The sequence below is a fragment of the Sus scrofa genome, chromosome 14 (genome assembly GCF_000003025.6).
Source record: "Sus scrofa isolate TJ Tabasco breed Duroc chromosome 14, Sscrofa11.1, whole genome shotgun sequence".
Taxonomy (NCBI): Eukaryota; Metazoa; Chordata; class Mammalia; order Artiodactyla; family Suidae; genus Sus; species Sus scrofa.
In genome coordinates, this window is record NC_010456.5 from 34,556,343 (window position 1) to 34,670,410 (window position 114,068).

The 114,068-nt window shown below is 44.4% G+C and overlaps 3 protein-coding genes across 9 annotated transcripts; 2 read left to right on the forward strand and 1 right to left on the reverse strand.

Moving 5' to 3' along the window:
* Nucleotides 1,818-50,550, forward strand: VSIG10 (V-set and immunoglobulin domain containing 10). 4 transcript variants are annotated; one of them, XM_001924427.5, is made up of 10 exons: nt 1,818-2,561; nt 2,766-2,989; nt 11,309-11,590; nt 32,009-32,311; nt 36,034-36,294; nt 42,687-42,980; nt 44,748-44,858; nt 45,148-45,163; nt 46,410-46,621; nt 47,542-50,550. In XM_001924427.5, the coding sequence occupies exons 2-10, from the start codon at nt 2,911-2,913 to the stop codon at nt 47,592-47,594; spliced, it is 1,611 nt and encodes a 536-aa protein (XP_001924462.2). In that variant the 5' UTR covers nt 1,818-2,561; nt 2,766-2,910; the 3' UTR covers nt 47,595-50,550. The 4 variants fall into 4 exon arrangements, with proteins under 4 accessions (XP_001924462.2, XP_020929500.1, XP_020929501.1 ...); XM_021073842.1 differs by lacking the exon at nt 1,818-2,561 and having other exon boundaries at nt 2,568-2,989; nt 47,542-48,513; nt 49,609-50,550; XM_021073841.1 differs by having other exon boundaries at nt 2,549-2,989.
* Nucleotides 52,623-74,638, forward strand: WSB2 (WD repeat and SOCS box containing 2). Of its 4 annotated transcripts, none has more exons than XM_001925977.5 (9): nt 52,623-52,752; nt 59,915-60,083; nt 65,850-66,094; nt 66,247-66,378; nt 69,197-69,297; nt 70,440-70,612; nt 71,340-71,450; nt 71,560-71,667; nt 72,286-74,638. In XM_001925977.5, the coding sequence occupies exons 1-9, from the start codon at nt 52,731-52,733 to the stop codon at nt 72,446-72,448; spliced, it is 1,224 nt and encodes a 407-aa protein (XP_001926012.1). In that variant the 5' UTR covers nt 52,623-52,730; the 3' UTR covers nt 72,449-74,638. The 4 variants fall into 4 exon arrangements, with proteins under 4 accessions (XP_001926012.1, XP_005670730.1, XP_020929503.1 ...); XM_005670673.3 differs by lacking the exon at nt 52,623-52,752 and adding an exon at nt 52,840-53,107; XM_021073844.1 differs by lacking the exon at nt 52,623-52,752 and adding an exon at nt 53,188-53,391.
* RFC5 (replication factor C subunit 5) lies at nt 74,032-86,256 on the reverse strand. Its single transcript, XM_005670675.3, has 11 exons — nt 86,056-86,256; nt 84,263-84,327; nt 83,565-83,701; nt 81,799-81,878; nt 81,058-81,131; nt 79,792-79,951; nt 78,895-78,976; nt 78,431-78,560; nt 77,783-77,860; nt 76,560-76,614; nt 74,032-75,170 (listed from the first exon to the last, which is right to left on the reverse strand). Exons 1-11 carry the CDS (start codon nt 86,118-86,120, stop codon nt 75,074-75,076), a joined length of 1,023 nt encoding a protein of 340 aa, XP_005670732.1. The 5' UTR covers nt 86,121-86,256; the 3' UTR covers nt 74,032-75,073.

A 114,068-nucleotide genomic window follows, 5' to 3' on the forward strand; every position in this document is an offset into this window, starting at 1 on the left:
GGCTCTATAAGGGTGCATCTCAAATGACAGACCCCCAGAGACATGCCTTAAAGACTTCTGAGTCCCTTACTTTATCTTCAGGACAATCCCATGGGTGAATATTGACTGTTAGGTGCAGACAGTGAAAACCTGGGCTTTGAAAGGCTCCTACTTTGCCAGAGACCCTACAGTGAACCCCTAACTCACCCCTAATGTCACTATTCTAGGCAGGGTATTTTCTACCATCCAGAGTGGCCTGAAACACAACCGGATGTTAGGGCAGGGTGTTTCCTAACAGATCCTATCTCAGAGCCAGCCACAGCCTTACCCAAACTGGAGAGAGTGAATGTTTCCTGGGCTAGCTCTGTCCCACACTGACTGTTGTCTGGAGGCTTCCTTTGAGGCCTGGTGACAGCCAAATCATCCAGGCTATAACAGCAAAAAAAAAAAAGACTGTAAAGAAAAAAAAAATATTGCCTGCCATTTCATTTCTACAGGGATCAAGCCATGAGACACTGCGGTGGCCTTCTGGGGAATTCAGGAATTAGAAAACCAGGAAACATTCTGTGCTTTGGATATACAGGCCCCTAAATAGTAAAGATGAGTACCTAAGGAAAAATTTCAAAGGACCCCAGATTCTTGCATCTTCCCATACAAAGAAAAACACTAACATCATTAACTTGAGATGTCTGTTCTTCCAGCCAAAAAGTTCTAACACATCCTGGCTCCCTCCCTTTTCTCTTGGAGCTGTTCCTCAGACCTGTCTGAAACTGTCTCTGTGGCTGTGGTGCTCAGTAAGTTTTCAGAATAAAACTTAACTCACAAGTTTTATACTGTGCATTTTTCTTTCAAGTTGACAAGACCAAGGCAGCCTTAGCATAAGTGACAAGATTGGCATATTGGCGGGAATTGGAGTCACACAGACATGGGTTCCAGTCCTGGTTTTACCACCAACTGGCTTGGTGACCTGGAGTTTAACCCCCAGCTGGAGGTTTCTCACTTGTAAAATGGGATTGAATGATTCTTCAGGTCCAAGGGTTGGAAGGACGGCCCAGTGAGATTAAGACTCTAAAGTTGCTTTAGAAAAAGTTCCCAGCTATGCAAAAGTGAGGTGCTGTAATCACTGCTGTAAAACATTGTGTAGGAGGTTGATCCTTCTGACAGTGGAGAGCTGGGCCTAAGCACCGAGCATTTGATTCAGCAAATATACCAGGAGGGCCTACTCTGAGCAAGTTCCCCTTGAGGTACTGTCAGGGTCACAGAAAATTCCAGACCCTCAACAGAACACTCACCACTTACTGATTTTATTCATATCTTGTTAACTTAAGGTGAGGATGTGAGGTATTCGTCAGAAAAGCTTGAGGAGCTGCAAGGAAATTTCATTTGCTTATTTAACATATATTGGGTGGTAACCAAGCTGCCAGGCTCTGGGAATAAAGGATGGTGAGGTGAATCATGGAGAGGCTTGACTTTCCATCACAAAGTAAAAAGATGAAAAACAAAAGCAAAAGTGGGAGAGGAAAGAGGAAAACTGTCAGGAGCTGGCTGAAGAGGTAAAATCACTGAGCAAAAGTGGGAAAAAAAGGAACTTTATGCAACTTTATGGCTCAGTTCATGGGCGAAAAATGCTTCTTCACTGGTTTCAAGAGGATTTCCTCATGGGAGAAGTATTTCAGTAAGGCACTTTTGGGCAACAGAGTGAATGATTTTCTTATAGCATTTTGTCCCCCCCCCAACATTTTATGATGAGGTGACGAGAAAATTTTCAAACACAGAAAAGTCCAAAGAATGGGAACATTCCTAGACTTCCTGCAGTCTACAGTTAATATGTCACTGTATTAGTTGCAGTTTTTTGTTTTTTTGGCTTTTTTTTTTTTTAAGACGAAGTTTCTGGTACAGCTGTTTCAGGGAGCACGTCTTCCTAAAGAGATTGTAACCCTGTTTTCCCCAGGACAGAAGAATGGGATGGGGGTATGGTGGGAAGAGGGGTATTTTAGCCCGGGAATGTAGCTCTCTGGGAACCAGACTGGATGGGGGCGGGGGAATTAAAAGGGAAAAACAAAAAAGCTCTCGAGAACCCAGTTCCGCTGAACCTGGGCCCTCACTCTTACTGTGAGGTCTCATCCAGTTAACCGGAGGACCTGAGTCTCGTGGCTGCTCTTGGCTGGAAGGTCTAAGGGATCATCTTTCTTCTGATCTAGACTTGCTTCCTTCTGCAAAGGGTTGAGAAGGGCAGCGATGGCGGCCCCGGCGCCCGCCCGGAGCACAGGGAAACAAATGAAAATCTCTAGAGCAGCTCAGCCGAAAGAACCCTGAATTCTGCAGCTTGGCAGCCGGCCCCTTCGCGACGCCCCTCCGGGTGCAGCAGCTAGAGCGCCCGGGAGGCAGCAGCCAACGGGCCGGGGCGGGGGTGTCCTCCTGCGGCAGCTGCAGGGATCTACCCGGCCCAGCTGGCCGCGCGACTCTCGGCCGCCGTCCCGGGCGGAGTGGGCTCTGGGAGGGACCAGCCTCAGCGCTCCTCCCCCGCCGGTCCGGACCCGACTCGGCGCGCCCTCTGCAGAAAGCCCTCCTCTCCGGGCGAGGTAGGGGAAGTTGAACTCCCGCCTGGATGGGAGGCGGGAGGGAGCCCGACTCCTGTTGTTTTCCGCGAGCCGGAGTGGGTGGCGGGCGCAGGGGGCGGGGTGCACCCTCCCACCCTGGCCGGGCGCTCCCGAGAGAGAGTCGCGCTCGGAACCCAGCGCAGCTGCTAGCCTCACACATCGAGTTCACCCAAGCATCCTTCGTAGGGGCTGCGGAAAGTGGAGCTACTCAGTCGTTCCGAGGACCTGGGAGGAGCACTCAGTACCCCAGGGGCTGGGCCCTGAGGGGCGCACACCCAGCCTAGCCGGAGCCTGCGTTTCCCGAGGGGCCCCTGCCCACAACTGGGGCGAGATGGCCGCAGGCGTCCGGGTGCCGGAACCTCAGGTCCTCGTCTGCCTCTGGGCGCTCCTGACCCGCTGGGTCGTCGCAGGTAAGGGACCGCGATCTGGAGGGAAAAGTTGAGCTTTGCCAGGCAGCGGTGGGGAGCCTAGAGCCGGGGACCGAATTCCCTCCTACTCTGCGGGATCCGGTTGTGGCCTCGGCCCGGGAGTCGCCCCGGTAGGGTCTTGAGTTTCCTGCTCGCAGCTCGGTTTTTTGCAGGGAGGAATTTTCCCGGACGCTTGATGGAGGGGAGGACATCCTCACCTTCTTGGAGTGGGCAGCGGGCGAGGCTGCAAAGGGCCTGCAGAGAGGTGATGGGAAAACCATGGCACTTGAAGATGGGAAAATTGAAGAGGGAGGTGTTTATTTTTATTTTTTTTAAGCGTCAGATGTAAGTTCGAGTTCTGGTTTTACGTGCTGAGCTGGTTCTCAAACCCGAGGTTCCTTTATTTCCTCTCCTTACTCTACCCAAGGTTGAACTCGCCTTGCACCTGTAACCTGTGGATTTCCCTACACACACCACTGCAAGCGGACCTGTGTGGACTAGCGCAAAGTTGGGCTTTTCTCCCTCACTTGAAAAGCAAAACAAAACTTTTATTTTGAAATAATTTCAGACTTAAAGAAAACCTCCCCTGCACTTGACATCATCTCTTAAACTTGACATGATTGGCAAAAGGTCTTAAATGCTTCATCTATGCTCTCTGTCTTGTAACAATAAAGAATAGAAGGTTGCTTACAAAAACATAAAGAATTTTAAAAAGAATGAAAAAAAATTTTTGTATTTAGTTCACCAGCCAATGCATGTCTTTTGTGTGCAGGGTGGTGTGACATGCAATGAGAGGAATGGAGTGGAGGGAAAGGAGATGTTAGTTTGCCAGAATACTTGCAGCGTCCTATTTTCAGGGTTACCCAGTCTGGCACACAGCACACCCAGCTGATCTGTAGGTTCCTAGAGGAATTGCCCCACTGAGCTTCCTAGTGGCAAGTGCCGAAAGTTCCTAATCATGAAGCTGTCCTAAGTTTTTGTTTTGCTTCTAGCAATTATTAAAAACAGTTGTTTCTCATAAGTTAGATTTCTAGTTTATCTGGAAAAATCTGAAGATCTGGCAGCACAGGGACTGTTTTCCAACATGGTACTGAGCAGTGGTCACCTGTTTTCATCCAGGGCAAGTGACTTCAAATTTATTCTCCCTCTTGCTGCTATAGTACTGACCCCTGGCCCACTGCAGACATGGACATTACCTGCTGGCCCCTCCAGGCATTTGACTTGGTGGTCACCATGCAGGGGGGAGGAGAAGTGGACACACAGTTTCCAACTGGCCATCCCTGGAAGTTAAAGGTGATTGTGTATTCCCTTCTCCCCAGCTGTCTGCAGTGTTTACTGCATTGTAACTGTCAAGGGCCTGGGGACATCAGAAGCCTGGGTTGAAATCATCATACTGGAATGAACTGGCTGCAGCTCACCACACAGGGAAGCTTCCTCCATTGCCATGCCCAGTTATTTTGATGCCCAGGCCAAGTTCACCTATGTGTCCAGTGCCAGGGGGGCCTCCCTGGCCTGATATATTTTTGTTCTTTGTTTTTCAAGCCAGCAGTTGACTTGGGAGGAAAAATTTTCTTTTTCCTGTTCATTTAACTCCAGTCGGTGTTCATGCCCCCACTGTCATCTCAGATTGTAAACCTGGGGTCATTCTTGGGGGAAGGTGTAGGAAAAAGAAATGTTTGGGTACAAACTCAACTCTGTAAATGATAATATGAGGGCAGCATTGGGAAATGGTTATTTATATTGCTCCTTCCTTTGGTCCATTTCTGAATTTAAGGTTGGGAGACCTTTGAGGACCCTCTGGACAACTTGCGGATGACTTCTAGTAGCACAAATTGTTACCATGTCTTACTGTCTCACCCTTCTGGTTGGGAGACCAGAGTAAATTCCTGTGACCTGGAGCATTGAAGAACTGAATGGCAGTCCCAGCTTTCCCAGTGGCTTGTGTGAGGCCTTAAGTAAATCACTCAAGTTTTCTGAACCTCAGTTTTCTCAATTGTACAATGAAAGGGTTTACGGAAGTTCCCTTGTGGCACAGTGGGTTAAGGATGCGGTGATGTCACTACTGTGGCTTGGGTCACTGCTGTGGTGCAGATTTCATCCCTGACCTGGGAACTTCCACATGCCTCAAGCATGACCAAAAAATCAATCAAATAAAATGAGGGGGTTAGGATGGTCAAGTGTGGAATTAGTGCATCCTGAAGGACTCCCCATTCTTGTCTATGTCAGACATTACTAATGTATTCTCCGCTGAGCCCTGATGCAGCCTACCCTGATCTTTAACCCAGCCCTCAGGACTGCCAGCGTCTCAGGACAGAATGACCTCTCAGGTCACCTTCAGCTTCAGTGGTTAAAAAGAATGGAGTGAGCAAAGCCAGGAGAAGTGAAATGCCTTAAAATGGTGGATTTTGTAGTTATGTCATTCTACTCCTTGGAGGAAAAGACAATATTAGCTCAAGTTCCAAGACTAGTGTTTCACCAGGGCTTGTCCAAGTTTTTTTTTTTTTTTTTAATTCCTTTGCCAAGGAGCCTGGGAAGGAGCAAGTCTGCAGATCTCGTGAGCACACATTGTTGTGTCTGTAACTCTCTAGTTCTCTTCTCAGTGGGAATTACCCCTGAGAACTTGGGCTCCCACACCTAATTGTTTAAAAATAACTCTCACTTGTTTTTTCACATGATTTTTCTTGTTCTTTTGGAATCTCTAGCATTAGGTGACATTCTCTGCCTTGCAGCAAGTGGTTTAGAATTTTCTCTTTTTTTCACCTTGCTCTGGTTTATTGGAAATGATGTGGCCAAAACTGGGAGAGAGTCAGAACATTCTGTGGCTCCAGGCTGGCTTCTGATCTTTCACAGGGGACCCCTTTAACCAGACAAAAGGCCAAATACAGATAACTGTTACTTTCTTTTATAAAAAGGAAGGAGTTCCAGAGGCAGGTAGCCATTTTTTAAAAATTTTTCATAACCACCTACTACAGATATAATTTACATACCATAAAATTCACTCTTTTAAAATGCACAATTCACTGGTGTTTAGTATATTCACAAGATTGTGCAACTATCGCCACTAAATAATTCCAGAACATTTTCATCACTACAAACAGAAGCACTCAACGTAAATATTAACAATTATTCCCCACTACCTGCCCCCATTCCTAGATAAGCCACTTACCCAGCCCTAGACAACAGCTAATCTACTTTCTATCTCCACAGATTTGGCTATTTGGATATTTCATATAAGTGGAATCACACAATACATTGTCTTTTATGACTGCCTTCTTTCACTTAGCATAATGTTTTCAAGATTCATCCATGCCATAGTATGTACTTCATTACTTTTTATGGCCAAATAATATTCCCATTGTATGGATATACCACATTTTATTTATCCTTTCATCAACTGATGGTCATTTGGACTGTTTCCCCCTTTTGGCTGTCACGAATGATTCATGTGAACATACATGTACAATTTTTTTGTGCAGATGTGTGTTTCATTTTTCTTTATACCTAGGAGTGAAATTGCTGAGTCATATGGTAAATTTAACCTGGTGAGGAAAGGCCAAACTATTTTCCAGTGTAGCTGCAACCATTTGAAAATCCTACCAACAATGTATATGTTTCCAATTTCTCCATATCTTTACCAACCCTTGTTATTGTCTTTGATTTTAGCCTTTCTAGTGGGTGTGAAGTGTGAGGTATCTTACTGTGGCTTTGATTTGCACTTCCCTAGTGACTAATGATGAGCATCTTTTCATATGCTTCTTGGTCTTTTTCTGTCTTTTGGAGAAATATCCTTTGCCCTTTTAAAAATTGTATTATTTGTCTTATTGTTGTGTTGTGAAAGTTCTTTATATATTCTGGATACAAATCCCTTATCAGATGTGATTTGCAAATATTTTCTCCCAACCTGTGGGTTGTCTTTTCACTTTTCACGTTCTTTCTTTCATTTCTTTTTTTTTTTTTTTGTCTTTTTAGGGCCACACCCATGGCAAATGGAAGTTCCCAGGCTAGGGGTTGAAATGGAGCTGCAGCTGCCAGACGACACCACAACCACAGCAACACAGCAACACCAGATCTGAGCCATGCCTTCGACCTACACCACAGCTCACTGCAATGCTGGGACCTCAACCCACTAAGTGAGGCCAGGGATGGAACCTGCAATCTCATAGATACTACTAGTAGGGTTTGCTATTTCTGAACGACAACAGGAACTCCTCTTTTCACTTTCTTTCGTTTTGGTCTTTTTAGAGCCACACCATGGCATATGGAGGTTCCCAGGCTAGGGGTTGAATTGGAGCTGCAGCTGCCAGCTGATGCCACAACCACAGCAATGCCAGATCTGAGCCACATCTGCAACCTATACCATAGCTCACAGCAACACCGGATCCTTAATCCACTGAGCGTGGCCATGGGTCAAACCTATGTCCTCATGGATGCTAGTTAGATTTGTTTACACTGAGCCATGATGGGAGCTCCTCTTCACTTTCTTGATGGTGTCCTTCGCAGCACAAAAATTTTAATTTTTTTTTTTTATATACCCATGGCATGTGGAAGTTCCTGAGCCAGGGATCAAACCGGCACCACAGTAGCAACCCAAGATGCTGCAGTGAAAATACTGTATCCTTAATCTGTTGCGCCACAAGAGAACTCCACAAAAGTTTAAATTTTAATGAAGTCCAACTGATCTATTTTTCTTTTGTCACTGTGCTTTGGGTGTCATCTAAGAAAATACTGCTTAACTCAAAGTCATGAAGATTTATTCTTTTTTTTTTCCCAAGCATTTTATAGTTTCATCTCCATACAGGTCTATGGTCTATTTTGAGTTAATTTTTTTTAACTTCGCCTGTAGCATGTGGAAGTTCCCAGGCCAGAGACTGAATCCATGCCACAGCAGCAAACTGAGCTGCTGCAGTGACAACTGTAGATGCTTAACCCACTGCGCCCCAAGAGAACAAAGAGCATTAATTTTTATATATGATGTGAGATAAAGGGGTTCAAATTCCTTCTTTTGTATGTGAATATCCAATTGTCCCAACACCACTGTGGAAGGCAGTTTATTTTGTAATGAAATATGATCTTTCACAAAACCACAGCATAGTCATATACTTTGAATACTTTTGATGTGGTGGAGAAAGAATTAAATGGAGGATTGTAAGAAATCTAGACTCAGGTCCCACACCACTACCTTCTCATTGTAGGACTGTGGGCCAGCCAACTTTGCTTCTTTGCATCACACTGTTTTCTTTTCTTTTCTTTTCTTTTTTTTAAAGTAAAATGCTTTTATTTATTTATTTATTTATTTATTTATTTATTGTCTTTTCTAGGGCCACACCCGCAACATATGGAGGGTCCCAGGCTAGGGGTCTAATCGGAGCTGTAGCCACTGGCCTACGCCAGAGCCACAGCAATGTGGGATCGGAGCCACGTCTGTGACCTACACCACAGCTCACAGCAACGCTGGATCCTTAACCCACTGAGCAAGGCCAGGGGTCAAACCCGAAGCCTTGTGGTTCCTAGTCGGATTCGTTAACCACTGAGCCATGACCGGAAATCCCACACTGTTTTCATCTACTGAATGTGATAGCATGAGTAAAAGACTCCTAACAGTTCCTGCCCATTATTCCTGTGCCTGTGGCCTCTTTGTATTTGGGTGCTGATTGTGGAGGAGGCTGGAAAATTACAACACTTCTCAGCAAAATGGGCTGCATTCTTGTTACCTGGTGACAGTCTTGTGCCAAATAAATTTTCTTAGCATTTGTCAGTCTTGAGTGAGCACCAGGATCACCTGGAGGGCTTGTTAAGATGCAGAGTGCCAAGAGTTTCAATTGTGGCTCAGCAGGTTACAAGCCTGATGTAATATCCATGAGGATGTGGGTTCAGAGAGTCCTGGCCTCACTCAGTGGGTTAAGGATCTGGCATTGCTGCAGTTGTGGTGTAGGTTGCAGATGTGGGTCAGATCTGGCACTTCTGTGGCTGTGGCATAGGCTGACAGCTGCAGCTCCGATTGGACCCCTAGCCTAAGAATTTCCACATGTCACAGGTGCAGACATAAAAATTTTTTAAAAAAATTAAAAAAAAAAAAATTCAGGAGGAGTTCCCGTCGTGGCGCAGTGGTTAACGAATCCGACTAGGAACTAGGTTGCGGGTTCGGTCCCTGCCCTTGCTCAGTGGGGTAACCATCTGGCATTGCCGTGAGCTGTGGTGTAGGTTGCAGACGCGGCTCGGATCCCGCGTTGCTGTGGCTCTGGCGTAGGCCGGTGGCTACAGCTCCGATTCAACCCCTAGCCTGGGAAACTCCGTATGCCACAGGAGGGGCCCAAGAAATAGCAACAACAACAACAAAAAAGACAAAAGACAAAAGACAAAAAAAAAAAAAAAATTCAGGAATGGGGAATTTCCATTGTGGCTCAGCAGGTTACAAACCCGACTAGTATACATGAGGATTTGGGTTCAATCCCTGGCCTAGCTCAGTGGGTTGAGGATCTAGCATTGCTGTGAGTTGTGGTGTAGTTTGCAGATGTGACTCAGATCTGGCATTGCTGTGGCTCTGGCGTGGGCCAGCAGCTGCAGCTCCAATTTGATTCCTAGGCTGGGAATCGCCATATGCTGCACCTATGGCCCTAAAAAAGACAAAAAAAAAAAAAAAAAAATCAGGAATGGAAGTGTTTGAACTATGTGCAAAAATACACAGGATGAAACAAACAAACAAACAAGATCAGAGTGCTATTTCCCACCCCACCCCTTGTTTCTGATTTACATGTTCTGGGTTGGACCTGATAATCTGCATTTCTACAAGGCTGCTGCTGATCTGGGCTTTTCCTTCTGCCTGGGAACCCCAGCTTGACCTCTGCTTGGCTAATTCCTTCCTGACCATCAGATCTTCCCTGTCAAAAATCACAGCTGGACTTCGGTGCGCCTTCTTGAGCCCCTGTCATATTATTGCCAGCTTATTGTCTGTTTTCTCCACTAGACTGTGAGATCCTGGAGGTCTCTGTCTCTTTTTCCCACCATTGGTTCCCCAGTGCCTAGTATAGAGTATGCACCAAAGTCCACCCTATGAGCCTGTTCTTGCATAGAGCTGCCTAGTGGTCTTACATTGGATCAGAGATGTAGAGAGACAGAGATAGTAGCAGGAAAGAGGAAACAAAGCCAGAACTCTCTTCCTCCCACCCTTCTGGATTTCTAGGGAAGTAAAACTATTTGAGTTCTTTATCAGTTATTTATTGCCACAATAATGTACATAAAAAACCATCCCACAATGAGATCCTGCTGTGTAGCACTGGGAACTATGTCTAGTCATTTATGATGGAACATGATAATGTGAGAAAAAAGAATGTATACATGTAAGTGTAACTGGGTCGCCATGCTGTATAGTAGAAAATTGACAGAATACTGTAATTCACCTATAATGGAAAAAAAATAAAAGTCAATATATTAAAAAAAAAAGAAAGAAACCGTCCAAAATTGGAAATAAGTGCTTATTGTGCAAGGGCCTGGGGTGGTGGGTCAGTTGGCTCTGCTGTTCTTGCCTGGACTCCCTCCCATATCTGGGCATCAACTGAGTGGCCAGAGGCTGATCTAGAATGGCCACAGCTGGGAGGATTGAGGCTACTGCAGTCTGTACTGTGTAGTTTTCATCTTCCCCTGACACCTAATCTAGGCATATCCTCAAGGTGGTGACAGGTGAGCGTGAGCAAGCTTAGTTACACTGGTGCTTTGTAAGCCTCTGTTTGCACTGCATTTGCTTACCCCCATTGACCAGAGCAAGTCACCTGGCCCTGCCAGAGTCAGAGTGGGAGGGTGTTGTGGAGTGACATCATGATGGGCATGGATAGTGGGGGGAGGGGGTTATTAGAGCTGTTTGCAGTTGTGATCCACCACAAGTTCATGACTGTCAGGTATTGGCCGATAATCTTGTCAGGTTGAGGCTTTGTATGTTACTGCATCTCAAAAACACATGCCTGGTTTTTAAAAAAATTTTAGTGCAGAGAGGCTATGCAAAAAGAGAGATTGTTCAGAGATCAAGAAAGGGAGTAACAGGAGTTCCCGTCATGGCTTAGTGGTTAACGAATCTGACTAGCATCCATGAGGGCACAGGTTCTATCCTTGGCCTTGCTCAGTGGGTTAAGGATCTGGCGTTGCTGTGAGCTGTGGTGTAGGTTGCAGATGCAGCTCAGATCCTGTGTTGCTGTGGCTGTGGTGTAGGCCAGCAACTACAGCTCCAATTCAACCCCTAGCCTGGGAAACTTCATGTGCCACAGGTGCAGTGCTAAAAAGAAAAGAAAATTAAAAAAAGGGGGGTTAACGGTCCGACTTTTCCTTATACAGGACTGGAGGCTGCTGTCATCGGAGAAGTTCAAGAGAATGTCACGCTGCTCTGTGGCAACATCTCAGGACCGAGGGGCCTCGTGACCTGGTATCGGAATGACTCGGAGCCTGTCTTCCTCGTGTCCTCCAATTCCAGTCTGCCGTCAGCCCAGCCACGCTTCTGTCTGGTGAATGCCAGCTCCCTGCACATTGAGGCACTGAGCCTGCAGGATGAGGGGAACTACACCTGCTGGGAGGTCCTGAACGAGACTCGGTGGTTCCAAGTGTGGCTGCAGGTGGCCAGTAAGTGGTGGGAGGGGTCTAGGACTGGCTGGCATGACATTCAGAGCCTTGAACCTGAGGAGAGCTTTGGAGTTGGCAGCCTGGATTTCATGCTGGGCTCTGCTGCCTGTAGGCTGAGTGACTTCTTACACCTGTTATTTTGTCATCTGTAAAATGGGGATGAAAGGAATTCTTGCCTTGTAAGAATTGCTGTGAGGAATAGATGCCAGTTTATCTATATAAAGTGCTGTAGAGTGGCCACTGGCAATATTAGTTGGCTATTACTTTTAGCTTGTTAATGTTATCCTTGCTGTTAACCTCAGTTTATCATGCAACAAAATCAGAGTATAACATAATCAAGTCCGACTGGCTGAGTTCCAATCCTAAGGCTTGGTCACCTTCAGTATAAAGCTTAATATCTCTCAGCTTCACTTCTCCTTATTTGTTAACTGGGGACAATGCACTGTATACCTTATCAGGTATGTGCTCTTATGCCGTAATGCTAAGTACAGTGCTTGGTATAAGCTACTATTACTGCTGTCTTTCCTAAATCAGTCTATCTGTCGATATATATATAGATTAAGAGCAAGAGTTGGCAAATTATAGCTGTGGGCCATTTCTAGCTTGTTGCCTATTTTTGTACAGCCTACATGATATGAATTTTTTTTCACATTTTTAATGATTGAAAAAAATCGAGAAGAATAGTGTTTGTGGCATGTGAAAATTATGTGAAATTCACATTTCAACGTCCATAAGTAAGGTCTTATTTGAATACGGCCATGCTCATCCATTCGCATTTTATCTCTGACGGCCTTTGGTACTACAGCACCAGAGCTGAGTGGCTGTGACACAGATTGCATGTCCTGTGGAGCCTAAAATATTTAATTTCTGACCCTTATAGAAAAAGTCTTTTGGTCACTGGTTTAGAGAGACATCAACATTCTATATCCAGGATGTGCCCATGTGATCACTTTACTGCTCCCTGATTTCCTCACCTGTAAATTAAAGAATTTACTCATTCCTTTAGTCAGCATGTGTTTATTGAGAGCCTGATGCCAGGCACTATTCTAGGCACTGGGCCCCATGAATAAACAGGACAGGAACAGTCCCTATGTGCGTGGAGCTGACATCCCAGTGGGGGAAGACAAACAGTAAGCAGGTAAGCAAATGCATCAGGAAGTGTCAGAGTGGCAGGTGCTGTGCAGAGAATTGAGTTGGGGTCACATGATTTTCTGAAACGCTTTACATGGGGGGTCTGAGAGGAGCTTTCGGATAGAGTGACATTGAAGCTAAATAATACTTAGGAGCCAGTTATGCAAAGGTGAGAGAGAAAGGGATCCAGACAGAAACTGAGCTAGAGCAGGATGAGTTGAACATGGTGCACAAGTGGGTGAGGAGAAGGCTGGTGTGGTGGGAACCCGGTGTGGGAGAGGGCAGGATATGTGAGATGTGGGAGGCGGGCCCAGACCATGTGGGGCTGGCAGGACTGGTGTTAGGGGTTGAATTATGTTCCCCAGACAGATACGTTGAAATCCCAACCCCTGGTACCTGTCAGTGTGACCTTATTTGGAGATAGGGTCTTTGCAGATGTGATCAACTTAAGATGAGGTCATTAGGGTGAGCCCTAATTAAAAGTGACTAGTATAAGAAGAGGCGAAGACATGCATAGACAGAGACCCAGGGAGGGCGTCATACAGTGACAGAGGCAAAGACTGGAGTAGTGCAGCTGCAAGCAAAGGAATGCCTGAGACTGACAGCCACAACCAGAAGCCAGGGAAGAGATGGGGAAGGGGTCTCTCCTGGAGCCTTCAGAGGAAGTATGGCCCTCCTGGCCTCTTGATTCCTACTGCTGGCCTCCAGAACAGTTGTAGAATAAAAATTTCTGTCGTTTTAACTCATCTAGCTTGAGGTACTTTGTTAAGGCAGCCCCAGGACAGTAATACACCTGGTAAAAATTTGGGGTTTTATTCTGGGTGCAGGAGGAACTGGAGCTGTGAGCAAGCAGGGGTGTGGTATCCTTTGAATTACGCATGGCGGGAATTCCTGTTGTGGCTCAGCGGTTAAAAACACGACATAATGTCTGTGAGGATGCGGGTTTGATCCCTGGCCTTGCTCAGTGGGTTAGGGATCCGGCAATCTGTGGCATAGGTTGCAGATGTGGCTCCGATCTGGCGTTGCTGTGGCTGTGGTGTACGCCAGCGGCTACGGCTCCAATTCCACCCCTAGTCAGGGACCTCCATATGCCACAGGTGCAACCTTAATTAAAAAAAGAAGTTCCCATCGTGGCTCAGCAGAAATGAATCTGACTACCATCCATGAGGACGGAGGTTTGATCCCTGTCCTTGCTCAATGGGTTAAGGATCCGGCGTTCCTGTGAGCTGTGGTGTAGGTCACAGATGAGTCTCGGATCTGGTGTTGCTGTGGCTGTGGTGTAGACCAGCGGCTGCAGCTCCAATTAGACCCCTAGCCTGGGAACATCTATATGCCGTGGGTGCGGCCCTAAAAAGAAAAAACAAAAAAAGAAAACAAAAAGGGGGGGAAGAAAAAGAATCATGCATAGAGAATGGATGTGTGTGGTCTATAGAAAAACTGGTAAAATAAAAATCAAGGAAGTCAATTGGATGTACATAATATTGGTGGCCAGAGTCAGAGCTTGGTGAAAAGGTACAGGTTCAGAAAATATTCTGGAGGTAGACCAGTAAGATTTGCTGGTGGATTGGAAGTGGAGGATGAAGGAAAGAGAGGCTTCAAGGACAGATTTTTGGACGGTTTCTGAAGTTTCCACCAACTCTCAAGCCTTATGGAATTTGCGAACACAGTGTTTTGGCGTCTGGAGATGCCATGGGTGAATTGCTGAATGGCCAGGAATGAATGTGGGTGTATCAAAAAATGTCATCCAGTGCCCAGTTTGGTTCCCACTGTGAGTCCATGGGTGAGAGCTGACAGGCCTTCTCACTGCAGCTGCCAAACGGTAATTAATAATTTCTTTATGTCAGTCTTGTCAATAAATGTCTTTGCTTTTGGCCACAGAGGAGTAAGGTGGCATTTCAACTTTAGGATTTTTTTTTCCTTAGGATTACTCTTTCTGGTTTGTTTGTTTGTTTATTGCCACACCTGCGACATATGAAAGTTCCTGAGCTTGGGATGGAATCCTAGCCACAGCTGCCGAAATGCCGGATCCTTAACCCACTGTGTCACAGCAGGAACTCCCCTCTCTAGTTTATGATGATTTTTATCTGACACTGACTTATTAATCATTGGCTACGTTTATTGGAGGATGGCTTAGTTTCATCATTGCCTTGTAGGGGGATAAATGCAAGGCCTTCTTACAATGAAAGTGAACTTACAGTTTAAAAAATATCACTAAACTCAAATAGTGCTTTGGGCTCCCTGAGTTATTATGGTGTGATTTATGTTACGGAAATGTCTTCACTTGGAAGCATGGGAGTCCCTGACTGGTTTAGGACTTGTTTGTGGAAATAGAACACAGGCTGTCTTAGTCAGTTGGTTATAAAATAGCATAGACTGTGTAGTTTAAATAGCAAATGTTTTCTCGCTGTTCTGGAGTCCAAGAAGTCTAAGATCAAGGTGCCAGCAGATCCTGTGTCTAGTGAGGGTCTGCTTTCTGGTTGGCAGGTGTGTGTCTTCTTTCCTTGGTGGAGAACCGAGAAGGAGGAAGCAAGCTCTGCGGGGTCTCTCCTTATAAGGGCACTCATCTCCTTCTCTCCTGACCTAATCCCCTCCCAGAAGCTCTCCCTCCAAATACCACCGCTCTGGGATATGCTTCAGCATATGACTGGGGGTCGGGGACAGGATACAAACCTTCAGTCCACAGCACAGATGTCCTCTGGTTTCACATACACTAGAGCCCTCTGGAATGTCAGACCATGTTCCCATTCCAGGAGAGACCCTAGGCCAACAACAGGCCCTTTCAGGCACCAAGTGGCCCTTTCCTACTCCTCAGCCAGGGACCTGAAGGGGAGGCCTTGGCATCTCAGATTGGAACTCACCCTCCTTTCTGCGTGGGAGATTTCAGAAAATGGATTAGGCCTGACACCCTCCCCCGCCCCCACTACTAGGAGGATGGTGGTATTGCTGAGTGGACCAGAGCACACACTCTGAGGCTCGGCTGCCTGGGTTCAAGTGCAGGTCCTGCTGGGTTGTCTTGGTGACCTTGAGGAAATCACTGGAACTCCTCCAACCTTAGTTTTTTTGTTTGTTTGTTTGTTTTTGTTTTTTTAGGGTCGCACCCCAGGCATATGGAGGTTCCCAGGCTCAAATCGGAGCTGCAGCTGCCAGCCTAGTCTACAACCACAGCAACGTCAGATCTGAGACTCATCAATGACCTACACCACAGCTAATGGCAATGCTAGATCCTTAACCCACTGAATGAGGTCAGGGGTTGAACCCAAATCCTCATGGATCCTAGTCAGGTTTGTTTCCATTGAGCCATGACAGAAACTGCTTCAATCTTAGTTTTATCATCTGTGAATTCAGGGGCACAAATTCCCGGCACATATTCATGAGACAAACCCATACAGCCTTCTGCATAGGGTTTGACACACAATATATGTACACCTGGTCCACGTGACCTCCATCAGTGGGTTAAGCAGATGATGGGGTTCCTGTGGGGAAAAAATGCATCTCAAGTTCCCATCAATTAGTACATCTGGGCTTTTTGAACAAGACTTCTGTGGGTCAGGGACTTTGTGTGCCCAGATCTTGCTTTTCCTGTCTTTCAACTTACATGGTTGATAATTTAGTTTCTTAAGAAAAAGTTTGGAAACATTCTAACATGGCCTTGGAAGCTAGGGTAAAAAAATCTGAAATGTGACAAGCTGTTATTGTAAGTCATTTTGGTTTTTTTTGTTATTTAAAATTTTGTTTTCTTCCAGCTTTGAGATATAATTGAGGGAGTTCCCGTTGAGGCTCAGCAGTAACGAACCTGACTAGTGTCCATGAGGATGAGGTGTTTTTTTTCTTGATTTATTTTTTATTTTTTTATTACTCAAATGAATTTATCACATCTGTAGTTGTATAATGATTGTAACAATCTGATTTCACAGGATTTCCATCCCACAGCCCAAGCACATCCCCCCACCCCCCAAACTGTCTCCTCCAGAGACCGTAAGTTTTTCAATGTCTGTGCGTCAGCATCTGTTCTGCAAAGAAGTTCAGTCTGTCCTTTTTTCAGATTCCACATGTCAGTGAAAGCATTTGATGTTGGTGTTTCATTGTATGGCTGACTGCACTTAGCATGATAGTTTCTAGGTCCATCCATGTTGCTAAAAATGCTGGTATTTCATTCTTTTTAATGGCTGAGTAATATTCCATTGTGTATATATACCACATCTTCTGGATCCATTCCTCTGTTGATGGACATTTAGGTTGTTTCCATGTTTTGGCTATTGTGAATAGTGCTGCAATGAACACTGGAGTACATGTGTCTTCATGAGTCGTGGTTTTCTCTAGATAGATACCCAGGAGTGGGATTGGTGGATCAAATGGTAGTTCTATTTTTAGTTTTCTGAGGCGTCTCCATACTGTTTTCCACAGTGGTTGCACCAATTTACAATCCCACCGACAGTGTACTAGGGTTCCTTTTTCTCCACACCCTCTCCAGCACTTATTGTTTGCAGACTTTTGGATGATGGCCATGCTGGCTGGTGTAAGGTGGCACCTTAGAGTGGTTTTGATTTGCATTTCTCTAATAATGAGTGATGTTGAACATCTTTTCATGTGTTTTTTGGCCATCTGTATGTCTTCTTTGGAGAACTGTCTGTTTAGATCTTCTGCCCATTTATTGATGGGGTTTTTTGTTTTTTTGGTATGGAGCTGCAGAAGTTCTTTATAAATTTTGGAGATGAATCCCTTGTCTGTTGATTCACTTGCAAAGATTTTCTCCCATTCTGTGGGTTGTCTTTTCATGTTGTTTAGAGTTTCCTTTGCTGTGCAGAAACTTTTCAGTTTGATTAGGTCCCATTTGTTTATTTTTGTTTTTATTGTCTATACTCTAAGAGGTGGAGCTGAGAAGATGTTGCTGTCGTTTATGTCAGAGAGTGTTTGGCCTATGTTTTCCTCTAAGAGTTTTATAGTGTCTGGTCTTATATCTAGGTCTTTAATCCACTTGGAGTTGATTTTTGTGTATGGTGTTAGGGAGTGTTCTAATTTCATTCTTTTCCATGTGGCTGTCCAGTTTTCCAGCACCACTTATTGAACAAGCTGTCCTTTCTCCTTTGTATATTCTTGCCTCCTTTGTCCTGTTGGCTGTAGGTGTGTGGGTTTAATTCTCGGCTTTCTATCCTGTTCCATTGATCTCTATTTCTGTCTTTGTGCCAGTACCATAAGGTTTTGATAACTGTTGCTTTGTAGCATAGTCTGAAGTCCGGGAGCCTGATTCTTCAAGCTCCATTTTTCTTTTTCAGGATGTCTTTGGCTATTCTGGGTCTTTTGTGCTTCCAGACAAACTTTAAAATATTTTGTTCAAGTTCTGTGAAAAATGTCCTTGGTCATTTGATAGGGATTGCATTGAATCTGTAGATTGCCTTAGGTAGTATAGTCATTTTGATAATATTAACTCTTCCAATCCATGAGCATGGTATATCTATTTGTGTCATCTTTGATTTCTTTCATCAGTGTCTTATAGTTTTCAGAGTATAGGTCTTTTGCCTCTTTAGGTAGGTTTACTCCTAGGTATTTTATTCTTTTGGATGCAATAGTAAATGGGATTGCTTCTCTAATTTCTTTTTCTGCTCTTTCATTGTTAGGTTATAGAAATGTCGTCGATTTCTGTGTATTAATTTTGTATCCTGCAACTTTGCCAAATTCGTGGATGAGCTCTAACAGCTTTCTGGTAGAGTCTTTAGGATTCTTTAGGTATAGTATCATGTCATCTGCAAATAGTGATAGTTTTACTTCTTCCTTTCCAATTTGGATTCCTTTTATTTCTTTTACTTTTCTGATTGCTGTGGCTAGGACTTCCAGAACTATGTTGAAGAGTAGTGGTGAGAGCAGACATCCTTGTCTTGTTCCTGATCTCAGCGGGAATTCTTTCAGCTTTTCACCATTGAGAATGATGTTCACTGTGGATTTGTCATATATGGCCTTTATCATGTTGAGGTAGGTTCCCGTTATGCCCACTTTCTGAAGGGTTTTTATCAGAAATGGGTGTTGGATTCTGTCAAAGGCTTTTTCCACGTCTATTGAGAGGATCATATGGTTTTTACACTTTGTTAATGTGGTGTATCACACTGATGGATTTGCAGATATAGAAGAACACTTGCATCCCTGGGATAAATCCCAGTTGATCATGATGTACAATCCTTTTAATGTATTGTTGGATGTGGTTTGCTACTATTTTGCTGAGGATTTTTGCATCGATGTTCATCAGTGAAATTGGCCTGTAGTTTTCCTTTTTTGTGGTATCTTTGTCTGGTTTTGGTATCAGGGTGATGGTGGCCTCATAGTATGAGTTTGGGAGTATCCCTTCCTCTGCAATTTTTTGAAATAGTTTCAGAAGGATAGGTGTTAGCTCTTCTCTAAATGTTTGATAGAATTAGCCTGTGAAGCCATCTGGTCCTGGACTTTTGTTTGTTGGAAGTTTTTTAATCACAGTTTCAATTTCAGTTCTTGTGATTGGTCCATTCATCTTTTCTATTTCATCTTGGTTTAGTCTTGGAAGGTTGTACTTTTCTAAGAATTTGTGCATTTCTTCTAGGTTTTCCATTTTATTGGCACATAGTTGCATATAGTAGTCTCTTATGATCCTTTGTATTTCTGTGATGTCCGTTGTTACTTCTCCTTTTTCATTTCTAATTTAATTGATTTGAGTCCTCTCTCTTTTTTGCTTGATAAGTCTGGCTAGGGGTTTATCCATTTTATTGATCTTTTCAAGAAACCAGCTTTTCGTTTCATTGATCTTTTCTATGGTTTTCTTTGTTTCTATTTCATTGATTTCTGCTCTGATCTTTATGATTTCCTTCCTTATTCTAACTTTAGGTCTTGTCTGTTCTCTCTTGAGCTGCTTTAGATGTAAAGTTAGCTTGTTGATTTGAGCTTTTTCTTGTTTCCTGAGGTGGGCTTGTATTGCTATAAACTTTCCTCTTAGAATGGCTTTTGCTGCATCCCATAGGTTTTGGAGTGTCATATCTTCATTGTCATTTGCTGCTAGGTATTTTTAAATTTCCTCTTTGATTTCTTCAGTGATCCATTGGTTGTTTAGTAGCATGTTGTTGAGTCTCCAAGTGTTTGTGTTTTTTGCAGTTTTTTTCTTGTTGTTGATTTCCAGTCGTATAGCATTGTGGTCGGAAAAGATGCTTGATATGATTTCAATTTTCTTAACGTTATCGAGGTTGGATATGTAGCCCAGGATATGATCAATCTTAGAGAATGTTCCATGTGGACTTGATAAGAATGCATATTCTATTGCTTTTGGATGAAATGTCCTATTTATATCTATTTAGTCCATCTGGTTTAATGCTTCATTCAGGGCCTGTGTTTCCTTATTGATTTTCTATCTGGTTGATCTGTCCATTGCTGTAAGTGGGGTATTAAAGTCCCCCACTATGATTGTGTTATTGTCGATTTCTCCTTTTAAAGTTGTTAGCAGTTGCCTTATATATTGTGGTGAACCTGTGTTGGGTGCGTAGATATTTAAAATTGTTATATCATCTTCTTGGATTGATCCTTTGATCATTATGTAATGTCCTTTTTTTGTCCCTTAAAATATTCTTCATTTTAAAGTCTATTTTGTCTGATATGAGTATTGCTACTCCAGCTTTCTTTTGATCCCCATTTGCATGAAATATTTTCTTCCATCCTCTCACTTCCAATTTGTATGTGTCCCTAGAAGTGAAGTGGGTCTCTTGAAGACAGCATATATATGGGTCTTGTTTTTGTATCCATTCAGCCAGTCTGTGTCTTTTGGTTGGGGTATTTAGTCTATTAACGTTTAAGGTAATTATTGGTATATATGTTCTTATTGCCATTTTATTAATTGCTTTGGATTTGTTTTTGCTGCTCTTTTTCCTTTCCTTCTTCTCTTGTTCATTTCTGCCTATAGAAGTTCCTTTAGTATTTGTTGTAAGGCTGCTTTAGTGTTGCTGAATTCTCTCAGCTTTTGCTTATCTGTGAAGGTTTTGATTTCTCCTTCAAATCTGAATAAGAGCCTTGCTGGGTAGAGTAACCTTGGTTGGAGGTTTTTTCCTTTCATCATGTGAAGTATATCATGCCACTCCCTTCTGGCCTGCAGAGTTTCTGTTGAAAAATCTGCCGATAGCCTTATCGGGGTTCCCTTGTATGTTACTTGTTTCTTTTCCCTAGCTGCTTTCAAGATTTTCTCTTTGTCTTTAATTTTGGTGAGTTTGATTAATATGTGTCTTGGGGTGTTCCTCCTTGGGTTTATTTTATATGGTACTCGTGCTTCCTGGATTTGAGTGAGTGGTTCCTTTCCCATGTTAGGGAAGTTTTCGGCTATTATCTCTTGGAATATTTTTTCTGTCTCCTTCTCTCTATCTTCTCCTTCTGGCACCCCTATAATATGGATGTTGGTGTGTTTAATGTTGTCCCAGAGTTCTCTGAGACTCTCTTCATTTGTTTTCAATCTTTTTCTCTTTTCTGTTCCGCATCTGTAATTTCCACTACTCTGTCCTCCACCTCGCTTATTTGTTCTTCTGCCTCCTGTATTCTGCTGTTAGCTGCTTCTAGTTAATTTTTTATTTCAGTTACTGTATTTTGCATCTCTTCTTGTTTAAGTTTTACATCTTGTATCTCTTTGCTCAGTGTTTCCTGTAAGTTATCCATCTTTGCCTCCAGTTTATTTCTAATGTCTTACATCATCTTCAGCATCAACAATCTAAAGTCTCTTTCCTGGAGGCTAAAAATCTCCTCCTCGCTTAGCTGATTTTCTGGGGTTTTTCCTTTCTCCCTCATCTGAGTTATAGTTCTCTGTCTTTTCATTTTTATAGGATTTTGGTGTGGTGATCTTTTAATAGATACTAGAGTTGTAGCTTCTCTTACTTCTGATGGCTTCCCCCCTGTGGCTTAAGTTGGTATGGGGGGCTTGCTGTAGGCTTCCTGATGGGAGGGGCTGATGCCTGCCCGCTGGTAGGTGAAGCCGATTCTAATCCCTCTGGTGAGTCGGGCTTAGTCTCTGGATGGGATTAGAGGCAGCTGTGTGCCTGAGGGGTCTTTAGGTAGCCTGTTTACTGAGGGCTGGGGCTGTGATCCCACCTGGGTTGTTGTTTGTCCTGGAGCTTCTCAGCAGCTGACTGATGAGTGGGGCCAGATTTTCCCAAAATGGCCACCTCCAGAGAAAGGCATGCTGCTGAATATTCCCAAGAGCTTTGCTTTCAATGTCCTTCCCTCACAACAAGCCACATTCACCCCTGTTTTCCCAGGATGTCCTCCAAGAACTGTGGTCAGATTTGACCCAGATTCCCACGGAGACTTTGCTTTGCCCTGGGACCCAGTGCACATGAAAGTCTGTGTGCGCCCTTTAAGAATGGGGTCTCCGTTTTCCCCAGTCCTGTGGAGCTCCTGCGCACAAGCCCCACTGGCCTTCAGTGCCAGATGCTCTGGGGCTCTTTCTCCCCGTGCCAGATCCCCACATGTGAGAGTTTGATGTGGGGCTCAGAACTCTCACTCCTGTAGGTGAGTCTCCGTGAACCAGTTAGTTTTCAGTCTGTGGAGCTTCCCACCCAGGAGGTATGTGGTTGTTTATATTGCAAAATCGCCCCTCCTACCTCTTGATGTGTCCTCCTCTTTTTCTTCTGGAAAAGATGTCTTTTTTAAGGTTTCCAGTCCATTTGGGCAAAGAGTGCTTAGTCTTTAGTTGTGAATTTTGTTGTTTTTAGGAGAGAAGTTGAGCTCCAGTCCTTCTCTTCCGCCATCTTAATCCCATCCGAGGATGAGGTTTGATCCCTGGCCTTGCTCAGTGAGTTAAGGATCCAGTGTTGCCGTGAGCTGTGGGATAGGTTGCGGATGTGGCTCAGATCCCAAGCTGCTGTGGCTGTGGTGTAGGCTGGCAGCTACAGCTCTGATTCGACTCCTAGCCTGGGAACTTCCATGTGCTGTAGGCGTGGCCCTAAAAAGACCAAAAAAAGAAAAAAAAAGATATAATTGACATTACAGCACTGTTTAAGTTTGTGTACAGTGTAATGATTTGACTTTTTAATTTTTTTTTTTAAAACATGGCCGCACCTGTGGCATTTGGAAGTTCCCTGGCAAGGGGTCGAATCAGAGCTACAGCTGCTGGCCTACACCACAGCTATGGCAACACTGGATCCAAGCCGTGTCTGTGACCTATGAGGGCAACACCAGCTACTTAACCTGCTGTGTGAAGTCAGGGACCAAACCTGCATCCTCATGGACACTATAGTGTGTTCTTAACCTGCTGAGCCACAACAGGAACTCTTTTTATGGTGAGTGTCTTTTGAGGACTGCACCTGTGGCACCTGGAGGCACCCATGCTGAGCCATGGGAACATAATAGGAACTCTTGATTTGACTTATATACATCATGAAATGATAACTTCAATAAGTTTATTGAACATCCATCCTCTCAGATAGATACAAAATTAAATAGAAAAATAAAATTTTCTCTGTGATGAGAAGTCAAGATTTACTTGCTTAAGGGAGTTCCCTTGTGACACAATAGATTAAGGATCCAATGTTGTCATTGCAGTGGCTTGGGTCGCTGCTATGGTGCTGGTTCGATTTCTGGCCCAGGAACTTCCACATGCTGCAGGCGTGGCCAAAAAATTTTTTTACTCTCTTTTTACATACAACATTGTAATTATATTTATTCTGTTGTATATTATATCCCTAGTACTTATTTATCTCATAACTGGAAATTTGCACCATTATCCAGTTTCTCCTCCTCTAACCCCCTACCTCTGGTCACTACAAATCTGATCTCTTTTTCTATGAGTTTGTTTGTTTGTTTGTTTTTGAACTATAATTATCTACAACACTACGTTACTTCCTGTTACACAACACAGTGATTCAATATTTCCATCCTTTTCAAAATGATTATCATAATAAGTCTACTTAAAATCTGGTACCATACAGAGATACTATATAATTATTGGCTATATTTCCCACACTGTACATTTCATACCCGTGACTCATTTATTTTGTGACTGAAAGTTTGTACTTCTTAATCTTCTTCACCCATTTCTCTCTTCCTCTTACCTCCTTCCCCCCTGGCAACCACCTATTTGTTCTCTGTATCTAAGAGTCTATTCCTGGTCTGTTCTCTTTGTTTATTTGTCGTATTTTTAAATATTTATTTATTTATTTATTTATTTACTGACTGGCTTATTTCACTTAGTGTGATGTCCATGTTGTAGCATATGTCAGGATCTCCTTTTTTGCTTTTTTTTTTTTTTTTTTTTTTTTTAAGGGCCGTACCTTTGGCATATGGAGGTTCCCAGGCTAGGGGTTGAATTGCAGCTGAAGCTGCCAACCTATGCCACAGCCACAGCAATGCCAGATCCAAGCTGTATCTGTGACCTACACCACAGCTCACAGCAACACTTGATCCTTAACCTACTAAGTGAGGCCAGGTATCGAACCCCAAACTTCCTGGTTCCTAGTTGGATTCGTTTCCACTGAGCCACGACAGGAACTCCTGTTGTATTTTTTTAGATTCCACACATAAGCGAAGTCAAACAGCATTTGTCTTTCTCTGTGTCTGACTTTTTTCACTTAGCATGGTACCCTATTGTGTACCCTATTGTCACATAAATGGCAAGACATTATTTTTTTAATGACTGAGTAGTATTCCACTGTGTGTGTGTGTGTGTGTGTGTGTGAGAGAGAGAGAGAGAGAGAGAGAGAGTATAGATGCCATATATATATAATGTGCATCTTCTTTAGCCATTTATCTTTTTATTTTTTGATTTTTTTAGGGCCGCACTCGAAGCATATGGAAGTTCCCAGGGTAGGAGTCGAATTGGAGCTACAGCTGCCAGCTTACAGCATAGCCACAGCAATGCAGGATCCAGGTCACATCTGCAACCTTCACAGCTCACAGCAATGGCAGATCCCTGGCCCATTGAGCAAGGCCAGGGATGGAACCTGCATCCCCATGGATACCAGTTGGATTCATTTCTGCTGCGCCACAATGGGAACTCCTATCCATTCATCTATTTGTGGCTACTTACATTGTTTCCATATCGTGGCTATTGTAAATAGTGCTGCAATGAACATAGGGGTACACATTATCTTTTCTAATGAGTTGGATAACAGTGGTGAGCGTGGGCATCCTTGTCTTGTTCCAGATTTTAGTGGGAAGGCTTTCTGCTTTTCTCCATTGAGTATTGTATTTGCTGTGGGTTTGTCATAAATAGCTTTTATTATGTTAAGGTATGTTCCCTCTATACCCACTTTGTTAAGTTTTTATCATGAATGGATGTTGGACTTTGTCAAATGCTTTTTCTGCATCTATTGACATAATCATGTGGTTTTTGACTTTTGTTAATGTGGTATATGATGTTGATTGATTTGAGTATGTTGAACCATCCTGTGACCCTGGGATGAATCCCACCTGGTATCTTTTCTAATTAGCGTTTTTGTTTTCTTTGGAAAAATACCTAGGAGTGGAATTGCTGGGTTATGTAATAGTTCTATTTTTAATTTTTTGAGGAATCTTCATACTATTTTCCATTTTCCTGCACCAATTTACATTCATAGTAAGTGTGCCAGAGTTTCCTTTTCTCCATAACCTCTCCAATACTTGTTATTTGTTGTCTTTTTAGTAATAACTATTTTGCCAGATGTGAAGTGATATCTCATTGTGATTTGCATTTCCCTAACAATGAGTGATAATGAGCATCTTTTCATATGCCTGTTGGCTCTCTATATGTCCTCTCTGGAAAAATGTCTATTCAGTTCCTTTGCCCATATTTTAATAGGGTTTTTTTTTTTTTTTTTTTTTTTTTGGTCTTTTTACCATTTCTTGGGCCGCTCCCGTGGCATATGGAGGTTCCCAAGCTTGGAGTCGAAGCAGAGCTGTAGCCACCAGCCTGCGCCAGAGCCATAGCAACACGGGATCCGAGCCACGTCTGCAACCTTCACCACAGCTCACGGCAACACAGGGTCCTTAACCCACTGAGCAAGGCCAGGGATCGAACCCGAAACCTCATGGTTCCTAGTCAGATTCGTTAACCACTGTGCCACAATGGGAACTCCTGTTTTTTTTGTTTTTGGTATTGAGTTATATGAGTTGTATGGATTAAAGATTTAAAATTAACAGTAAGATCTGAAATCATAAAACTTCTAGAAGATAATGTGGTATACTCGTTGACATCAGCCTTAGTAAAATTTTTTTTGGTAACATTTTTTGGATGTCTCCCCAGCAAGGCAAACAAAGCAAAAAAACTTGGAGTTCCCATTGTGGCTCAGGAGGCTAAGAACCAGACATAGTGTCCATTAGGGCGTGATTCAATCCCTGGCATCTCTCATTGGTTTAATAATCTGATTTGGCCACAGGCTGAGGCATAGGTCGCAGATATGGCTCAGATCTGACTCCTGGCCTGGGAGCTTCCATAGGCCACAGGTAAGAAAACCAAAACAAACAAATGACAAACAAAAAAACCCAAAACCCAAAAACCAAAAAACAAAACAAAAAAACCCAAAAAGCAAAAAACCCCAAATGAGACTACATCAAACTAAAAAGCTTTTACACAGTGAAAGAAACTGTCAACAAAATGAAAAGGTCAACAACTGAATGGGAGAAGAGAGTTGCAAACGATATATCTGATAAAGTGTTAATATCCAAAATATAGGCATTCCCATTGTCGCTCAGTGGGTTAAGAACCCGACTAGTATCCATGAGGATGCAGGTTCAATCCCTGGCCTCACTCAGTGGATTAAGGATCTGGCATTGTCGCCAGCTGCAGTGTAGGTTGCAGATGCAGCCCGAATCTGGCATTGCTATGGCTGTGGTGTAGGCTGGCAGCTGCAGCTCTAATTTGACCCCTGGCTAGCGAACTTCCATATGCCACAGGTGTGGCCATAAAAAGAGAAGAAAAAAAAATGAGCATCTCTTAGGCCGTGGGGAGCTGAGTGATGTTGCTGAAGATAAGCCCATGAAAGACCCCCATCAGACTTCATGGTGCACAGTGCCAGACTCTCCCTGTGTCTGTTTTCCTAAGGCCAAGCAAGTGCTGAGGGAGCACTGGAGCTGGTAGGCACACGAGCAATGAGGAGGCTGGTTTGTATCCACCTCGAAGAGCCCCTTTGGATTCATTTGGGGGAAGAGATTGGAGCCAGGGAGGTGGCTGCCACTCCAGACTTCCAGGAAAGAGAGTCTCAGGAAAGCCCCACATTCCCTGTCTAATTGGGTCCATCTGATCTGTACTTGTTCTATGATGGTATTAGGCCCTATCACAACATAAGGCCCTAGGGAAGGGGGATGTAGGGCAACCTGGAGAAAGATTGCTGACGCCCATCAGGAGATGGGATGACCTTTGCCCAAAGACTAATTAATCTGGGTCTTGCCAAGCTCATCTGAAGCAGAGATGTATGCTTATAGGAGGCTGAAGACCTCTGGGTTTGGGCCTTTGGGACAGGATTAACAGTCACTAGGGAGATGGGGAGACAATGGGGTTGTTATATTTGCCTCTCTATTCCACCTCTAAAAGTGATAGCAAAACAGTCTGGGACTTCCTGTTGTGGCTCAGCAGTAACGAACCCCACTAGTATCCATTGGGAGGCAGGTTCAGTCCTCGGGCTTCCTCAGTGGGTTAAGGATTCCTTGTTGCTGTGAGCTGAGGTGTAGGTCGCAGATGTGACTTGGATCCTGTGTTGCTATGGCTGAGGCTGTGGCATAGGTCGTCAGCTGCAGCTCCAATTGTACCCCTGGCCTGGGAACTTCCAGGCTATGCTGCAAGTGGGGCCCTAAAAAGACAAAAAAAAAAAAAAAAAAAAAGTCTGTAAGTTTCCTCAAGGATCTTGTTCCACTATGGAACAACAGTTATGCCCACTGGTTAGCAGAGACTAGCTGGTACATTCTTAGGTTGTTTTAGAATAAAAGTGCTAGTATGAAGAATAAATATAGGGGAGTTCCTACTGTGGCATAGTGGGTTAATGAGCCAACCTAACTCTGTGGTGGCATCAGTTCAATCCCCTGCCCAGCACAATGGGTTAAGGATCTGGCGGCATTGCTGCCACTGTGGTGTAGGTTGCAGCTCTGGCTCAGATTTGATCCCTGGCCCAGGAACTTCCATATGCCTCAGGGGCAACTAAAAAAGAAAAAAAAAAAAAAAAAAAAAAAAAGAATAAATGTAGGAAAATAACTTTTCCCCTCGTCAAAGAACCCAAGACACAGAGATGGGAATCTCCTATATCGTGGGTCCCGGAGGTGTAAATTAACTCTTTGAGACCTTGACTGGCCAACCTATAGTTATGGTGGGGAAGGAAAGAAGTGAGTTCTGATGTCAAGAATGACCACAGAGAACAGGAAGGCAGCAGCAGTAGTGGATTGTTCTAAAACTGAAATCAAACCTTTTCTGTTCAGGCCAGATGGTAAATATTTTAGACTTTCTGAGTTGACAGGTAAAAACAAGTATATCATATAAGTACTTATATAACAAAAGAGAGAACAAATTTCCACAAATTTTTTGTTGATAAAATTCAAAGTGTAATAATAATTGGGTACTTTTTTTGGTAGTACAGTCCATTTACTAATGAGAAGAATGGAATTCTTTTTGGAGGGGATAACATTTCACTTAATTGGGGTTCAAAGTTAAAATTCTCTCTCACCAAATGGATTTCAGGAGTTCTCATTGTGGCGAAGTGGAAATGAATCCAACTAGAAATCATGTGATTTTGGGTTTGATCCCTGGCCTCTGTTAGTGGGTTAAGGATCTGGCGTTGCTGTGAGCTGTGGTGTAGGCTGGCAGCTGTAGCTCTGATTCGACCCCTAGCCTGGGAACCTCCATATGCCACAAGTGTGGCCCTAAAAAGCAAAAAATAAAAAATAAAAAATGAAAAATTGATTGCAAATATTCATCCATAAATACTGTCTTAGCTTGTGGACCGTGCAAATGCAGATAGTGGGCCATTGTTTCATCTGTTTGTTTTTGACATCAGGGCCATATGTTGCCTCTTTTTTTTTTTTTTTTTTCATTTTTTAAAGTTTCATTGAAGGGTAGTTGATTTTCAATGTTGTGATAATTTCTGCTATACAACAAAGTGATTCAGTTATATATACATACACATCCATTCTTTTTCAGATTATTTGCCCATATAAATTATCACAGAATATTGGATAGGGTTCTTTGTGCTATACAGCAGTTCCCCATTGGCCAATCATTCCATATACCACAGTGTGCATATGCCAACCCTAAAACCCCCAAAGTGGGTCATCATTTGCCAATGCTTGTTCTAGAATCAATCCACAAGTTGACTACTGATGATAATGTCAGATAACATCTATAGAACATTGAGCACATCTCAAAACCAGGCTAAATATTTTGTTTAAATTATCTCATTGGATACTTTAGTAAGCCGGTGGTAAAAGTTACTCCTGTTCTTTTCATTTTGTAGGAAGGACAGGAGGGTGAGAATAAGAGGGATGGACACTTGTGCCAGGTTGTCTGTTTAGAGGTGGCAGTAGGTTTTACACTCAAGTCTGTCAGAGTTCAGAGGCCAAGCTCGTAAGCACTGGCCTATCCATCCAAGAGTCAGCACTGAAACTTAAATGACCAAAGCCTCTATGAGATACAGGACCTCTGTAACCACTCTATTTTTATTTATTTGCTCTTTTATTTTTGTTTCCTTCCCCTATCTGTCTGACTCTCCAAGTGACTGCTGTTATCATCCTGCAAGCAAAAAGTGCTCATGGTTGCTTTTTAGGACTATCAGCAGGGTGGAGAGAGAGGTGGGAGGGATGGAAATGGGTACCTTCTTTGTAGTCAGGGTAGGGGAAGAACCCCAGAGATTTAAGAAAATGGCATCAGCTTTAATTAAGGAAGCAGACTCAACCTGAGGGTTTATAGATGAGCTCTAACTTTTGAACACTTATTTCGAAGGTTCTTCAGTTTCCCTCAATTGATTTTTTAAAACCTTTCCACCTGCTGCATTCTCATCCATTCTCTATCCAGCCCCATTTTTTTTTTTCTTTTTAGGGCTGCACCTTCAGCATATGGAAGTTCCCTGGCGAGGGGTTGAATAGGAGCAGCAGCTGCTGGCCTTCGCCACAGCCACAGCAATGCTGGATCCTTAACCCACCAAGCAAGCCCAGGGATCAAACCTGAATCCTCATGGATACTAGTTGGGTTTGTAACCTGCTGAGCCACAATGACAACTCTCTAGCCCCATTTTTTGCTGAGAATTGTGCTGGTCAAAAGCCCATCCAAGCCAGTTTCTGGGGGCCTACACTGTCCATGAGAGGCCATTGCGGCCCACCAGACCACAGTTTGGAAGACCCATGTTGTCCCATCTAACATAGTCCCATCTAACATGCTGGTCCAGGCATTAGCTACCAGTACCACAGAGGTACCTTGTGCTTACCTGGATGCTCGCCCACTGTGGGCACTCCCTGGGACCTGCTGGTCCGCTTACCTGCCCAACTAGCTAGCAGCAGTCGGTGGGATATTTGAGCACCTCCCAAACCAGAGTATAGTATTTCCCTCAGACCCTCCGTGGAATGTGCTGTATTGCACCTATAAGGAGCCAGCCCCAACATGGTGAGCTTATTGCCAAGAATATTTTCTCCAAAAACCCACAAATTCGCCACAAGGTGAATTAAATTCCATATTTTGAGGCACTCTGGGAAAGCCTTTTTCTTCCTCTAATGATTTATCCCATTGGGCATATTTTTTTCTTTTTAGGGGTACACCTGTGGCATGTGGAAGTTCCCAGGCTAGGGGTTGAATGGTAGTTGCAATTGCTGGCCTACACCACAGCCACAGCAACATGGGATCCAAGCAGCATCTGTGACCTGCCTGGTAGCTTGCAGCAATGCTGTATCCTTTACCTGCTGAGCGAGACCAGGGATCGGACCTGCATCCTTATGGAAACAATGTTGGATTCTTAGCTCACTGAACCGCAGTGGGAACTCCCCACTGCCATATTTTTGTTTAAAATTCTATGTCATAGATATATTATTTTGGCTAAGCATTGCCCTTCCTGAATTCTTAAGAGGAAGTCTCTTGGGGAGGTAACACACTACATGACTTTAGCATAAGTAGATGATATCTTCTTTCTATCAAAGAGGATATAGCATCTTAGGTGTACTGGGTACCAGTGGTGGGAAGGCATTTCTGGGGACAAGAAAGAAGTTTGGAGATGTGAAGAGAACCAAGATAAGACCTAGCACTTATCAAGTGCCAGGCACTGTTCTGAGTGCTTTACTGTACTGATTCATTTAATTGTCATGACAACCCCATAAGGTGGGCTTTAGCATCACTCCCATTTTACAGATGAGGAAATGGAGGCTTACAAGAGGTTAAATACTTTGCCTGAAGTCACACAGCTAGTCAGTGGAGTTCAAAATTGGACTTGGAGCCAGTGTTTTTTGTCTTTGAGTGTGAAATTGTGCTGGAGGTCTCCAAGAACACCACCAGGTTCACTGATACCCTGGAACTTACAGGAGAACCAGGAGAAAACTTCCAAGAGTAATTTCCCAGTGCAGTCACATGGGACATGCTTAATTCCTCCAGCAACATGTTGTGGCAACACATGTGAAATGTTGTCTACCAGGGATGCTTGTTAGAGACTCAGCACCCTGTGTTTTTATTGGGGCTGATTGTCACATAGGCATCCCCTGCCTAGCACATACCAAAATTCCAGACCTGGGAGGAAAGCAGGTGTTCTGTATAAACCGCACTGTTTGGGCCCAGTGAACCCCACTCTTACGTCACTCAACACGACAGTGTGCTGCTTCACTCTGTTGCTGATGTCGCACAACCTGCAAAGGAACTGCACCTGTTTGGCCACAGTTCTAGGAATATTGGGAGCCCTCTTGAAATTCAAGTTCCTAGTCACCAACAAAGTGAATCTTGCAAGCAGGCTTTTTTTGGGGAGGGGTGTTGTGCCCACAGGGTGTGGAAATTCCTGGGCCAGGGATCAAACCTGAGCCATAGCTGTGACAATGCTGGATCCTTAACCCACTGCGCCACCAGGGAATTCCCAGGCAGGCCTTTCTAAGGAAAGCAGACCCAGGTCTGCTATGTTCTCTCTTTAATGTATAGATATCCTTTCCACTCATCAGTGTTTTTGAAAAGGAGCAATTTGCATTCTTCCTTTTCTGTAAAAGTTGATCCTCTTGGTAAATCTCACAGAATTGCTCTGGAGTAAATGAGAGAATACCCGGGGCACTTGGCACAGCCTTTGTCACAGAGTATCTGATATTTTGTCCTCCTTGCTGCTTCCTGATCATCAGAGCTCCAGTTAACTCTTCCTACTACCCCACCCCTTCTGTCATTCCCAGGAGGCCCCTATGAGGTTGAGGTCAACATCTCCAGCACCGGCAGGCTCCCCAACGGCACTCTCTATGCAGCCAAGGGCTCCCAGGTGGATTTCAGCTGCAGTAGCAGCTCCTGGCCTCCACCCAGGGTTGAGTGGTGGTTCCAGGCCCCAGATTCTAGCCCTGAGCCCTTTGGAAACAACATGACGGCCAGCTGCTTCACTCTGTTGCTGATGTCGCAAAACCTGCAAGGGAACTACACCTGTTTGGCCACAAACATGCTCAGCGGGAAGCATCGAAAGGTGACCACCGAGCTCCTGGTCTACTGTGCGTAAGAAGCACTCCCCTCCCCTACTCTTTCCCCTTGACCTTCCTGAACTCTGTTGCGCCTCCCCTTTGTCTTCAGATGCGTGCCTGATGTACAGTCCTAATGTGCTTCTGTGCTCCCTCAACACAAGTACTTATATGTGGCTGCATATCAGAGCGGGAGTCACTTCTGGAAGCTTGCTGCTAACTAGGGGTACAGCAGAGTCCTTGGTAGCCACAGAGGGGAGATTATGTTGGGCCTAATGTTTTGGGGGGGTTTTGGCTGCACCCATGGCATGTAGAAGTTCCCTGGCCAGGGATCAGACCTGTGCCATAGTAGTGACAACACCATATCCTTAACCCACTGAGGCAGGGAACTCCCTGTTGTACAACAAAGTGACCCAATCATACACATTTCCCTATGCTATACAGTAGGATCCCATTGCCCATCCATTCCAGATATAACAGTTTACATCCTCAAAAACCCCCAAAATGCCTCCCACTCCTTCCCTCCCCCCATCCAGCCCCAAGTCTGCTCTTCTTGGCTATGCTCTGTTTCTGTTTTTTTGTATGTTTGTTTGTTATTTTTAGATAGGATCATCTGTTCCATATTTTAGATTCCACAAATAAGTGATATCATATGGTATTTGTCTTTTTCTTTCTGGCTTACTTACTTAGTATGGGAGTCTTTAGCTCCATCCATGTTGCTGCACATGGCGTTGTTTTGCCTTTTTTTTTTCCTTTTTAGGGCTGCACCCACAGCATATGGAGGTTCCCAGGGGTCAAATCAGAGCTGTAGCTGCTGGCCTATGCCACAGCCATGGCAACATGGGATCTGAGCCACATCTGCAACCTACACCACAGCTCACGGCAACGCCAGGTCATTAACCCACTGAGCAAGGCCTCATGGACGCTAGTCAGATTTGTTAACTGCTGAGCCATAATGGGAACTTCTATATTGTCTTTTTTCATGGCTGAGTAATATTCCATTGTGTATATGTACCACATCTTCTTAATCCATTCATCTGTTGATGGGCATTCAGTTTGTTTCCATTGTCTTGGCTATTGTGAATAGTGCTGCTATGAACATAGGGGTACATATAACTTTTTCACTGAAAGTTTTGTTCAGATAGAGGCCCAGCAGTGGAATTGCTGGATCATGTGTTAGTTCTTTTTTTAGTTTCCTGAGGTACCTCCATACTGTTTTCCACAGTGGTTGTACCAATTTATATACCCACCAACAGTAGAGGAGGGTACCTTTTTCTCTACACCCTTTCCAGCATTTATTATTTGTTGTCTTGTTAATGATGGCCATTCTAACTAGTGTGAGGTGGTAACTCACTGTAGTTTTGATTTGCATTTCTCTAGTAGTGAAATTGAGCATTTTTTCATATGCTTGTTGGCCATCCATATATCTTCTTTGAAGAAATCATCATCATGTTTATGTAGTTCCAAAACATTTTCATCACCCCATGTTGGAAACCCTATTTCCATTATGCTGTCATTCCCATGTCCCATTTCTCCAGCCCCTGGCAACTACCAATCTCTTATCTCTCTGATTTGCCTTTTCTAGACTTTCATGTAAAGGGAATCATGCAATGTGTGACTTTAGGGAACTGGCTTATTTTGCTCTTTTCAAGGTGCATCGGTGTTGTAGCATGTGTCAGGACTTGCTTTCATTTCATGGCCAAAGAGTATCTAACATATGGATCTGCCAGAATTTGTTTATACATTCATCTGCCCTCATTCATGCTCTCTATGAACTCAGGCCCTCTAGCACTGTTAAGAACCAATAGTTCAGGGTTGCCATTGTGGCTCAGTGGTAACCAACCTGACTAGTATCCATGAGGATGCAGGTTCAGTCCCTGGCCTCTCTTAGTGGATTAAGGATCTGGTGTTGCCATGAGCTGTGGTGCAGTTCGAAGACTCAGGTCAGATCCCATGTTGCTGTGGCTGTGTTGCAGACCAGCAGCTGCAGCTCCAATTCAAGCTACAGTGGAACCAACAGTTCATGAAGCTTCATTTTGGGGGTTAGGAAACAACAACGAAATGCACCTATGCAATATTTACAGGAGGAAAACCACTGTAGAAGTGCAGGGTGCACTCCTAATCCACACTAATGCAAGGGAGCCTGAAAACAACGAATTAGCGGGCAGGGTAATGACGCATTACTTCATATGTTATTCAGAGCCTTTGTAAATCTCAGTGCTCTTTATCATAATGACATTTTTTTGGCCACACCCCCAGCATATGGAAGTTTCTGGGCTAGGGATCGAACCTGCTCTACAGCATTGACTCATGATCTTTAACCAACTAGGCTACCAGGGAACTCCATAAGTGACATTTATTGTATATAAAGCCATATGTGCTTGCTGTAGGAAACATAGATGAGTAGAAAAAAATAATCACTTGTACTCTAATCTCATTTTGTTATATTTCTAATAATTTTTCTTTCCTTTTTTTTTTTTTTTTAGTGCCTTACCCAGGCTAGGGGTCCAATCGGAGCTACAGCTGCCAGCCTACGCCACAGCCATAGTGACATCAGATCCGAGCCGTGTCTGTGACCTATACCACAGCTCATGGCAACATCAGATCCTTAACCCATTGAGCAAGGCCAGGGATCAAACATGCAACCTCATGGTTCCTAGTCGGATTAGTTTCCACTGTTCCACGATGGGAACTCCTCCAGTAATTTTTCTTGAAGATGCCACTTATCTACCTACATAAGATCCCACATATCTACCCACATAAGATCCACATTTCTATGTATGCATATTATATAAAATAAAGATATGTGGCACACACACATAATATATATATATTATAAAATACAGATTTAATTATTTTTTATGTACTTAGGAATACATGGGTTACATTAAATTTACAGTTTTGTTATTTGTTAAATTTTCATGTGCATTTTTAGTACTACATGCACATAGCAAAAATAAAGTATATGTGTGGAGTTCCCATTGTGGCTCAATGGGTTAAGAACCCGAGTAGTGTCCCTGATGTGGGTTCAATTCCTGGCCTTCCTTTGTGGGTTAAGGATCCAGTATTGCTACAAGCTGTGGCATAGGTCATGGATGCAGCTCAGATCTGGCGTTGCTGTGGTTGTGGTGTAGGCCAGCAGCTACAGCTCCAATTCAACGCTTAGCCTGGGAAATTCCATATGCCACAAGTGTGGCCCTAAAAAGAAGAAGACAAAAAAAATATATGTGGGAGGTTTGGGGATGAACAGTCTTCCCTCTCCCTGTAACTCCCTCTAGGGACCAGCACTGTCCCGTAGAACTTCCTGTAATGATGACAATGTTCTGTTCTCTGTCATCTAGTACAAGGGCCACCTACCATGCATAATTACCAGGAAACGTGGGTAGTGTGATGTGTAATGAAATTAATTTAAATAGCCACCCATGGCTGGTGAGAAATGCAGATCTCTTCAGAGATTTAACACCCCACAGAGGAAACCTGACTTGTGTCAGGTGCTAATTTGTGCTAAGGGCTATTTTAAGATAACTGGGGAGTTCCCTGGTGGCTCAGCAGATTGAGGATCCAGCATTGTTATTGCTGTGGCCTGGGTTCGATCCCTGGCCCTAGAACTTCCTCATGCCACAGGCACCATCAAAAAAAAAAGGTACGCTAATTGGGTCGATGTTTCTCTGATACTCTAATTCTGTAATACTTAGAATCAGCCCAGTGGCTGGCCTTAATCTGTGGTTTAGGCCGCATCCTCTGGTGTTTTGCAGCACCCCCTCCATTAGCTCCTGAGTGCTCAGCAGAGATGTCACCAGGATTGCTCACGCTGAAGCTCACCTGCCGCTGGGCTGGGGGATACCCAGACCCAGAATTCCTGTGGACAGAAGAGCCAGCAGGTGTGGTTGTGAGGACGTCAAAGCTGGGAGTGGAGATGCTGAACCAGTCCCAGCTCTCAGATGGCAAGAAGTTCAAGTGTGTCGGGAGACACATAGTGGGGCCGGAGTTGGGAGCCAGCTGTGTGGTACAAATCCGTGAGTCTGCCTTGCTTTGTCCTAGGGTTAGGAGTCCACCCACCTTCCTCTCTTCTGGGACAACCCTTGAAAGAAGGTCTGGGAAAGAAATCCCAGGGTGTTAGAATGAACTGAATTCCTTCAATTTCTCCCTTCCTTTTGCTTCATGTTTCCTTCCTTTCAAACTTTAAAGATGCTTAATGTAGCTTTTTGGTTCTAGTCCAAGTTGGTTTTCCCTTGACAAATACTAATTAAGCACATGCTATGTGCCAGGCATTTTCTAAGTATTGAAGGTGGAGCAGGGAACAAGGCAGACAGGGTTTATTTATTAGTTATCTCCTGTTATGGAACAAATTACTGCCAGAATTAATGGCTTGAAACAACAATCACTATCTCATGATGTCTGTGGGTCAGGGATTTATATGGGTCACTCTGGGGATGGTTTGTCTCTGCTCCACTATGCCAGGGGTTTCAGCTGAAGACTTGGTTGAAATCCCGGGAAGGATCCATTTCCAAGGTGCTCACTAACACACCTGACAAGTTGCTTCCTTTCCATGTGGGACCCTCCACAGGGCTGCTTGAGTGTCCTCAAGCACTCCACTCTTTGGAATTAGGGTCTTTGCAAATATAATTAAGTTAAGATTAGAGTGGGCTGTGGTCTGATGACTGGTATTTGTAAGAGGAGGGAAATTTTAGAACCAGATAGATAGGGGGCCTGCCGCGTGATGATGGAGGCAGAGATTGAAGTGGTTCCTCTGCAAGTGAAGGAACGCCAAGGATTGTTGGTAACCATGGGAAGCTGAGGGGGAGGCATGGGATGTGTTCTCCCTCAGAGTCTCCAGAGGCATCAACCCTGCTGATACCTTGATTTAGGACTTTTTTTTTTTTTTCTTTTCTTTTTAGGGCCATGCCTACAGCATGTAGAAGTTCCCAGGCTAGGAGTTGAATCAGAGCTGCAGTTGCCAGCCTACACCACAGCCTCAGCCACTTGGGATCCAAGCCGAGTCTGTGACCTACACCACAGCTCACGGCAACACCAGATCCTTAACCCACTGATCGGGGCCAGGGATCGAACCTGCATCCTCACAGACACTGTGTTAGGTTCTTAATCCACTGAGGCACAACAGGAACTCTACCTTGATTTAGGACTTCTGATTTCTGAACTGGGCGGATAAATTTCTGTTGTTTTCAGCCACCCAGTTTGTGGTAGTCTGTTCCAGCAGCTCCAGGAAGCCAGTGCAATGAGTAAGCCAGGAGCAGAGTGTGCTGGGTTGTGCTGGCCCGTGCTGGCCCTGGTGAGGTTTTCCTCACAGTTTCTGAGGCTCGCCCTTAGAGGAGATGACATGCTGAGAAGTAAGCCCTGCTGTGCCAGCCAGGGCTGGTTTGCTCAGGCAGGTGACATGGAAGGGTTGACACTTCCCACTGACTCCCTCACTTAGCACACTTGCCCTGAATGTCCCCTCTGTGTCAGTTACTGTACCCAGCCTTGGACAACATAAGGGATCAGGACATGCTTTCTGCCCTAGGACAGAAGCTGACAAGCTGAGCCCCTGGGGCCAACTCTGACCCAATTGTTCTTTGGGCAATATTTTAAAAAATGAGCTATAACTCACATAATATTAACTTCACTTTACTATTTTATTTTTTTGCTTTTCAGGGCCACACCCTTGGCATATGGAGGTTCCCAAGCTAGGGGTCGAATCAGAGCAGTAGTCCCTGCACTGCACCACAGCCACAGCAACGCCAGATCTGAGTCAAGTCTGCAACCTACATCACAGCTCACGGCAACACCAGATCCTTAACCACTGAGCGAGGCCAGGGATCGGACCCGCGTCCTCGTGGATGCTAGTCAGGTTTTTTAACTGCTGTGCAACAACGGGAACTCCCATTCACTTCACTATTTCAAAGTTCAGTGTTTTTTCTTTTGTTTTGTTTCGTTTTTTAGTATATTCACAATGTCGGACTACCATCACCATTCTACTCCAGAACATTTCCATCACTTCAAAAAGAAACTCTGTATCCACTGGCAGTCACTCTCTAAAAGTTACTTTCTAAAGATTGTGTGGGTACTCATTTCCCAGTATATCCACCGACATCAAGTGTTATTCAGTTTTTAGACTTTTCCTGCTTGCTGGTTGGAACATGGCATATTGCTTTCATTTGGGTTTCTTTGATCATGGGTGGGGTTGATAATTTTCATGTGCCTTTTGGCTTCCTATATATCATCTGTGAATTATCTGTTCATATCTTGTCTGTTTTTCTATTGAGTTGTTCATCTTTTCTTATTAATTTGTCTTCTTAATAATCTTTTCTTGTTAATTTCGTGGAACTGCCATGCACAGTATAGACAGTTTTCTGGCTTATTTTGTTCTAAAACTGCATTTGTGGCATTTCTGTTAGTGATGAGCACTTATTCTTTTCTTTTTCTTTTTTGGCCACAACCATGGCATGTGCAAGTCCCTGGGCCAGGGATTGAACCTGCACCACAGCAATGACAATGCCAGATCCTTAACCTGCTCAGCCACTGGGGAGATCCTCAATTCCTTTGTTTCTGAGGCAGAGAGAGATAGCAGTACTTGGATTTTAGACTGTGGGCAGGTTGCCCCCACCCCCATTGGTTCAAAGGTCAACTGTAATAGTGGCAGTAACAATTTATTGAGGGTAGACCATGTGCAGGTGCCAGGTGTTTTGCACACACTATCTTGTTCAGTTCTGACAATCATCCAGTGAGCCGAGTGCTCCCAGGATTAGTTTCCTGGAGCTGCTGTAACAAAGTACCATAACTTGGTGACTTCAGACAACAGCCGTTTATTCTCTCTTAGCTCTGGAGGCTGCAAGTTTGAAATCAAGGTGTTGGCAGGGCTCCCATCAAAGGCTTCATGGGAGAATCTTTGTCTCCTCTTCCAGCTTCTGGTGACTCTTTGTGTCCCTTGGCTTATGACTGCATCCTTCCAACCTCTGCGTCTCTCTTCTCATGGCCTCTCCTGTGTGTGGTCCTCCCTGTGCCCTCTCCTCCCCTTATACTAGTCCTTGGATTTAGGTCCCACACCCTTAATCTAGGGTGATTTCATCTTGAGATCCTTAACCAGTTATATCTGCAAAGACTCCATTTCCAAATAAGATCACATTCCAGGGTTCTAGGTGGACATGCATTTTGGGAGGATGCTCCATTTTACTGATGGTGAAACAGAGGCAGCCGACTTACCCAGATTTGTGCAACTAGAAAGCAGTACACACTCAGAGTGGTTGGTACACGATGAGGATGCCCAAAGTGTGTTAAGGACAGTAAGTCGAGGTGGTGAAAAAATGATGGACCAGTGCTGAGAGAGGGTGAAACTGGCAGAGACAGCTGGCCGGTTTTGTGTTATTTTGCCCTCACCCTTCCATTTCATTTGCAGATTTGCCCAAGTCATCATTCCTGTGGTTCCTGAGACTTGACCAATAATTTGAATCTAAATATGCTCTCAGGATTAAGAAATGTGTCTGGGAGTTCTAGCTGTGGCACAGTGGATTAAGGATCTGATGTTGCTGTGGCTGTGGTGTAGGTTGCAGATGTGGCTCGGATTTGATCTCTGGCCTGGAAACTTCTACATGCTGTGGGTGCGGCCAAAAACAGAAAAAAAAAAAAAAAAGCAAAAGAAAAGAAAAAAAGAAATGTGTCTGGAGAAGGGAGCTGACCAGAAGTTTTCCCAGTTCTAGGAACACAGGGAGCAAGCACAGAGCCTGAACCCTTCTCACCTCTGACACTGTCCAGTTCCCCCTGCCTCCCTCCCTGCACTGGAGTCTCTACGTCCATGCAGGTCACCCAGGGGTCTGGTTAAAATGCAGGTTTTAACTTTCTTGGTCTGGGTGGATCCAAGACTGCATTTCCAACTGGCTCCCTAGAAGTGCCGATGCTGCTGATCTGAGGACCACACCTTGAGTAGCAAGGCCTTGGGGGCAAGGGGGTCTCTGGGTCATCCACTCAAAAGGACTAGTATATCATTGATGGGTAATGCTAACGTCCACCTAAGGGATGCAGAGCAGTGCAGCCCCCAAACTGATGAAAACTGATGCTTTCGAGGGGGGCTGCTGCCCAGATCTCTCTCTCTTTTTTTCTTTTTAGGGCCGCACCCATGGCATATGGAAATTCCCAGGCCAGGGGTTGAATTGGAGCTGTAGGCTGCCGGCCTGCACCACAGTCACAGCAACTGGGGATCTGAGCCACGTCTGCGATGTACACCATAGCTCACGGCAACACTGGATCCTTGACCCACTAAGCAAGGCCAGGGATTGAACCCGTGTCCTCACGGATGCTAGTCAGATTCGTTTCTACTGAGCCATGACAGGAACTCCTCCAAGATCTCTACATGGCATGTAGACCCCTAAACTGAAGGAACCAACTCAACTTATGACAAGCTGCAGAGATACTGATCCCCAGGGTGTTGTCCACCTCCTGCAGATGTGTGAGGGCCTCACAGCACCCGCCCCACCCTTGCCCCGCCCTTGCACACAGCATCCTCTTAAGCGAAACTTAGGTTATAGGCGCCACACTAGTGGATGGTGACACAGCTTTCTGAAGGGTAACTGCTATGTTTGGTAAAGTTCCTGATCTTTGTTTGGGGTGCAGGGGAGGTGCAGTGGTGGGATTGTTTTGTTTTTAATAAAGGATGAGGGGGCCATTTCTCAAACTTTGGTTTGGGGCCCCCAAGTGTAAACATACTGATGAGGCTTGTCACTGCTGTTGGCCTTGTGACCCCAAAGGAAATTCTGGTTAACCACAAAGAGGGGAAGGAGCGATTTAGCAACATGAGGGGACTCTGACAGTTGATCCAAGAAGGGGTGCTCACAGGTGAGTTTCCTGAGCAAGGTTTGGGGGTATTCTCTCTCTTTCTCTCCCTCTCTCTTTTTTTTTTTTTTTCAGTTTTTTTATTTTTTTGGCCATATCCACAGCATGTGGAAATTTCCAGGCCAGGGATCAAACCTGAGCCACAGCAGTGACAACGCCAGGTCCTTAACTGCTAGACCACCAGGGAACTCCAGGGGAATTCTCTTTTGTTGACATGACCTAGGGAGAGAGGCTTTGTGGTTGTTTCACCCCCACCCTTTGCCCCTCCCCTTGCCCCCCTCCCCCCACCCCAGCAGTGAAACCCTAGATTCTCTCTTGGAACATTTGCCAAGGGGAAGGGTGTAGTTTCACTCTCCTGGGCAAGAACCCAACATGCCACTCTGTATCCCTCAGCTGCTGAAAATAGGGATTTAGTCAGTCCTTCCAAAAGGGTGTGCATTTTGGGAAAAGGCTTCTTGGGCAAAGAATCCAAATAGTTTGCCATAGTAGACCTTACAGCTCCCTGTGTCCCACTTAAATCAGGTGCCAAGGTCACAAAAATGCCACATGTTGAATATTCTAGGACAGACCTGTGGTAGACAGAATAAGGCCCCCCCAAAGGTGCCCATGTCCTAATCCCCAGAACTTGTACCCTTACATTGTCAAGGGGCTTGGCATATGTGTTTAAGGATTTTGAGATGGGGAGTCCTCGATTATCTGGGTGATCTCAAGGGTCCTTTTAAGAGGGAGGCTGGGGGTTCAGATGCAGTAGTAAGATGTGCTAACAGATGCAAAAGGTAGGAATAATGCCAGGAAGGGGCCAGGAGCCAGGGAATGCAGGTGGCTCTTTTCTAGAGGTCAAGAAAACAACAAAATGGATTCTCTCCTAGAGCCTCCAGAAGGAACCAGCTCTGCCAACACCTTGACTTTCATTCTGTGAGATTCCTTCGGACTTCTGACCTCTAGAACTATAAAAGGATAAATTTCTAAGCCACTGAATTGGTACAATTTGTTTCGGTTGCAAAGGAAACTAATACAGTTGCCCTCTTGTCCCGTGTTAGACCCTTGTCAGGCTGGGTGCCCATATTTTATATGACTAGTGTGGTTATTATGCATAGAACCCTATAGCACAGGAGTAAGGAGATGTGGGCCACAAAGGCCGGACTCCGTAGGTTCCAACCTTACCTGGAAGTAACCAACTCACCCTGGTTTGCCTGGGACTAGCTTTAGCACTGAAAGCCCCAATTCCTGGGAGCGCCTCAGCCTTGGATAAACCAGGACAGCTGGCTACCCTTAGTACTAGCTGCTCACTTACTTAGTTGTGTGACTTTGAGCAAGTTCCTTAACTTTCTCTGTGCCTCCGTCTCCCCATCTGCAAAAGGGGGATGACGACAAGGGTGTTGTGAAAACTGATTAGGTTAGGAAATAGAACAGTGCCTTGCCCGTAGTAAACAGTCAGACAGTGTTAGCTTTTATTATTACATGAAACCAGGTGTGATACAGAAACTCCTGGAGTTGCTTTGTTTGGAGAGAAATAACTTGAAATTCTCTGACCACTGCTTGAATCTCCTGAAATGTCTTTCTCTCTTTACCTTCTGATTGCCAGGGAGCCCCTCTGTTCTCTCTGAGCCCATGAAGACTTGCTTTGTGGGGAGCAATGTGACACTCACCTGCCAGGTGTCTGGAGCCTCCCCGCCTGCCCAGATCCTGTGGCTGAGGAACCTCACCCAGCCCAAGACGGTCATCCAGCCCAGCAGCCACTATCTCATCACCCGGAGTGGCCAGAGCTCCACCCTCACCATCCGCAACTGCTCCCAGGACCTGGACGAGGGCTACTATGTCTGTCGGGCTGAGAATCCCATTGGGGTGAGAGAGGTGGACATCTGGCTGAGTGTGAAGGGTGAGTGATGGAAGTGGCCCCAGAAGAGAAGGGTTCCAAGCATCGGAGCACCTGGCACCAGTGTTGGGACAGTGTGGTGCTTCCTTTTACACATGGGTCATGCCGTCTGGGAGAAGGCATACCTGCTTGCCTGTGGCTTGACAAGATGGATGGGAAAATTACTTTCCAGTCCTAGATCTCTAACATTTCTACAGGGATAAATAGGTTATTTACTATCTGTTAAATCCTGAAGAAAAAAAATATGTATATATTAGAAAAAAATATAAAAGTATAAAAATAGGAGTTCCCGTCGTGGCGCAGTGGTTAACGAATCCGACTAGGAACCATGAGGTTGCGGGTTCGGTCCCTGCCCTTGCTCAGTGGGTTAAGGATCCGGCGTTGCCATGAGCTGTGGTGTAGGTTACAGACATGGCTCAGATCCTGCGTTGCTGTGGCTCTGGCGTAGGCTAGTGGCTACAGCTCCGATTGGACCCCTAGCCGGGAACCTCCATATGCCACAGGAGCGGCCCAAGAAATAGCAAAAAGACAAAAAAAAAAAAAAAAGTATAAAAATAAAACACACAGAGTTCCCTAGTGACCTAGCAATTAAGGATCTAACATTGTCTCTACTGTGGTTTAGGTTCAGTTCCTGGCCTGGGAACTTCACAGGCCTTGTAACATGAAAAACTAACAAGGAATTAATATGTGGAATTTCTGAAGAGCTCCTACATATCAATAAGAAAGGGGATAACATCAAAAGACACAAATATGTATGTCATAGAAGAAACATAAATAGCAAATAAATATATGAAATGATGCTTAGCCTTCTTACTAATTAGAGAAATTCATATTAGAACCATGTGAGATTCCATTTTACACCTACTTGATGGGTAAAAATCACAAAGCCTGTGGCTGAAAATGTGGAACAACTCTACTTTGTAAATGGGAATCGGTGTAACCACTTTGGAAAATAATTTGGTGTTATCTCAAAGATAAAAATGCAGATATCCTATACCTCTTCGAACCCGTGCCACAGCAGTTGACAATGCTAGATCCTTGACCCACTGAGCCACCAGGGAATTCCCTTTGTTTTTCTTGCTTTCTTTATGGTATCCTTTGGTTTGCACATGTTCTTACTTGAGTGCTGTTGATTTTATACAACTTTCCTTTTATCATTTGTGTCTTAAAAAATCCTTAGCTATCCTATGGTCATGAACATATGCTCTTATATTTTCTTTTTAAAGCTTTAATCTTTGCCTTTCACGGTGAAATCTGGAGTCTGTCTAGAATTGACTTTTGTGAATGGTATGAGGTGAAGATCACATTTCCACCCCCCCCCCCCCATCTGGATAACCATTTGGTCTAGCACCACATCCGGAAGAGTTCTTTTACTCACTAATCTTTCCGATATCACATTTCTTTTTATGTGCGGCCCTTTACTTGGATTCTCTATTCTGTTCCATTAATCACATCATTGAGGCACCTACAGCTCACACTCTTAATTACTGTGGCCTTGTGAACAGTCCTGATGTGTGGTAGACACAGAGCTTTTAACTTTCCAGTGTTTTTTTGCCTCACATGCTTTGTTTGAGTCCCACAAACTGTCTGCAGTAGGAAAATGAGATATTTATCTTGCTCTACAGAGAGGTCACATGCCTGGCCCAAGGTCATGAAACCAAGATGAGAGTAGGATCCAGGCAGAGAAGGGGAGGTGTTACCCTCTTTAGCCGCAGGTGTGCTGTAGGTGTGTCGGGTGTGATTTGTCCATGATGTGATTTGTCTCTGCAGAACCTTTAAACATCGGGGGGATTGTGGGCACCGTCGTGAGCCTCCTCCTGCTGGGCCTGGCCATTCTCTCCGGGCTCATGCTGTATTACAGCCCCATGTTCTGCTGGAAAGGTAAGGGCTTCCTGGGTCCCTCTGCCTCTCATTCAGGCTTCTCAAGAGGGTGTGGGTGGGGGAAGGTGGTCCCTGGTATGCTCCCACCTAAGGTCCATAGGCTCCCAAATTGGGTCCAGATGTGCAATAATGAAGCACCTAAGTACCATTTCTGAATGCCCTGTCCTCTCGCGTACTGGGTCCGTTTTCTCATTGTCCCTTCTTTTGTAAACGTTAGATGGATTAGAAACCTTTGTGAGACTGAAGTGGATATTATTGGATATTAATTTTTTTTCCTTTCTCCTTTCAGTGGGAAACACTTTCAGGTAAGTGCTCCCTAGATTCAAATCAAAAACCCATTTCCACAATTTGCCTTCACTGATAATTTGTTTCCAAAGTCTGTGCTCTTTTCACAACACCAGGCCACAGGCAAAGGCACACTGCTGGCTTGTTATTGAGGCATAAAGACAGCGTGTACATATGGAGCCCAGTCAGGCATGCATTTATTTTATCTAGTTTTCTGCAAAGAGCTAAAAGGAAGAACAAGTCATAGTCTTATAGCATGTTTGGAAGACTAGTCTGAGCATGCCCAGAAGCTCCTCCCAAAAGGAACCCTCATTAAGGGCAACACACTAAATGGAACTTGTGTATTTTGCTTCTTCAGAGATTCTGGGTGGGAACAAAGAAGTCTTTGCCCCCCCTATCCATTTATAACTATGAGATGTTACTGTTTTGAGACCATTGTCTGTGATGAGGAATTGTATTATTCTGGGACGTTCTTTCATGGGGAAGTGTTACCTTTACTGCTCTGTTTTTGAGGGCCTTTCTAGAATGAATCTGTCATTCCCCAAGCTTCTATCTCATGGGAGGTAGCAACTTGGTTTAATGGGAAAAGGCTTTGGAATGAGTGGACAAGGGTTTCTGGAAAATCCCTGACCCTCTCTGAGCCTTTATCTCCTCATCTGCTTCTCAGAGGGAGGCTGTGAGGAGTAAATGAGGATGAAATGCTCCTGGGACTGTGACTGGCCCGTGAAATATACAGTCTGGCTGAGCGGGCAAAACTAGCTGTAAACTAGAGAACAATTTGATGCTAAGCTGCTGGCCGTGAACTCCAAACTCAGTCATAGTTCAAGCCTTCAGCAGGAGGGAGAAGACTTCACTTGGACCTTGAATAATGAGGGGGAGGAGATATTTTAGTAAGTGGAGCAGAAATAAGGACATGTCAGGAAAGGAACAGAGCTTCTGTGCATGTGCTTTGAGGAGAACTGAGATGGCAGGTGTTTGGGACAATGAGGTCACCTGCCCGAGGACTGAGGAGCAGCGGGGGCGAGGTGGAAGCTGGAGGGGGGGATAAAACTCACCCAATACAAGATAGGATTATCTAGACAGTTTGGTAGCACCTCTTTGAAAGGTTACACTTGCACTACCATCTACGACTCAACCAGATTGAATGCAGGAAAAATTGTCCATGTTGCCAAGGGGGTGGCAAAGTGTTTCCTACTCTGAGAGGGCTGAGGCTGGAGAAAACAGGACATCTTCTTGATTATCTCCCCCCTCCCTGTTGGAAATTAGGAGGCAAGACATGGGTGATGTCATGGTTTTGGTGGATTCGGAAGAGGAAGAGGTGGAGGAGGAGGAAGATGCTGCAGAAGAGGAAGAGGAGGAAGCAAGCGACAGGGAGGAGTTTCCCAGAGAAATAACCAAGTATGGCCACATCCACAGAGTGACTGCGCTGGTGAATGGGAACGTGGACCAGATGGGCAATGGCCTCCAGGCTCTGCAGGGTAAGCTCTTTTTCCTTAAAAGGACTCTGCTGGGTGGTGGTGAGTTTCCCAGGGAGAAATCACCAAGGGCCTGGTTTTTTAAGGGCGGGGAAAGAAGGTTAATCTAGACTCTGAGAATCTAAGGTTCGCTACCAAGACAACAATTAAATTGACACATATTTATCAAGGGCCAGTTCTGGGAAAAGCACAGATTGGTTCTGGGAGGCACTAGAAAAGAGAGGCCGAGGGTGAGGGGCTTTAAGAAACCAGACTTAACACTTAGTCTTGGGGTAAACAGACTAAAACATGAGGGGAAAATTAAAATTAAAACAGAAGGAAGATTCAACCAACCCTTTGAGAGGGCAGTAGAAAAGCTGTGGGATGAAGGAATCTGATGGGAGTTCCCTGGGGGTGCAGCAGGTTAAGGATCCAGCATTGTCACTGCAGTGGCTCAGGTGGATGCTGTGGCGCAGGTTCCATCCCTGGCCTGGGGAACTTCTGCATGCTGGGGGTATAGCCAAAAAAAAAAAAAAAAAAAGAAGGAATCTCATGAATTGCCTAATAAATGATACGATTACAGAGTATAGGTCCCTTGAGCTAAGGATGAGAGTTTTGAGGGGTGCCTTGGTCAAGAGATGTTTTATGGAAGAAATGGAAGAGGCTTTCAGGATGCTTGATTTGAATAAGCAGAAAGGAGAGGGTGGTCTGGGTGAGGGCAGTGGCAAGAGTCAGGAGGGTAGGCAGCATCAAGCACGTCCAGAGAATTCTGAGTGGAAAGAACAGGTGAAGAGTCGGGGCAGAACAATGCCCCGCCTGCTCCTCCATGAAGCTCACCAGTAAAGGACCAGAAATTGGTCAAGGTGATTGAAGACTGATGGGGGAAAGCAAGTCACCTCTATTGACACCACTCAGGGCCTGGTCTACTTTTCCCTCCTGTTCAGATGACAGCAGTGAGCAGCAGAGTGACATCACTCAAGAAGACAGGCCAGTTTGAAGAAGAGAACTGTCCTTTGTTAGCCCGTCTCGAAAGCCTGGAAAGCCACACTGAAGATGAGTTTTGTATTCTGCTTTACTTGACTTGCACCCCTGCCTGAGGGCTGAAAACAGTTTGGGGCTCTCAGCGGAAAAAGGAAAACAACACACATCTTTCCTTCTCTTTTTTTTTCTCCCCCTAAATTGGTTCGATTTACTGTAAGTTTTCTCAACAATGTTGAAAAGCCTCGGGAGTGGGCAGCGCGGGGTGGGGGAAGCTGCTTTGAGAGGCGCCCCTGTGGCTGTGACCCCTGGCTTTCTCTGGGGTGACTGATGCTGAGTTGGGGGGAGTGGGGGTGGGGCATGCAGCCTTAGTGCACTTTGTCGCTGTGAAAGGTCTGTAACCAGCCTGCCCCTGGTACACAGGGAATAGTGTGGGGGTGGTGAGGACGCTTCCTTCTTCGCTGCCCAGGTGCGCTGAGGAACCAGGCAAACATCAGCTCTCGGGAGAAGGCGAGGAAGGGTCAACTGCTGATGCTAATCAGAAGAAGGAATTTGGTTCAGGTTTTGAGTTGGAAACACCCGGGCTTGAATCTAGACCTTGATGGTTACTTGTTTCATGAGCTGGGGCAGGTAGCTTTACCTCTCCCCTGAGCCTCAGTTTCCTCATCTGTGAAACAGGTGAAACGACATCCACCTTACAGGGCTGTGGGGGGGGGGGGGTACTTCAGGATGTGAAAATGCCGAGGAGGTGCTCCATAGATGTTAGTTATCTTCTTTGCCTTCTTGAGCAGAAGGAAAAAAAAGTGTCAGCTCTTCAGTTATAAACTGCTGCCTGTGCCTTTCATTGTCTGAAGAATGGTTTCAGACCAGGGCATCATCAGAGCTCGGCTCTCCTGAGGATTTTTGCTTCCCTGGAGATAGAATTCTTCTCAAAAGAGGTAGGGGCTGATAAGGGAAAGTGCCTTTCATTAGACCCTCACATTTTCCAGAGCATTATATTTATAGAAAAGCCTTTTAGGTAGTGTCCTATTAGCTTGCAGACTTTCCCATCCTTCCTTTCTCCTGTGGCTTTGAAAGAGGCAGGAGGAAGGTTTTGTAACGGAGTACCTGATGATATGGACTCCTTGGGCAGACCAGTTCATCTGGCCTCAGTTTCTTGATCTTGGAAATGGGAAAACTTCTTTCTTTCCTACTTCTTGTTTTTGTTTTGTTTTTGGCTGTTCCCGCAGTACATGGGAGTTTCTGAGCCAGGGATCGTATATTTGAGCCTCAGCTGTGACCTACACCACAGCTATGGCCAGGCCAGCTCCTTAACCCACTGCACTGGGTCTGGGATTGAACCCAAGCCTCTGCAGAGACAGGGCGGAGCCTTAACCCGCTTCTCCACAACAGGAACTCCTCTTTTCTACTTAAGGATGTTGTGAGGATACACTGCTCAATAATGCTAAGTTTTGAATGAAAATAACACGTGATGAGTTTAAGCTGCTGATGTTTCCACTAGATCCCTCTACAGTTTAAAGATTTTTTTTTTCTTCTGATTTCACCCTAATCTTTTCAATGTCAGGGATCTTATAAAGGTGTAAAATATGTATGCTAAACTTGAAAATCTGACTTGAATTTGCACTCTTCAATGTTGCATATCCTGCTCTAATGGGCAAGACCCAAGGCTTAAAGGAGAACGTCCCTTCTCTAATAATAGGACCTGGGACTCCTAGGATGAGAAGCTGGTTATCTGCAGGGTTACCCTGCAGTTGTGGTTGGGAGAGGTTTATTTTCTTGGAACTAAACTGAGGAAGTCACTAGAAGTGAGCCCTGTCCCCAGCTTAACACTGGGGAGGTTAGGGGCTGGCTGCGGTGTCCAGCCTTCAGGAATAGCTGTGCCCTGCACTTCTCTTGTTGGGCTGGGTCTTTTGCTGCCTAGTACCTCACATATTTAACCACTTTAACCAGTCTAAGTTAGTGTCATTTCAGAATGGGATACTCAGACAGGTTGTGTTTAAAGTCACTGAACACTGAGCTAGTCTCTCTTTTAGAGTCTTCGATGAATCCATTCCTGGATCTGACAGTCCAGTCTGCAGAGGCAACCATCTTTGAAAAAGGAAAAAGCAAAGAAACTGTAGGGAAAAAAATCCCTAGCTGGGAACACAGAGAATGATTTGCAAGATCACTGAGATGCTTCCTGCGACTTCCTCTTGTCTTGCATGCACACCTGATGATAGGAAATCTTGGAGGGGGGATTTTTCCACTAGCGAATGGGAGCTTCAAGGTATTGGTCCCAAACATTATAAACCCTTGTCTGGTGACCTGTGATTGCTGTCACTTATATCTGAGTGCTGTGTGCACAGATAATATTGCTGGGTCAGTGAAGAGCTGAGGTCCTGGGAGGTCTTCAAGCTTTAAAGGTTTTTAAAGAATTAGGGCTTTTTCCCTTTTCTTTTCTTTAAAATGATCCAACCCCAAATCCACCAGCACCTTGACAGACTTTCTGTGGCAAAGTTCAGCTCGTTAAGATTTTTTAAAAAATCTTATCTGAATGTATTATGAACTGGAGACCAAGAGATCTACTTATCAGAACCCGGAAGATAAATACTTCAGGGCCATCACAACTGACATTCCCTTTCCTCAAAACCTGGACGACACTGGGGAAGGGGTCCCATAATCCTGTGGCTTTGATATTAGCTCCCATTCTCACAAGCACATAGAGACCCTACTATTGTAGCGGGAAAAGCCATGATGGGAAATTTCCCAAACTCAGGCACTGAAACCTGAAAATCATCCTTGCTGGGTAAAATTTATCATGATGCAATAAGTGCCAACCAGTATTTCTCACGATGGTCCGGGCCAGGAACTGCTGCAAAAAGAAATAAACAGATCCCTCTGCATTATTTACATTTTAATATTTGGTGTGGAGAAATTCATTCTGAGATTATAATATGGATTTTTTAAGATAATGGAATAAAGTTATTTTTAAATAACTGCTTTAGTGATCTTCATTTAGACCTGATTAGTAAGCTGAAAGATTTGGGGAAGTGGGTTTGCTGCCCACAATTTTTTTTTTTAAAGTAGTTTTCCCAACATTGGTAACAATATTGTCCTCATTGCGGTTTTATTCATTTATTTATTTTGGCCACACCTATGGCATATGGAAATCCTGGAGCCAGGGACCAAACCCTTGCCCTATCAGTTGACTTGAGCTACAGCAGTGACAATGCTGGATCCTTAACCCACTGTGCCACTTGGGAACTCTGCTATTTTATTCTTTTCTGCAACTTGTAGATACTGCCCACCCTCTCGTTTCTCCTAAACTCCCCAAGAAATTTGTTCTCCATTTTCTCAGTATATATCCTCAAACATGGGCCTCTTTTGGGTCAGACTGCATGCTTTCTAATATTAAAGGGCTAGGGTAGGAGTTATCATGGAGCAATAAAAGACAATTTAGGAGCTATCTTGTGGCTGGGAGGGTTAAGGACCTGAGGCTGTCACTGCAGTGGTGCAGGTTTGATCCCTGACTCTGGTGCAGCCAAAAAGAAAAAAAAAAAGACAGTTTACATCAACTATCAAGTAGTGGTTGGTAGTTTTGAAGTTTTTCCCTGGGCTTAGTTAATTGTGGTCCCCCAAATGTCTCACCTCACCTCCCACTTGAGGGGGCCCAATTCCATCCCCTATTCCTGTTCAGGGCCTTTCTCTTTGGTCAGTCTTCTCTTACTCCTTTACTTCACTCCAAGCTCTAATCAAAGCCGTCCCATTTCCAACTTGCTTCCTTTTCAAAGCAAACCCATGCTTCCTACCTTAACCTCCCATGTTCTGTTTGACCCAGTTCCTCCATTTTCATGCTGTGTGTTTAATACAAGCCTCTTTCCCTTGCCCCTCTTTTTACCTCTGCCTGTTTTCACTTTTGTTCCCTGTAATTCCTCAGGCCTCCTGGGTCACACACAAGTTCACCCAGTTTGTCCATTTTTGGACCCCCTACTCCTGTTGACTCCTCTTTTTTTCTGGCCGGCTGCCCGTTTCTCATACCCCTTTTAACCGGGTCATATTCATTCGCACCCTCCATTTCCCGATAGTCTTTCCTTTTCTGGTTTCCATTTTTTAAAAAACGGAGGCTCCTTCCTCTGATCCTCCATTTTTAGCCCCCTTTACTCCTCTACTTCGGCTCCCGCTTAACCTCTGGGCTCCCCCTCCCTCCGGTGTTCCTGGACCCCTCACCCCCCAGTCCTGTCTTCCCTTTTTGTTTTCTCGATTCTTCCGATCCCCGGTGTCTTCAGGTCCTCCTTCCTGCCTGCTCGCCCCTCCGTTTTACCTGATTCCCATCCCTTTCCACGCTGCCCCATCACCCTCAGTTTCCTCCTCAGCTCTCCAGTGCCTTTCCGTAGTCCCTCCCTCGTTTTCCCCTCAGCCCCGCCGTACATCCCCTTTTTTGTTACCCACACCTCCCTCGATCTTCAGTCTTTACCAGACGCGTGTCACTCCCCTCCCACTCTGTTCCTCCCAACTCTCCCCCAACCGGGTTCTACCCCATCCCTGCGATCTCCCTGAGCCTGGCTCCTCCCAGGTTTACCGGTGTACCCTCCGCCCCCTGTTTCTCCCCCCACCATTTTCTCCTCCAGCTCGTTTCCCCTCAGCCCCGCTCCCCGACCCTCCCCTCGATTTTTTTCCTGCCCCAGTTCACCTGCCCGCCCCAACCCCGTTTTTTCCTCCAGCAACCCCCGCCTCTTCCCGGGTTAGATCCACTCCACACCCCCCAACCCCGTTTTCCTCGTTCCTTCCCTATCTTCCTATCAGACCCACTCCCCCTCCCCGCGCCGATCCCGTCGGCCTCCATCTGCCCCCCCTTTCCCGTCAGCCCGGCTCCCCCGCCCAGGGCCGAACCCTCCTGCTTCCACCTGCCCGCCCCCGCTCTTCCCGCAGCTGGCTCCAGGGTTTTCTCCCGCCCGCCCCCAGCCCCGCCCCCGCGCGTCCCCGCCCGCGCCCGCCGCCATGTGACGGGAAGCAGCTGATGGCCTCTCCGGGCGGCGGCGGGCGCGGCGGCGGCTGCAGGGCCGGGGCCGGGGCCGGGGCCGGGGCCGGGGCCGGGGCGGGGGCGGGTGGCGCGGCGGCGGCATGAGGGCCGGTGGCCCTGGGGGCTGAGGCGCCCGCCGCCTGCCGCGGGCCGCGCATGTCCTTCATGGAGGCCGGAGGTGAGTGGGGGCCGTGGCGCGCGTTCCCCGCCGACGGAGCCGGGCCCGTTCCCGGGGGTGGGGCGCGGGCGCGGATTCGGTCGGGGCGGGGGCGGCGGAGGCGCGGGGCCTGGGCTGTCCGCGTCTCCTGGGCGGGGTGCGCGCCCGGCGCCCAGCTTTGTTTCGCTTTCGCTGTCAGAGGCCGCCACCCCGTCTCCTGCCGCCGACTGGACCGGAGGAGGACGGGCCTCTGCGTGGCGCGGCTTCCCACCCCCCTGGCACAGTGGGGGGCGCCGGGATCCCGACGCCTCGGTCCGAGTGGGACGTGGGGAGTGATACCCGAGGATGTGGGTGCCCAGGTGCCAGGTGACGCGCTGTAGGTCTGGATGAGAGTCCGCTCTGCCCCTTCCAAGCGGTGTGCCTGTGGACAAGCCACTTAATCCAAGTCCGTTTTGTATCTACAAAATGGGCTAATAATAGTATCTGCCTTAGGGGGTGGTTGGGGGCTTCCCAAACTTGCATAAAAATGGGGTCTGGGGTCCGTATTGAAAAAATATATTGTGAGCCTCTCCCAGTAGAGACTGATTCGTCGAGGTGGGGGTGGAACTGGGATGCTGATCCCTGGTGACACGGATGATGGGACAAGTTTAGGAAACACCGGTGAGTGAGGTGCTTACCTCTATTCTTGTTAACAGCTGTCATCAGAAAGCGGTATCAAAGTTAGAGAATATTGGATACCCTCGCAGGGTCAGCCCAAATGAAAGAACAGTCTCAGTGGGGATGGTGTACTTGTTATGCAAAGGCACGCCCTTCAGGCTTTTTCCTTCCAACCACATTACCCCTAAACCCCACTAATATAGAAATTTGGGGTGGGCTTGTGATTTATTCTGGGAGTTCCAGCTCTTGAATACTCCCGTGCTTAAAGGCAAAGTTTCTTTAGGGGAAATCCTCAGAAGGGGTCAGGCCTGGGCTCAGGATTTGTTCCAGAAACCCTTTTAATTCTTCCAGTGAAGTTCAAGCTTCATCTTGATCTGGAGGATTCTGATTGTGGATGTCTGTGTTTTTCCCTGGCTTGTTTGATGGAGGGGGGATGGTAGGTTGAAATCGGGGTATTCCCTGGGGTGGTGTTAACTTTTTAATTTGGGAAATGACATTTCTTTGTTTGCTGGAGTCAGGCATTCAGTGCTAGGTGCAGAGGTAGTTCTCTCAGCCTTCCTATCTAGATAAGGGCTTTCTTTTCAGTGAGCGTGTTACCCATAGAACTTTTTAAATGGCCCCTACTGTTTGCCTGAAATCTTTGAATCTTTTTATAGCTTCCGCTGTCATTCCATTGACTCCTTTTAGTTATATCTGAAAGTGATATGGAGCTAGCCTCCCTTTTTAGCAGGAATCTGTTTCCAGTTCTGGGTTTTTCCTCATGATTGATGACTGTGTTTTGGGATGTGGGCAGAATTGTTGAGAGCTGCCAAGCTACGGTTTAAAAAAAAAAAGGGCCAAGTTCTTTTGAAACTGAATAAAGCCCATTGTAATGGGATCACAATGGACAACAGTTAGATATCTTCAGAGCAGTGGTTAGAATGTATTTATTCATTCAGATATTTATTGAGTATCTACTATGTGCCAGGCACTCCCTAGGCCAACACTGGCCAATAGCAATATATTGTGAGCCACTATAGGCAATTTGAAATGTTGTGGTAGCTGCATTTAAAAAAAATTGAAACCGGGAGTTTCCGTTGTGGCTCAATGGAAATGATCCAGACTAGTAACCATGAGGACATGGGTTCGATCCTTGCCTCGCTCGGAGCCATGAGCTGTGGTGTAGGTCACAGACGTGGCTCAGATCTGGTGTTGCTGTGGCTGTGGTAGGCTGGCAGCTGTAGCTCCCATTCGACCCCTAGCCTGGGAACTTCCATATGCCACAGGTGCAGTGCTAAAAAAAAATTTTTAAAAATTGAAACAGTTGAAAGTAATTTTAAAATTATCTTTGTCAATTCAGCATATATGAAATATCATTTCAACATGTAGTGATTAATTATTGAAAATTTTTAGATTTTTGTTTTTGTACTAAGTTTGAAATACAGTGTGTCTTATGTACCAAATGGCCCATCTTAATTTGGACTTGCCACATTTCAAAAGGTCAGTCACCATGTGTGGCTAGTGGTTACTGTACTGGATAGCGCAGCCCAATAGCAGTGAACAGTTTGGAGTGAGGGAGGGGAAGAGAGAAACAGCAATTGCATAAAAACAAGTAAGCAATCAAGCAAAAGATGGGGGAGTTCCTGTCGTGGCTCAGTGGTTAATGAATCTGACTAGGAACCAGTTCATTTGTGGGTTCCATCCCTGGTCTTGCTCCGTGGGTTAAGGATCCGGCGTTGCCATGAGCTGTGGTGTAGGTTGCAGACATGGCTTGGATCCCGCGTTGCTGTGGCTCTGGCGTAGGCTGGTGGCTACAGCTCCGATTCGACCCCTAACCTGGGAACCTCCATATGCCGTGGGAAGTGGCCCTAGAAAAAGGCAGAAAGACAAAAAAAAAAAAAAAAAAAAAAAAAAAGATGGGTGAGTGATGGTTATAAAGAAAATTCAACAGAGCAAAGGGAAAGTGACTAGGCCACTTTGGGTAGTGAGGCCAGGAAGGTCTTTGAGAAGATGACGTCAGCACCAAGGCCTAAATGGTAAGACATAGCAACCCAGCAAAGACCTAGGGCAGCCAGGTAAAGTTTTTAGGCCGATGGATTCTGGGGCAGGACAGTCCCAAGCTTACCGCCAGCTGCAGTCATCATAGCTTCCATCCTATGTTAAGATGATTCTCCTTTCACAGAAGAAGCCCATAGCAAGTATCTTTCCACTTGGCCTGATTATCCAAACATATCCCAATGTTCAGTTAGTCCGCTTTGATCCACAGACCTTTTCACTGAGAAAGACCAGGGGCAGACACAATTCCAGATGAAGCTGGATCCTCTTGCCTCTGGTTTATTGTTTGTTTGTTTTTAAAGTTCTGCACTAATTATGGCTTCTCTTTTCCAGCAGCCAAGTTTAGCTTGGGCCCAGATTCCCCTTCAGAATTTCCTTAGTTCCTTAGCATTTTTCTTCTTTTAGTTCTTGGATTCCAGAGCCTGAAATAGCAGGAGATTATATCCCCAAGTCACAGAAATAGAGTGTGAAATCTGGGTATGGCTTATGTTTAAGAAGCATTTCATGTGAAATGTTTGGCAGAGGCATCGTGATAGTCTAAGGGGCTTCCTTTCATTTCTGTTATAGAGAGATATCATGTACATTCATTCCACAAATATTTACTGATTGCCTGCTCTCTGCCAGGAATTCTGCTAGGCACTGAGATAAACACACAAGGTCCCTGTTCTGTGGAATTGAGGCCCTCAGTTGGGGGGAGACAGATAATAGTCATAATGGTGATTGTTGCTGTAAAGAAAATGAAGTGAGGCGTTATGAAGGATGTTGACTTGGGAGCAGGGAAGGGCTGTGTAAGGAGTTGAGCTGAGACCTGTGTGGAGAGAAGATGCCAGGCACACAGGCATTCCAGTTGGAGAGAATAGCTGGTGCAAATGCCCTGAGGTTGGGACCAGTGGAGCACAGTCAGGGTATGAGAGGTGTGTAGGACTTCAAGGGCAGGGTGAAGATTTTATTCTAAGAGTGATTGGTCACTCTGAGAGGTGAGGAGAATGGGTGGTGGGGCCGGAGAGGGAACTGAGAGAGCAGTGGGAAGGCTGCTTGGTGAGATGAAATGGTCTTGATGAGATGATGTTGTATAGGTTAGAATAGCCATGAGATAGAGGGAAGTTAGGTTTACCAAGATGTTGGGAAGCAGACCCAATAAAACTTGTTGGTAAATTTGGTTTGGGAGGTAAAGAAAGAAGTCAAAGATGACCACTTTTCAAATTGTGTGGAGTCTCCATGGTGTCAAAAGGATGGATAATGTACATTTTGTAGAGGAAGCAAACCAAGGGTAATTAGTACCAAAACTTCTCCAATAGAGAAATCTTCACCCAGGTCAAGGGATGTACCTCTAGATCAGTCAGTGTTGTTTAGTATTTGAATGCATATGGTTTCTCAACCTGAGCACCATTGACATTTTGAGCAAAGTAAATAGTTGTTGTGGGGGGCCGTCCCATGCACTGTAGGATGTTTTAGCAGCATCCATGGCCTCCATCTGTTAGATACTAGTAGCACCACCCCTAGTTATGACAATCAAAATGTCTTCAGACATTGTCACATGTCCAAGGTGCAAAGTTGCCCCCAGTTGGGAAGCACTGCATGAAGGAGAAATTAACAGAGTAGGGCTTTATCTCCTTCTTCAGAAAATACCTGGAAAAAATGAGAATAAAGAAAACATCATGGGAGTTCCCACTGTGGTGCCAACAGGATCAGCTGTGGTCTTGGGAGCAGTGGGACCCAGGTCAGATCCCTGGCCAGGTACAGTGGGTTAAAGATCCAGCATTGATACACCTGTGGTTTAGGTTGAAACTTCAGCTCGGATCTAAACCCTGGCCCAGGAGCTCCATATGCCATTGGGGTGCCCCCGCCCCCCTCGCCGCCAAAAAAAAGAGAAAACATCACAGGATTGCTGTATAACATTGAGAGTTTTTTTGTTTTTGTTTTTGTTTTTTTTTTGCTGTTGGGACCACACTCTTGGCATATGGAAGTTCCCAGGCTAGAGGTCGAGTCTGAGCTACAGCTGCTGGCCTATGCCATAGCCACAGCAATGCCAGATCTGAGCCGTGTCTGTGACCTACACTACAGCTCACGGCAATGCTGGATCTTCTGATTCACTGAGTGAGGCCAGGGATCAAACCTGCATCCTCATGGATACTAGTTGGGTTTGTTTCTGCTGAACCCCAATGGGAACCCTGAGAGTTTTTTTTTCTTTTCTGTCTTTTTTTGCTTTTTAGGGCCACACTCCCAGCATATGGAAATTTCCAGGCTAGGGGTTGAATTGGAGCTGTAGCCAATGGCCTATGCCACAGCCACAGCAATGTGGGATCCAAGCCCCATCTGCGACCTACACCACAGCTCACAGCAACGCCGGATCCTCAACCCACTGATCAAGGTCAGGGATGGAACCTGCGTCCTCATGGTTACTACTCAGATTCTTTTCCACTGAGCCATGACAGGAATTCCCCTGAGACTTGTTTTTGATTTAAAAGGTAAAGTAGCTTCTTACCATGCAGATACTCACATCCAAGGAGTATGCTCAGATAGATAAGTAATTGTGTAAGTTAAAGATCACACTTGCAAACACGGATATTTCTGGGAGGAATTACCTGGGCCTATACAAATGCCCATTTAGACAGATCTAATATATTAAAGCCTAGATTTACACATATAGCCTCAAGGAAGGAATATTTTCTTTACAAAGGAAACTTCCTTAAATTTTTAAAAAGCAAAGCCACAAAGGCTTGATATGATTTATCAAAATTCTTTTTAAAGACAGAATTTTCAGCAGTACATTTTATTTATCATGAGGCAAGATACTCCCATGTATTTTCCCATAATGCATACACCAGAAAGTATTATATATACATACATGTAAATATTATATACATATATGCATCTTTACCATCTGTTTCATTGAATCCAAGATACCGTGGATAGTATTGCCATTATATGTCACTGAAAAAATACTGCCTATTTAACTATGAAAAGTCATTGCTTGACACATCCTCATTTCACCAGGGTCACACTGCGAGAAGACTTAATAAAGATGTGTCCAAATGTATGAAATAGAGGCTGTTTAAATTAGTATCTGTCTGGGGACAGCTATCAAAGGGTCAGAGTCTCCAAACTGCTCGAGTGGAACACACACACCAGACAGTGACCTCATTCAGAGTGGAAGCCAGTTCTTATGGTCATATGTGTTGCAGTCAGAGCAGTCAAAAATCAGTTCTCAAGCTTTGACAGCCATTTGGGGACCTTCCTCTGGAGGAAAGACTTGAACTAGGGACGGACAAGCATCGGTCCCATCCCCACCCTCACCGGAGATTGTGCCAGACCCCGAGAGAAGCAAGGATTGTATCACCCTGGTGTTTGAAGGAGGGTGTGCAGATTTTCAGGGGAGGGCCTGGGGCAAAGGGAAATTAGTTACTACAGGAGAGAAGGAAATTAGCAGGGTGGGACTCCTTTCCGCTTTGATAGTGTGAGATCTGGGTACGCTTCTCAGTTGCTACTAAATGGGGTTCTCATAAGCAGAACATGAGTCTGGGTGTGAATGCAGGTGAGTTCCTTGGCGCATGATATGTGTGGCCAGCATGTGGCAGGAGGCTGGGTCCAAGGGGCGGGGTGGGGTGGGAGGCCTGCGCTCAGCTGTCTGTATTGTATAGGCAGGTGGGCACCTTGGAATGAATTTGAAAGAAATGTCTTGATGTGATGTTTGTTTCAGCTGGGTCTCGAGAGGTGGGAAAAAACAAATCAGGAGAGGCTTGTAAAAGATCTGGGCAAGATAGGATGAAGGTTTAAGCCAAAACAGGTGGGAGGCTAGATCCAGTCTGAGGGACAGGGAGCAGGGCCAGTGCCCATGGCTTTAGGCTTGATGATGGGGAGGGAGGATGCTGAATAGTGAGGGGGATCCTTTGAGTTTCACTCATTTTTTAGTGTTATTTTATTTAATGAATTTATCATCTTGGCCACGCCTGTGGCATGTGGAAGTTCCCAGGCCAGGGATTGAACCCTGGCCAGTGAACCAAGCCACAGCAGTGACAGCACCAGATCCTTAATCCAGTAGGTCACCAGGGAACTCCCTCAGATACTCCTTCTTTCACTTGTTTCCCAGCGGCAGGTTCTTTGGAGAGACCTTCTTTACATTGGAAGGCCTCCTAATCTGCACCACCTAGCACCATCCTTGCCTATCTCCTTTCCTCCTCCCCAGGTGGTCATAGGAAAATGAGGCCTCTGTTGGCTGGGTTCACCCTTACAAAGGTTCCTCTGAGTCATGGTTAACCAGAGGTGGGGAGTGCCAGAAATGAGTAACCCCACTGGAATGTGGCCTGTGGCTACTGTTATTGCCCCAGGTCACTTAAATGACAACTCCCTCCCGGAATACAGAGTGTCACTTTCTGCCCTGGGGAGACATTGGCTTTCCTGTGTCTGAGTCAGCAGGGTGGTCAGATCCTGGTTCTGCACTTTCTCTGGGAAGTGAGGGTGTTTGTCTGAAGCATGCTGTCTCCTGCCCCAGAGGAACCGCTGCTGCTGGCTGAACTCAAGCCCGGGCGCCCCCACCAGTTCGATTGGAAGTCGAGCTGTGAAACCTGGAGCGTTGCCTTCTCCCCGGATGGTTCCTGGTTCGCCTGGTCTCAAGGACACTGCATCGTCAAGCTGATCCCCTGGCCGCTGGAGGAGCAGTTGTAAGTTCTCTCACACCTGGGGAATGAGGGCATCATGGGGGACAGGAGCACTTTCCAGGTGACTTCCCTGCCCAGGATTAGGAGGGGGAGGATGGCTGAACAGTTCAGGAACTGGTCAGTGTGGTTTCCAGAGTCCTACATTCTGTACCTATGACAGTTAATTCTGTTGTGTTAGCTCCACATTGGTTTTTTTGTTGTTTGGTTTTTGAAACAGTTTTATTGAAATATAATTTACATGCTATACAATTTGCCCATTTAAAAATGTCTAATTTATTGACTTTAGTACATTCACAGAGTTAGGCATCCATCATCATGATCAATCTTAGAACATTTTTGTCACTCCAAAAAGAAACCCACATCCCTTAGCCGTCACCCTCTAATCCCCCTCTGCTTTCCAGCCCTGAGCAACCTCTAATCTACATTCTGTCTTTATGGATTTGCCCGTTTGGAACATTTCATACAAATCGAATCATACACTATGTAGTCTTTTGACTGGCTTCTTTAACCTAGGATAATATTTACACGGTTATCCATGTTGTAGCCTGTATCATTTCCCTTTATTGCCAAATAATACTGTTTTATGGAGACACCACATTTTGTTTATAAGTTTATCAGCTGGTGAACATTTAGGTTGTTTTCACTTTTGGGTTATTACAAATAATGAACACCTGTGTTCAAGTTTTTGTGTGGATCTATATTCTTGTATATGTTTAATTGTTGGAAGAACTGTCAGTCTGTTTTCCAAAGTGGTTGCACCATTTTACAATCCCACCAACAATGTTGGAGATTTCCAAATTCTCCACCTCCTCACCAATTCTTGTTTCTGTCTGTCTTTTTTTTTTTTTTTTTTTTTTTTTTTGGTCTTTTGTCTTTTTAGGGCTGCACCCATGGCATATGGAGGTTCTCAGGCTAGGGGTCGAATCGGAGCTATAGCTGCCAGCTAACGCCACAACCACAGCAACACCAGATCTGAGCCGCGTCTACAACCTGCACCACAGCCCATGGCAACGCTGGATCCTTAACCCACTGAGTGAGGCCAGGGATTGAACTCACAACCTCATGGTTCCTCGTTGGATTCGTTTCCGCTGGGAACTCCTCTGTCTTTTTGATTATAGCTAAGCCATCTTGGGCCTGGTGTGTGTGTGAAGTGGCCTCTCATTGTGGTTTTGATTTCCATATTCTTGATGACTGCTGATGTTGCCCACCTTTTCTTGTGCTTTTGGCCCTTTGCATATCTTCTTTGGAGAAGTGTCCAGATCCTTGACCCATTTTAAAATTGGCTAGTTGTCCTTTTATTATCGCCAAGTTTAGTTTCTGATACTAACTAGCCTTTCTTTCTTCGAGTTGGGGCTTCCAGTGTCTGAGTGCTGTGAACTCCCAGTCAGATGGCCCAGCATCTGCATTTTTCATTTTTCCCAAGGCAACTCTATGTCTGTATTTATTTACTCAGCCAGCAATGTTGCAGATCTTCCTTGCCTGACCAGAGCCAGGGGCTGAGAATCCTGAAATAAATCAAAAATGACCTCCGCCCTTGAGGGTGTCAGTTGTTTTGCTTTAAGTATTTCTTAGAAGTCGCACAATAGATTTAAGTTTTACAGATTCAGTCTGAGACTTGTTGCCTTGATAATAGGTAATGTTGATGAGAGTTTCTGAGGTGGGTACTCTGCACACTGCTGGGGTTGAGGAGTATATACATTTATGTACTTTCTGGAATGAAGGCTGTCCAGGGACCTTAAAATGTTCTTGCTGCAATTAGGAATCTCAGAAATGAGGTCATCTATTTACATGCAATGATTTTCAACATAAAATTAATCATAATAGGTCAAAATCAAAATAGCTTAAAATCTGGTAATGAGAGAATGGTTAAATTGTGGCGTTGCCACATGATGCTTTTGCAACCATCAAAGATTGTTGTATATGTAGTTTTTTGTTTTGTTTTGTTTTGCTTTTTAGGGCCACACCTGCCACAAATGGAAGTTCCTGGGCTAGAGTGGAATTGGAGCTGCTGCTACTGGCTTATGCCACAGCCACAGGCATACTGGCTCCTTAACCCACTGAATGAGGAGAGGGATCAAACCTACATTCTCGTGGACACTGTATTGGTTTCTTAACCCTCTGAGCCACATGGGAACTCTTGATTTGACCTATATACATCATGAAATGATGACCTCAAAAAGTTTTTTGAACTCCTATTTTTTGTTTTTAGTCAAAATTTTCAGTTCCTTCTGTGCTCCGTTTCATGATAATGCCAAGCTCATTCATTATTGATTTCTCTAGTCTAAATACAAGGGATTTGACTTCATATCCAGACTTTTTTCTAATACGCTTTACGTTCTTTTAAGATTTTTTTTTTAATTACAGTTGATTTATAATGTTCTGTCAATTTCTGCTGTATAGTAAAGTGACCCAGTCATACATATACATACATAGACTCTTTTTCTCACATTATCCTCCATCATGTTACATCACAAGTGACTAGATACAGTTTCTTGTGCTATACATATACAGCAGGATATCATTGCTTATCCACTCCCATATCCAGACTTCAGTCTGATACAGATTTATAGTCTGAAAAAGGTTTTTAAAAAAAGTGTAAAATGGCAAGTCTGATATTTCCCCTGAAAAATCACTTTTGTAGTCAAATATAAATATTACTATTCATAAATATGCCTTTTCCATGTTAACTTGGGAAAATGGAAATTCGAGCATTAATCCTTTTTGTGTATTTTTTGTTTAGCATAATGAGATAAATATTGTTTAATGTGCAAAATAAGAAATCACTTAGGGAAAAATCACATTTTGAAGAATTATGACTTGAGGAAATGCTTACAGTACAAGATTCATTGGAAAAAAACAAGCTATAAAACTGTCTCAAATTCCAAATTTTTTTTTTTTAAAACATGTAAATGTAGGAGTTCCTGCTGTAGTGCAGTAGGTTAAGGATCCAGTACTGCTGCAGCTGTGGTGTAGGTTGAAGCTCCAGCTCAGATTTGATTCCCTGGCCTTGAACCTTCTGTATGTGCAGGTTTGACTAAAAAAGAAAAAAAAAAAAACAAAAAACATATAAATGTACACATAAATAAAAACTCATAGTGTAGCATTTACTGTAGGTAGAGTGGTATTAGGATCTGGATAATTTTTGTAATTTTCTCATTTCCAAAATTTCCCCTTGTTTCTCTATTATTTTTCTAGTTTAAAATAATTGTTATTGGAGTTCCCGTTGTGGCTCAGTGGTTAACGAATCCGACTAGGAACCGTGAGGTTGTGGGTTTGATCCCTAGCCTTGCTCAGTGGGTTAAGGATCCACAGCTCTGAGCCATGGTGTAGGTTGCAGATTCGGCTCGGATCTGGCATTGGCTGTGGCGAAGGCCAGCAGCTACATCTCTGATTAGACCCCTAGCCTGGGAACCTCCATATGCCTCGGGTATGGCCCGAGAAAAGGCAAAAAGACAAAAAAAAAAAAAATTTGTTATTTAGAAGTCCTTTAGAAGGGGCAGTCTGGGCCTTTATATTCGTGATAGGATTGTTACACATTTAAAAAAATCATGCAGTAAAGTACTTTTGATATTAAGCAAATAATTGATATTAACCAAATAAATGTACTGCTTTTAAAAATATAACTTTCAGAAACTTTAACTTTGGTGAAGTTTTTCTAATGAACCCCTCTGGCCTCGAGCTGCCCCATCCCACACTTACACCTCCCACCTGCCCCATAGCTCATCCCTTGACTTCAGTGACAGAGTCTGAAGTCCAGGGCATTTGCTGGGCACTAGGCTAGACACCAAGCCCTGAGTACTAGTTCCATTTCTGCCCCTGATTTTGTGACCCGAGGAAAGTTAACTCTACCCTTAACACGGAGATGTTAGTATCTCTTTTCTTGAGAAATTGAATTTATGATATTAAGACAAATTAGCATTAAATGTGCCTTAATGCCTTTGGAATAAAGTAGCTACAGATGTATCCCTTAATTCAAGTACAGAAATATAAAAAATAAAATATAACTTTGGTGGTTCCAAGCTGTCCTATAGAGCTCTGCCTGCAGCCTGCCTTTTGCCTGCTTCTTCCTGGATGGCATATCAGGCCCCAGTCAGGGCAGGTCTTCAGTGGGACTGCGTGTGGATGGGGCTGGCCTCATCAAGAGGACAGTCACGTGTTTTGTCACAATGACAAATTTTCAGACCTCATTTGGCCATTTAGATCAGGAGTCAGCCAACTTTTTCTATAAAGGCCAGATGGTACGTATTTTGGCTTTTTGGGCCATTCGTCTCTGTCAAGACTAGTCAGTTCTTCTGCTGGAGCATTAAAGCATCGGTGGATGAGATGTGAGTGCATGAGCGTGGTGTGTTTCAGGGAAACATGTACAAAACAGACTGCCTGCCCAGGCGCACTTTGCCAACCTCTGCTTTACAGTAAGACAGTTCAGAGCTGAAGGAGCCTACATTTGCCTCAGTCTCTCCCTTCTAGTTTTCTAAGTGAGCTCAGCTAAAATTCTTTAATATATTTCAACCACACAATTGACACAAATGCAATTTACTTAACAACTTATAGGAACAAATGTAACTCAGAAGAGGTTCAGTCTTATGTGTTGACTACAGGATTTGTCAAAGAAACGAGTCCCTGCTTTATCATGGCCATTTCCCTCAGTTTGATAAACCCTGCAGTGTGTTCAGAGTCACGGAGAAAAGTAGGGCTGGATACTCACACTGATAAAGCATACCATGGACAGGAAATGCTGCGCTTGCAGGCTGAACCCCAGGGCTGTCTAATTGCTCAGGCCTTTGAGAGACTGTCTGTGAGGCATGTGGCGGGCAGGGCCCTGTTTCTCGGGGACCGAGTCTTACTTGGCTTGCTTGGGCCTTCGTTGCAGTGTTGAGTGAGATGTAAAAGGAAAGGGTCGGGCTCTGAGACCTTGGAGGTCAGCGTACCTTCAACAGTTCGGTGAGTTCTTTCCTGACTACCCTGCTGCTTGGTTTCTGGGCTGGATGTACCATCAGAGAAGTTGATGAAAGAGCCTCCTTCATTAATTGGAACAAAGTGAATGAAGATGGACATCACCATGTACCAAGCAAACTGCCGGCCAAAAGGGTTTCTTTTCCCCCCTTATTTTAGGGCTGCACCTGTGGCATATGGAAGTTTCCAGGCTAGGGGTCAAACCGGAGCTGAGTCTGCGACCTACACCACAGTTCATGGCAACACTGGGTCCTTAGCCTACTGAGCAAGTGCTAGGGGATAGAACCTGCTTCCTCATGGTTACTAGTCAGATTCGTTTCTGCTGAGCCACAACGGAAACTCCCAGAAAGGGGTTTATTTTCCTGCTCCTTTGGGGTTTGCTGAGCTAGAGTTGGGCGGGGAGGGGTGGGGGGTGTCATCAGGCAGGAGAGTGGCAGACGGGTGTTCAGGCTTTAAGTTCTGTCCTAGTTCCAAACCTTCAGCGTGCTTTCTTTCTTGTGGGAAAACCTGAGTGCCTCTGTCTTTCCATGCACCAGCACTCAGGAGAACTTTCTGAGGAAGGGAACTGCTCCCTGGAGCATCTGTGATCTAGTTACCCCTCAAGGCAGGTCACCCCACTGCAGAGCTGTCACAAATGGGATGAGCCACGGCCAGTGAAGTCTCTGTTACACGAATTCTAAAAAGAAATAAAAAGTCTCATTAGAATTCACTAAAAGCCAATTTGTTTATAGGACTTTAAAGTCATAGATACCCCAGGATGAGAAATGGATTGACTTGGCAATTTCAGACTCATTAAGAACTCTCTGCTTTTCCTAGCATCCCTAAAGGGTTTGAAGCCAAAAGCCGAAGCAGCAAAAATGACACAAAAGGGCGAGGCAGCCCGAAGGAGAAGACGCTGGACTGTGGGCAGATTGTCTGGGGCTTGGCCTTCAGCCCGTGGCCTTCTCCACCTAGCAGGAAGCTCTGGGCACGCCACCACCCCCAAGTGCCAGATGTCTCTTGCCTGATCCTTGCTACAGGGCTCAATGATGGGCAGATCAAGATTTGGGAGGTCCAGACAGGTAGGTTGTTTCTGGCTGGGATTAGGTCCCGAAGGCTCTCATGCCTGTTCTGATCAGGGACCAGAGTCCTGATCCATTGCTGATGGGTGTGGCCATGACTGGCAGACAGGTGCTCCCTCTCCCACTGACTGGGTGCTCCTCTCTCACACCAGGGCTCCTGCTTTTGAATCTTTCTGGCCACCAAGACGTCGTGAGAGATCTGAGCTTCACACCCAGTGGCAGTTTGATTCTGGTCTCTGCGTCTCGAGATAAGACTCTGCGCATCTGGGACCTGAATAAGCATGGTATGGCACGACCTGGCAACTCCACAAGTGCTGTGTTTGCCTTTCTCTACCTGACCAGTGCCATTTTTATCCAGAACGGTGTTTCTCAACCTTTTCTTCTTTTATTGCCTCCAAAGGAGACTTTTTAGTCTTTTTTTTTTTTTTTTCTCCTAGTCTCCCTCCCATCACCACCTGGGAGATTTTCATATCAAAGACATATGTCTTCATGTAGTGAATGTGTAGCTATGCTTCATACTTTTAAAAGATAAGGTTTTACCAGCCGTCAAGAACCACTTTTCACCCCTGTTGAATGTACATGATGTAGAATAGGTTTGCTCAGCTCTGGCACCCTGGATGCTTGGGGCTGGCGAGTTCTTTGTTATGGGCTGTCCTGTGTGTTCTTGGATATGAAGCAGCATCCTGTCCTCTTACCCATTATATGCCAAGAGCCCCTTCTCCAGTTGTGACAACCAAAAATGTCTCCAGACATTGCCCATTGTCCACATGGAGGCCAAAGTCTCCCTAGGTTGAGAACCTCTGATCTAGAAGAAGTCAAGCATATTGGATACTTCATGTTAGAAATAAGGTTTCTGGAGTTCCTGTTGTGGTGCAGTGGAAACGAATCTGACTAGGAACCATGAGGTTGCGAGTTTGATCCCTGGCCTGCTCAGTGGGTTAAGGATCTGGCGTTGCAGTGAGCTGTGGCGTAGGCCGGTGGCTACAGCTCCAATTAGACCCCTAGCCTGGGAACCTCCATGTGCCGTGGGAATGGCCTTAATAAGCAAAAAGACAAAAAAAAAAAAAAAAAAAAAAGTTTCTTTATAAAGTAGAATCTAGTTCTAGAATTCTCTCAGGCTGGGGGTGGGGGTCAGCTTTTATGCAGTCAGCCAGATGAAGAATTCCACACATCTCTGGTGTTGGTTCTTAGTTGGGAAGGGAAATTTATTGCCCAGCCGTTTCTCCTTCATGTGGGCAGGGACACAGGCTTGGAGGGAGGGGAAAGGAGGAAATGGTGATGTGAACAGTTCACAAAGGGCACACTTATCGCTGATAGTGCAAAGTCCATGACTGGTCTAGCCCTCACACCCTTAAGAGAGACCTGTCCCTGCCCTCCTGGAAATGAGCCTGATAACTTGTCAGACACCTCAGGAGGGGCTTGTGGTGTCCTTTCTGAAGGCATCTAGTCACCCAGACCTCTCTGGGTACTTCCTGCCCGTTGCTGTGGAGCTTGTAGTCACGGTCTAAGGCAGGCCTCTGACTAGGAAGGCTGCTCAAGGACAGTGCCATCTTTAATGAATGTCCAGAGGCAGCTAGGTCCTTAAAGTGGCCTTGAAAATCTCTCGGTTGGGAAGGGAAGACTAGCTGAAGGGGCTGAGAGTGGGCAGACGGGACTAGGCCAGTTATTAGGGCTTTTCAAGGGAGGAGGGGACTAAAGTACTGTTCCCAGGTACCAGGCCCTGCCACCCGCCGTAACTTACTAACAGCTGCCTCGGGGGTAGTTACTCTTCTTATGTGAAAAAACCATGACTTTAAGAAAATGTATCTGTGTGTGTGTGTGTGTGTGTGTGTGTATACGCACACATACACAGACTTTATCATAAATGCCTATGTATGACCGTGTACGTTCTTCCCCTTTTTTGGCTTTTCCCCTCAAACTTCCTCATGCTCCCGTCTATTGCATTCCTGCATAGCCCCCTGCAGTCTTGTAACCCAAGCCAAGAGCCTTCCATATTTCCTTCCATGTTTGTTTCTGTACTTGTCCTATTCTTACACTCACATGTTTACATTTATGGGTTTTGGGGTCATTGTTTCGCAAAAATGGAATCATATTCTCCTCATTTTTTTGCATCTTGCTTTTTTTTTTTTTTTTTTTTTGCTTTTTAGGGCAGTACCTGCGGCATATGACAGTTCTCAGGCTAGAGGTTGAATCGGATCATAACTATAGCTACTGGCCTATGCCACAGCCACAGCAACACAGGATCCAGGCCACGCCTGCGACCTACACCAGAGGTCACGGCAATGCCGGATCCTTAACCCACTGAGCAAGGCCAGGGATCGATCCCGCAACCTCACGGTTCCTAGTTGGATTCTAGTTGGATTCGTTTCCACTGAGCCACAATGGGAACTCCCATCTTGCTTTTTTTTTATAGTTAAATGGTACTCCATGGAAAATCTAGTTTCTTAATTTCATTTGAATTAACAGCTGAAATACTACCCTTTATCCACCCATTCCTCTATTGATGGGCATTTAGTTTTTTCTAAAAAATGGAGACTAGAGAGGTTACATGAGTGACCCAGGGTTATGTGCTGAGTAAACAGTGATCCAAGGTTCAGACCGGAGCTTGTCTGCCGCCAGAGCTCGGGGCCCTAATTACCCCACACCACTGCTCACTTGGACACCCTGGGGGGATGAGAGGAGGGTGAGAGTGGGATCCTGGTGACTGGGAGAAACCATTGCAGAGTGTAAACCACGGAGAATTGAAGGTGGAATTTGGAAGGAGGCTTCAAAGTTATTGAGGTGGTTGGGGGATCTGAAAAGAATGTTCTATCCTATCAAAGGAGTTTCTCAAACCTGTTCTGTGGATAGCCTTTATTCCACTGACCTTGTGGGTTTTGGTGGAACAGTAGGTAATGATTTCCTTTGGGCACTGGAATAATGTATTAATAGATTTCAGGTGTTTATATCACAAATCCTGTTATATGTCGTTCTCTGCATTAAAGAAGTGGCTTGTGGGCTCAGCTGCTAGAGAAGCAGTGGACACACTGTGGGGAGAGAGGCACTACTGCCTTCCTCCATCTTCCTGATTGTGGCTCACTGTTTGCTCCGTTTCTCTGCCAGGTAAACAGATTCAGGTGTTATCAGGCCACCTGCAGTGGGTTTACTGCTGCTCCATCTCACCAGACTGCAGCATGCTATGTTCTGCGGCCGGAGAGAAGTCGGTGAGTCTCGAACGTGGGGTGCCCTTGGCTGTGTTGCTTCAGTTCAGCAAGATATGGGGGTCTGAGGTGGGCTGTTTTGTGAAAGAGTGAGTGGCCAGTGTCCTCGAATCCACCTGCAAAGCAGCCGCCATTGGAGGCACGGAAGGCACATTGGCTGTGGCCCCTCCTGCTCACCTCCCTTTTGATTTGCACTTTGACCTGAACTAGACGAGAAGGGGTGTTTGGGAGCAGATCACTGCGTCGTTGGAGGGTTGTTTGCCTTCACAAAAGGGGAAAGTGGTGCCTTTTAGATTTCTTTCCCCTTGGACTCTAGATTTTAAAAGTTGTAACCCCTGTGTGGATCCACATTTACTTTGAGCCATCTAATTTGAATTAGGATTTCTATTTCGAATCATGAAATGTACAGTTTCTTACTGAACTCTGTCCTAAAATCCTGTCTATCAAAAGAAAAGTACTGGAAACCCAAGAACAATTTGGGAACAGTTTGAGTTTCGTATTTGTATCGAGCTGTTGTTTGCTGTGACTGACTTGGGAAAGTTAAGAGTTCACTATTTGGTGCAGCCCAGGTGGTTAATCATTGATTTGAGGTTTGGAATTATGTGAAAGTGAGAGTTTTCTTAAAGGAAAGAAAATCCTTCTTTTAATGATTCTCAGAAAAGTTGAAAGTAATGAGCTCAGTAGTGGGGCAGATTTCTGTGGTCCTGTAAACCTAAGAGGGGGGCATAAGATGGCTTTGTCGGGTGCCCTGGAGTGCGCTTCTGATCCCTGTTTTTGGTTTGAATGAAAGGATAAGATAGCCCTTGGCCTAGGTCTTCAGCATGCATTGCGCTGTTTGCCAAGAGGGCTCAGAAGTCCCCCAATCTGTTTTAGCTGATGTCATTTTAGTTGCCATTTTCCTGAGGTTGGTTGGCTTAACTCTCCCCTAAAGTCAGCTCCTGAGAATGTGTGTTGCTTAGGTCCCTCAAAATTCAGACACGCCGCTTTATTTAAACCTTTATGATACATTCTAGAGGAAACATAGCAAAAGAGGGGGTGGCTTCCCTCGGCCATGGGGCCTGGAGAGGCATGGCCGCACCTTCTCCTCTGTTCACGTCCTGAGCACTGTGTTTCCACGCTGACCAGGCACCTGTTACTTTCCACAGGTCTTTCTGTGGAGCATGCGGTCCTACACGTTAATCCGGAAGCTAGAGGGCCACCAAAGCAGCGTTGTCTCTTGTGACTTCTCCCCCGACTCTGCCTTGCTTGTCACGGCTTCTTACGATACCAATGTGATCATGTGGGACCCCTACACTGGCGAGAGGCTGAGGTCACTCCAGTAAGGACCACATCCCTGCTTACGGCTTTCTGGTGGGGTGACTGATGAGAAACCTGTCTTGGCCCAGGACACGGGAGGGGACAACATGGGTGAAAGGACACAATGTGTTCATGCTTATTCTAGGGCAGCAGTGTTTCACTGTCAGTTAAGTTCTCAGATTAGACCTGAGTGCCTTCAAGTCTCCTGATAGAGGAGGCTCTTCGCTACTCTGGATTCAGGGTTATGAAACCTCACAGTGACTCTTTCTTTCCATTTACTAATAACTGTAGTAACAAGTTCAGAGTGATCCTCTTATTGAAACTGTTATTTCCAAAGTGAATTTTCATGTTCTCACCAACTTGGTCTACTTTTCCCCTTTGTCTCTGTTGTTTTCTGAAGCAAATAATAGGTAGTCCTATAATTATCATGTATCTTAGCCTAAAAAAGACTTTCAGTTTGTGCTGTGGCATGAAAGTGAGGGCTGACCTACTTTGCATAAGGAAATTAGCATAGGGAGTGTTAGTAACCCTTCAGCCCCCTCCATGGGACACTTGGAGCTGTGCGAAATGCACTTTTTCCCAGTCTTCTCTTCCAGTCTGCAGATGCCTAGGTTTTCCATATGCGGTCCAAGATGTGTCTGGCATCTTTTCATGGTCATGCAGTTTGGCCTCCTGCCTAGGGATGAAGATGGGAGGGCGGAGTGGCCGTCCCTCCAGGCCTACCTACTGTCCCGTTTCCTTCTCCTCAGCCACACCCAGCTCAGCCCCCCCATGGATGACAGTGATGTCCACATAAGCTCCCTGAGATCTGTGTGCTTCTCCCCCGAAGGCTTGTACCTCGCTACAGTGGCAGATGACAGGTAAGGAAGAGAAACATCTTTACACAGCCTCAGAGCCAGTGTGGAGAGGACATGGAGCATCACCCTTGGGGCCCGTCTGCTGACGCACACGTGTACCTTCCTCCTCCAGGCTCCTCAGGATCTGGGCTCTCGAACTGAAAACTCCAATTGCATTTGCTCCTATGACCAATGGTCTTTGCTGCACATTTTTTCCACATGGTGGAGTTATTGCCACAGGGTATGTATCTGTTAGCTGAACAGATGGGTAGCGATTTCTGCTGAGTATACTGTGGAGCTTTTTAAGGAAAGAAGGCATCTAGAATATTCTTGCCTACGAAGAAGCCTTTAAGAAAATCTATTATATAAAATTGTAATATTCTTTCTGCCAATGTAGTTTATCATTTACTTTTCATATTTAACCTAAATGTAATGAAAGATCTACAGTTCATGCTACCTAATGGGCCACGTCCATTACAGAACTAATGGAAGCATACATGAAGGTGATGCAGAATTGACAGGGAAACCATTTAGGGCAGGGGCCCCCTTAGAGGGAACATCCGTGATTCAGTAGGTGATACTCTGCCCTGTTGCGCAGGAGCCCACAGGATGATTTATAAAGGGCTGTGCTGACAGAGAGAGCACTTTGGAATCAAAGGGGTCCCGAGTTCTCCTGATCCTTTTAGCAGCCTTAATTATTTAGCACTGCAGCTTTTACATCTGTTTCCAAGGTCCAGGTTGCATTTCACTTCCTGGAGTCTCCTGCACATGGAAGGCAGAGTAGAAACAGGACTGCCTATCACAATGAAAACATGTTTCCACGGTCTGTCTTAATGTGTTGGTTTCCATTTTATTTCAGGACAAGGGATGGCCATGTCCAGTTCTGGACAGCTCCTAGGGTCCTGTCATCACTCAAGCACTTATGCCGGAAAGCCCTTCGAAGTTTCCTGACAACGTACCAAGTGCTAGCACTGCCAATCCCCAAAAAGATGAAAGAGTTCCTCACGTACAGGACTTTTTAAGCCATTCTCCATAGTCTTGTTTTCCTTGTAGCAGGATGAATCTTCCTGACAAAGGAGTAGCCGGAGTAATGGGCCAAACATCTGGTCGTGGATGGAAATAGAATTTCTCTTTGGGATTGTGAATAGAATGTAGCAAAACCAGATTCCAGGGGATCCGTCACGGGTCTTTTCTCCGTGACATGTGAGAGTCAGTCAGAGAAGAGGGGATTCCACTCCCGAGGTGACAGAGCCTGAGGACCTTGACTCTTTAGCCCACCTACACACGGCAGTGCCGTTTTGATTCAGAATGCCGTAGCTGAGAGGAGCACCTGGGCTTTGAGCCCCTCTGTGGTAACAGAGAAGTTTCAACTCCCTTGACTGGGTGTGGCTTCTTCCAAGTGTCCATCTCCCACTAGTCAGAGTGGCCTTGGCCTGGGCAAGTGCTTGCCTTCCTCTCGCCCCCTCTGACGGTCTGCTGGGAGGTATTACTTAGCTTAACGAAGTACAGGTGACTCAGAGGCCGTGCTCCTGACAGACACTAGAATTGGGTTTTTTTTTTTGTTTTGTTTTGTTTTTTAAACAATGGTGTGCATGTGCAGGAGGTGGCAGATTTGTGTGTCAGGTTACACAGGATGTATCCCTAAACTGCATGACTGTTCAGATGGCTACTGACTTGCCAGTTGTTTGCCATCCATTAGCATATTTATTTGCTGTTCTCAACACATGTTAAGGTACAACTGTGCTTTTCTCGATGGTATCTAAAAACCATAGTACTTAATTCCAACAGTTGTGAAGATGTCTCTTAGTTGTGTAAAGAATCCGTGTCATCACTTCAGCTGATTTCCTCCTGTACAAGATCTGACTTGACTGCTTCACCTCATTGGACTCATCAGCCAGTTTCAACTCTACTCCCAAACAAAATTAGCTCCTCAAAAGTACTGTTCTCCTTCAGTGGCGTATAGTTACCTAATCAAGACACCTCATTCAAAGTCTGCCTTTGGAAAATTTAATATATTTTAAATTATTTTAAAAGAAATGCAACATCTTATCCTTTGGCTTTCTTACTAGGTGCTTTGTGGAGGCCTGTGTACCATATATAAACGTGTAGAAAAAGCAGAGGAGTTTCTCCTCTGCCGCCTTTGTTGCTGAAAGAAAAACATTTCAAGATGAGAGGTTTTCATTGAAGGAAAAAAGTTTAAACATTTTGGCTCGCTGTTTCATTTTTTCCATTAAGGAACAAGAAATCACCTTTTAAAACAAGTGAGTACAGGAGAGCTGGGAGTGGGTCGGGCAAAATTTAAATCTTGTGGCTGTCTTGAAATACCATATACAGCATAGTCCGAGAGGCTCTGGGCAGCTTCCTTAAAAAGATTCCCCCATCCTCCCCATTAGCTTCAAACTTTGCTGTCCCCCTTGGGCAGCAAGTCCTGCGTGAGTGATGGGCATAACCACTTCTCTTGGTGGTGTAAGAACTGGACATCTTTGCAAAGAAATAGCCTCCAAAGAAAGCTGATTCTGTGATATCAGTGATGGAGGAGGCTTTTTCATATGAATGCAGGTTGAACAAGTCAGTGTCTGTAAGTGGCTAAGGAAGGAGTCACTGGTTAACATGTCAAGCTGCTTTATTTTTACTGGGAAGTACACCATCATTAGTGCGGCATAAATGCGCGAGGGTAAACTGCTCCACTTGTACACGAGTCCTAATCCTTTCAGCAGCTGCACTTTAGGGTCAGGCTTACTCTCCTGTGCCCCAGGTTAGACAAGTCATGTTGGATGATCTTTGGCCCCAGTGGCATCAGTTAAAACAAATGTTTTCTCTGCTCTTCACACTACAATTAGGAACCTGCTAGCAACTTCTTCAAGAGAAATAAAAAGGCCAGTTTTTAAAGTAAGAAAGTTGAGTGCATTTTATAAGAGTATAATAGTTTGGGCCAGAAACCCATTAACACCTATTTAAAGTAGATGGAGATGGTGCCACAGATTAGATTTATAAACAGTTCTGGAGAAGTTCTTTTTACCTTGAGTTAGAAGATCCTTGGACCATATTAGATTTGAAAGCCTGATGTTCCAAATGGCATAGGCCAGTTTCCAGTCATCCAAGCAACTGAAAGGTAGAAAGCCTTAATTAAGGCTTTTGCTTTTTTCCTGCCTTATAAAACACAAATGGGCAGTGCAGTAAGAGAGCTGTACATTAAAAATGTTTTGGGAGTTCCCGTTGTGGCTCAGTGGTTAACGAACCCGACTAGCTTCCATGACAACGTGGGTTCAATCCCTGCCCTCGCTCAGTGGGTTAGGGATCCGGCATTGCTGTGAGCTGTGGCGTAGGTCACAGATTTGGCTCGGATCCCACATTGCTGAGGCTGTGGTGTAGGCTGGCAGCTACAGCTCTGGACCCCTAGCATAGGAACCTCCATATGCCACGAGAGCAGTCCTTAAAAGACAAAAAAAAAAAGTTTTATACATTCCTGTCCAAGCACTAACAAACATGGCACTTTTTAATGTCTGCCCACCCATGCCTGGAATTTCCAAAACTGGGAGTGACTGTGGCTTCATCCCATAGCCTGGGCAGCAGTTCATCTGTGACTGAGACCCCTACTCTCCAGTCACTTCTGGGCCTGAGAACTGGCAGTGAATGGTCCTTGGCATCTAGGCCTCTGTGACAATCAGGTCTCGGGTGACTTGAAAGGCGGCAATGAGGGAACTCAGTTGGATCTTCTCATTGGTGCCAACTGAAAGTCTGTACCTAAAAGAAATCAAACAAAAGGTAAGGAGACAATGACAACTGCCTTGACGAGAGAACAAGAGCAATCAGACTGAAAATCTGGCTGGTGGAAGACAGAGGAGGTCACAGATTGGTCACAGAGGAGGTCACAAGTAATCTTGTATGTGTCCCCTAACATTTTCTTTGCTGCCTCATACACTCATTTATAAATTTAGTTCCCAGAGTTCCTACTGTGGCACAAGGGGATCAGTGGCATCTCTGGAGTGCTGGCAGGCAGCTTTGATCCCTGGTCTGGCACAGTGGGTTAGGATCTAGAATTGCAGCAGCTGCGGTGTAGGTCATAACTGCAGCTTGGAACTGATCCCTGGGCCTGTGAACTCCATATGCCACAAGGAAGCCAAAAAAGGAGGAAACCCCCCCCAAAAAAACAAAAAGATTCCTTTAATGCGTAATGCTTAAATTAGTGTTTCTTTACAAAATGAGTTTAGTCAGCATTTCAGAACAAATCAAGGAGAAGTTAAAAACTTATGTTATTAGAAAGAAATCTGATTCCAACTGGGGAGGAAAAATTAAAATTGTTACCAGTAGCAGTGTTCTGAACTTTGTTTAAACTCTACATGGATATGCAAAATTTATGTGATGAGGATTTCTTTTTTCACCTGCAAAATGTATCAGGAGGAATTATAATTGAGATTTTCTTCCTCCCAATTCACTGGGAAGTTTGGTTGCCAAATCTGTGGGTCTGTTGTCTAGCCAATAAAGCAAGACACTGGAATTTCATCTTGCCACCTTTTAAGTGCCCAGCCATTGAGAACAAAATCATGATATTCACAGTGTAGCGCTAAGAAGTGACCTAATTGGTGTGTGTGGAAAGGCAATGATAGCAAATTAGAGTTGGCCTACGTGGACATCTATTTTGAACCCAGTGCTTTTGTCTACTTAAATGATAGCTGCCAGCTTCACTGGGGGCTAATCACTGTGTTTTCTGAACCAGGCAAAGTGGAAAATTGAGTTTATGTTTACTTTCCCCACCATATGCTTTCATATGCCAAAATGCCTTCTTAATAACAGCTGGATAGCTGGTCGTCCCCAAATGACCTTGATGTCTGAACTGAAGGAGGCCTCCCAGATAATGAGAGCATGTCCACAACCAAGGTGGAGCAAGCCTTTGAGGTCTGAGGAGAAGCCTTTATCTCAAATACATAACTGAGTTGTACCTGTCCTTGTGTTTATCCATAAATGTTCTTTAAATAAGCGGCTCCCATCCTTCCCCATGCCCCATTCAGTAATCCCACCCAAATTAGACTAGTATAGGAATGAGTTAGATACAACAGTGAAATTAAGTAGGGAAAAACAAAAACCCAAACAACTCACAAGGGAGGAGAAGAGTTAAAATTAGGAAATACTTACTCAATGTCTGCCATTTTGGTCAATAAATGTATTCGAACTGAAGATGGAAAGTCAACTGGGGGAAAAACAAGATCAAATGAGTGGGGTCTGTCTGTCGCTACCTACTATTTAAGGAAAAAAAATCACAGAAGATCACATCACATAGATAATGCTAATCTTCTCCTGAGGCCCCAGATCTCATCATCACACCTCTAAGGAGGCACAACATGAATAGGTTTTCATGGTTTCTATTCACTCCATGTTGTCTTCATAGGGAAGCCAAAAAGAAAAAAAAAAGCATTCCGAAGTGATCATAAGAAAATGGAAGAGCCGTCAAAAACAGCCCTTTCAGCAACTGGGTCACTCCATAAATTAACTTGTATGTTGAAATCTCAGTTGCCATCCCAATTTTAAAAACAACTGATTTTTTTTTTTTTTTTTTTTTTTTTTGGTCTTTTTGCCATTTCTTGGGCCGCTCCTGTGGCAGATGGAGGTTCCCAGGCTAGGGGTCCAATCAGAGCTGTAGCCACCAGCCTACGCCAAAGCCACAGCAACACGGGATCCAAGCCGCGTCTGCGACCTACACCACAGCTCACAGCAACGCCGGATCATTAACCCACTGAGCAAGGGCAGGGATCAAACCTGCAACCTCATGGTTCCTAGTCGGATTCGTTAACCACTGCGCCATGACGGGAACTCCAAACAACTGATTTTTAAAAGTCAGTTCATGCTCAGTTGGCAGCAGATCAGGCAGAGCAGATCACTTAGATCATCTGCTGTGCCCAGGGAGAGGCAACTGAACTGGTCTGGGGTGATTTGTATATACTGCTGAGCTTGAGAACCAGTTCTCTACAGCAGGTAGAACCAAGCGTGGAACTTAAAATTGTTTAGTGGAGACTGCTTCGGTTTTATGTGAAGGTAGATCTTCCTTCCCCCTCTCTCGTTTTGGAGAAAATACCCTTTTACAAATATGAAATAAAATATACTAGCTATTACTGTAAACACAAACCCTTGGAGGACATGTTAGCCTTCAGGAGTTTCTTTCCTCTTTCCCCCCAGCATTTTAGAGGTCAAAGAGCATTTAAACAGTAAGTAAAACTGAAAATGAGGGGTCAGGCTTGTATCTCTTCATTCCTATTTCTTTGCTTCCAAAGTGAAGCCTCATGTTCCCTTTTCAACCACCCTTATTCCCAAAGCATGCAGCCTTCCGCACAGCTTCCCAGCCAGGGAGCGACCCAGGTTACCTCTGTGCACAAACAAGTGTATCTCCGTCAGGATGTCATTTAATGCCAGTCCCTTCAGAGTTTTCAACTCCATAATATCTGAGGAGGAGCAGTTAAGGTAAAGGAAACAAGTTCCAGAACAAACACACTGCAGGGAATTTGGAATCCAAACCCTGATGAATGACTTTTGAAAGTAGGGCTTTTCATCCCAACACAGCTGTTTTCCAATTTGAAGGTACACATGTTGGATCCCAGTTCTTATCTTTCTAGTCTCATCTCCAGTAAGGGCCTGCTGAGAGATACAGCTGTATCTTTGTCCAGTAGAAAACTGAGCCACATGCATTCCCCAAAAGACTGCATCAAGAATAACACTGACCACTTGAAAATGCCTGCATCTCCCATCCCAGGTCTAACTGCTTCCCTTCCAAGTATGAGTGAAATGGCTTCAAGCCAAACCCAGGTCAGGGCCCTTTGGGAAGAACTTTGGGGCACTAAAAACAAGTGCCCATCCCACCCGCAAACATCCTGCTCCCAGAACAGGCTGGAAGGGGGCACATGCAGCCAGCTATCTTACAAGGAGGGTAGAGATGCTGCCTGCAGCCTGAGCTCCTGGGGCCATGGCCAGGCCTCAGGTACTTAAGGCACCGAGCCTGGTCAGAGAAAGGATACTCCTGTAGGCCGTGGTGAAATCCTGATTCAACATCCAGTCTAGAATGTTGGCGATGTCTGACTTGAGTGGGTGCCCTGTGCAGGTGTACACGGTCTCCTCTGTCACCTTCCCAAAGGCCATGTTGGTGCTCTGCAGATGGGGAGAATCCGGCATGGCTGTGGAGGCAGCAGTGCAGCTGGGGGGCGGGCACAGGACAGCTCGAACCGGTACACTGCTGAGGGGCCTCATGGGAAGATGCCACGGCTTGTTGGCTCTGTTACTGCCGCCGAGTCCCTCCCTATCTTTCCCTCGTTTGCAGCAAGTTTTTCAATTAAAACAATGGTGGCAGTATGACTGACATGTTATAAGATCAAGATCTCACCAGTTCCAGATTTCTGAATTAACACACTAGTCGTGTTGTTGCTCATGTCTTGAAAAACTATTCTGAAGCAACGACTAAGGTTTGTGGCAAGTTGTACTGTACCTGCAAAATATTCAGGGCCCTTCGCATATCTCCACTGGAAAGTGTTATGAGCGCTTTCATCCCATCTTCGCTTATATCAACTCTAAAAGGAAATGGCAGAAAGGTTTTAGAGGCCCTGGGAACATAAGCATTCCCCAAGGGAACACGATGGCCTGGGATGATCAAGGCTTTGAAGCAACACAAGAAGAAAAGGTAAGGACGGAGTTCCCAACACTCCCCTGGTCTACAGGATCCAGGCCTCACTGGGGATGTGAGCCTCAAGTTAGCAGTCACAGCTCAGATCCAGAAAGACCCTATTTAGGACCAAGCCCTGCTGTGCTGAGCAAGCAGCTTTGAATTCTGTCCACTGCGAGGGAGAGGGCACTGGCTCTGGGGTCCCAGAGTCGAAGCACCTCCTTTCAGATCAGCAGTAGCTCAGGGTGGCTACTGGTATGGCATGTGATTACACACAATGTGATGTCTCAGACCTTCCCTTCTAGGTACAAAGGGCTAGAAGCATCTCAGCAGAAGGGACTTGGCAGCTGCTGTCTCCAATGATAAAAGAAGAGTAGGAGGGAACTGGGACAGCTTCCAGAGGAGGAGGATGGAATCAAGAGAACCAAATGCATTTTCTTTTCCTTTGGCTGCACCCCCAGTGTGTGGGAGTTCTGGGGCCAAGGACTGAACCCGTGTCATGGCTGTGGCCCAAGCCATAGCAGTGACACCATCAGATCCTTAACCCACTTCACCACCAAGGGAAATCCCCAGTTGACGTGTATGAAGAATGTCTGTGAGATACCAGTCTCTCTCCTGAGTGGTTTACAAACCTTATCACCTTTACAAATGTACCAGCTGGTCGCCTTATACTACACTCAGTCCCCAAGGCCCTCCCCTTGCCCTACTTTCTAACATACTTACTTCTCTTCTTCTACAACATGTTCCAGGCGGGGAACCATGAGTTCAGGAGTCAGGGGGCCGAATCGGAACCTTGTACACCGCGACTGCAAGGCGGGAATGATCTTTGACAGATAGTTGCAGATGAGGCAAAATCTGGTATTTTCAGTAAATTTTTCAATCACTGGCAAGGGAAAAGAAAACTACCTCACATCCATTCGGAGTCTTCAAAGGACCCAGAAACCCAGAGGGTGTCCCTGGAGGGGGTCAAAGACTGGAAATCAGCCACTCTCTTTCCAGACCTGGTGAATGTGTCACCTCCTCAGGACTGTACAAAATGCTTCCTTTTCCATGGCTGGCCACGATTCTGGCACTCTTGCCATGCCATTCCATTAAGATAGGAAACCTAGTAATCCTGTCCTTTGGCATAAAGTTCTGTTTGGCAGATGGATGATGCTCCACCTTCTAGTGGGTGGGGGAGGGGGTGCTTTTTGTGGATTTCCCGGTGGACCTTGTCTCAAACCCTTAGAGCATTCAAGAGAGCGGTAACCCAGATTCAGAGATGCTTGTGACAGCGGTTTCATCCTGTAGCTACCAATATTCACAGGCTGGGACCTGTCCAGACAGACCCCCACACAACATGACGAAGGAAGGCTGCCAAAGCTTCTAGGACCAGAAGATATTCCTCCTCCTCCTCTTAAACATGGGCTGCTCTCCACTCCTCCCCAGAACCCCTAAAGATCTTCTCTCCTAGCTGTTTACTGCAGAATCTTCATGAGAGAGATTAAAAATGTACTTGCAGAGAAATTAAATGCACCAGGCACCTTAAGACTGACAAATCACAGTACACTCTCCCTCCTCTGCCACACCATTCTCTTGGAAAGGGTGAAGTAATGTCAGTTTTCTGAGTGCAACTAAATTTCTAGTATTTGTTCCCTGGCCATTTTGTATCTAAAGGTACCAGCAGCAGAGAGGCCTAGCCCATCAAACAATATAAATGCCCAACCCTAAAACTGACCGTAGTAGAAAAGGCAGATGAAACCCCAGTGTGTCATACCTTAAAGTCCCCAAAGGGCTTATGTCTTTAACCTACTGAGGGGTTACCCCTGATACAGAGATTTTTGTCTAGCTCATCAGGTGGGATACATGGTGAAAGGCATACAGAGATTTCTCTTGGCCAGAAGATGAATAAAAACTTGAAAGAAGCCACGTCCTACATCATGTCTAGAGTTCTTAATTCTTCCAAAGCATGCCTCAGCCAACACTGACACACACAGCAGTGCTCCTTACCTCTCCGCAAGGCGTTCTGGGCATCCTGAGTCATGGCATCAGCTTCATCCAAGATCACTAGTTTAAAGCCCTTCCTAGGAAAACAAATGGTACCACCTAAAGGTTTCTTCCATCTCACTTCGACTTCCAGGCCCAAACCTACACCTTCACATCTGTGCCATCAGGCCCTGTCTCAGAGTTCGTTTCTCTGAGAACTCTGACCAGAGCAGCCACCTGTGGTCACACGGAGCAAACACCCCATCCCTGCTTCAAATCTCAAAGAGAATGAACTCTAATTTCCGTATTTGTGTTAGACTATGTCCTCTGGCACCTCCATCTTTCTTCCCCAAAGGAGCCTATTGTTCCAGTGCTGCTTTCCCCTCCACCTTTACTTAAGCCTGTCTTCTCATCTTTTTCCTTTTTTTCCACCATCCTAGTTATCCACCCTGATCTCAGTTCACTTTGTTTAAATTCAAACTAGTTCATCCAGTTTGATGATGTAACCAGCCCTGTTAACTAATTAAGTGAAACTACTGCTTCCCCAGAGAACTTCTAATACAGATTTAGATAATATTTTACTTTAATATTTCTTACTACCATTCCTGTGCTTTTTCTCTTTTTCATGGCTGCTTTTGACAAAGTTTGCTTTCTTTTTTTTTTTAAACCTTTACAAACTGGCAAAGGAGAGAGTTTTAAAAATTAAACTCTATCATCTCACTGATCAAAATCTTTAGGGGGAGAAATTATGCAAAGAATTCTTACTTAAATATTGTCCTTGTGCTAGCAAAGCTCAGGATTGGTCCCCGAACGATATCTATTCCTCGGTCATCTGAAGCATTCAGCTAAATGTGAAAGAGAGAAGCCAGAATGAATAGAAAACATGTTGGTGTGCTATTCATGAATTACTGTATCTTTTCATCAGTCCTGTTCAGCAAGCTAGGTTTCAAGGTCTAAGGACAGATATGAGATAATCATTAAAAACAAGGTCACAATTATATTTAAGAATCACAACTCACTAGATCATTACTATATATTCTGAAAGGTAAATGACTTTCTTTCCTCCCCTTTTTGGGGACAATCACTGACAAGAGGAATAATTAATTGGTCCGGTCACAGTGAACAGCACTTCTGGCACATGCAGAATGATATAAATTTTAGCTACCACAAGCCAGAGCAACCCATACATTACCAAGTTTTTTAATACATGGAAGTAAGAACACTGGTAGCAGCAAGGTTCCAAGATCTTTAACAAAAAGGTAAGCTAAACTTTTTTTTGTACAATAGACAATATTTAGAATTTCATTATCTAAGTGTATCAATCTAGTCCCCATACTCAAATTCAGTAAATGAAGCAAATTAAATGAAGAGAGATTTTAAAAGGTGCTGGTGAGGGGAGTTCCTGTCGTGGCTCAGTGGTTAATGAACCTGACTAGTATCCATGAGGATGAGGGTTTGATCCCTGGCCTTACTCAGTGGGTTAAGGATCCGGTGGTGAGCCGTGGTGTAGGTCACAGACACGGATCGGATCCCGAGCTGCTGTGGTGTAGGCTGGTGGCTACAGCTCCAATTTGACCCCTAGCCTGGGAACTTCCATATGTCGTGGGTATGGCTCTGAAAAGACAAAAGACAAAAGACAAAAAAAAAAAAAAGAAGGTGCTGGTGAGGTGTGGGGAAACCACAAGGTCTATGTAATACTTCAGAGGCTAATGGAGCCCATCATTACCCCCAGGTCTAAAAGAGTTGGTGGGGAGTGGTGCTGGCACCTGGGGAGGGCTGAGTGCTGTGCCCTCCGGGTGGGGAAGCTATCAGCCTGTGGCGACCCCAGAGCAGGACCAGACATCATTTTCCTTTCCCCAACTCCTGCCAGGGCCCCCACTGGACCCAAACCTCACCAGGAGCCAGAGGGCAGGAGAGCTTGAAGTCAACAGACCTGAGACTTCCAGGGCAAGAACAGGGCGGAGCAACATGGAGAAGGGATTGGGGGTGGGGTGGGGTGGGCGCACAGGAGAGGGCCAGCAACTCAGTGACCATTGAGTGTTTGGGTAAAAGTTGGCAAGAGCAAAGAAAAACACCTAGCCCTACCACTGTCCTCTAGTTAATACCAATCGAGGCCAAAATGTCAAAGAAAAAACTGAACTGAAATATCTTATGTCTGCTTCTTTCCCAACCACCAGCAGAGCAACTAACTCGTAACATAAAACAAAACTAGAAGAAGAGTTCCTGTTGTGGTGAAGCAGAAACGAATCCAATTAGGAACAATGAAGTTGCAGGTTCGATTCCTGGCCTCACTCAGCGAGTTAAGAATCTCGAGTTGCTGTGAGCTGTGGTATAGGTCGCAGACGTGGTTTGGATCCTGCATTGCTGTGGCTGTGGTGTAGGCTGGCAGCAGCTGTAGCTCCGAATGGATCCCTAGCCTGGAAACTTCCATGTACTGCAGGTGCTGCCCTGAAAAAAACAAACAAACAAAAAACTAGCAGAATTAAAAGAGACTGGAGTCCTTAGAGAATAAGAGTAATCCTCCCATTTACCTCCAAGACCATGGAGCCGAATTCCTTATCTTTGTACAGCTGTTTAGCACAGGCCAGGATGGTGGATGTCTTTCCCGTGCCTGGAGGACCATAGAGAAGGAGGTGCGGAAGGCGGTCCTCACTGATAAACTTCTGAACTGAAGATTGGGGAAAAAGAGAGACACTGTCAGTCTCTGAGAGGTGCCTCATTCACCGTGGGCCCTTGAGTTGGGCTGAGTGCACTTCAGTCCTATGTTCAAAGCTGGGGCAGGTTTAGGAATGAAAAATCTGACTCAGGGAGTTCCCGTCGTAGCTCAGTGGTTAATGAGTCCAACTAGGAACCATGAGGTTTCGGGTTCAATCCCTGGCTTCGCTCAGTAGTTAAGGATCTGGTGTTGCCGTGAGCTGTGGTGTAGGTCGTAGACTCGGCTCAGATCCCACGTTGCTGTGGCTGTGGTGTAGGCCGGCGGCTACAGCTCCGATTAGACCCCTAGCCTGGGAGCCTCCATGTGCTGCAGGTGCAGCCCTAGAAAAGACCAAAAAAGAAAAAAGAAAAAAAAAGAAAAAAAAAAAAAAAAAAAAAAAAGGAAAAATCTGACTCAGTTGTTAAAGCCACATCCTATAAAGCTCAGTCAGATTCTTCAAAGTTATTACTCAGCAGAGACAACATTCCTAGGTCCTGCAGCTAGGATACCAGCAACTGACACATAGATACTTACTAGTACTCAGAATGTCCTGATGAGAAATGAGATCATCCAGTGTCTGTGGCCGGTATTTTTCAACCCTGAAATACAATTTAGCATAGATTACAACATATATAAATACAAGAATATCTTGTTACATGCAAAAGAATCCTTTCATATCCTAACTAAAAGAGGAAGAGACACAAAATCCTTTAACCCAGTGGTTCTCACCAGGGGCAATTTTGTCCTCCAGCAAACTCCTGATAATACCTGGAGACATTTTCCACTGTCACAATTGGGTGAAGGATGCTACTGGCGTCTAGTGGATAGGCACCAGGGATGTTGTTAAACATCATACAATGCACAAGATAACTCCCATGCCCTCCCTCAACTCCAAACATCTGGCCCAAAATATCAGTAGTGTTGAAAAACTGCTCTAATTTCACCTTTCCAGATGTCTGCCTAAAACCTCAACATGGATGGGTATCTAAAGTTAATCCAAAATTGAACTCATATCCAAATATAAATCAACAGATGAATGGATTTAAAAAAATGGTGGTATATCCATACAATGGAATATTATTTGGCAATAAAAGGAAATGAGCTGCTGATATAAGAAAAAAGCCAGTCACGAAAGGCCATTTATTGTTTGATTCCATTTATATGAAATATTCAGAACAAGCAAATTCACAGACAGAAGATTAGTGGTTGCCAGGAGATGAAGGAGTGGGGAATGGGGAGCCACTGCCAGTGGGTATGGAGTCACTTGGGGGTGATGACAGTAGGATGGTTACACAACATTCTGAATGTACTTAATGCCACCTAATTGTACAGTTTAAAATTGTTACAAGTGTAAATTTTATGTTATGTATTTTATTATGACTAAAACCAAACATAACTTGTTATTGGAAACAAAAGAAATTTGAGTTTTCTGAAGTCAAGCCAAATCCCATCAGTCTTTAAACCATGAGTTGTAGAAGTAGGATGGTTAAAAGTGCAAGTTCTGAATCTGGACCACCTGGTTCAAATCCAAACCTATTTCCCAACTCTGGACCTTAGGCAAGTCATTTAACCTTTTGGTAAAACGGGGATTAACAGTACCTACTTCGTAGGGTCTTTGTAAAGGTCAAACTGTAATAGGGTGCCCGCTAATCTGACAAAATCATCTAAAGAAAACTTAACTAGGGGACTTTTTTTTTTTTTTTTTTTTTTTGGTCTTTTTTAGGGCCGCACCATGGGAATATGTTAATTCCCAGGCTAGGGGTCAATGAGAGCTGCAGCTGCCAGCGCAGGGGACAGCCACATCAACGCAGGATCCGAGCAGCATCTGCGACCTACACCACAGCTCACCACAACGCGGGTTCCTTAACCCACTGAGCGAGGCCATGGATGAAAACCTGCGTCCTTATGGATACTAGTTAGATTTGTTTCTGCTGTGCCACTATGGGAACTCCAGCACTGGTACTATTAATCTTCTAGTTTAGAATTTGACCAGTAATCGCATGGAGAGAATATTTTGGCAAGAGAGAACATTTTGCCACGGAGGCCAGTGCAAAGTCTGGGAGACACGGGATCGAAGCCCTGTGTTGTCACTCAGTCTTCTGGCAACAGGAAAGAGGGCCAGTATGAGACATGGGGGTGCGGGGTGAGGGCAGCTGGGAAAAGTTCTAAATAGAATGGAGCGTGACTGGGAAGTTGAGGGTGTTAAGGCGCGCAAGTCTGTGGGCGGCGGGGCGAGGTCGGGCTGAGGACCAGCCCCTTGACCACTCCGGCCTCCGCCTCCCCGCGCGGCCCACCCCCTTGCCTGCGGCAAACGGTCCTCGACCTACCAGGGCAGGTTCCTGATCTTGGTTGCCTCGGGCTGCTGCTGCTGCTTGTGCGCTGAGGTCTGCATGATGGGGTGATGAAGGTGTCCAGGTCCAGTGACGCCGTCTCGTCCCTCAGGGGCCTGCCCCGCGAGCAACCGCGAACCTGGCCCCGCGACCCTAGAGCTTAGAGTTCGCGCGCAAAAGTAAGTGTCGCGATATTTAGCTGCCTGCTTCCGACTTCCTCCGTTGGTCCCGCCCCCTCCCCGTTGCTAAGGCCCCCGTTGCCGGGTTACTAGAGGTGCCCGCAGCCCGCCTAGCTCCGACTCCGACCTCCTAGCTCGAGTTGTGCTGTCTCTGACGCGGTTCTGAGCCTAGGGGGACAGGGAGCAGGAGAGGGCAGACCACCCGCTGCGGCCGCCTATCGTCATTACGAATTAAAGTCTCACAGCCAAAGCCAATTGCAGCCATAAACTAAGTTCAAACACTTACTGTTCAAAGGCACAGAAAGCTGCCAGCGCAAAAAATCCTGAGGAAAAACCACTCCCAATTGACAAGGCCAGTTCTTGAATATAGATACAGTATGAAAAAAGACTCGAAATACTTTTGGCCCCAGAGCTGGGAGGTGAAGTACTTCAAATTGGAAAACAATTACAAACAACTCCATTCTGTCTCCCAGACCTATGTCCCTCGCCCAACGAAATTTACAGAACCGACCTCCAGGAATGAACAAATAAATAGGTAAATCACTCCGGTTAGATTAACTTGTATAACTAGAAAGGCCTAGTTAGTAAACATACAGGACAGGGTCCCTTTGATCTCATATCAAAATGCTAGTATTTTTTTCTGAGGTGAGGGGATTTTGTTTTCTTCTATTTTGCTGGTCTGTATTTCCCAGAAATGAGTGTGTATTACATTCATAATAAAGTTTTTTAAAAACGTGTGGAGGAGTTCCCACTGTGGGGCAGAGGGTTAAGGATTGAGTATTGTCTCTGTGGCCACTCAGGTTCGATTCCTGGCCTGGGAACTTCCATATGCTGCGGGTGCAGCCAAAAACAAAACAAAAAACATGTTGCAAAAGACAACAGTTCTGGGAAGAGATGAGTGGCCTGGGATCAGAATTGTTCTGATTCAGGGAGTTCCCATTGTGGCTCAGCAGTAATGAACGTGACTAGTATCCATGAGGAAGCGGGTTTGATCCTTGGCCTTGCTCAGTGTGTTAGGGATCCCGAGATGCTGTGAACTATGGTGTATGTTGCAGATTCAGCTAGGATCTGTCATTGCTCTGGCTATGGGAAGACCTGCAGCTCCAGCTCCCAATCGACTCCCAGCCTGGAAACTTCCATATGCAGCAAGTGTGGCCCTAAAAAGAAAAAAAGAAAAAAAAGTGTTCTGATTGAGAATTAGCTGCTTTGGGCATCTTACTCCTTCACTGCGGCCTGTTTTAGGAGCAGAGTAGAGGGACAGTGGGCAAATATACAATGGCATTTATGGCTTCACCCTGGCCCCTACTTGAGGAGTCAGAGAAAGGGGGTCAGATGTGGCTTGTGATATGACAGTGCCCTAATCTCTGCTTCCTCCTAACAATGGCTGTGCAGATTGCCAGGATGCAACTTTTTTCCTCTAAATTCTGGGCAGGTTACTTCTCTCCTCATCCTCATCATATCTACTCCAAGATGGTTGTAAGGATTAGATGAAATAATCTAAGTAAGCATCCAGTGCATTCCACCTTCCTCTCTCCTCCCCTTCCAGCAGGCTCTCCACCATCCTGCTCTTGTCGCAGATATTTTCTTTCAAATAAAACCTAAACAACTGGTGGGTGTGACTATGCCTTGGAGAGTTAATTTTATGTGTCAACTTGACTGGGCTAAGTGATGCCCATTGAGCTGGTGAACATTATTTTTGGGGTAAGACTCTGAGAGTGTTTCTGGAAGAGATTGGCATTTGAATTGGTAGATTGAGTAGAGCAGACCACTCTCACCAATGCAGGTAGGCATGATCGAATCCATGGAGGGCCTGAATAGAACAAAAAAGGTGGAGGAAGAGTGAATTTGCTCTCATTCTGAACTGGAACAGCCATCTTCTCCTGCCCTCAGACATCAGTGCTCTTGATCCTCAGGCCTTTGGTTTCATACTGAATACACCACCAGCATTCCTGGGTCTTCAGCTTGCAGACAGCAAGTCATGGGACTTCTTGGCCTCCATAATCACGTGAGTCAGTTCCTGAGATATTTATGTCATGTAAATATCTAGATAAATATCTAATATACAATTTAAGTATAAAATATATAGTACATATAATATATATAATAATAAATTAATATTTATTACATAGTACATACTATAAAATATTTTAAAGCTACAGAAATATAATATATAGTATAAATATAAATAATATTTAAATATACTCATTACCACATAAATATAAATACAAATATAAACATATATAGACACATATACTATTGGTTCTGTTTATCTGGCAAACCTGATTCAAAAAGCTGTAACTTGGGAGTTCCCGTCGTGGCGCATGGTTAACGAATCCGACTAGGAACCATGAGGTTGCGGGTTCGGTCCCTGCCCTTGCTCAGTGGGTTAACATCCAGCGTTGCCGTGAGCTGTGGTGTAGGTTGCAGACGCGGCTCGGATCCCGCGTTGCTGTGGCTCTGGCGTAGGTCGGTGGCTACAGCTCTGATTCAACCCCTGGCCTGGGAACCTCCATATGCCATGGAAGCGGCCCAAGAGATAGCAACAACAACAACAACAACAATAACAACAACAAAAAGACAAAAGACAAAAGACAAAAAACAAAAAACAAAAAACAAAAAGCTGTAACTTGAGCTTTATTCAGCTGCCATGGCCAGAGCCATGCTGCTCAGGGGCCTTTGCATTAGAAACATGATGCCACCACCTCCTTGAGCTGGAAGATGCAAACAAGACTGGACCAAGTTCTCATAAAACTTCTTGTGCACCTGCTGTTCAGTTAGCTTGGAGTGCATGATTCTTCTGTGTGGCCTTATATTATGTATTTACAAGGTCAACAATTGTGTGCCTCCACCAGTGCATTGTAAGCTTACTGAGAGGCAAGGCTTCCTCTCCACTGGATTTCCTCTCCACTGCCCTCCTGGTGCCTGGAATGGTGCATGTCTCAAAGGAAGCACACAATTTATAATTATTTGCTGAATGAGTGAATGAAAGATAATAGCTAATATTCATTAGGCAGTTACTATGGGCCAGACACTGTTCTGAGTGCTTTGCAGTCTAAATGCATATGGAGTTGTTGCCATAAGCCCAAGCTGCTATTTTTGGTTCCATTTCATAGGTTTGTTCCCTAACTTGCCCATGCTGTGACTTGGTGTAAGGGGCAGAACAGGATCTCATGGAGACGGTGTGATTCTATAGCCCAAATTCTTAGCCATTATGCTAGTGGCTAGTGTGGTTGCTAGACCAGCAGGAGCAGCATGCGTGGGAACTTATTAGAAATGCTAATTATTCTCCCCCCTCCCCACCCCAGACCCTCTAAATCTGAAACTCTGGGAGTGGCCCCAGGCTTCTGGGTTGTAACAAACCCTCCAAGGGATTCCAATATACTTAAGTTTGATAACCACCACCTTACATTCTACTGCTTCTCAGCTGAGGGAGCTGACTTCACTTTCTAAGAAAAAGAATGAGTACTCACGTGTCTCTTCTGGAAAAACAAGCATGTCCTAGTAAATGTCATTTGTGTGTGTGTGTGGTTTTCCTTGTGTCTGTTTTTTGCTGTTAACTGAAGGTATAGTCTTTTGGAGAACTTAACATCTCTTTGCACCTTAGTATTGGCATTTGTAGAATGGGCGGGGCTGAGCTAGAGAGAGTTGATAGTAAAAGCACCAGAGAGGAGTTCCTGGGTGGCCTGGCGGTTAAGGATTTAGCGCTGTTACTGCTGTGGCTTGGGTTTAAACCCTGTGGGCAAGGCCAAACAAAAAAAAAAGTCAGATGATTTTTAAAAATTCCAAAACCAGAAGTCCAATTAGACCAATTAAACTTGGTCCAGAGGTGACCCTGCATTGGCATTTTAAAAAGCTGCTCAGTTGACTCTAATATTCAGCTAAAGTTGAACTACTGCTCTAGCCTAAGGCAATCACAGCGACCCTAGTTCTCTGATTGGCCTAAAGGGTGAGCATGTGACCCGGTTCTGCCCAATGAGATGTAAGGGGAAATGGTGGGGCAGGGAGGTGCCTTTGGGAAACTTTTCTCATCACGTTGCTGATGTTTGCGCTAGATGGTCCTTAGCTTTTCTCCCAGTGATTAAATTGTATCACTTTAGGGAGGAGAGAGAGGAGACTTGCATTCTAAGACTTGCACAAGTCTTATGAGTAGCCTAAAGTTAATATATAAAGGAAGAGGATTTGGGTGGACACCATGCCCTGCCTCAAGGCAGCAGGGTTTGTAGGTGAAAGATGTAAGCAGAAAAGGATTATAGCAATGAAATATTGCCTAGCTCACAGTCAGTAAGAGTGACGGAGAACGTAACTTGGAAAATGGAAGAAAGATGGGCCATGAAACTGAAACCATGATCAAAATTATTTCAGAATTAAGCCGGTAAGGAAACTGTTTATGCTGCCGACTTTCCGATGCTCCTGCCCCAGTTGCTCCTAGAAACTGAATGTTGCTTTCACCATTTCTATTGTCCAAAATAATTCCTCAGTTCTCTCTTGTACTGGAGCCTTCCTAAAGCTACTGCCCTATTAAAAACCTGGGAGGACATGCCTAATTGGCCTGGCCTGGATCACATGCTAGTGAGGACCGCGTATATAGCTTGAGTCATGAAGGGACATCTGCCTCCCACCAAGACTTGTGAACTGGGGACATCACCACATATGGGAGAGGGGTTTGGATACTGGCAGCCAAAAGGATCACAAATGCCCACTATACCAGTACTCAGTCATGAGGGACAGCAGTCAAATGTTGCCAGGTCTTCTGATTTTTCGAGAGACACCAGAAATTTGGATTTTTTAATGTGAAATTCTCATATAGTAAACAAAGACATCTAATTAAAAAAAAAAAAAACCTGATGGCTAAGCAAAAACATTGGAGGAGCCCTTTGTGATTTTTTTATTTCTCAAGGACAGATGATCAAGCAAAAGATTCCGTAATTCCTTCTTACCCTCTGCCTAGATTTTAGACCTTCTGGAGGATTAAGGCAAATCAAGCTGGTATCTCCATGTGAATTGTGACATTGATGAGCACAGGCACAAACTTTTCTTATATAATCGGAACCAGATTTGGAAATACTTTAATAAAACATCAGGTGCTGGAGATGCAGGATCAGAGGTTGCAAACAAAATTAACAGCAAAAGGCATTTGCTCTTAAAATTGGATTAGGAAAAGGGAACCCTGAATTTTATTATTCTCAGCTTTGGAACAAGCTTGGCTTTGGACACAGCACTTACTGCCTTAGTTTATTTTTAAGACTTGTTCTTATGAGAGAATGGGATTCGAGGCTATCTTTGGAAGAGGCTGGCAGAAGAAAATCAAACTGGGTCTTTCTCCTGAATGTGTTTATACTGCTGAAGTCATGTTTAAATGAAGAGCAAGGAATTGAAGGAGGGAACCGTTTTGAAGGGCAATTTGAAGACTGTGTGTAAGGGGAAGGGCTATCTTCTTTGGTTACCATGGCAAGATCATTGACAAGCAATTTAAATCCTCAGATCTTTTGGATACTTGTCCCCTACAACTAGCTTCTCTTGTCAGAAGTCCCCCAGATGCCCCCATCAGAACTTAGGGAAATTCATTCAGCACCTCCTAAACATTTGTCATTGAATAACTAATGAAATAGCTATTTATAGATTCTTGAAATTGAATCTCTTTAAGTTTGAGATTGAAAGGGTAACTCACATGAATTTGCTCCATGACACCTGCCGTCAAAAATTTCAGTTTTTGAAAGGATCCGGCATTGTACTTCTGTGCCTTGGGTCACTGCTGTGGCTCAGATTTGATCCCTGGCCTGGAACTTCTGTATGCCATGGGCACAGCCAAAAAAACTCTTTTTTTTTTTTTTAAGTTTTATTGAGATACAGTTGATGTACAAGGTTGTGATAATTTCTGCTGTACAACAGAGTGATTCAGTCATACATATACACATATCCATTCTCTTTCAGGTTCTTTTCCCACAGAGACTATAACAGAATATTGGGTAGAGTTCTCTGGTCTGTGCAGCATGTCCCTGTTGGCCAGTCATTCCATGTATCTCAGTGTGCATGTGCCAGTCACAAACTTCCAGTCCATCTCCCCCCGACCTGTCCCCGTTCAGCCAAAAAATTAAAAAAAAATTTTTTTTCTATGCTAAATATATCTGGCTCAAGGTCCTCTACTGCTCCTTTCACAAGCCAAGGTAGTCTGGAAATTTAGTCTGTTGGGTGTTGGGAGTTGGATTCCTTCCCTTCTGAGGGTCGCTCAAGAAGTCTAAGAGTTTGTAGGGAAATAGGCCAGAAAGTTTGGGGAAGGGCTTTTAGTCTTCAGTTCTTTGCATGGTCTGTTGGAATAGATACCCTTTATGCAGGAATGATCCCTTTGAAGATGAATGGCTCTGTTGATCATAGTGGCCTTTCCCTCAGTGTACAGTTCAGCCACCAGGAACTTTTGTGTTGTTCTCGATGCCACAGCGAATGAGGTTTAGACTTTTTGTGCCCTTCCTTCGAAGTCATTCCACCCATTCTTCCTTACCCACTGAGGCTCAAAGTGAGGTTCCAGGACCTTAGTCTTGGTGCCACCTGGGAGCTTGTTAGAAATGCAGAGTCTCTGGACCCACTCCAGACCTCCTGAGTCAGAATTCCTTTGTAATAAGTTCTGCAGGCAATTTGTGTGCACATTTCGGTTGATAAGCCAGATAGTATAATGTACTTCTCTCCCACTGTCCTGCTCCCACTCCTCCTCTTCAGGGGGCTGGGCCACTCTTCTCTCATGCCACACTCCCATCTTTTCCCCTCAAAAGACCTGGCATTTTGATAATTCATCTTCAAGTCCCTAAGTTCTTAGGCATCCAGGCTTCCTTGAGGAAGGCAAGCCCAGCACCCCAGGACTCTAAGACTTAGTTGCTTAGGGGAAAAAAAAAATCCCCCTTAGTTGTTTATGATGAGTCTACAGTAGAAAATAAGTCCAGTTAATGCTCAATCATATTATTCTGTCACACTAACAATAGGCCTTCCAGGCTAGTGAAATTTTAGAAATATTTCTTCTGGAATCTTTCCCGATTCTTCCTACTTAGAGTCCAGCGTTATTGCCTTGGGCTAGAGTCTCCAGGGTCATTATGATTTAAAAAGAGAAAGAGGCGTTAATAAGAATGTGATGGACATGCAGTTACGTTGCCCTGGCTCTGTTTTGCTCGGTCTAGCTGTGGACCACACTGCCTTTGGGTTTGTGAGACTGAAAATGCAGAGGCAAGAAAGCAGCTGGGCGCAGACCTGTTGTAAAACCTGTGCGCAGAACCAGGGGATTGTTTACCACCTGCTCCTACCATAGTAGGGACCCTGGGGGATGTAAGGAAGTGAGAAATAGACCTTAATATTGGCAAAAGACCACAGATTCACTTTGAGGATGAATAGTAATAACAAAGTGCAAATTACTATCATTATTTACGTTGTATGGCAGAGTTACACAACACTTTATTATACAGTGGATGCGACACAAAGAACTGCTATTTATAGACACTTCATCCATTCCCCCAATCCCCTTAAACTCACTCTTTCAAAGCATTTGGCCCAAGTTCAATGGCGATGTGATTTTTAAAAAAATGTGTATTTTAAATCAGTGCAGTGCTGAAAAGCAAAGCAAGAGAGTAGTACTGAATGTTGAAGAGCTGAGGCTGCCCTAAGTCAGTGGGCAGGAGAATTCTTAAACTTGAAGATAATTTAAGTGTTTCAAAGATGGTCAAATATTTTTGCATTATATTTTTAAAAATTCTTTTGACCTTAAGTCAAAAATGTTTTTTAAAAAGGGAGGCACCTTAGAATTAAATCATGTTCTAAACTGAAGAGACTTGGCAGGTGTGCAGGAAATTAAAATATCTGGCATATTCATTAATATGAGGATTGGACAATTGTGTCTTGAAAAAGTCTTGAAATTTAAAGGTCATTTAAAGTACAGATTTTGAAAAAAGTTAACAAAAGCAAATTTCTTTCTTAAAGGCGTGTCTAATTAAAGTTTCCTGAGTCTCATGGGAGTAAATTATTTCATACCCTCTGCTTCAATTTTTTTCACAGTTTAAGGGGTATTGAATAAAAAGAACATACTCAATATGTCATATTTTGGCAAATGTTAACCAGAACTGGCTTGTTAAATATGGGCTATCTTCAACTTGTGCCAATTAATTTAAAATGTTTTCTTAATGCAAAATTCAAATAAGTTCTTGGTTTTGATACCATTTCTAATTTTCTACTGTTGCTCAGGTGATTTGAAATTATAATTGAGAATAAATTTTGCAAAATTAACATATAAAAGGGCATCCCTGGAAATGTTTTCCATTGCATAATTCCAAATGCCATGGAAGTAGTTGGTGTATTTGGATAGTCATGAAACTTAATTCCATACGTACATATTTCAAAATTATCCATCTGCTTAACACCAGGGAGGGTTTCATTGGTAAGATCTTGGTGTACCCATTTGTGGAGAACTTGGTGTGATAAAATTTGTAAAATCAGAATCGTGTTATTTCTTTAAAAACAATTAGTGGGATTAGAAAGTTATTCCAAGCCTGCAATATGGTACTATCAGAATAAGAAAACAAGATAATTTATTCATGTCTCCCCATACTCCTCCGTGACCACACAGAAGTAATGAACGAAGGGTAATCCCCCAGATCCTAAAGACCAGGTGAGTTTAGTTTAGGCTTTAATGTTAATCAAGTGAGACTGTGCCTTCTCATTTGTGAGAAGCATCATTCAAACAAGGCCCTAAGTGTATTAGGAAAATACCTTGACATTTTTCGCCTAAGTATTGTAAACTATGCTAATATTAGTTATAAAATATCCTCAACTGTAGTTAATAATCTTCCCCTTTGATATGTAGCAACTTTATAAACAGAATGTGTGCCATTTACTTATTTGGGTAAAGCAGTCATGGCGGACTGCCTGCAAAGAGGGCGGCCTACAATTCCCCCTACCCCTGTGGTCACCTGCCTCCTGTCCTCTCAAGAGATGAAGTCTGTTTCCTCATTCCTTGAAGGCTGCCATTTGACTTGCTTTGACCAATAGAATGAGGCGGAGGAGTTCCCGTCGTGGTGCAGCAGAAACAAATCTGACTAGGAACCATGAGGTTGAGGGTTCGGTCTCTGGCTTCACTCAGTGGGTTAAGGTTCCGGCATTGCCGTAAGCTGTGGTGTGGGTCATAGACTTGGCTTGGATCTGGCGTTGCTGTGGCTGTGGTGTAGGCCAGTGGCAACAGCTCTGATTAGACCTCTAGCCTGGGAACTTACATATGCCATAGGTACAGCCCTAAAAAGACAAAAAGACCAAAAAAAAAAAAAAAAAAAAAAAAAAAAAAAAAGAATGTGGTAGAAATGCTGTTCTGGGACTTCCAAGCTGAGGCCTGGAGATTTCCACTTTGACTGGAGGGGACCCCATCTGCCATGTTGAGAAATCCAGGCTATCCTGCTGGAGAAGGAGGCGAAGAGAGGGGAGCCCAGGAACTAGGAGGGTCCAGACAACCCAGAGGGGAAGAGGCAGCCCCCAGTAGTTCAGGCCACCCCAGCAGAAGTGCCAGCCCTGTAAGGGAGGCATCTAGGGTCTTCAGCCCCACAGGAAGCGATCCCAACCAATACCATGAGGTGGGGGGTGGGGGAGGAACACAGATGAACTGCCCCTCTGAGCCCTGCCAGAGTTCCTGAGCCACAGACTCAGAAACAAATTATACGAATGTTATTTTAAGCCACTACATTTAGGTGTGGACTGTTATGCAGCCAGAGATGACTGCTTCAGTGCCAATTCTCTCAATCCTTAAAAGTGGGATTTACCAATGCTTAAAACTTTTTTGAAGGTTGAGAAGAAAAGCTGGGTAGAATATTCATTAAGTGAAGCCGACATAACTAAGAGAATTTTTTGAGTCCTTTTGAAAAAGCTTATAAACTATGCTTATAAACTATTTCAGTTGCTGAAGTTTCTGTCATGGAAAGTGATTCATTTATAAGTTAGTGAGTGTGTAACCTTGACTATAGCAATGACAAAAGTAATCACTTCAATACTTATTTAATTCTTACTTGGTATTAGGTAAACGAGAAATTCTGTAAATCATGAGTGAGTGTGAATAGCATTACAAACAGGACCCTTTGCAACAGCATCCCTAGGCTGCAAATATTATCTGAACAAAGTACACAGTATACTGTCATAGCAATAGAGTGTTTAATATGTATACATTCCTAGATGGAAGAACAAAAGTAATTTATCTAGGCCTAAAGTAAGTTTGAAGCAAGTTAGAATTTTTGCTCAAATTATAGCTATGACTTGCATTACTAATACTGAATTTTTACCAAGTTTGCCAGCCTTTTGACAACGGTATACATGGAAACATTGCTGGCAGTTTTGTTGACCTCAAGATTTTTTTTTTTTTTTTTTGTCTATATCCACAACATGTGGGAGTTCCCAGGCCAGGGATCGAACCTGTGTCACAGCAGCAACTGAGCTGCTGCAGTGACAATGCTGGATCCTTAACCCACTTAACCACACAGGAACGCCTCATGATTTTTTTTATCTGCCAGATTGGGATAGACTTTTTTTTTAAGAGACAAGCATTTAAATTAGCAGGTGACATATAGGATCAAATACTAACAGTATTTGGTGCCTGTTCACTAGGAAATTACAAAAAAGTATAGTTAGGAAAGGATCTGGAAAAGAACCAGTACTAAGAGCCAAATACTAAGGGAAAAAAAAAAGAATAGTTTATACATGAGAAATTATTAGCATAAGGCATTTTGTTCTGTATTGTAATTTGAAAATGTAAGAGAATAGGAGAGAAGTGGTAAATATACAGAAAATAAGAGGGGAACAAAGTGACTTAAAAAAATAGAGTCATGCATACAGACTGAGGGAAAGATCTAAAAACTAGTTCACTGGGTTTCCATTTTTGGCAATATCTTGGACTAGATATTCTAAAAACTTTCCCACATTTGATAGTCATCTAGAAATACTGGATAAAATATAACAAACACCCTTTGAAAAGCAGAAAATAGGGATAATCCTTTGGAGTCAGAAAAGAGGGTGTGACCTCCAGAGTGATAAGGATGATTTGTATGTAGTATGAGGAGGGGTTCAAGTTTTAAAGGTCCCAGGAGTTCCCTGGTGATTTAGAGGTTAAGGTATCTGGCTTTATCACTGTTGTGGCTCAGGTTCAATGCCTGGCCTGGGAACTTCCACATGCTGTGGGCGTGGCCAAAAATAAATGAATAAAGGTCCCAAAGGACTGGGGATAAGGCTTCATATAAACAAAGGACTCTCAAAGAACTTCACCCTTATGGAAAGAGGTGGTAGTGAGGGTCAGTGTTTAGAAAAATTTGTCCAGCCAGCATAGGACTATAGCTAGGATGTTTATTGGTCTTATTCTGGGCCTTGGGTGGACAAGAAATGTCCCTCTGAATTTGTCCCAATAAAACTGTACTCACATAGGTTTGGGGTTCTAATTTATATTATGGGGAACCCCCAGTGCCAAGAAATTAGCTAAACACAAGCTCTGGAAAAAACAAATCTTCAGCCTGGATGTACAGGATTCCCCACAAATAAAGATCTACTCAGTTGAAATTACAAAATACACAAGGAAACAATCCACCATGAGCAAGAGACAATAGAAACAGTAAAACAACAAGATAAGCTCCCAATTGCTTCAGATAATTCCATTTTTAAAGACTTAGTTAAAATAAATTGGATTACAGTGATTAAAGCCACAAATCAATTAATAAAAGCCATGAGAAAAGATAAAGTGCTTCTGAAAATGAAAGTAGGATGCCAGTGTTTTGGTAAGTGATCTTTCTCTTTTTTATCTGTCAGTGGAACCAAATATTCAACATGAGACTGTACCTACGCATTTGTGTATTAACTAGAAGCAGTAAAATTTCCCCATGAGTCATTCACGATAACCCATTCAGCAACATTTATTGACATCTGCAATGGGCCACCAACTATGCTATGCCCTGGAGGCACAGCAGGTAAAGGAGAGAGACCCTCCAGCTGATGAGAGATCAGGGGAGGTAAACAGACACTAAGTTCATTATTAGTGTGATACAGGTCCCTGGGGTGAAGGAAAGTAAAAGGAGACCCAGGATGGGAGGAGCCAAGGAGATTCCTAAAGAAGAGATGTTTCAGCAGAGACTGAAGAATGAGTAAAATTTACCTGGATTCCAGCCAGGCTGGTGCAAGTCTGTAAAAAGTCCACTCAGGCAAATGAAGAAAGTCCGTGGGGGCATGGAATATGTGTACAGACCATCACCACTCAAGGCTGATTCTGGAAGAGTGGCCACATTCTGAAAATCTTGCCTGCTAGGCCGGGCACTTAGGGTTTGAAAATTTCCTTTGGGGCCTTGGGGAAATTTGGGAGAAGACATATCATCAAACTTATGCTTTGGGAAGATCATTCTGGGGACAAAGTGTCAGATGCTTTAGTAAGAGGTTGACCTGTCATTCTTCAAGGTGTAATAACCAGGACTTGAGCTGCAATAGGAAACGCCTATCTTGCAAGTTTGGAGGGATAAATACTTGAAACAATTTTGATGAGCATCAATAGGAAAATGAAAGAGTTAAGAGGAAGTAAACTTGGAAATACATCTGCTGTGCATTCCTAAATGGAAAAACAAGCACAAGCATAATATATAGAACATCCATCCTCCCCTTTTTTGGCCATGCTGGTGGCATGTGGAAGTTCCCAGGCCAGGGGTAGAACTGCACCACAGCAGTGACCTGAGCCATTGCAGTGACAATGCCAGATCCTTAACCTGCTGTGCCACAAAAGAACTCCCATGCTCCCCCCCCCTTTTTTTTCTTTTTAGGGCTGCACCCACAGCATATGGAAATTCCCAGGCTAGGGGTCAAATCAGAGCTGCAGCTGCTGGCTTACACTACAGCTATAGCAATGCAAGATCTGAGCCATGTTTGTGACCTACAGCACAGCTCACTGCAGCGCTGGATCCTTAACCCACTGAGCAAGGCCAGTGATCAAACCCGCAACCTCATGTTTCCTAGTCAGATTCTTTTTGGATGCACCATGACGGGAACTCCTTTTGTTTCTTTTTATGGCTGTACCTGCAGCACACCGAAGTTCCCAGGCTAGGGGTCAAATCAGAGCTGCAGCTGCTGGCCTATGCCACAGCCACAGCACTGCAGGATCCCAGCTGCATCTGTGACCTACATCCCAGCTTGAGGCAATGCCACCAGTGGATCCTTAACCCACTGAGCGAGACTAGGGATTGAACCTGCAGATACTAGTCGGGTTCTTAACCGCTGAACCACAGTAGGAACTCCCGTGCTCCCATTTTTAAAAAAGGGAAATAGAACCTGAAATTGCGCCTGTGTGTGTGTGTGTGTGCATAGTAAAAGTATATATTAATGTGAAAAATAATCTGAAAGAGCTACCAGCCTCCTCTTCTGGTTCTTCTGCTTTCTATCATGGATAGTTGGGGGAAAACAATAACAATGATACTTCCTCTTTTCAAATTTTCTGCTAATTGTCTAAAGAGATGAAAAGAGAGAGAAAAACTTAAAATTACTGCAAGGTCGTAATCATGACCCCCCACTGGCCAGTGCGCTCCCTGAAAGTAAACCACCTGTTCTATTCACCTTTGAATTTCTCCAGTGTGCGGTGCATAAATGCCCCATAAAAGCGTATTGGATGCAAGAAGGATGATATGGGAACTGGAGAATGCCCTAAAGGGTGTAAGAGAGGACTGGGAGCATTAAAATCGACAAATATTTATTGAGCCTTTGTCGTGTGCCACCCTGTGGCACACCAGGTGAGGGGAGGTAGTTGTTGAGCGGCCAGCCTAAAGACCTAAATGAGCAACAAATAAAGGAGGATTAGGGAGACAAGATCAAGGGCATTAGCTCTGGAGTCAGGCTGACCTGGGTTTGAATTGAGGACTCTTCAACTTACTCTTTGTTTGACCAAAGGCAAGTAGCTTCACCTTTTCGGGCCTCGTGTTCCCCACCTGCAAAATAAGGATTATAAAAACAGGGCCTACCCCAGAGAATTGTTGAGAGGAAATAAATGAGAGATTCACCTCAGGTACACTTAGCTCAGGGCTTGGGACAGGGTACGCTCTCTATAGATGTGAGGTATCACTGTAGACCAAGGCAGGGATCAAGTCCAGTGTATCTGGTGGTGCTATTCTTACTCTAGAATATCCATCTCCTTGGTGGCTTTGGCAGGCAGGGTAATTCCCTCCACCCCCAAGGTGATTCCCTCCACCCCCAAAGATGTCCACTTCCTAAATCCCCAGAACCTGTGAAGATGTTGCTTCACCTGGCAAGAGAATGCTTCACAGACGTGATTAAATTAAGGACCTTGAGGTGGGGAGATTATCCTGGATTATCCCAGTGGGCCCAGTGTAATCACAAGAGTCCTTATAAGTGAAAGAGGGAGGCAGAGGAGTCAGAGAAAGATGTGATAGGAAGCAGAGGTCAGAGCGATGTGACTGCTGGCTGGGGCCCACGAGCCCAGAATTATGGGATGTCTTTAGAAGGCAGAAAAGGCAAAGGAATGTGTTCTCTAGAGCCCCCAGAAGCAACAAAGCCCTGCCAACACCTTGGTGAGCTCAGTGGGATATTTTTAGAGTTCCAGTCTCCTGAACAATAAGATAATAAATTTGTGTTGTTCTTAGCCACCATGTTTGTGCTAATTTGTTGTGGTGGCCATGGCCGACTCACATAGTAGTGATGGGCCTGGAGGTGGGCCGGACCCTATTCAAGGAATGACCATCTGCCGGGAGAATGATCTGGAGACAGACTCTACTGTCTGCCCCTTTGGGGTCAACCTCTGCTGCAGAGAGTTGCCTCCTCCAAGTTTATGGTGAGGGAGGCAGGGCTGGGGGATGGGATGAGGTGAGATGGGGATACACTTGGCTATTTTGGCCCAACTCAGTTGCAGAATTTCCTGTCTGGTGGGCTGTTTTGATCATAGGTGGACTCTTCCCGCTGCCCAGTTCTTCTGACCTCTTTCTTTCAGGGATGTTGATTCCTAACTCTTGTACTTCAAACTCTGGCTCAGTGTTCTACTTCTGAAAAAATCAATCTGCTGGAGAAAACCATCTAAAATGGAAGGACAATGCATTCCAGATTATAGATAGCTATTTAACTGTCCCAATTTTGAAAAGCTTTTTAAAAACTTTAAAATTCCTTTAAAAGTAGAAAATGCTCGTGCTTTATCCCTAATTCTTTCATCATTTTCTGCTCTCCTGTCCCTTTCTTAAAAATTAAATAAAATATGAATTCCTGCTGTGGCACAGTGGGTTAAGGATCCAGGGTTGTCATTGCAATGGCTTGGGTCACTGCTGTGGTGTGGGTTCAGTCCCTGGCCTGGAAACTTCTACATGCCATAGGTGTGGGCAAATACATAAATAAATAAATAAAAAGAAATAAAAGGAAGCATCTGATTTAGATTTGGGGATCACAAAGCATTTTTAAAAGCTTTGTCTGCAAATAGGAAAGCCAAGTCTAATTGCATTTGTTAATTTTATGCGTGCAGGAAGCAATTCAACTTGCTTAGGTAATAGCTGTGTTGTGCTAAGCAGTAAAACCTCACAGGAGTGTATAAAGGTGATCTTTTCTTAGACAAAGAGAACAGAGGGTACAAAAATTCATTCTTTGGTGAGCTCACTATCTGTTCACATGCATGGACATTTTATTACACAAAATGAGGTAGACAGAGAAGAATTTGTGTCCTAAAAGTTTGTTTCAAGGGAACAGAGAGGCTTAACACCCCCTTTTTGGTTTTGGACAATACTAGTTAACTAATGGGGAGATTGTTGAGAATTTAACATCCGCATAAAATGAAGGGAAGAGGAATCTTCCTTTAACAGAGAAAGAATTAAATATAGAGAACAGTGCTTCCCCGTCTTCCTTTGGTAGAGCTCTGGGTGTCCCCAGTTTAAGAAATCTTTGTGAAATTCTTAGAACACCCTCTTAAGAAAGTTTGATTCAGAGCATTTGCATTTTGTTTAAAAAAACCATCACAAAATCTCCAATTAAAAATAGCATATTGGGGGAGTTCCTGTTGTGGTTCAGTGGAAACAAACCCGACTAGTATCCATGAGGATGTGGGTTCAATCCCTGGCCTGACTCAGTGGGTTAAGGATTCGGTGTTGCCATGAGCTATGGTGTAGGTTGCAGATGTGACTCAGATTGGGCATGGGTGTGGCATGGTGTAGCACCCATATGCTGTGGGTTCGGCCCTGAAAAGCAAAACAAACAAATAACAACAACAAAAAGTCAATTATTAATTCTAGGAAAAGCAAAGGGTTGTAAAAGAAAGGCATAGTTGTTGTGCATCTATTTGGTTTGGTAGAAAACAATATTTATGTGGTTGTAATATAAACATTATACAAACATTTTCCACTCTCAAATTGCTACGTCATGATGTAGAAGGAGGCTAAGTAGGGAGCGATGTTAATGCAGGAGAAATGAGTTAATAAACATTCTAAAATTGATTAATCAAGACACTTCAGTGTAAGTTTCTTACTTAGAAGGATGGTTAATAAGTAACACAGGGGAGTTCCTGTTGTGGCTCAGTGGTAATGACCCTGACTAGCATCCATGAAGATTCAGGTTTGATTCCTGGCCTCGATCAGTGGGTTAAAGATCTGTGTTTTTGTTTTGTTTCGTTTTTGTTTTTGTTTTTGTTTTTTGTTTTTTGTTTTTGCTTTTTAGGGCCACACCCAAAGCATATGGTGATTCCCAGGCTAGGGATCTAATAGGGGCTACAGATGCTGGCCTACATGGCAGCCACAGCAACACCAGAACTGAGACACATCTGTAACCTACACCACAGCTCCTGGCAACACCAGATCCTTAACCCACTGAGCAAGGCCAGGGATTGAACCCGTATCCTCATGGTTCTTAGTTGGATTCATTTCCACTGCGCCACATGGGGAACTCCAAGGATCTGGTTTTGCTGTGAACACTGGCATATGCTGCAGAAGTGGCTTGGATCCAGAGTTGTTGTGGCTGTGGCATAGGCTGGCAGCTGCAGCTCCAATTGAACCCCTAGCCTTGGAACTTCCATATACTACATGTTTGGCCTTAAAAAGAAAAAAAAAATAATGATAAAATACCTGGAGAAAATATATATGGGTTGAGTGTGGTTACCTCTAAGGAGTAGAACCTGAAAGGTGAGATGGGGAAGGGTCTTTTTTTTTTTTGGCCATGCCACAGCATGCTGAAGTTCCCATGCCACAGCAGTAACCTGAGCCACAGCAGTGACAATGCCAGATCCTTAACCTCCTAGGTCATCAGGGACCTCCCTATTTTTTTAGAGGGATCTTTTAAATTAGGTGCTTTTCTTTTCTTTTGGAAGTTCCCTAGCCAGGGGTTGAGCCACAGCCACTGTAGAAGAAATGCTGAGTAATTATGCTGTGAACCATGTGGGAAGTCCAAAATTAGATGCTTTTCAACTGTATTATTTTGAATAAATAATTTAATAATTGGAAGAGTGATATGTATTATAATATATTTGACTACAGTAATAAGTAAATGGTATTTGGAAAGTAAAAAAAATTAAAACTGAAACTTTTCAGGAACAGTTCAAATCTTCTCATGAAACTGAGGACGTGGCAAAGTGTTCTCAGTATAGTGGTCAAGCACATAGACTTTGGAGTCTGACAGTTGCTTTTTAGCCCCAGTTCTGCCATGTGCTGTGTGGCCTTGGACAATCACTTAACTTCCCTGAGCCTTGGTTTTTCTTGCTTATAGAATGGAGACATCAATAATACCTAAGTCATAGGGAATGATTTGAGAATTAAATGAAATAAAAATAAAAACAGTAACTAAGGAACTGTGCTATTTTATCCATATTATCTCATTGAATCTCAATAACCTGCAAAATTTGTGAAGGGAACATATCACCTTGTCTAATTGTTTGTTAATTGTTTAATGTTAGCAGTTTTCTGTTAGTATTTCTACGGTAATGAAGATGAATAGGAGATACCGAATGAAAAAAAGATAAACTCAATAACATTCTGCTTATTCAGAGACCAGATTTGTACAATCCTCTGTCCTCCTATTAGCCATAGTTTTGAAAATGATATAAAAAGAACAATGTCCCCAGGGCATCAAATTGACACCTTTTTGGCTTAGCGCTGCACTCTTTTTTTAAATTGTAAAATATACTTAACATAAAACCTACCATTTTCACTAAAAGTTCAGTGTCATGAAGGACATTCTCACTGTTGTGCAGCCATCACCGCCATCCATCTCCAGACCTTTTCATCTTCCCCAACTGAAACTCTGTACCCATTAACCAAGACCTCCAATTGCCCCCTCTCCCAACCCCTGGTAACCACTATTTTACTTTCTGTCTCTATGAATTTGATTATTCTAGGTAATTAGTATAAGTGGAATCACACAATAGTTGTCCTCTCATGCCTGGCTTATTTCACTGAGTATAATGTCTCTAAGTTTCATCCATGTTATACTATGTTTCAGAATTTTATCCTTTTTTTTTAAGCTGAATAATATTCAATTGCATGGATAGACCACATTTTGTTTATCCATTTGTCCACTGATGGACATTTGGGTTGTTTCCACCTTTTGGCTGTAGTGAATGATGCTGCTGTGGACCTTTATGTATAAATATCTGTTTGAGTCCCTACTTTCAATTCTTTTGGGTATATACCCAAAAGTGGAATTGCTGGATCATATGATAGATCTATGTTTAATTTTTTGAGGAGCCACCATAGTGTTTTCACAGTGGCATTATCATTTTACCTTCCCATAAGAGTTCTAATTTCTCCATATCCTCACCAATACTTGTTTTGTGCATAATTCTTTTTAAATAAATTTTATTATAGTTGGTTAAAAATTTTTATTATAGTTGATTTTGTGCCTATATTCTTGTACGCATATGGAAGAGATTCTATTGTATAGATTTTTAGAAATGGAATTGCCAGGTCAAATGTATATGACCTCCAGGAGGTTGTATCAGTTTACACTCCTAGCCATTAATGTATGGAAGTTCTTATTTGTCATTTCCTCACCAACCTTAGATAACATTGTATTTAATATTTGCTATGCAGCTTGACAAAAAAATCTCAATGCTTAAATCTGTATTTTTCTGATTACTATCAGATTATCTTTTTGCATTTTTATTGGCTATCCATGTAATTTGGCTATGGTTTAATCAGTTTTCTATTGGTGGACACTTCGTTTGGTTATCAGCCCACTGTGTATGTGAAATGGCCAAAGAGGAGGGTGAATTTTGAAAGCTATTAGAAATGCATTCAAAGATGATAGAATGACTACAGAGACATTCAAAATGATAACCCTGAGTCATCAAGTAGTTACACCGGATTTAGGAAGTAGAATAGTATTTTACAAAGAGTTCTATCAAAAATGGTTAAAAATATAAAGGCTTGGTAATTTTTAAAAGCTACCACTTACTGAACATCAACCATGCATCATCCTCTGTGTTAGAAGCTTTTCATACACCATTTTATGTCATTTTGGCTTCAATAGGTATCATCTCATTTTACAGTCGTGGAGATGGATTCTGGAGATGTGCACAAGATTCATGAAGCAAAGTCGGTGAGTGGGTAGTGGATCCCAACCTAAATTTGATGCCCTTGAGAGTAACAACTGAAGTGGGTCCTGGAGCCTCATGGAGACGGAAGTGTGGGCTACCTGAGCCATGATGACAGTGTCTCGAATATCCTGGGGCTTTTTTGTTTTGGTTTTGTTCTTTTTTGTGTGCATGTGCAAACTCAGAATCAGTAAACTTCCATATAAAGACTTGACTGCAGTTCTACTCAAGGTATGCATCGTGACTCATTGGGAAGTGACTTCAGGGGCTACTTAGATACAATATTAAATGGCCCTGAATCACCCAATGAGGAAGTTATTCCTCTTTCATTCCCTTGCAATCATTTCATCAAGGAGAAAGTCTCCATGTGAGGCTAGAATGTCTGTAACACTTCTCTAACCCTTGGCAATTTTTTTAAAAACAAAGATGCTGCTGCAGATTCAGAGCTTTAGCAGGTAACAGTGTCTAGGTGGAATTTAATAACATTATTATTATTTTATTTCATTTTATTTTGCTTTTTAGGGCTGCCTACAGCTGCCGGCCTACACCACAGCCACAACAATGCAGGATCTGAGCCCTGTGTGAGCTACACCACAGCTCACAGCAATGGCAGATCTTTAACCCACTGAGCGAGGCCAGGGAGTAAACCTGCATTTTCATGGATACTAGTCAGATTTCTTTCTGTTGTGCCACAAAGGGAACTTCTATTTTTAAAATTATATTTACTTTTACAGTTTTTTTTTTTTTTTTTTTTTGTCTTTTTGTCTTTTTTTGTTGTTGTTGCTATTTCTTGGGCCGCTCCCGCAGCATATGGAGGTTCCCAGGCTAGGGGTTGAATCGGAGCTGTAGCCACCGGCCTACGCCAGAGCCACAGCAACGCGGGATCTGAGCCGCGTTTGCAACCTACACCACAGCTCACGGCAACGCCGGATCGTTAACCCACTGAGCAAGGGCAGGGACCGAACCCGCAACCTCATGGTTCCTAGTCGGATTCGTTAACCACTGCGCCACGACGGGAACTCCCACTTTTACAGTTTTAATTCACCTGAGTGAAATAAATTCCCTCTTAAATTTACTTTTGTAAAATCAAAAAGTCACTTTATAGAAAATTATAAGCATATGCTATGTCAGACTGTAAAACAATTGGGGAAAATATTGCCCATAAAGTTGGTATTCAAATGAACTTTTGGAGTAGTTGCTGCTATGGTGCAGTGGGTTAAGAATCCGACTGCTGCGGCTCAGGTCACTATGGAGGCAAGTGTTCAATCCCTGGCCCTGCACAGTGGGTTAAGGATCTGGCATTGCCACAGCTGTGCTATAGGTCTTAGCTGTGGCTCAAATTCAACCCCTGGCCCAGGAACTTCCATATGCTGCAGGTGGAGACAAAAAAAAAAAAAAGTTTTGGAGACCTTACTCTAGTGGATTTGTAAGAGTGTAAGAATAGTAGTTGGGCTCCATGGGTACTATTATTTGTTAACTCTGTTCATACTTTACTAGCCTTAGGGTACATCAAGGCCACATGGGATACTTGTTAAAATGCAGATCCCCAGGAGATTAACTCCAGAAAGCCTCAGGAAGTCTGAAGTAGGATCTGGGATTTTGCAATTTTGATATAACCGGTCAGCTTGAGGCACTTGCAGAAATTCTGAATTGGATCTTCCACTTTTAACCCAGTACAGATTTTTTTAAAAAGATAGAGTTGGAGTTCCTGTTGTGGTACAGAGGAAATGAATCCGACTAGGAACCAGGAGGTTGAAGGTTCAATCCCTGGCCTCGCTCAGTGGGTTAAGGATCCAGCATTGCCCTGAGCTGTGGTGTAGGTCACAGACATAGCTCAGATCCTGTGTTGCTGTGGCTGTGGTATAGGAAGGCAGCTACAGCTCCAATCCAACCCGTAGCATGGGAACCTCCATATGCTGCCGGCACAGCCCTAAAAAGGCAAATAAATAAATAAATTAAAAAAAATAGTGCTGCATGTGCATGAACCTGCCATGCCACAGAGGTGCTTTTTGAATGTTCAGGAAGTGTTCTATGCACTTTATGCACGTTGGGTTATTGGAACCTCAGTACCACTCCAGGAGGCAGACTACTATTACTCTTAGGTTACAGGTGAGAAAACCCAGACAGAGAGCTGAAATTCCTTGAATAAGGTCATAGGGCCAGGAGGCAGCAGAGCTGGGATTTGAACTTGACTATCTGGCTCAGAGCCCACGGGTTTCCCTGTAGTCTGTTTTCTCTCCTGGACTCCAGCTCTGTTTGTGACGATGAAGAATCGTCAGCCCCTTCATTCTCCATCCTATTGTCCTGTCAGGAAATCAGACTATTTATAATCAGAAATATATCGATATTTGGGTCGAATACATAAACGAATCAATGACTGGGTGAATGTCGCAGGATCGAGGACAATTAACCTTCTAGCTCAGCTGACACCAGGGACTAGTTCTGTCTTTAAAAATGGAAAGCCAACATTTGTACTTCCCACGATGAAAAAAAAAAAGCGTTCTCTATTTACCAAGAAAACTAAACTGGTACTGATTTATCTGATTCTGTGCACAAAAAGCACAAGCTAGGGGGAAAACCTGTGATTTGTGCCGCTCAACATTTCTAATTTTCTCCCCCATTTCTTCAAAGAAAAGGAAAGTCCAAAAATCGCAGATGAGACTTGCAAAGGACCTTCAGTTCCATTTTTCCGACTTGGGTACAAAATGAAGCTCAATAAGCCCTGGGTCTGTACCTTTCAAAGGCAGTCAAATTTGAGGCTCATCCAGGACGACGTGGGCAATTTTGTTCACTTACCACATGCATTTCTTTTCTCTTTTTTCTCCCCCCCACCAAGTCACAGATGGGTGCTGGAAGCTGAGCCAACACTGGGCTACAAGGCGAGACACAGACAGCTGTGGCGGGTTCTGCTTTTATCCACCAGACACGTGGTCCCTATGTGGGCCGGAGGCAGTGATGGCTTCGTCTCTGCCTGGGCACAGCTGACCACAGCAAAGGTCAGTCTTGGGGTAGGTGGCATGCGTTGAATATGTGCAGACTATGGAACAGGTTTTGTTTTTCCTGCCAGCAGATGCTTTTTTGTGCTGTTGAATTGCTCTGGTGGAGAGAGCCGAGGAGCAGGAGCACATGGAAAATGCATGGCCAGGATGTCAGCAATTGCGTCACAGTTGCACTTTGCAAAGGGGTGATCACTTTGAACAATGCACACACATTCACATGACAAATCATTAAGACTCCAGGCTGAGGAAATGGCATGTGTGCTTTATCAGATGGCTCCCTTCCACCACAGCATGCTATGGACTGGAGCCCTTGACACCAACTAAACAAATGTGGGGTGAGCTTTTAGATTTTTATGAGGCACTTCAGATGTCCTTTAGATAATGAAGCAGTGGACTCCCCTCCAAAAAAAAAAAAGAGATGATTTACTCATATGTTTCTTGTATCTGTCAAGATGACTGTGGGCTTGAAGATAGCTTGTGTCTGAATGGGTGGGTATTGAGAACAACAGGAGATATGTTAGTAAAAACTACCAAGATTTTTAACTTGTTACATGTGTAGTTTGATCTGTGACATCTGAACCTAGAAAAGGGTGACTCAGTAGTTCTTGACTTTGGCTGCATATTAGAATTACCTGGGGAGCTTTGGAAAATCCCAGTGCCTGGGCTGCACCCCACACCAAAAAACCCAGAATTGGGGGCGGGGGGGCAGTATGTGTGTGTAGGACCCAGGTCTCAGTTCTTTGAAAAGTTTCCCGGGTGCTTCCCATGTGCAGCTAAGGTTCTGAATCACTGATTTAAGACGAAATTTCCTTACCTTTGCAAAAGGCACATAGCGTTTCGGGGGAAACGGGAATGCACTGCTGTCTCATTTACAAAGGAATGAAAATGGAAGTCACCATCTAGTGTGCCTGATTTCCACTCTTGATTATCTACCTCTCTTCTAAGTTTTTTGTTCAAGTATTGGAAATCCTGCGCTTTAGTGCCTCTGTGGACCAGGATGGTACCACAGAGAAGGGAAGGACCCCAGGTGAAGGCTTGGGGAAAGGGGACCGGAGGGGACTGGAAAGCTTCAGCCCCAAAGTAGAATAGCCCCTCCACTTTCTTGGCTTCGCCGGGCAAATGCCACCTAAATGGGGCCAGGGTTTTCCATTTTCCCCAATAAGGTGGTCATCAGAAATTTTTTGATGTGAAATATCCCCTTTTAGAAATATCTACCACAAATTCAAATTCTTTTAAAACTCCCTGAAGCCAGATGAAACTCATCTGCTGCCAAATTTGGCCCCATGGGCTGCCTTTTAGTTCACCTAGTTTAAATACTTTGGGTGGATTTTTCTTTTCTTTTTTTTTATTGTAGTGAAATACACCTAACATAACATTTCCCATTCTAATTTTTTTTTTCTATTTCTTATTTTTTTCTTCTTTTTGGGCCACTCCTGTGGCATGTGGAAGTTCCTGGGCCAGGAACTGAACCCATGCCACAGCAGCAACCCAAGCCACTGTAGTGATAATGCCAGATCCTTAACCTGCTGCACCACAATAGAACTCTCTGTTCCAATCATTTTATTTTGCTTTGTCTTTTTTTTCTTTCTTTTTTTTTTTTTTTTAAGGGCAGCACCTGTGGCATATGGAGGTTCCCAGGCTAGAGGTTAAATGAATCAGAGCTGTAGCTGCTGGCCTACACCACAGCCATAGCAATGCCAGATCTGAGCTGCACGTGTGACCTATGACACAGCTCACTGCAATGCCTGATCCTTAACCCACTGAGTGGGCCAGAGATTGAACCAGTGTCCTCATGGATACTAGTTAGGTTTTTTAAGCACTCACTCTCCTTTCCTCCTCTCCTCCAGTCTGCTTTGCCTATTCTGGTTATTCCGTATAAGTAGAATCAGATGACTTTTTGTGCCTGGCTTCTTTCCCTCAGCATAGCGTTTTCAAGTTCATCCACATTGTAGCCCGTGACAGTGCTTCATTCCTTTTTTATGGCTGAATAAGTTTCGTTGTATGGATAGATCATATTTTATCTGCTCATTAGATGACAGAGAGCTGGGTTGTTTCCATCTTTTGGCTCTTGTGAATAGTGCTGCTATGAACATCTGTATGCAAGTTTTCTTTCAACTCAGGGATGGTTCTTATACAACAACATGCACTCCCATAGCGCTGATCCCAACTTTAGAGGGATACTCATGGGGAAAGGGGAGTGGAGGGGACTGGAAAGCTTCAGCTTAGCACATGAGTTGGAACATCATGCTAGGTGACCACTTTGTCCCAGTTTTCTTTGGACTGTCACAGTTTTAGCACTGAAGGCCCCACATCCCAGGAAATCCCTCAGTCCCAAATAAACCAGGATGGATGGGCCCCCATAGAGGCTGCTGGGGCTGATAAGTAGAGGAAGGGCTGACCATACCTTTGTCATTCCCAAGCATAAGCCCTCTCATAGCAAGGCCAAATCCAAATGGTTTTAGCGTTTTGATTGTGACCTTATTTTATTTTATTTTTTATTTATTTTGGCCACATCTGCGGCATGTGGAAGTTCCCAGGCCAGGGGTCAAACCCATACTATAGCAGTGATCCAGGTTACAGCAGTGATAATACTGGATCTTTAACCACTAGGCCACCAGAGAGCTCCTTGATTGTGACTTTAAAAATCATTGTGGCAAATATATGTTCCTTGAAGCTGTCTGTAATGACCATTGACTTCAGGCCTCAGTGCTTTGGCAAAAGTCAGTGCTTCTGTGTGCACTGGAAGATTCCCATTCCTTCTTTTATTTATTTATTAAAAATATGTTTTTAAATGGAATTATAGTTGGTTTACTATATTGTGTTAGTTTCTGGTGTACAGCAAAGTGATTCATATATATATTATATATATATATATATATATATGTATATATATATACTTTTTCATATTCTTCTCCACTATCATTTATTACAGGATATTGAATATAGTTCCCTGTGCTATACAGTAGAACCTTTTTTTTTTTTTTTTTAATTGGCTGCACCCATGGCATATGGAAGTTACTGGGCCAAGGATTGACTTGAACTGTGACCTGAGTTGCAGGCTGTGGCAACACAAGATCCTTTAACCCACTGCTCCAGTGTGGGTATCAAACCCACACCTTTTCAGTGACCTGAGCTGCTGCTGTCAGATTCTTAACCCACTGTTCCATGGTGGGAACTCCAGGACCTTGTTGTTTATCCATTTGATGTGTAATAGTTTGCACCTGCTAACCCCAAAATTCCACTCCAACCCTCCCCCTCCTCCTTCCCCCTTGGGGAGAACAAGTCTATTCTCTGTGTCTGTGAGTCTGTTTCTGTTTTTTAGATAATTTCATTTGTGTCATATTTTAGATTCCACATATAAGTGATATCATATGGTATTTGTCTTTCTCTTTCTGACTTCTCCCTTAGTATGATAATCTCTAGGTCCACAAAAGGTCATATATTGTATGATTCCACTTATATGGAATAGCCAGAATAGGTAACTCCACAGGAACATAAAGCATATTAGCAGTTGCCAGAGGTAGGGAAAAGGGGGGAAGGTAGAGTGACCCCTAAATGTGTTAGGAGTTTCCTTTTGGAGTGATAAAAAAGTTCTGAAACTAGATAGTGGTGATGGTTGCACAACAGCATGAATGCACTGAATGTCACTAGTTGTAAATTTTAGGTAATGTATATTTTTCACTAATAAAAACAAAACACAAGTACTGGGAACTTCATCAGGGCTGCTGCAGATGGAGGGCATGCAGGTTGTTTCCTTCATAAGGTGCCCAGATTGGGGCGAGTCTGAGATCCAGACGGTGCTCTGCCCCTCAAAGTGTGACCCCTGGGACCCTTGAAGAGCAGATGCCTTTTCCTGGTTCACACAGAAATACCACTTGGGCTAATGCAGAACTCCATAGACAAGATAGTATGAGAAGTAAGCAGGCTTGGTTGATGACATCACTTTAGCGCAGTTTTCAAAACTCTTTGGCTGAGCATCTCTCAGTATTTTGAGAGTACCATAGCATGCATCCTTTTCTGTCCTGAGGGTGCTGTGTCTGAAAACTCACAGCACATCGTTCAGTGCTTAATTTGTAAAGCCAGCATAAATCACTGGACTAAATTGTCAATTACCATGAGCTCAAATTATCTCGCCATCAAAAGAGTGATCTGGCTGTTTTGCTCATGCTGGAAAATTAAGAGACAGAGGCAAAAGGCCAAAAGGAGAAGAAGTATAGAAAAAGTCAGTTTTCTGATGTTGGGAAAACTTCACGAGGTTAGACGGGAACTTTCTGCTTGCATTCATCAAAGGTATTTTTTAAAAAGCCATTTATGTTTTGGGGATCAGTGAGTTAGAACAGAGCAATAATAATGCTCTCGCAGCTATGGAAGATTTGATCATCTCCTTGGGGCCAGTGTTCTGAAATATTTCAAAGACGTCAGTAGGAAAAAAGCAAAGAAGCAATGCTCTGGGAAAACAGTATGTTGAGCCCCTTTAAGAACAAGTCAGGAGTTCCCACTGTGGCACAACCAGATTGGGGTAGGCGGCATCTCTGCAGCACCAGGACCCCAGTTCAATCCCTGGCCTCAGACAGCTGTGGCGTGGGTCGCTACTGTGGCTCAGATTCGATTCCTGGCCTGGGAACCCCATATGCCTCGGGGCAGCCAAAAAAGAAAAAAAAAAGAACAAGTCAATAGTAGTTTTTGTTTGTTTGTTTGTTTGTTTAGTTCCAGGATCACTGACCACCCGTCTAACCTGTGAATCTGACATTTTCCACTTTTCATCTCTATTCACCATATAATTTAGAGAAGAGACTACTGGGGGCAGGTCATCGCTAATACAACAAGGTGTGGAATCAGAGTTCTCCTGTCAACCCAGAGCTACAGCCAAAGCTTCAAAAGTGAGGGCAATGGATAACGATATTCTTCCTTCTGTTAACAGGTGGCCAGACTGGTCCTCTTACCATCAGTAACCATCAACCTCCAGCTTACACAACAAGGTCAAGATCTTATCCAGAGGAGGTTTCTCTGACAGGTCTCTGCAGGGGCTTTTTTCCCCTTCCCTTCCAATCCCCGAGCTGAGAGAGGAGATTTCAAAGAAGAATCACTCATGAGACTGGGGTTAGGGGTAGAGGCTGCGTCTCCCTGCCAGCTGAAGCCTGCCTGGGGTGAGGAGAGGGCAGCATGGCAAAGGTGCATCCTGTTTCCCATGGGCCAGAGCATATGTGCTTAGACTTGAGTCATCCTGAAAAACTCATGCAAGAGGGCAGCCTGCCAGAGAAGGGGCCCACAGAAAGAGAATGGAGGGTACTTCCCCGG

Excerpts from the sequence above, each read along its gene's own strand:
- RFC5 (XM_005670675.3), bottom strand. The coding sequence starts at position 86,120 with ATGCAGACCTCAGCGCACAAGCAGCAGCAGCAGCCCGAGGCAACCAAG. Across the intron at positions 84,328-86,055 it reads AAGATCAGGAACCTGCCCTG|GGTTGAAAAATACCGGCCAC; the intron begins GTAGGTCGAGGA and ends ATTGTATTTCAG. Across the intron at positions 76,615-77,782 it reads ACACTTGTTTGTGCACAGAG|TTGACTTTCCATCTTCAGTT; the intron begins GTAACCTGGGTC and ends TTTTTCCCCCAG.
- WSB2 (XM_021073844.1), top strand. The coding sequence starts at position 53,343 with ATGCTGATCCCTGGTGACACGGATGATGGGACAAGTTTAGGAAACACC. Across the intron at positions 69,298-70,439 it reads CTGCGGCCGGAGAGAAGTCG|GTCTTTCTGTGGAGCATGCG; the intron begins GTGAGTCTCGAA and ends TACTTTCCACAG. Across the intron at positions 70,613-71,339 it reads GAGAGGCTGAGGTCACTCCA|CCACACCCAGCTCAGCCCCC; the intron begins GTAAGGACCACA and ends CCTTCTCCTCAG.
- VSIG10 (XM_001924427.5), top strand. The coding sequence starts at position 2,911 with ATGGCCGCAGGCGTCCGGGTGCCGGAACCTCAGGTCCTCGTCTGCCTC. Across the intron at positions 32,312-36,033 it reads CACCGAGCTCCTGGTCTACT|CACCCCCTCCATTAGCTCCT; the intron begins GTGCGTAAGAAG and ends GGTGTTTTGCAG. Across the intron at positions 46,622-47,541 it reads TGGCCTCCAGGCTCTGCAGG|ATGACAGCAGTGAGCAGCAG; the intron begins GTAAGCTCTTTT and ends CCTCCTGTTCAG.